The sequence below is a fragment of the Helicoverpa armigera genome, chromosome 13 (genome assembly GCF_030705265.1).
Source record: "Helicoverpa armigera isolate CAAS_96S chromosome 13, ASM3070526v1, whole genome shotgun sequence".
NCBI classification, from domain to species: domain Eukaryota; kingdom Metazoa; phylum Arthropoda; class Insecta; order Lepidoptera; family Noctuidae; genus Helicoverpa; species Helicoverpa armigera.
In genome coordinates this window covers 8,381,085-8,489,771 of record NC_087132.1, presented here as the reverse complement: position 1 = coordinate 8,489,771, position 108,687 = coordinate 8,381,085, and the positions used below count along the sequence as shown (strand labels likewise).

The following is a 108,687-nucleotide window of genomic DNA, read 5'->3' as shown; positions in this document are numbered from 1 at the left end:
AAACTAAAAGGAAAAAGTAGCACTCTTTTAAGCAAATAGAGGCGAGACCAAGTTGATTGGTTTTGTTAGCGAGCCTGTTGATTGGCACGGGCGTAAACAATACGCTTCCAATGTTTAAGTTTCAAACGACAATTGAGACTTCTTTTAAGCAAATACTGACTAGACGTGTTGATTGGTTTTGTTAGTGAAACTTTTCTATTGAGAGTTACCATTGGTGTTGTCGATGTTTGATTAGCAACTTTATTCGACTAGAATTTGACAATGTTTTCAATGGGAACAATGCTACCGAACATTGTGTTCTCTTTTCAACGATGCTTGAAAGTTTTTTGAATTTGTTTTACTGTCGACATGTGATCCAGAGCCGCTTGTTGACGTAGCACATAACCAAATAACCGCAAAAAATATGAACGAAACGGTGGCCAGGTAAAACCAGAAAAGCGTTTACAAAGAAAACAATGTAGTTGGGTATATTCATGGGAGTATTCAGAGGTCGTAAATTCTTGGTTATATTATTCACGGCGAGTAGCCGGGTGGTTATAAATCAGCGCTTCTCAGCCGCTATCAGCTCACGCTTCCATTAGTGACCTTCTCCGCCGTAAAAAGTGCCAACTTTACCTACTTATCCAAGCGTATACTTTTGTATAATTTATACGTTAATACAAAATTGCAGTAAAAATAAAGCATTATAAACATACTCATCATGATTTTTTTGCAGGTATAGGTAGGTATTATATTGTTTCTAAAATCTTAGACACCATTCCAAAACATAAACATAAATAAGTCTAAAAGATCGGTTTTTATTGCCCTAACTACTTAGCGATAGACAGCACCTCAATTTCCTCTTACACTCAATAGGAAATTGTAAGAAGAAAAACAGTTTCCTGGGCGAGAAACCCTTACAAGAGAAATGTGTGTCCCTAAAAGCTTAGAATTAAAACGTTAGCGGTTGAATTAATAGGGGTTTTAATATTATCCGTAGATTATTTTTGTATCAAAATTATGCACACTCGAATGGGTGGCCAGACTTGAATAAATTTATAACGGACGAGAATTTTGGGCCGCTCATTACCGCGTATTTATGTGAGCAGATAAAAATATTAGGGACACATTTTAATCGAAAACGGATGAACAGGGTGTGGGAGCTCCCTAGTGTTGGGTACCCCTGGTCGTGTTTTGTTTGTGAGAAAAGTGTTGTACTGAAGAGACGGACAGTGTTTTGTTTATTGTTTGTTTAGCGTTTTGGGTAACGTTTCACTTGGCTACAGTGGAATTACATTTGTAGATTCCATTGCATACACATTGAAAATAAGGAAAGTTGCAGCCTATGTTACAAACAGAAGAGAGAATTCATTTTCTAAGTTAACAGTCAGAAAAATTGTTTTGAGTAAGATACATTTATGAGCTCTATATTTTGTATAAGTGATTAACTATATTCATCTATAGTTCCATGCAAATAATGCCTATTTCTCACCCCAATCAAACTTCTTTGAGCAAACTTTTTTCCACAGATAATGAATAACAAGCGACATTTATCAAACAGCACATAAAGTCAGGCCGGTGTTTAGGACAGTTTTAAACGCCTAAATTAATTTCCTTTAAGAAGTTGTAACTCTCCAAGTGGGGATAATGCGATGATATATAAAAAAAGGTCCCAGTGAGCCTGGGCCCCTAATAAATTATACCCTCGATAACAATGGGATTTTTTCGCCGGCCCTTTGTTGCAACTTTTGATATCACCTGAACGGAGAAAACAAAAAACCGGAGTGAGATTTTTCAGGATAAATATGTTTTAAAAGGAATTTTGGGCACATTTTTAACCTTTAACAAGTAGGTATGTGCTCATATTTATACACGTTAGACATAAGACACATTAATACACATTAGACATAAAAACGAATTTATCTATCAGCAAAATTTTAAGGGAAAATGATCATATAGGTAAACCGTTGATACAGGTTTTCAGAAACCATAATAAATGCGTTTATGATGCTCCTTTAAAAGTTAAGATATGCACCCAATAACTCAAAACTTTTCAAATTGGTTATGACCATGACTTTTTCATTTGTCAAAGGGATTATGATAAACAGTTATACCGCCATAGCCACTTCGTTCAATATACCGCTTGAGCACTTTTTGTCCCGAACTATAAAAAATAAAGCTCTAATATCGTTCAATGTTCCTTTGGGGAGTGACTGGACAAACGCGCGACATTCGGATGTCGTTAGGGCTGTCAAACAATCAGGTTCATAATGGCTAAATAGGTGGTCATTGGGCAAATTACAGAAAAACTGTTTTTATTCTATCGTTTTTGTCGTTCTGAAGTCTTGCTCAAACTTTAAACTGTCAAAAAGTATCTTCGTACAACGATCGGAATATTTGTATATTCGTTATGTGATTAGCCCGTAGGATCCTGATAAAGCTGGAAAGGATTACTAGTGAAGTGATACGCTTGGTCGCTGGTTATATTGCCATGACGATGTGGGGAAGACGGTGGCAACGAATATTGGATAATTTCAAAGAATGAAGACTCTCCAAAATTTCTAAAAACTACATAGTTATAGTTTTTAAAACATCGTTTTTATGTAGATATGACATTGAGCTTACCCATGGTTTATGCAGCAGCAGTAAAATATTAGCAAACCTACATCAAAAAAATGTATCTCCGTATCACCCCTAGCCAATCGAATGGGCAACTGTGGACAATTTATATAGCAATAATCCGCACGGACATTACGGCGGCCAAGTCGCAGCCGAGCGATATTATCGGAGGTAAAAAGCGTTGCTAGTTTGAGGACAAAAAACGAGCTCTCATTTATCGGGCAGTCGGCACTTTCGGCCATCGCGCCTTCATCCACCCCTCTGAAACAGTGAACATTACTCGCCATCGCTTGAGGGCTTATAGTCTCGATTATACTTTCTTGTTTAGAGAGTACTGATGAGTTCTTTTTAAGTGTGTTAAGATAAGGTTAATTATTGAAGTTAATTTAAAAGTCTGTGTTAGCAAAGTGGCTAAAATATAGTTGGAAGATATAATTTTTAGCTCCGCTACATGATAAGATGTAAAATTAGCACCTGACAGGTAAATTGGTTAGATAGGTTATCTTAATTATTTTTTAATAAATCAATTCATCTTTATCTTTTCTTAGATTTTAATTGTTTTTTTTTTGTATGTATTAGTGTATAATTGTTGTAATGTTAATTTATGTATTGTATTTTCTATGGGCTCTAGTTGCCTGAATTAAAGGAATAAATAAATACATTTTCTATTAATTCTTACACCAACTCGCGTCTTGTAGAAGATGCAAAATTAAGGTATATCTATAGCATAATTATGTCAGTTTAACACGACAAAATTGGATTATAAATATGAAAACAGACACAAAAGATGTCCATAACATCGAAAATCAACAGAAAGCCAATTCAAAGTCTTATTTATTCGGCAGTTCGTGTTTGTCAGATGCGTGTACGCCGCATTGTGATGTAATTGAAAAATCGCTACTACGAACTACCAGCGAATGAGGGATCCATTATTCAGATGACAATCACGTGAATTTTCCGAAAAACGAAGCGAAAAATGCTCGCCTGTTGTTTCACGACGATGTGACGTAATAAAAAATTCAGCGACTTAATCGCAATGGCGGACAAACAAACGACGATCCGATGAATTGATAAAGTAAATGATCGACAAATAGTTGGCAATTTGTTGGTTGTTTGCGAAAACAGTCGTTAACTTTGGTTTGGGAATGCTTAATGCCCATTATGAATGCAATGAGGACTTTTAGAAGCATTTACGGTGTTTTTTCCTTGTCCACTAGTGTTTTTCTAAGTTTAAAACCACTTACTAAGCATACACCAAATGCTAACGACAACTGTATTAAATTATTTCTTTTTTACACTGAACGACCTGAGTCAAAAGGTTTTAATGCATGAAACTTATTAATTTTTGAAAATGCTTTTCGTGTATTGTAAAAGTTACATTGTTACATGCATTAAATCCAGCTCTGAACATGTGCCATGCGTTATCCTGATTTACCAGTGGTCGGTGCACGTTTTCTTCTTCCATTCTCTTTAATCCGACGTCATCTCATAAGTTCCATTCTTTTTAACCATATCGACACTCACACAATCCATCCAACCAAATCCTACTTCATCCAAACAAATTGGACTGTTCCATAGAACAAAAATTTCTTCAAAAGTTATTTTGATTCAGGAACAGCATATGCGGGCTTAGGAAGTGCACCCAGACCCTCGTGGTGGGGGAGAAATGGCTGACTCATCAAAACAATAAACAAAGTATCGGAGCCCTATTTTATTATGTTATTATGCACGACGCCCTATGATTTAACGCTGCATAGATTTACGCGATGACAGCTATGTAGACAGTGTTTTGCTCCGAAGAATTTTTGAAGATATCGCAAATATTTCAGTCATCGATTTTTTTAGAAGTAACTCAGTTTGAAGTTCAAAGAACTAATTTTCTGGAACTTATTTCATTATCAAGCTCGTTTTATTTCTTAGATCTATCTTCCATTGGGCACTCTATTGGTACTTCTGGATACTAACAAATATTCTGTGGTTTAAGATTAGTTTGATATATGACAATATTAAAAATTGCCATCCGCGTGGCAATGCTGCCAGTAATCAATTCTTAGATTTTATTATCACATTTTCTTTGCTATAAATAATGAATGATTAGACGTTATTAAAATAATTTTCACAACTTTCAGATCTTACCACAACCACATAAAACTGTTTACGTTAAACTCTGTTTTGCTTCCCACAAGCTTGGTAAGATTATCAATCAAGGAGCATTTCCCGGTACAAATTTATCACGAGGTTCTTATTGTGACGCCGGATAACACAATATCCACCGGATATCCGGAGGGGAGGCTCAACATCATATTTTTATCATCATTATGTCAAGAAAAAATTAGACGTTGTCCTAGTATGGATCGCATTTTAAGAAAATTATTTTGCGACACTCAAAAAAATCTAATTATGAGTTGCTAAAATCTGTTACAGCAAAAACATAAAAAATAAGGAGTGTTTGATGTGAAGAAATATAGTTCTAATTTGAGGACATTATACATTAAAAGCTTTTATTTTCTGATTTATACCACAGAAGACAAGATTAAATGTATTTCTTTTATTTCTGTTTAGCCTTAAGAAGCTCCAAAAAAAATAGTGCATACAATAGATACACAAATATCTCATTTAATTTCAATAATGGATTCTACACACTTACGAAACAGCCTTACTGAATAAAATCACTAAATTAGCTTATCCATGATATTCTTTTGCTCAGTATTTCGATCCGATGCTGTTTTCAACAGGGAGTGCATCTTATTGGCTGATTAATGATTGCACAATCACCTTAAACTTTGGAAAAACAAATTCATTTTTAAATATTGCAAGGAAACGGAATGTTTTGAAAACTCGAAAAAAATAAGGTTTAGTAAATTCAAGCTGCCTGTAAACTGTCTGATATTAAGCGTTGAGCAGATATGCGTGTGAAAAATATTTCTTTTCAATAAAGAGAAATATTGAAAAAACACACTTGTCAAAATTGGTTTTGCCAATTCCTGTCCTTAGGTTACTGCTTAAGTGTATGAAACCTGTAAAACAGACTTCTCGAGACTTTGACCCGCCGCCGTCGGCAGAAGAAGAATCTTTATAAGTAGATATTGCAAAATTATATCAAAATAAAGTATTTTTCAACCCACTTCTGGGCACTGGCCTCCTGTCATACAGGGCGTCTTGCCTCAATGCAATTTGGTGATTTTAGTATTTTTCTTCCAGGTTTCCTCGAGATGTTTTCATCATCAGCCTATCGCAGTCCACTGCTGGACATAGGCCTCTCCAAGTGCACGCCACTGAGATCGATTTTCGGCTTCTCGCATCCAGCTCCTGCCAGCCGACTTGGGCAAGTCATCACTCCACCGTGCCTGAGGACGTCCTACACTACGTTTGCCGAGGCGTGGTCTCCACTCTAGAACTCGTTTACCCCAACGGTTATCGGTTCTTCGGCTAATATGGCCAGCCCACTGCCACTTCAGCTTGCTGATTCGGTGCGCTATGTCGATGACCTTGGTTCTCTGACGGATTACCTCATTTCTGATGCGATCCCTCAGAAAAATGCCGAGCATAGCTCTTTCCATAGCCCGCTGAGCGACTTTAAACTTGTGGACCTGTTTTCATTCACATTTAATCTGCCATTGTTTTACAAGATATACATAGGTACTAAGAGAGTACATGAAGATAATATGGTCATCAAGGGCTTAGGTACTTCAACTTTTGTCATTTATTAAGTAGGCCTTCGATTAGATACAGTAATGTGAATTAACATTATGATTCGAAGAATTCATTCATAAACGGCACTTCTAATGCAAAGTAGGTAAAAGTACCTAAAGTAATAGGTGTATCTACAAGTCAGGATTTTGTAGCTTTTGTTGTCATAAAATTAACACTGTATATTAGTTATTTATTTGTGCCTACTTTTAAACGAAGTAGTTATCCTTGCTTGGTAAAGGTTCAATGTTCAACAAATCTCCTCTTCTATGTTTCCTATTCATATCACAAAAGACTATGGCACGTTGATACTGTACCTATGCACAAATGTTAAAAATAGAGTATCCTCACATCGGTACCCATACATCTGTAACCATCGCCTAGGTATTTAATCAATCGTCTAGAAAGTTTGAAGGATCGATATCCGAATCGCCATCGTATTACACGACCAATCCAAATATCGCCATTTTTAAAGCTTTTCCATCCGGCAATGGTATTTCTACATTAGCAGTATTATCAAGGATTTTGTCTCGAATGAAAGAGTACGGAACTCAGAAACTGTGTGGAGGCGGTGGGCGTGGCGATTTAAACCACGCCTATGGTATGGGCGTGTTCTATAGGATATTAAAATTCATTATCTGTACATCTATTACAGAAATATGCTTGGTAGTTATTGAAACAAGACTATGAAGAGACATTTAGCTGAGAGTCATAAGGTTACAGATAAAGCATCACAGCAATTTTAATATATCAATTCATAAGAAACTTCAATAAAAAATAACACTATTCAAAATTAACTTAATATGCAACAAAAACTAAAACAGATTATTTATGCTATTATTGTCACAAGGACGTTTCCAAATACTCTGGAGCTACATACAAATAATATAAACTAAATATTTCTATACAGCTACTCAACATGTATTAAATTAATTTAAATATTTGCAAAACTCACTCACCAATACTTTTTCGACTTTGATATTAAACTTGACTGCTACGATCATCCATAGTTGCTAAAAGTTTCAATTTTTCAATTTTAATGACCATTATATTAAGTTCCAAAATAAACATAATTATTTTATCCTTAAAAAAATAAGAAATATTATTTCTAAGAAAATAAATTAATTTCAAAAGGCTACAACCTTGCTACGACAGTGGCTACGCTGTAGCTGTTATTGGCTACGCAAAGGCGGAGCCTGAAACGACGTAGTCCGAAGTTTTCCGATCACGCACGACATGGACGACACTAAAGTATACCGAAAAACCAATTTTCCTTGACACTTTCTTCTCCGTAGCATTTCTCCATAGTAGTAGAAAATTGGTGGCTACGAGAGAGGGGTGGTAGGTCAACGTATGTTGGTTAGTCTCTAGGAGAAAATCAAGGGGGTTGAGAAAAGGGATTTGCCAGGATACTGTTACGTAACGTCAGTTGAGCGACGGCAGCGCTCGCGGAAGGACGTCTCGCGCTTGTTGTGTTCGGAAAACATAAACAACAACAACGTGTTTATTGACGTAAACAACACGCGGAAGTTTGGTGTCGGACTTTACTTCAGTTGCAGTTTTGAAGGTAAGTTCATTTTGGTGTTGTTGTTGTTTTGTTTATTAATAAACATGTGTTTGTTTGTTGTTTATTTGCTTGTTATAATAATTGGTTTATTGGTAATTTTAAATTCTAATCTTTTAATTTAATTGTCTCACGAAAAATATTTGCAAGAATAAGCTTTTTTATACTTGGAAGTTGAAGTTTAAACGATAATAGCCTTAAATTTAGCATAAGGAATACATTAAATTGAATTGTACACATTTAAAAAGGACATCTTGATATTACAATTTTATCATAGAGTACTAAAAATATTTTTCTTTCTTTCTTTCTTACTAAATATAAATAATACTTACTTCACCGATAGTCTCTTGATCTGATATGGTATCTTATAGATTGCAAATGCTGGAATCTGTTTGGTTGCAATTTTCACATGATTCAAACCGTCCGTACTTATTGTTCTAAAGAAGGTTCTAGACAAGTCAGCTTAATATCGGCAAAAGCGAATAAGAAATTACATCATTGTTGATACCAAGTTTTAAGTTAGACCTACAAAAAAAAAGAAAATTTGTTTTTTAAGTCATAAGAAAAATATTTAGCTTGTAATCGTTGGACTTTAACTTGATACTTTTTTATTACTCATTGATCTTATGGGCGGTGATCAGTGCCTATCTCCAGTCCCGTTTCAAACGACATCAAGTTTTTTATTAATTTCCGACTTCAAAATTAAAATTTTTGACTGACAGTTGTCGAAGCATGCTACGTGCTTTCGGAATGTTTAACAAGCAACATGGCAAATACAGCAAAAGCTGACATAGTGCAGTAGATATAATGACTGATGAAATGATTATAATAATGAAAAATTATTAATAAACATCATAAATAACAATCTTTATGTTCGTAATTGTCACTAATTTAACTTAAAGTTAATAAAGTCCTTTAAAGGAGCTTTATGTTAACTATAACCCTCTGTCGGCTCTGAAAAGTCCGAAACTAATATGATGCCCTAGAAAATACAGTAAATATTAACCGTATAAAAATATGCTTAATCTGATTCACTTTTGGAATAAAACACAATGTTTAGTAAATTACAATTTATTATTTTAGAATCCAACTGCTCAACCTTCCTCCCTCAAATCTTAACCCCCAGATATACCTACCTATCGATCACCTTCACGTGGCACTCTCTTTCGCAAAACCTGACTAATCAAACAATATCTAAATATTTAATTGTCAAAGCCAGAGGGTAATATAGCGGCGTGTTAATAATGCAAAGATTGAACAATTCAATCCGCCGCGATACCTGTTATTAAATATGTAAATTAGTTATTTATTCAAGTCGAGCCACTTTCCGAGGGGTCTTTACGCTAACTTTTGTCGTAATGCGCGACTCGCTTGTCATGTCAATGTAAGATGAAGTTGTTCTGAGTTATTTTGGGAAAGATATGTTCGTGGTTTATGTACCTTTATTAATTACTTACGAGATTACTTTTGTATCCGTTTTGTAAGCGCGTCGTTAATAGCGTAAATGGAAAATGTCACAAACATCTAAACTTCTACAGATTGATTGTTTCATTCCTTTTTTTGATTATTTAAGGAATATAATAAAGAGGGAACATTACACTATTCCCGAGTAACTTTATCTATTTTTTATTCTGGGACAGGAAGAAGTTCCCCGGGACGTGGGTGAAACCAAGGGAAAACAGTTAGTGTTTGAATTTTAACTTTCATAACTGCTCGTAGTGGAAAATTAAATAGAATGAAGTCAAATCTAAAATTCAGCCGCCCTCAAATCGCAATATCAACATAATCTCAAGTCAATTTTCTAAGAAAAACGAACCGGTCTTACTAATCAAAATTATTAATTGTACGTTATAAAACAATACAGCGATACAGTCCCCAGAGGATCGTTTAATTTAGATTATTTATCGTAAGACGGGCGGGCACTGGCGGCGAAGCTAGCTAATTTACAAAATAAATATTAGCTCAATCAGACGGTCGGTCTTGGCTGTTGTTGCGACTAATTGTTGTTTCGTGCAGCCAAGAAATATAGACTTGGTTGGTGGTAGGACACTTTTGCTAACGGCTTTATTAATAAAAACATAAACAGTTTTCCAATGTAAGCATGTGACTCATACTTAATTCAAATGTTTAATTTAGACATCGATGCTCTTCTACTGAAAGTTTAGTTTAGTAGAGTACAGTCGGAGTCGGAGTCATCAAAACGGATAGGTATGCAGGCCACACAAAAAGAGCGGATCTATATCTATATCGTACTACGCTGACAGGAATATATATTTTTCCCTTTAAATTCTGATATTGGATAAACATAATTTAATTTCATGTTTTTTTATATGAAATTTTAGTATTTTTTAAGCACTAAGCAAACAATCTACTCACGTGGCCATGTGCACTCTGTGCAGCATATTGTATTACTTATAGCTACATAACGGCAGCTATCCTACCACCGCCCGTGAGATACACACACACATGAATACAAACGGACAAGACATCCTTCCACCGTCTCCAGCATTGTTTTCAATAAATTAAACGTAGGACAAGAGGCCCGGACTACGCAAACAGCCCCGGGGCTCCGTCAACACAATTATTATACTCGGACAGCTCCCCTCGTGTCGATAAACACCCTCTAAATAAATTAACTGGACTCTATCCAAAACATTTGTTCAGTTCGGTTTCGAAAAAAAGATAATTATGTAATTTATGTCTTAACTAGCTTGGTATGTTGTTTTGGGATCTCTGGAATAATAAAGTATACCTAACTGATAATTATCTATACTATACTCAATTAATTAAGCAAAGATGCAATTTTATAAGTCGTTCGTCTTGGTCCGTTTAGCCTAAGCCGTCGGATAACTTTTTACTACTGATGAATAGATGTCTAGGTATGATAAGTACCAAATGGTGCCAAGTCTAGTGCATGTGAATTCAGTTATATATTCTATGCTTTATGATTCTTCAAATGATTAAATACCTACATCCAAGAAAATACTTGGCACGAAGCACTACCAATTAAAACTAATTATGCATTAGGCACCCGTGATACAAAGTAAATTCGCAACGATCTATTGTAATGAACCTGTCATAATTTGTTGCAGATAAACAATGGCAGCTCGACCAGCAACAACCGTTCCCCGCACAAAGAAACAGAACCATGCAAACATTCCATGTCCTATAGAAAACTGCGCACGATTCACCTACGGCAAGCTGCCCGACCATCTCACCAAGATTCATGGTCTCACTGGCGCTGAACGAGATGCCCTCAACGAACAACAACGTAAACGATTCTTCAACGGTGAACTATGCCAAGTGCGATACCTCAAAGAATCAGCAATCAGAGATCTCTGGGGATCAGACTATGAAGATCCCCGAATTCGTGCTAAAATACACCAAAGTTTTGCTCTAGTCAAGATACGAATTATACCACTGGCAGCTACACAGCGAGCACGCCCTCTTACCGAACAAGATGCAAATGTTCTCACAGCTTATAATGCTAGAACTGCACCAAGACCCGCAAGAGTACAGAAAACGAGAACTCGACCACGGCCTTACCCAGCACCTGAGGCGAGTCCTGTTGAACGGAGAGCTTCTAGCGAGTCCAGCGAGGAAGAAAATACTCAAAATCCTTTACCACCATCACCACCTCCGTCATCACCATCCCTTCCACCCTCACCAGCTCCTTACGAACTGCAACCAGTGGAAACTCGCTTACGAGACATATTTGATTCAAAAGTCGATGCTGGATACAAAGCTGTGATCGATGACATGAAGAAATCAATGACCATGGGTAGGACGCTCGGAGCGAGGAAGCGCAAAGCCTACAGAACTTACCGACGGTACGCCAAAAGATTGATCGCCTTCCTTCACAGACAACATTCACCACTAGCATACGATGTGGACGTACTTCTGTGTGGAGAAAGCCAAGTCTGCGCGTTCCTTGAACGAATCAGCGCTGAACATAAGACGAAAACTTTAAGGAATTACATCGTGGCTGCGATCAAACTGCTGGATTCCCGACTCTTTGCTATCGAAACTGATCCTTCTTGCAAGGAAAAGGTGGCTTCAATGACCCGAGTGTATGATGTTCTTCACGGACGTCTAACAGAATGTGACAGATTGCTGGCACAAAAAGAAGCTTGTCAGAAGAAATCTTCGCCGTCTTTCGAAAGTGTCATGGAGCATAGTTTTAATGACTCATACGATGAGTTGGTTTAAAAAGTGGAGTTAAATGACTGTATTTTATAATTATTCGGAACCCTGCTGCTAATTCGTCCCGGCTTTCTTCGTAGTCCGCTAAGCGAAGTGTTTCTAGAACTCATTGATGTAAATAAAACAGCACTTTGCAAATGCAATTAGAAGAATATGCATTAAGATATTTATGAACTTAATTGTTTAAGATAACAAGTTATATTGGAGTTTAAAAACCTTTGTAAATACAATTAACTACGTGTCTCAAGCAATAAGCTTATTAACCTGAATGTAGTAGTTAGTTAACATTATTATATTTCTGTGGTAATCAATGAGAGTGATACTTTCATTAATTGTGCAATAATTATTATGCCAAATATGACGTATTATAATAATTTATGAATTATGTGTATTTTTAAGTCACTCAAGTACTTTTCATGTAATGGATGGATCTCATTAGACTTATTTTCATGTAAATGTTAAACATAATATTTTATTGATTGTGTAAATATTTCTCTGATAGTTAAATTATTTCGAACAAAAAAGTTGTTTTATTTAAATAACCAAATCAAATAGATCTTAATATTAACCTTGCACCCGAAGAGCCCCAAGTTTAAAACGTGCCGAGTTTGTAAGAAAAGTCTGATGGAAAGACATTTAACTTTTGCACAACTACAATTTCCCCAAACAGGCAACGTGCATGAACAAAATATTCTACGAAATATTACAGTTTCAAAAATAATCATTTAATCAAATATGTTTAATCATTGTGGCAACACATAACCACTCTAACGTCAATAACAATTATAAACATCGCACAACTCAGTTTCCCGCCATTTCATTCTGACTCATATCTTACTTTCTACCAGATAAACTTTTAAAACAGCGACATCTATTGATGCAACGTGCAGTTAAAAGTATACGTCATAGCAAGTTTCGCTATTAGCCGCCAGATGGCAGTAAATCCATCTAAAAACTACTACTCACTTCTGTTGTCCTAGTACATGGCGATCGTAACTGCCTGCTCCAGATTCTCCACCTACGTTCCAAACGTGCCATTCTTGGCGCCCCACGCGACTCGTTGTCTGTCTTGATAGCTGACCTCTTTATATCAAGGAATCTTTCAAGCCAGTCTTTTATCTGGAACACGTTTGAATTCGAATGATGTAGGCATTCTAGAATTCGTTTATAACAATAGTGAAGTATTCGAAATAATTTTGAATTGGTATTACAATGTGACACCGTTCCACTTTCAAAATTGTTTTATGGGATAAATTGAAAACGAAAATGAAATGAAAAATTAATTAAGGCTCCGTACGGTTAATTTCGGTTTTCGTTTTTTTTTTTATTTGTGATTTTTGTGGATATAAGTATTTCAACATTATTATGTCTGAAAATAAAACTAAGCGCAATAAATTCTTAGAAAAAAAAAATGTTTTTAAAAATATTGCTGGCAAACACATTTTCCAACTCTGCCAAGTCGGTTATACAATACAATTTGCCTCGTAAAAAGAAGCTCTGACTCATAAAAAACATTTTGTAAAATCGGCATACAACCTACACACATATTTTCACTGATCTTAACTTAGACTTAGAATATTCTAGAAATATTGTGCTTTGAAATTATAAAAAAGTATTAGGTATAGCAGCGATCTTCATTCTTGAATAAAAACTTATTATTCGAAGGTACATAGATGTGTTACTTAGGTATTATTTTTTTAATAAAAATATTCTGATAGCTAGGTACGTTTTTTATGACCAACTTTTGAGAGATTACGGATTACAAAAGAAAATATTTTCGTCTCTCTAATGAGTTAAGGTTGTGTCGCCCTCAATATCGACTAGATGGTGCCGATAGACGAGCGAACGGAGCGCGAACGACATCTGTGGGATGATATTTATTTTAAGACGTTTACTCACAGGCTATTCCTGTCCCCATATACTACCTTGAACCGGTCAGAAGTACGACCTATTTCAGTTTACTGACTAACGAAACGTCTCGTTCACGACGCGAATATAACATGTTTTTCAATAACCTTTGATGGTGGGACGTAAGGACAAATACGTCAATGTATGACTGAGTTAGTCATTTTAAGCTAGAAACTTCTTTTATTTTATTGTTCAGTATGGAAGATCTGTGTAAAAATAAAATTTACGTTCTGGAGCGATGTGACTAATACAAAAATTGCATTGACGATTGATAGGGTGGCCCTAAAATTCCCAGGATAAATTATTTATTTTATTTTTTTAACTCTGAAAAGTTTTGCAGCCAAGCTATAATTACTTTATTGTCGTTTCTTTTAATTTAATTACATTATTAATTTGTTAAATACCGTTATAATAAAAGCAAGTATTTAACCGTAAACCCTATAAATCGTGTCCTGTATTTTTTCTTTATAATTTTATATAATAAAATAGAGCACGAACCACCGAGCAAAATATTGCGAGATACAACAGCACCAGTAAATGAATGATTACATTACAAAATTGCAATGCAGTGGTAAACAATGCAGCACGAACTGGGTGACGTCACGCTCATTCGGTGCAAAGTGCATGTATGCAGCTTAACCTTCTAGCGTTCATGTTACCCTGGTGCTCGTTCCTTTTGTGAGCGACACCAAAGGGGCCCTATCCCCTTCGAGCACCCTTCTCTGGGTCAATGCGCATCTGTCGGTCGTTCACCGGACCGACCTTCATCCGCTGGTTATGTCTTTGTGCGTATCTAGTTGTCATTTTTGCATTGCACTTGCTCTCATGCGTATTTGAATTAAATTAAAATAATTTCAATTTAATCCTGAAAACTACTAGCAAAACTTTTGTAAGAAATAGACAAAGGAACTTAACTATGCTTTCTATTACCTAGGAAGTTGCTCTTCTTCCTCTGAAGATAGATTCTCCTAGTTTAACTTTTTAAATTAATTTACTTATTAAGGTAATACTTCCCAAAAATGTATGTGATAGTCCCAAAAATTAAAAAGTAAAAGTATCTAAAAAAAATTAATAGAACAATAGATCTTAAACTAAGTGAAATAAATTCAGTTGCATGACTCGCAAGTAAAGCTGACACATAATTTATTCTATAATCTCCTCGAGTGATCCGCGTTAAGATGCTGCAACAAAATGTCTTACCAGGAACTCGATGTACGAGGAATGCATAATAAAGAAGTAGTTCGATGCACAAAACCGCATGAACCGACCGTGCAACATAAATGCATCGATGTTGATGACTGATATGGCGCGAACGCACACTAACGCAGTTTTTTATGGTTCACCTACACATTGATAGAACGTGAAAATTGAATTATCAATGAGCGCTACTATTATTTTCGGCATATTAATAATGTTCTGTACGTTGTTAGTGCTTAGTTTTTAATTTCATCATTCTCTTTTTTCGTGTTATGTACGCTGATTCCTCACTGTAATCTATGACTAAGCATTGGTGCATGCATGAGCGTAAAATCTTACCACATCAATAAAAGTCGGATATGAATCGTAAAGCTTGAAAGCGAGTGTGAAAAATATTAACCTCGTTCAATATAGGTCGGGATCAAACTGCTTGCTTGTGATTCAGCTCTTAAGAGAATTTACTATTTAGATAAAGGCCTAACAGTTTGCTAATTCTGGATCCACTGAATGTTCACCTTTAGTATTCAATTATTTACTTTTATACTTACTGCTTCTGTAATCTAGACCAACTAAATAGTCAGACTTGCAGTAGAACCTCTCTTTTTATCCATCAGATCATCCAGAGGAAAGGCATTCTTGAAAGTTTTTCAGTACATAAATTATGGAGCACGAAGATACCTACAACTCTTGCTTCAATCATAATAACTTACTATGAAATGAGTGAAGTCTCTATAAAATCTATTAACTATAGTTATCTATAAATTACCATATTAACGCATAGTTTTGTTCTCTAATTATAAATAGATCCCTGTTAAAATTAAAATGAAATTTTTATGATCCAGATTTCCGAGATACCTTAAATTATTGTAAATTATGGATATTCTAGCCATTAAATTTTGAAATTACTGTGAAATATGATGGCAAGAAATGCCAACACGTGGATATCCCACTCTCCATTGGAACAAAACAACTTGCAAGATGAAATCTATTTATACATCCTAAAAGTATAGACATGGGTGTGAATTATCATCGTATGTATTTATTTCGATGAAATTCCACAATAAACGTACTGACCACGTAAGGGGATATTTCTGTCGATCGTTCCCTCGTTTCTGCGTCGTGTTCCTTCGCACTGGTATTTACATCGATAGAATTTTGCTGGCGTATAAAACAGCTTATAGAAGCGGGTAACGCTTATTTTGTTCTCAACTTTGGTGAGAGAGCCATCTAGTGATTGCCGCTTGAAACACTCGCGTGTGATTTTGTGTACTAAGTGACATTTTTTGAAAATCCTTGTGATCCAAAATGCCTGGACGTCCTATTTGGCAGGTAAATAAAATATTTTATTACTTTTATTTTGCGGTTGGAAATCTTGGGATCAGGAGTGACGGATTACAGTGTTAATGATTTTACGGGTTCTATTTTTCATGACAAGAATAAATACTGAGGTACCCAAGTACACGCAGTTAAATTGTTGAGCTGTCTCTACCATTTATTAACTTTAGTGAAGTATGAAATATCCTTTCTTAAAAGTCTCAAGAGTTGTAATGGTTTTTAAGGTTAATTCAAATAAGTCATCAAACACTTCAAATGCTGAACATTTTGTAGTCAAACATTTGCAATGAATGGATGAGTTTTAATAATGTAAACTGTCTTATTCTCAATTAAACAATTTCCATGGAGAATTTAATTCTGTCTGATGACTAATGTTAACCTTAGCCTAGCTACCTGAAAATAACAGGTGTGTAAACAAAGTGTGGTTTCGTAAAAGTCCACGTTTTGGCACGGTGTCAAATTTCACTGAGGATAATTATTTATTTACCAAACTTTCAGAAAACTAACAGGATGCAATAGAATCATTAAATCTTAGCACTACTAATTGGGTGGTTAAAAATAAAACTGCAATCAATCGGTGTTTATAGTTTTCAGTATTTACACAACACAACCATTTTTCAGTCAAGTTAACGCAACTTCATTCGAATTTCATACATCTCGCTCAGTTTCCAATAGATTTTAATCAGGTTTGAGATTCAGGTTTCACAGTATTTTACCTAAATATCACGATGAAATACTTTAGTAAGTATATACGTATTGTAAAATAAGTAGGTATGTACACTTGTACAGACACTCATACACATAGGTATAATATTTCACGTCAAGATACTTAAGAATTAATTTAAAATTACGTTAAGACATTTTCTGAATAATCCTAATGTAACTAATCCTTTTTAAATAATTATTTGTAACTTAAAACTATAATAATTATACTTTCTTATCCGTCTTTTTACTTGGCAAGTTATTTTTCACGTCCCCGATCATGAAATCTCCAGGTAAATTATTGAATAATCTTTGCATAAAACCAAGTAAAATATCTTCTATAGTCTTTGATAATATCGGCCGCAAAGATTCGGAGACTGGTCGCCAATTAGCATTCAAATAGGCGTTAGTACTCTCCTCTGAAAAATAAAGAAAAAAATGTTGTAAGGCTACAAAATAAGTACATATTATTCAAACCCTATTCATCATAAACGCTTTCAAACCACCATGTAAACCTACATAATACAAATAAAGAATAATAATATTCCAAACAAAACTAATGTTTCAAATGCCATCTATTGTTGAGTTAAGAAACAAAACTTCAAGGTTAGGAATACTCGCAAATATTTTGCGACTTCGTTCATTGAATAATTCCGACCATTATTTAGCTAATTGGCTTCATATTTAGTAGTTTTCAATGATTAATAATGTAATATAAAATCATAATATATCATACAACCAGTCAGCAAGAAATATTAATCAAATAATGATCTCAAACGGACTTGCGAATAAAATTGGCAACAGTGAGCGAGCGGTTGTCAAACGTACAGCGACGTCTCAACGTCTCAACGTTGCAATTTGTAACACGTTAGTACTAGGGCAGCATAAAGTGTCAGAGGTAGAAGCGTCTGGTAACAATTCTCGCACATGAACGCCATCTACTAGTAACAGGCGTAGCTACTAAAACTATTATTGCTATTCGATAGCAGATGGCGCTTTTATATTACGCTGTTGAAAACATAGATGGCGGTAGACGGTCTACCAAAGTAGTAAAATAATTTGAATAGCAATTTACAACAACTCTTAACAACTATTTACTAGTAGTAGTGTCTACTTAAGATATAGCACTAATGTAAAAGTACCCATTAAAATATACGTTTATTCAATCCGTTTCTGCAATACAAAATAATATTTCACACTCACCCAACGACTCAATGCCGTCGAACAAATTGTTCATGCGTAATTTTAACCCTCCAATTGCATACTTGACATGTGCCCCAGTGACATTGAAAAATACAAATTCATCCTTGTTGTATACTTTAACATCACTGATAATATCAATTGTCATATTTGCTGGAAAGAGATTTACATATTAGAAATCAAAAACTGAATAGGTATTTAGAATTTCTTGCCTCTCAGCCATTTACTTACTCGGCTCAAACCAACATACACCGCGTCCAACCAAGGGAATTAATAAAATCTTTCCTTTCAGGTCATAAGTGCCTTCTATTCTTATTTTTGGAACTCGAACCTTTGTATGAAAATCGTAGGTTTTGCCATCCACTCTGAAAATAGGAGAACAAATACATATTATCATTTTCTAAAACTGCTGTTGCTGTATCTACAAAGTTGATCAGTATAAGGATTTTTTATAAACTTCCAGCATAGATTTGTTACTTAACCATCCCGGGTTAAACTTTTGATTAAAGCAGGGTATGAAACAATCGAATGAGAAGTCGGGCTACTCGACTACAATTTGCTCAACTTGGTCGATCAAACAGTCGTCCACGATACTAGGGTGTGAGAAATCCACAGCGATCATACTTACTGACTCGACAACACTTGCGTCTTCCCAAAACCTGTGACAGTGACGTCATCCAGAGCAGCATTAACGTTTACAGGACCGTCACCTTGCAAAATCCTTATTTTAGGTATTTTGAGGGGATCTAGAGGTTCCATTCCGATATCTGGTAGACCTAAAATCAAAAATAGTGTAAAGAAAGTACAGATGTCGCTAGTGGTTCTTGTTGATAAGATTAGGGAACTAATGGTGAATATTCTGCATTTCTACTGTCTTGTTATTAAATGCAACTAAAGCCATATAAAATCATATTTGATACCTCGAGGCGTCACATGAGTATGGTGAAGAAATAGCGCTTTCGCTTTCCGCAAGTTATGTACAAATGTTTCGTAATTGAGGCTATGTGACTAGCCCAGTGGCTTGTGAATCTACCAGCCCACTATCATACTCGCTATTTATCTACACTTAGGGAAATGTTTCTTTCTTTGTATGCGAAAATTAAGAGGTAATTAACGGATAACCTTTGTCTACACGTAGGATTTTCTAGTCTACTATTATTGTTAGGTATTGACTAAATTTTGCACATAGTCTAAATTAATAATGATGCAAGTTTATGTTCGCAACTAGCCAATAAAAATAGTTTATAAATATCCGATTATTAATTTGAAACAAAAGTAATTAGTCGTGTTATGACAAAACACAGTGGAAACGTTAACAAACGCGTGGGGGCACAATGTACTAGGAGTGCAGCGCCGACAAGTGGCATACAGTCGTACAAGGCGCGAAACACGAACAGCTGTGAGCAGTTGTGCAATGAACCAGGCACTCAGAAAGCGTGCCAGCTACCTACAAAGTTGACTGGTTGACCGGCTACTACAGTACCTAAATAACAGTGTTCAACTCAAACCAATCAAAAGCGTTGCGCCTGTTTTGGTAATTTCTCTAATATATTGCAGTTACAAGCTGCGGTTGTTCGAATATGTTTACAGATGTTTTGATTGAGCAAGACAGGTTTGATTATTTATAGACTGCGTATTAGTGGGTTAGCAGTTGCACAAGATAAGATATGCAAATCGAAATGTAAATACACAATCGGCAATAGCGGTCTGCAGTTCAACAGACCTAACCTTTACAATTGTAGTGTCAGTTAAAAAAAACTATCGTCAGAAAAGTTCTTGATAATCCTGAATGACAAGTTCAATAAATATGTAAAGAGTTTTTATTTACCTGGACCGAGCGCATTGAATAATTGCTGCACGGCTTCCCGCGAGCAATCCTCGAAGTTCGGATCACTTTTGTAGCATGTCTTCACGAAACTAGCTGAAATTAAGAAAACACAAAAGAATTAATCCACTAATATTAGAAAAAAGTAAAACCAGAACTACTGCTGTAAAGAGAAATGCAGTTGTAACGAAGAAATTACACGACGAGAACCACTTTTAGACAACCTTGACATTGACATGAATAAATGTATTCAAAACAGTACGCGTGTTACCGTGACATCTGCACGACTGTGATGCTACGAGTAGTAAAGGGGTTAACAATGTTTTCCTCAATAAAAAAGAACTGACAAAGAAAATTTCAACGAGGTACTAAATATAGTGCATCCATTTCAGACCTTAATTAATGGTTCTGTCCCAGATGAATAATGAGTCCTAGGCAAAATACCGGCTTTTGCAAACTCTGCATTGTGTAAAATGTTCTAAGAGATTCTAGAACCATTGGCAGAACCTACAGCATTAAATGGGTTATTAGCTTAGATAAACATCTTTGCATTGCTACACCTAAGTTTCATTACATAACACAGGTTATTATACTCTGCTCAAAGATTAACATCAACAGTAGAGTATGCAAACATTAGAATAACAGATTTACAGACAATCACGTCTTTTTTCAGAGGTATGTACCATTTGAAACTAACCGACATAACAATTTGTACTCTCAATTTCAACTAGGTATTAGGTACACTCGTAGCCAACGAACTGACCAACAGTATTGTAGCTGTATTTTATTGTAATGCACAAATTAATATTTCTTGCTCCACATATTTGTAAACAATATTAAACTACTTTTACTTGCCCCACAATCAAAATAAGGACGCACTGTTACAAAAGACTGTTACAGCAATTCATACTGTGAGAAAGTTCTATTGCAAAAAGTATTTATTAATTGAACATTGCAATCGAGTATTGTCTCACCGACTCGATCATTCCGCTATCGATACCTTAGAAAATGCCGTAACGCTACATGATATAACGGCCATAACCGATTTATGCAATACAGCAACATTATGGAACGCAAAGAACCGGCAAGCCAGGACAGTATTGCCAGATAATCACAGAAATAAAACGTTTTACACTGCATGTAGGCCATCTCATGAACTGGCACGATGCAATAGCGTGTACTATATACAAAAACACTTACGTTTCGTTTTAAAATATTCTCCGGTGGTACAGTGGAGCACTAATGTCACTATAAATAATTTAAACTGCATGTTTTGATTCGGCATCTGTTGTTGTGGAAGGTAGTCAGGGTGCCCCGAGCAAGCAGCTCGAGGTGGTGGTGCGATACTAAGGCCCCGCTCTGCGGGTCTCCACATGCCTCAGCAGTGCCACGAGGAGGGGGGCTGTACGCAATTGTTAACTATGTAAATAAAGCTTAAACTTATCGTTGCTCAAGTTAATATTGCTAATAATGCATATAAATTTCAAAGTGAGTTATTTTTATTTCTACCGGGAGCCGGTTATGTCATAGAGTTGAGAATAGTGAAGCAATGTTTGTTAATGAAAATAACAAATGAAATAGAAGTGAACCTAACGTGAAGGTTGAAGAAAAAATATTCAAAAGGCGATAGAAGTAACCTTAGTGACAATAAGAAGATTAAAGATCCTATGAATACTAGACCGTTGAACGTTGGTTACGGAACTTCTGATAAAAACATCAATGAAATTAGATACTAAAGAAAGGTACATTTACACAACTGCTGGAGAAGCTATTGCTGTTTCTGTAGAAATCAAGGAAATCTAGATGATTTCCTCAAAGACATGCACATAACTAGTTCAGGTTAAATAGACTAGTTGACTTGCAATTAAGACCTTACGTGTAGTAAGTAGTAAGTGTTACATTCGTTCCGTAACATCGATTCCCTCTTCTTCGACACGCCGAACGTTTGGTAATAGTGTACATAGATTTATAGTTTCAGTATTGGCTAGTTTATTTTTAATCTTAATTGCAATATTATATTTTATAGCTTTGCAATTAGGTCTTCTTAAATTACTTTCGTCATGCTTCACTACCCGTATAATTAGTGCAATGGTGGGCAGTCTGGTATTCTAGACGTGACTGAACCAAATGTATCATCTGGTGCATGTGGTATCCATCTATCAATTCTGGTAAAATTCCGAGATATTGCTCGAACGACTGAGAAAAAATGCATCGCAGAAATTGAGGCAGCTATTTTTGTACAAGCAGACATATTCAACATTGCGTTTTCATGTGTGTCTATAGATTCGAAAGAGGTTGCGTGTGAGTTTTGTCACTGTCGATCGCGCGATGGTTTTCGTACAAGTTCTTTGCACAACCTTACAACACATGACTGCAGACAAACCCTCTTGATACTCGTAAAGATCATACAACTTGCTTTATAATTTGCTCTTTACTTTGCGTAACCCTAATTCATTGCTAAATATTCATCGCACATTAGTTCTACTAGAATCGCAAATGTGTTACGATGTCGTGATATTACTAGATTACCTTGAACTCAGATAGCTATGGTGTCTAGATTATGATAATTTAGTCTTTATTGATAAGAATCACACTCATTATTTTATCGTGTTACATTTTGCAGTTTATGATAATGACGTGAGCGAAGAGTCCCGAGATCGATAAATGTAAACATGCAAATAAACTAGTATTTTTTTCCTCAACGTCACCTTGATCTATAAAAGCATCTCTCTGCCTATAAAAAGCTATGATGCAACTTCTTTTCCCATAGAGAGGTTACGATGACATTATCAAGTGAATCTTATATCATTGCATGCCGATGACATAAAAGACTCAAGAAAAAGAACAAAAAGACTAATAACTTAAACTAAAATCTGGATCGTGCTTCCTAGAACTGATGAAAATAATTAAGATTGTAATACAAGATTACATAAAGATAGTTTAGTAGCTACAAGTTAGTGTTGCTGAAGTGAGTTAAATAAAACCTCCAGATGATAATGTCATTTCTTTTCGAAATCGTAAGAAAAATGAAGCTAACAAACTAAGGGTCCCGACCCTGACCTGCATTAGGACACTTTAAGTAAACAATGCTGAAATCCACATTTAGTTGTTCAATAACATTATATAATTTGGACAACAACCGAGCGTAGCTTAAGTAATTCATAAAAATTGGAAAACGAATATTTCCAAACAATTTTACGCTGGACTAGTAAAATTAGCCAATTCGTATTCACTTATGCGTTCAAAACAAACAATGTAGCTTCTAGCGTGAAATAAACTAGACAAGCTCACATAGGTATGTGTTTGACCTCATGCTGTAGAATTGTGCAAAGGGACAAACAGGTCATCGAGCAACGCAACTATGTGGGACATAGACAAAATTAACGGCGAAGAAAAAAGAGAAAGGAGCATAAAAATAATTCTCATTTCAGACACTCTAACTGAAATGTCATCATGATACATTTGCGTTAACAGAACATAAACAACCTTCAGCCAAGTAGATACATCAACAGTTCCACACATTTTAAGTTTATTTTCGTCTAGGATATTTCTTAAGAGTTTTATAATAATTCTTGGGTTTGTCCTCGCGGTCGCTGAACGACTTTGACCCGTGGGTGAGATGCAATCGGTGCAGTTTAGTAAACCACCAGTATACGACTCGTGGTACCAGTTACCCGGGCGCTAGACATTTAGAGGAGGTTGGTCGTTGTGAAATAATAGTACTGATCATACCTTAGAAGGAAAGGTAATCGTTGCACTAATTTGCAATAACTGAGAGGGCGATCTAGTACTAGACGAATATGATACCAGAGAAGATTTGACTCATTACTTTACATAGGAAAATAGGATACAATTCCAATTGGAGCCTCATGAAAAACGGAGTCTTTGGAATGCTACAAGAAGCATCATTTAACCAATACCAACGCCTAAGGCAATATTATACCGCAAATGATTTCAATTAGCACTGTTCATAGTTCATTTGATCCATGAGCTTCCCAGCAAGTACAATCCTATTGCGGAATTTATATTAATGGGTACTAGATGTTACCCGCGATTTATTTTTAATATTAGCAAAGAATGATTACACTTATTTTGCGAAACCGAATAATTTGCAATTTTACTATTAGCGTAGACCATGAGTCTAGACTAAATACATTTATTAATTCTAATAATTTATGAAATTGGAGCATAGGATAATATTTCAAAATGGAATGCTAATTTGATTGTTAACTCGCTTAATGAGGTAAATAATTCCTCTAATAGGAAAATTACTGAAAATCTGACGGTAATGTTACGCAACGATGCTGAAATGTTTTAAGAATATTCTAAAACGGTGTTGTTGTCAAGAGATTTACCCGGTTAGTGTAAACTTGTAAATCCCTTCGTGTACAACGTAAAGCTTTTTATAAACGAACCCAAAACATGCCAAAGTTGAACCATTGCCAAAATACTAGCAACAACATTGTTGTATCCACATGGGTACGTTGTAATTATCACACTTTAACTAGAAATTTGGCGTATACCTTGAAAATTACCTTGACCTTGGTGAAATGTCTAGTAATTACAAGTAATTAGTTCTTAAATATAATACGTAATGTCAAGGTGTCGTGTGTCGTGAGGATAAATCCAATAGCGGCTTCGGATCTTGGCCGTGGATCAAGATAAACAATCTTCACAGTAACGTCGAACCCACGCTCGGATGATGGAACTACTCTTTCTGGAACATTAGCTAACTGATGTAATAATTTATTTATTTTTATAGTTATATACAGAAGCACTTTAATGCTGGCGTGAAATAAATAGTAGCTACTGAAACTTTGCACGCCTGTTCGCAGATGACTTAGCAAGGACTAGGCTAGCAGCAAATTGTAGAAGTGTAGTGTATTGGAATAGGGGGAAAGTAGGAGTAGTTCATCTTCTAGTAAAGGATGTTTGTTTGTGCATTAAAAGGATCTCTCGCTCTTATTAAGATAATCAATGCCTGATACCTATAGTTAACATCGTCAGTGTTCAATTTGGTGGAACATTTCGGTTTTACAGCACAAAAACAAATCATGACTTAACTCTTGAATTTATCACTTAACTTTAACTATAAAACACTTAACCTAATATTGTTACCGACATCGCAAAGCCACAAACATACAATGTATGAGACTATTATTTCCAAGACCACCTATTTTCTGAAGATCACAACAAAAACACGAAGTTTGCATAGATTCAAGAATGAATAGAGGTTGAACGACCTCCTTATGTCTTTGCGCTAAAATGTTAATAATAATCAAAATGGCGCACACTTGTGTGCCATTGTAAATTATATGTATTGCACACTGTGACATTGGACGCTGGTATTTCATAGAACTTCCTATAGGACACCATGTTTCAGATTTTTGTGAAAAAGCTAGGTTTGGACAAATCAATTTTGACTAAATGCACTCTGATTACCTAATTTAATATGTATCATGTATCTCATTAGAATAGCCAATGGTAGCTTGTTCTTCAATGGTAATACGTGCCTTTTTGTTTTAATTTTCGAATTAATTCGATCACTTTAATTGAAAGCTTTGAAAGAACAACGCCTAAGAAAATCAGAGAAGAAAATAAATAAAATATATCTGGCCACAAAAATGTCTGCCGGATGAGACAAATAAATTAAAAATCTGTTCGGAATTTGAATTTGTTTAGAAAACACAAAATGTTACAGCACTTTAATCTATTTATTTCGAATATATATTTATCTGGCACAATTTTAGACGGACGAAGATTGAAATGAATAGATGAGACACTCGTTTCCAACACCAACCCAATATTTTAAAGTAACATTTCTTTCTCATTATTATTGATTGGTTTCATTATTGTTTTTATAATAACAATGTTTACTATTATCGCGTCTTTTGTATATTAAGTTCTGGATAAATCTAGTAATGAGATACGTTATCACAAGTCGGAGTATAATAATATAATCAATCAGACGACAATGTTTGATAACCTTATATGTATTAATGACGAATTCCAGTCAGGTGATTTAAATGACCTTTGGAGCGAACCCTTCAAAATTAGACATACCAACGATACCAACAGTATTCAAATTATGATTAACTCTCATGACCTATTCGTCCGATTAGTTAAAGGATTACCTACAATTAATCGTAGGTAAAAATGACATCTATAAGTATCCCTGGATTAGATTTTCGTTGTGAATGAAAATGTTAATCTTTTAATATGAGATTAGTGATTATGGAAACAAAGCAATGACAAATAGTGGTCGATGTCAATGACTTGGGACCTTTAGACGAAATGCAATTAATAACGATTAAAAGGAAATACATAAATAGTAGCTTAGATGTGTTATGTTTTGATATGTGGAAGAAATGTAGTTTGACTAGGATGAGATTTTGGATATGTTTCTCGTGGTAACCCACATCTTGGGGGAACTTCTTTCTGAACCTATAAAATACAGCGTATGTCACCCGGTGATTAACTTCCTAACAGTGAATGAATTTTTCGAATCGAATCAGTACTTTGGAAGCCTTTACAATATTGGTCTGATGATGAGACTCGACACTCCACAAAAGTGTAATCATAATAACAGACCTATCACCTATGTGAAGTATTTAAAAATTTTAACGCTTTCGATCTATTCAAATAATTAACTCCATTTAAACCTTACTACACTCAGCCTATCATAATTATCATCCTGATCTTAATTTAGGTAACACTTAAATGCAAATGCATAATTATTAATTTTATTTGCATCCTAATAATTCTGCAAGCTGTCAACTAGGAAATTTGGCACATGCGCAGTGCGTATGATGGATTGGTTACTAGGTAGGTAATAATTCTTAGCAAGTCATAAAGTTGTCATAAAATTGGTACTGAAGGTAACTTCTATTGCTAGACATTGTAAGGTATTTGGTCTAGCCTGTTACTAATTGTAAGATCGTCAGGGATGAACTCATTCCAAAATTATAAAATATTTCCATATTATCATCATAAACTACAAGTACTTGCCAACTACTGATGTGACATGTTTTTTTTTAAGGTTCTGATATTGCCTACATGTTAAATGTGCTTCTTCTTGTCCATTTACAATATTTAAATTATTAATTTCATTAATTATACATATCTCTCTCATCATCTCTCATCATTCCTATTTCACTCAATCTCACTTTTATCTTACAATATATCCTCACGCGCTTTAGATTGTCTTTTGTAGCGGGATAATAAAGAAACCACAATTACTTACAAATGATATTTATTAGATAAAGTTAAATATTTACAAATAAAATATCGGTAAAAAAGACTTATCGAAAATAGCGCTGTTAGGAGTTATAATAGGTCCTACCTAATTACTAAATAGTAATAATTTAACACTATCACACAATCTTTGACGTTGTTAAGCACTGCAGACATAATTGACTTAGAAGAGAATACAAATCATGTAATTTCGACCTTCATTTGACATTCATAAAAATACTGTTTTACACCGAAATGTTCGGCTGGTCTCATTGGCAAGCTTGTGGGAAAGAAGCGATGAGCTGTTGATAGAGAATTACATATGACGGGTGTTGCCGAAACCGCCATGGCCTGACTGGGAAGCTCCCTTGTTGTAACCCATTTGGAGGTTCAGTTCACTTTCGTGAGCACGAAGCTGCTCCTCAGTGAAGGTACGCTCGTTCTTCTCAGCCATCTTGGGTCCGAGCTGAGGACCGGTCCATTCGGGGTGCTTTTGGGTCTGGAAATATCAAAATAGAATTTAATAAAAAACTCTTTTGATAATTTCTGCTTCAGTTTGGTTCAGCTACGGAAAAAATACTTACGATCCTTCCCAAAGCGTATAAGCAAAGGGTGACTTGAGGAATGTTACGCCTCTCGAACAGGTCAGCGGTTTGGAAGATTTCTTCTTCAGGCACTCCGTACTTCTTAATGGCGGCTTGGAACCTGAAAATATCGTTAATAGATACATATTAAAAACAACTATTTCTAGGACTTGTCTCGAAACAATTATTTAAATGAAAACGTTACTTTTAAACATGACTGTCATATTTTGGCAACAGACTCTGCTTGTTTCTTGTTTACATTTCGCTAGGAAGACAAAATTTTATGATTACCTCTGAATGTTTTCCATAAGCTGGAAGTTGGTTCCTCTCTCCTGGATCTTCTTGACGGATCCGGGGGACAGTTTGTTGATGAGCTTGCAGAGGATGACTCCGTCCTTCAGGTAGTCTTCATAGGCAGCGCTGGGGAGAGGCTCTCCGATGACAGCGCTGATCCAGTTCAGGACCTCCTGTTCTTGTTCCTTGTTTCTGGGCTGAAAGAAGAATACTTTGTTAGAGATTTCCTCTCCAGTACTAACAAGATCCAGTTTAATATCTACTGGAAAATTAGGGAGCATAACGAGGGCATGAAATAGCATTACTCGACTTTTACTACGCTCATAAATTACGTTTGAAAAAATCGAAACTTGCAAGTTTCGAACGGAGGCCGTAAAACATTCGCTCCAGTGCCAAGTCGTTTGATGGCGGGCGGGCGGATTCCAGCATCACCGACGAAAATAGCTCAGTTTACGAAACAGATCGCTGTTATCCCTTACGGACGAGATGGGGTACATCTGGAAAGCTTTTAAGAGTAACCTACAGCAGGTTAGCGATATGATGGGCGGCACACAGCTGCGCGCGCGCCGGTCATTAATCTAAAGTATTCTAAAACTATTGACGTCATCAAACGTTCGCCGAATGTGTTATTATAATGTATTGTAAAACAAACTTTTAAGATGCTTAGTTTGTTGTGTTATTGAGTCAATAAATGTTTAGTATGTAGATATTATGTTCAATAACTAACTACAATGTATGAACAGATAGCGGAGACGTTGATGAAAGTGCAGTAATAGGAATAGAAGGCAATTTATGCTTTTTATTAAATGAAGGAGGAATTTTATAATTAGAAAAGTGTAAAGTTGGTGATCTAAAAGTTGGTGGTAAAAAAAATATGCTCAAGAATGCAGAAATCTAAATAAGGAAAACATGATTAAACTTTTAGGCAATTAGGAAATGATTAGTGTATAGTGTAAAACAGTGTAAAGTCTAAACGATACGTACAGCCATGTTACAAAATGTCACTAAACTTTTTGTATTAACACTAGTAAAACGAGCTTTCGCTTCGAGATCGTCTAGTGGACTGTAGGCAGTGCACTCCGCCCGCCCAAGCCGGCTCGCGGGGGCGGGAGTATCCACCAGATCTTCACAGACTTCGTAACGTACATAATATACGTAAATATAACATGGCGTCAACGTTATTTACATCATGAAGAAGCTACCGTTGAATAAAAGACGATTATAAACCCTTTTCATTCATGAGGTCGGCCCACGGTTGCTATCGAATAAACAGACGTCCATTTTTGCTCTTTGTATTCAATTGTTTATCTTTGTATTATTGGGTAACTGTAATTTATGGTGGTACATCTGTTGTGGCTGTGTAGGTTTTCTTGGTTAATAATGGGGATATTTTATTCTGCCTCTACGGATATTGAAAACGGATTGGACTTCATCAAACATAGACTTATTATTTGTTCTAGTGGTTGTAACTTAACTATAGTCTATGTATCTACTTATCTTTGGAATTTGGAAGAAGCAACTCGGAACCATTGAATAGCTACTAAATCATCATTATATCTTTGCCCTTTGCTCTGTTTCGCAAAAACCTAGAGTAATTTGTGAGATGTTTGCGTTAAAAATATTTCCTATGAATTTTATAAATATGATGAGGTTCATTATTTCAAATTTTTAGGACAACCGGACATGGTTCAATGATTTACTTTCAGAAACTCGGCTAATGATGTTATTTAAGAAAATATTTTTCATAACAAATAAATTACTTATATTCTATTGCTTTTAATTCGTGTTACTATCTGAAATTTCGAATGCAAATTACGTTGAAAACAATTGCATTCGAGGAAACATTGAAAAACAAATTTTCACACATGTTTTAATGTAAGCAAGAAATATTTATACGCAAACAAATAAGTTTCTTAGAAAACATTAATAACAGATCTGTCAGATTCTCTATCATTAGAACCATGTGAACAACAACCACAGCGGAAAGTCGTATGAAAAAAACCTCAACATTCACTTCAGTCACACAATTTTCCAGTAGGTATATTTTCGTTTGTGGTTGCGTCTGTAAGTACATTGTTTATTTTTTTTTTATATATTAATACGAGTAATAATGTCTGCGGTCATCCAGAGTGCCTAACTCAGTCGTCTGAAACATAAAACGTCGGCAAAACTGTCAAAAAAATTAAATTCCCAATATGATTATAATTTAGACTGCCATCAGGCTTAATTCTTACTAACATTTCATGTAAAACTGACGAGTAGTGCCGTGTGGCGAAGATAGTATTATAAATAAAGAGCTTAGCTACAAAACAGCTGTTTAATACATAATGTAAAGCGGGTTATGCGTTTAATACCGCACATAAAATTGGATCACTTTTGAACGAATGACGATTTGATTTTAAATTTAGCAGTCGTGACGTCACAGTTTAACGTCAATCGTGCGTGGAGATCTAGATCCTGTTTCTAAAGAGGTGTAATCGATTTTTAGTAATGGATAATATATGTTTCTGTGCCTCTATAAGATAACTATAGGTATAGACCTATTTATGACCATTGATATTTTGCATTGATATACAAAATATCAATGGTTATATGTCAAAGAAAACGACTTAAAGTGTTTGTTTTGTAATTTTATCGGAATGTCTGTTACGCCCTCAGGAATTGAAACCTATAGTCTGACCGTTTTTGTGCATTTGACAGTCAATTTTAATATAGGTACTATTTTATCTTAAAATTGTCAGCTGTTAACTGCAAAAAAAATCAGTACTCTCTACAGTCTCAGTATCTAATAGAGATTTTTATCTAGCTGCAGGGTGGGTCCACACTGAACTTTTTTGATAGACTTTTTTAATAAACTACTGAAACCATTAGAATCTTTGTTCTTGTCGTAGTCACGAATGAAACATTAAAAGTAATAGCATTGTGTGTAATGTAATATCCTTGAAAATAGTGTTCTAATAATTTTACTGTTTATGAGCTTGGCATAGCTCGTAGGTTATTGCTCTCTTTCTTTGTTCATTTGAAATTGAAACCATTCATTTTCTATTGAGAATTTTTTCTCCAACTGATTTTTTTTCGAGAATTTAAATGTTTATTTGATCGAGTATTTTAGAATAGTTTCTAAATTAACGACTATTAGTTTCCTGTCGGATGCTGTCAATCAGTCTCCGGAAAACTCAAAAATTTTTTTTCAATTCTTCAAGAAAAAACTGTACGATTAATTTATCAAAAAGAAAATGGTTTCCGATTTCCTACCATTTATCAACTCCCACTTATTTTTACAACAGGCGTCCTCCTAGATATTTTTACACCGAAGTAAATAATTATCGTGAACTTTGACATTGTTGCTATTTCAAGACCTAAGAACATCTTATAAAAACCCTTATATCTAAAATCATGTTCAACATCATATGCACACAGAATGCACCGAACATACTACAAATTCTCCGAACAAGCTCTCCAAAGCCAAACATAGACTAAATGATTTACAGACACAACAACATACAGATGTGACAACTTACACGGGTTATGAATATGGCTCTGTTTATGCCTACGTCGGAAGATGCTCAATCTATTCTATAAATGTAAGCCGAGTTGGCAAACAGCCAAGCGCAGAAGCACATCCGGAGTTGCGGGAAACCCCTGGGGTATCAAATTCTCGTAATCTTGTCCATATTATGCAGTTTTTGGTAGTAAAATTAATTTGTTTTTGAAAAGCTTTACGCAAACAAATGTCTGTCGAATTGTCTTTCCTTCTCTGGAAGACAATTAATGAATATCTAGAATCATATACAACCAAACGCAAATATTAATTAGAGCTATTCAGCAATGTGATGTGATGATGATAAGCAGGTACACTAGGTAAATATGTTAGCCATTTGAATAGAAGCTTTAAAAAGTTAAACAATAATACAAAGGCTCACTTTTAGTTATCAAAATATCATATTCATTGCATTAATTAACCAATTCAATTGAAAAACTTTAGTTTCATCTTCAGCCTGGCGTAGCTTTGCGCTAACCAAGATTTGAAATGCATTAAGCCTTAAGGTTACAGAATTCGAGAATGATATAGAAGGTCCTAACCTGAGCCGGTATCAAATGCAATTAGGCCCTAATTGCAGTCACTGGCCTTAACCAGAGACATAAGCTAAATAACTGTATGTAATTGTAAATGTTCTTGTGCCATGATTAATACAGCTAAGCATTTGAGTGCTAAAATACCTAAGATATTAAATGTAAAATTCGAAGAGCCTACCTACATATTTTTAACATTCTTCGACGACCTAAAAAAAGCCAAATAAATCCTTAAGAATCTATACTGAAATGAAGGAATTATGTTACAAACTGTTTTATAAATCATCGAAGTTTTGAGTAAGTATCCCGTCTAGGTATCTCGAATGCGGTTTCAGCAAATTTTTCTCTGCCTAGATCATAGAAGAGTCCCAGTATTCGGAATTCACCATAGAGCTGCCACCTCGTGTACCAGTTTGAAACTATGTAGGTACAGGTTTCTATGCTCTGAGAGCCTTTAGAGACTGCAGTTGCAACTCATATAGCACGTGAAGGTGATCACTTAACTAACGCCGTTCACTTGCAGTTAAACTCGACAGGTGGCGTTGTTAAAATGAAGCTCAGAAAATGCAAACCCTTCACTTTTTTTTCAATCTATTGTGGTTAGTGGTGTCGTTCATGAGCTATCAACGATGCCAAACTCTGTGTTTTTTTTCGTGGAACCTAACTACACTGTGTATGCCTAAAAAATATATACTGCATTAAAAACACGACAAAGTCAAACGATAGATGAAAATAAAATAACGATTCCAACCGTTTCAAAAATAGAGGATTTTTAAATTTGAGTTCTAAAAGGTCCTTCTTGAGTGTCATCATTATTAGGGTCATTGAGACATCAACCTCTGTGTAAAAATTCTAAAGAGTTAATATATCAAAGAAAAACGTGTCCTTAAAAGAAGTTGATTACAAAGGAACATTAGATCTATGGCTATAGGTCTACATTAATTTTATTATGGTTAACATAGCTATTGTGTTTATGGCCACTTCCCAGCACCATACCACAACCATAACGTAGGTGTATGGCATAGCAATACCTCTACATTAGTGTCTGTCTGCCCATTGTTACATTGTTTGGCGCAAAAAATGCATTCCAAATTGTTCAAACGATGTGGTCAAAAGTAACTCAGAACTTGTTGCATCACCGGTTGCTTTGAAGAATATAATATCTTTATAGGAATCTTTGCATTTCTACCTATCCTTGCTGGGGAGTTTGTTGCGTGCGCCACGTCTTCCCTACATTACCACGTAGGAAGAGATTAACGGTGGAGCGTTTTGGGGACTCTCTTTTGTTTTTGACGTTCGAAGAGTGCTGATTTATCAGCCTTATTTGAATAAACATTTTTAATTTTTAGGTTTGAGTAACGCCCATTAGGTGAAAACCCATTATCATTAAATGGCCAATTTGATTAGACTCGTACAAAAATGTTATAGCCATTTCTCTTATAACTTTTTTCAGATACTTAATAATTTAACATACCTAAATAAAACGTCATAATACCTATGTACATTATACTTACCTGTAAACTGAAATCTTAATTGTCATTGGAAATATTCATAACAAGAGTCACAGATGAGTTATTTATGAAAATGAGACCTTGTATCAACCTTCTCTCATAACAGTCATAAGCCTCTTGTTGTTTGAAAAGGTACCAACGTCATATGCACATTAAACGCTGAATAAAAAACACATTACCTGCCTACTCTAATGATAATTTTTATTAGGTACTATTGTAGTACCTCCTTGTATGATGTATACCTACTTTACTAGCGATTCCTCGTGGTTCCAACCGAGTCCCTAGAGAACTATTTCCCTCCCAATCTAAAAAGTAGCCTATGCACTTTCTCAGGTCCTAGAATATCATCTGTGTTCCTAACACAGAGAGACGGAGTTACTGTCGCATAGCTTTTCATAGAATTCTCAGGAGACCGAATCTTTCCCTTATTGGTTCCTGGCCCTAAGGTCCTAGATTTTCTCTACTTTCTTTAAAACGGTAAAGAAAAATTGCAGACCAAATAAATATAAATAATTGACAAGAATACTTATTTTTACGTACCTTATTCAAGCAATCCTTATTTGTCTAATTATTCCACCAAGCGCACTTACTGAATTTACCAAAATATTAATACTAATAAAAAACTATTGATAAAAACTAAAACAACAATAAAAATTAAACATTAAAATGTCAAAGAAAAATGTTTTGGCACGTAGAAAAATAAGAAGAGCATTATAAAGGGATGAGTTTTCACCGCAGAATATAATAGCACGGAACATAAAATTATGAGCAACATTTTTAAAACTTGCAAAGTTGGATAATCACAAATAATGTTTACGCGGTACTTGTATGCACTCCACGTTGCACTCAATGAATACAGTATTTTTGTTAACGTAACTTAATATATAAAAACAAATGAAAGTCAAGGTTTGTATCAATCGGAGCGTTATCAGTGACTACCGATTGTGCGCCGGCGCTTGACATAAATGATGACCTGTAGGACAAATAAATATCTTTTGTCTTCACATTAATTATCGGCCATAGATGTCCTGTGCTTAGCATTTGAATTGCAAAAACTTGAACGTGTTTTGAATAAAATGAGATTTAAGAAGAGGTACGAGGTACAATTTACATGCCAACAATGTTTACCTATTAGTGTAATGTTAAATTACTGTGGGTACTTTTTCAGGTACAAAAATGTACTAGCAAAGCACACCACAGGAACCCATTTCCCTATTTTAAGACTAATTACTAGGTACATTTAAATCTTAAAACCCTCCGGTATTAAAATAGCTCTGTCAACGGAAACCTCTAGCTAGGAGGACATCATCATCATCATAATGCGAATACGTCAATTTGTTTTTCCAAAAAAATAATCAACAAACATTATTTAAATTAACTCAAAGTTAGTACTTGATTTCAAGTTAACACAAAAACTGTAGTTTTAAATTAAAAGTGTGCAGATTAAATTAAGGTCAATTTTGACTAATAATAGTATTTATTTATATTTGTGCAGCTATTGTTTGTTTAGGTAGGTAGGTACTTAATTTATGATAGTGTAGTTATCGTATCATTGTTTTCATCAAGTACTACCACTTTCTTACCAACATGAATGGAAATTAGAATGCCCCTTAAACAATCAACATCGTATTATCTTTTCTTTGTTTGTTATCGTTGGTTCTTATATCGTTCATCGTTGGTTCTCAACTTTTGTCTTATCCATTTCAGTGTGCTGGTAAGCGTGAGCCTGAGAAGGAGCAAGAAGCCCAGCAATGGATCGAGGCGGTGATCGGCGAGAGGTTCCCCAACATGCCCTATGAACTGGCTCTTCGCGACGGTATCATCCTGTGCAAGCTCATGAACCGTCTACAGCCTGGCATCATCACCAAAGTCAACGTCTCTGGTGGGGACTACAAGTACATGGATAATATTAACCAGTAAGTATTTAAGAAGGATAAATAAATTAATTTGGGGGTCATTTAAACATTTTCGCCAATCGTTACGGGTAGGTAGTCCGAAGCCAGCAAGTCTGACACCAATCTTACCAAGGAGAATTAGGTTGCCTGGGTAACTGGGCTGAGGAGGTCAGAAAGGCAGTCAGTCTATGTAAAACTCTGGTACTCAGCTGCATCCAGCTAGACTGGAATCCCACCTCCAAATACTTAGGAAAAGGCCAGGCATAGATGATGAATGTGGATTGAACGAAGATTTGAGAACTCTTTGAATTTGCCAACATAATATTTACCTTCACGACACAAAGTTAACTGTATCGATACATATGTGACACATCAGGATATGGGCTTGTAACTTGCTTTTAGGTTTTATTTTATTTCCATTCTACTGGTTTCCTGCTTCAACATCAAAATCGAAATTGAAGGTTTACTACTTACACGGAAAAAATATCTCGTTCAAAACTTTTAGTTAGCCTTCAAACTTTTCCGTCACCATTCACATGTTTTGTTTGTTTATTTTAAACAACTTTTCTGTGCAATTTTACTTCGATAGTTATAAAAGACTTTCCTGCAATAACATAATGTCATTGTTTATAGATTCCAGAAAGCGTGTGTGAAGTACGGAGTACCTGATGTCGACCTCTTCCAAACAACAGACCTTTGGGACCAGAAGAACATCGCTCTCGTCACACAAACCATCTTCGCTCTTGGCAGGACGGTAGGTTCCAACTTTTTCTTGTCACTAGCTTCCGCCAGCGGTTTTACCCACATTAGAACTACTTTACGCACTTGGATTGGATCTATCGAGGAAGGGATCACTTGGATTCAAGTAATCCCTTCCTCGATAGATAGGCTATCTAACACTGAAAGTTTTTCAAATCTACCCAGAATTTTTATAGATTACGGCATTCAAACACACTCTTCAACTGCAAAATATAGGTACTTAGATTTTATTCTCTGGAAGATAGGTACGATACCTTATTTCAAATACTAGACATCCAATTAACATAATTCACAACAAAAACTGACAGACGAGGTTACATTAATAATTCACATTTGTTTTTCAGGCATACAAACACCCGGAATGGCGCGGCCCCTACCTAGGACCCAGGCCTGCTGAGGAGAACCGACGTGACTTCAGCGAAGATGTGCTCCGTGCTGGCAATGCCGTCATTGGTCTTCAAGCTGGCACCAACAAGTTGGCCAACCAATCCGGCCAGAACTTTGGCGCGTCTCGCAAAATCATCCTTGGCAAGTGAAGTACTAGGCTGCCAGAAATCAAAGATGGTATTTTCGCAACACTACTTAATTGTTTATTTATTTGTGGAATTTGTCACTTTGGTTTATTTTTTTTTATGTAGAATAAGTTTATGTTGTAGGTATTTTGGTTTAGTTTAAATATCTATGTATGTATTGATTGCCTAATTTTTGTAGTTCCTTGTCCCAAAATTGTATGTAGAAATTTTAATGTGATCGTAATGATTTTTATAGAAACGTAGTACGTGTTATTATAATTTTCAATTTTATTTAAAAGCCAAAATAATGAATAGATATAATTTACCAAAGTTTTTTGACTAGTCATAAAATTTTATAATTTTAGTTATTTCTATTTTTTTATTTAAGTATCTATATATGTTTTATTTAAACAATGCCTACTTTTAAGTTCTAATCAATAAACTGTGATTTATCGAGTCGGACGAGGCTTAACATTTGGTACAAAAACTTTTATTAAATTACAACAACGACTGCATACAAAATAAATAGTATAAAACCATCAAGGATAATTTATTGTGGTCAACACAGAGCTCCTTATATTTAATTGGATGAATTACGTGCCTTTTATAAATAAATGTATGTGGTACCATCTCAATTTTTTATTTTCTTTCAAAAATTATACCCACACCTAACTGTAGGTACCTACTTACATAAAAAAGTAAAATAAATAGGTATACTGTATACAAAAGTTTCATTAATTTATCATTCAATAGAATTACGTCCCGCTCGTCATTTTTTATCATGGTGAAAATTACAGGCCGACGTAGGTCAATGACCTAACAACTTTTTCGTGTACCTAGCTTAAAAAACGTTTTCTCTCTTCCGTTTATATGGAAGATCTTCATACAAAATTAACTTAGCAACACCTAATTATTATGTAATACAGTAGTATAAATCACGTGAACCTACTTAATATTTATCCAGTGTCGACATTATAGCCATGTGCGAGAAGAATGATAATTTTGCAAAGCGCTTTATTCAATCGATCACTTCATTCACTTAGCAGAAAGCTGTTGGTATTAAGTATACCTACTAATATTGTAAATCTGAAGAGTTTGTTTCTTTGCTTGAACGCGCTTATCTCAGGAACTACTGATCATATTTGAACAAAAATAATTTCAGTGTTAGATACCTAGCCCATTGGTCCTTAAGATATTTATGAAAAATTGGATAAGTATCCATGAAGGTTTATTTCAAACATAATGTTAGAGGCCTACCTATTACACGTAGATAGGTCCCTTTGTACCTACCCATCAATAGGTATCAATTATTTTTTCCATCCGGCCTTCACCACAATAGGTGCATGTCCTACCATACAACACGCAGCCTTTTTAGGAATCTTCATAAATAATGACCTCTGTTGCATTTTTGGACTGATTTGTTCATTATTATTCTACTCATGACAGAGGAAAATGTGTTATTAATCTCTGCAGATTGACCACCCAGAGAGTGGAAAGGTATTCTTCATAATGATGAGGGCATGGTGAGGGCCTACCTATAACGTGATCATCATCATCATCATCTCAGCCATAGGACGTCCACTGCTGAACATAGGCCTCCCCCTTAGATCTCCACAGTTAAGTAGGTACCTGTTGGAGGCGTCCTGCATCCAGCGTCTTCCGTCTTCGTCGTCTTCGTCTTCTTCATCTTAACGTAGGTATTATAGGTAAAATGTAAGTTCTAGCAATCCCGACAATATCCATGCTCTTTAGCATTAGGTCCTTAACGATAACGAGGCACATAGAATAGATAGCTACTAATATTCTAATAATAACTTTTCACATACATAAATCTACTTAAATAGGTAGGTAGTGAGTTCAGTTTGGTGTTCAGAACTTCTACGAGTCTACAGAAAAGCAGGTAGGTTGGTAAGTCCTTAATTATTTACCTGTCAATGGGTAAGATGGCATAGAAAATTATACAGTTATTAGCTAAAGCAACGAGTCAGATTAGCTGGACCCGTGAGCTATAGACCATAAAGCAGCATCAAATGAAAATGAGCCTTGTCAAATGAAAATGAACCCGGATAAAATAGGCACTAACGTCTCCATTTCGATCCGATTCTTTCTGTGCCGTGATTTCAATGCTACTCGATTCGATAACGTCTGTTGCCCGAAGTGAGTAAAACAGACGTACAAAAAGTGCGGAAATAAGGCATCACTCTTATCACCAAAATCTAATTACCTACTATAACATCTAGAATTCTATTTTATATTTTATTTTTATTTTGAGAAATAATAGTAGTGACATCTAGTATGAAGTAACGGAACTTCTATTACACACTAGCATGCTACACAATTCTCAAATACACATTTTTGTAAATAGGTGGCGCTAATTCGTCAACTCAAGGCCGTGAATAGTGATGTCCACGTTCAACACGATTGCCACAAAAATGTTATGTGGGATGTTCAAAAATAATGAATTATTTCTATAAATTATTATTTTATAGTTTTGCTTCTTCGTATTATTTATTTTTCACATTTTTATGTCGTATAAATTTCAAGAAATATGTGTGAAAATGGCTAGTTGGCTACTTTTTATGGACACAGTAATCTGATTGTGTGCTATCGATGTTTGATTAACAGCATAACAACTTGGATTCGATAATACACATTAATGGTATATCCATTGCACCTATTAGATGAGATGAATCAAAGTGTATTTGTTATTTATAGTCTAATTAGACTCCACAGAAAAAGTACTCACTTGGCCATCCTTATAAGAGCACTTATGGCGGACTACTAACAATAAAAGTTATTTTTGCATACATTATCGCTTTCATTACGACATTACGATCTTACTTTATTCTAATTAGAAATCGAAACTGACTGAGAGCATAACAGTTTACATACAATGACACAACCAACAGTTTCAAGTTTTGACACCGACTACAACACAACAATGTTGATATCATGTGCGCTACGACTGCGACTGCGAGCGGTGCACATCACTAATGTTAAATAACACAAGCCCGCACAAATACTTGTTGTGGAATTTATTTTTTATGCTGCGTAAATTGAATGTGAAATGTGTGTATAAACTATCCAAATGTTAATAAACACGTGAGAAAATGATAACATTCGGCGGTGGGAACAATTCCACAGCGTTAGAAGATACAGGTGCGGTGTTGTGAACTTTGTTTTTCCGTTTTCGTCTTGTGGGACTTTGAGTTATTGAATTGTTATTTTGTAGGGGAAGTGAGAAGTATCTGCGAGAGTGTGTGCAGCGATGGGTCCAGCGCGACCGTGCAGCCCGGGGGCTCCAATCAGCGGCCTCGGATGGATATAGCATGTGTTTTGGATGTAACCCAAACATTGAATCTTGCTCATAGGAAAAGAGCTCTAGAAGAAGTTCGATTGGCATCTGAACTGGTCAATGCCAATTTGCATCATATACATGTAAGTATTTTTTAATTGTTCCTTTTTTGATAGAAAATGACCAAAATATTGATGTTCATAGATGTCCTTCAAATACCTCTTTCCTGTTACCAAAGTTGCTCTCATTGTAATTTAGAATGTAAGCAGTGTCTGCATTTAAAATAATGTGTTACTTTTGGCATTGACAACAGATAAGCCAAATAGGAAAAACCCACATACAATAACAGTTTACTCTCATTAACATTAAGATTGCATTAAAACCTTTATTTATCTGTTTTGAAGACTGTTCTGTACCTATATTATTCAATAGTCAACTATCAGCTGTGGATACTTAAATAATCGCTCTATATTTGAACATAAAAAGATAAAAATAATTTCTTATGACCAGCCGGTACACCATTTACTTTCATGACTTTGTTCTTCAATTTGATACACATAAAACCATTTCTGCCAATGCGACCTTGCTGATTGACCTTGAAATATTTTTATAACCTACATGGAATACAAATAAATGTTAATGTACATACTAGCAGGCGTCGGGCTTTCCCCTGTAACTATTTCTAGGATATTGTGTATGTACATAATATACCTATGTACTTGGTTATCATTGTTTCCAAGGAAACAAGGAGTCTTGGCAATTGTTAATATAAACAAAACAGTATTTCCTTTGATCAATGATAAACAGCAATGCATTTATCTGTTATGTAATTATGATAAGTTCTCTAAAAATCAGACAGATGTTCTTGTAATCCTCATGCTTTGTCATGATGAACAGTACTTGCAGGAAATATAATCTAAAGCATCTAATTGTTAACAATACTTCATATTATAACAAACAATAATAATTGATCTTGGATCTACACAAGCAAATACATACACAAATAATGCTGAAACCCGCTGAACCCCCCCGCTGATGTATAGTGCGTAGTCTACAACGTCTTTTATATTATAATAGCTATTTATTTCTCATGGTTTTACCCATGATTCCCAACTACATGAACTACTCCCAGATAAAAAAGTGTAGCTTCCCAATAGTGAAAGAATTTTTCTAATCAGTTTAATCGTTAAAACTATGTTTCCTCTGATTTTTATAGTAAAACAAAATATCTATTTCAGTTTGAAAAGCTCGACTTCGGTGAGACAAATGTGCTGGACACATTCTACAATGCTGACGTGGCACTGGTGGATCTCAGCTTGCAGCTGCAGCAGAGTTCCTTGTTGTACCACCTGGGAGTACGGGAAAGCTTTGACATGAAAGAAAATGTACTGCTGTACAATGATGTTGATGCGGACTCCACGTTGAGGCTTAAGGTAAATAAAATAAAACTAACGGAATGTAGCTAGTTCGTGTCTGAAGATGAGATGAACTAACAGAATTTAGCACGTTCAGTTTCGGACAGAGATTCATGAGATAGTCAACAGAGCCTAGAAATAATATTGAACAATTAGGAAGTTTGACAGTTCTTCTAAGGTTAATCAAGAAAAATTAATAAAAGAAAACCATATAATTAAAATCATATCATTCAATACATAATCATCATTATTAACTTACAAGCTAATTTACACAGTATAATTTCAGTTCACTCTTATTTCCCTATTCTCCCGAGGCATCTTCTTTGAACAGCTTAAGCTTTCTCATCAATCTGTTCTTTGCCAACTTCAGCATTCAGAAAATATATTCCTGTATTTACTTAATAAAAAATTGCAACACATGCTATCAACTATGGCACCCATCTAATAAGTATGCTTCTCCGAAGTGACCATGCAACATGCATTGTCACTAAGTATTAGATCTTTGCTAACATATTTAGATTATCGGGAAGTGATTAGAAGCCAATTTTGGCAAAGCAAACCTACTTAACTAGAACTAAATATGCACTGCCAGATGTTAATCTAATATTTAAATATGAATCAATAAGCTACTTAAGCTTGTATGATATAATAAATTGTAATTTGGCTTCTGAACACAGAGTGTCATGCAATTCTATCTCATTGTTTTGACTTTTCTCAAATAGATTTGACTGTTTAACATTGCTATATGGGCCATACTGAATAAGATTCTCCCTAAACAAGATTATTAATATGACAAAATTGCAACTATCAATGGCTTTAGATATTAGATTCACATAGATTACTTTTATTAGCATACTGACATAATTATTGCTACCAAAAGAGTATTGGATACTGAGAAACTAAAAAAACTTATTAACCGACGTCAAACAAAAAAGGAGGTTCTGACTTTGACCTGTATGTATGGAGGTACCTACATTTGTGCGCGATAGTCTCACGTTTGGCTGAACCAATTTTGATGTGGTTTTCAGCATAGAATTTGACAGAGTTAAAAGAAGTTTTAGGTTTATTATTGGAGTTGGTGTTATTTTTTGGTTTAAAGTTTTTTTCGTGTTTAAAGACAAAGAAAAATATTCAACCAGCATTAACAATATCTAAGCGCCAGCGACTATTGAGCCACTTATCTCAATAATACACAAAGTCGCTTCATACCTATACAGCACCATTAACTGCTTTAACATGCAATCATGTTATCAAGTCTATATGCACCTGAAACAAAAGTTGTTATGTATATTGTAATTTACCTACAAAAACAAAGTGTGTGTTATTTTTGTAACCAAGTAAATATTGGACATTATTGTAAATCATCAATACTTCTGTGGTTGAAGTTATTTTCCATGTATTTTAATTAAAATGTTGGTTATTTTTTATGTCAGATAATGCTTTGTAAGCCCATTAACCACAACCAGTTAAATGGGTTGCAAACAGTGTTAGTATAGAACAGACATAGAAAAATCATATTTCCTTTGAAAAAAAACGTCAAAAATAATACGAGGCGCTTTATCGGGCTAATAATTTCATGTCTGGGTACCGCTTCAGTACCTATTCATCAAGATATTATGAGAAGAAGAAGCTTAGAACTCCTTTCGCGATATGGTATTTGATAATCAACTAATAAATAATGGACCATAGAAGTTTTGTAAAAGTAATTGAACTGACATACTTAAAAGTGATAAATTACACTTCAAGTAAACTGTGGTCACTAATCTCTTTAGCTGACAGTAGGTACATGACTAATATACTCCATTAAGTTTAAAACCATTACATGGTATTGTGCTATCGTTTCGTGGGAAGGAGGAAAATTATCTCTTTGCTTCTTTTGTTTACTGCATGTAAATTAATTATGATTTATTCAGATTAGCATGAGTGTCGCTCGGTTTATCATCGTGCATTTATTGTTTGCGTTCTTTATTTAAAGTATGGATGTAGGTACAGTAAACTGCACATTAGAGGTAACTGTCATGCACCTTAACTCAATAGTAATAAGTACGATTTTCCTATGAAACTGTTACCACTGACGTGAAGTTGACTGTACCTTTTGTTCTAACTGTCTCCCAGTGGTTCTCCCGTGTTGCGTGGGAACTACAGTTACCGGCACGGATGTCGGGCTCTCGGCGGAAGAGTGGGGATCGCTTTGCGCACCCGTACGCATAAGGCAATAAGGCAGTAAATCGCTTCTGCGCAGGTGAAGGTCAGGGCTCCACATCCGTGCCGGTAACTGTACTTCCCGCATCTGTATTAGTAGGGTGTCCTATAAATATGTTACTGTAGAAAAAGTACTAAACAGAATATCTTGATTGTTTGAAAGGAATACAACGTTGGCAAAATCAGTTCATGGTTAAAATAATCCAGAGCTTTATTGCTTAATACACTTTTATAACAGACCTCGACAGCTGCATAAAACATTTTCAGACCCCTCACCACCTAGGACGTTTAGATGCAATTTTCCTATTACATAAATACATATCCTATATACCTATTATATACTTACGGACTGTCAACTGCGTATTACATGCACCTATCAAGCTATTACTCTCAATTTGTCAAATTGTCCCATTGCTGTGTTCAATCATACAAGAATGACAATTCAAATACCTCTATGCCTAATTCAATTATGGGTCCGGTTTTTTATTTGAGGAATTGTATGTGCATTGTATTGGGGTCTACTGTTCAGCAATTGCTGGTCTTGTGGCCTATATAAACTGGGGTACCAATCTATAAGTATGGTTTAGGTCAGCAATAGGTGCAATTGTTTTCTTGTACATTTTTATGCAAGACCCAAAACAATGTATGCTCTTAAAAATGTGTGAGGTATCGCCATAATCTAAATCTTATAATAAAAATGTGAGTCGGATTTTTATATTTTTTCAGTAGGTAGTTTTGTAGGTGTCTTTACATGCAGATGGCATAAGATTTTTATTGAGAATTTTATTTGTCTGACAATTTATAGTAACTGTCGACCACACTTCAAGTAAATAACACAAACATTATTATTGTAAGTAGGCGTTATTTTTTACCTACCACATCGTACCTCACAATAATACATGTAGGTACCTGACTACCTTATGGAGTACCTACCGATATTTACGTACTTGCGTAGCAGAAGCATGTCATGATTTGCGTGGGTACACTGATAATAATTATACCACTTACGAAGCTTATAAAAATGATAATCGTGTATTATTCACCAATAATGGTTTCCTATATAGATTGCTCATGTAAATGCTGTAGTAAATGGGACTTTTAGGCTTTTATCTGGGATATCAGATAAAAAATCCCAGTCATAGTTCTATTTTGGATGTTGACTTTTTCAAAGCCTACAATATAAAATTTTCCTTAAGGAATAATTGAAGTCACACGATTTATATTAAAATACTATTTATTGTGTTTATGAATTAGGTACTCAACATACACTCAATGTTGCTATTGAATGGATGACTCAGACAGCTTCAATGAATTGCTCATACACAGTTGTTAAATCTGTTATTTCCCATTGGCAGTTATCTCTTCCGAATTTCCTGTTCGTATCGTACAAATTGACGGATGCTGGGACTTGTGTGACCACCAACCCTGCTGCTACGAAGTTCAAGGGTGAGGACTCAGCTGATCCCAAACAGCATCTGACCTTGAGGTTGAGGAATATACTTCAAGATGTCGAGGTGCAGACGAAGTGAGTATAAGATTGACTATATAATTTTTAAAATTTTAATTCAGAATTTTGGATCATCATCATCTCGTCTGCCTTTTCTCAACTATGTTCTGGTCAGCATTCTTGTTATTATATCTGCGCAATACAGTCCTATGTAGACTACAATTTATTGGTTGTTAGAAAATAAAATAAATATAAGTTACAATAAATATGTAAATATTTTCCTGCAATCAAAACCAATTCATTTTTTGTTTTTTTGTTTTTCTTTACAAATCTTGTTAAAAGTCAATGTCATGTTCATTGAGATATTTTTCGCTTAAGGAACAAGTTTCTTTAGAGCTTATATTATTATTAACTGGAATTAATAGTGCAGTTGCAACGAACCTATGTTGTAAACACATTAAGAGATTTTATTGTACCTCTTCTCTGATATGTCGGTTGAACGTTATTTAATGATGATCATAATGATATAGTCTTAGCTTCATGTATTGTAGGCGTATTTAATGCCATGACGTTTATCCCAATTTTTGATCTATGGCAGAATCATTATCATTTATCTCACAATGCTTTAGTAAAAACTACAATCTATGTAGCAAGTTAATACCTACATAGATTAACTATTCACATTTCATTATGAAAATATTTTCTTCCCCAGAGCACATCTTCAAGAGAAATTCCTATCAGACTTACGGAAAGCGCGCGAGACATACACCGGTATCGAACTTGCAAACATGTTACACGCTATGCGCAGACGCCTTGACGACCCAGCGGTCCTCTCAGGAGATACCATACTCAACATGCTTATATCCTACCGTGAAATACAGGATTACGATGCCATAGTACATGTGGTAGACGACCTCAAAACAATAATGAACAGAAAAAATTACGTCAACATGCCTATAATAAGGTTCATGTACGCCTTTGCTATGAATCGGTGAGTTCTCTTTTTAAATTGTTATTGTATAAAAAAGGTCGCATTGTAATGTTGCGAACGACAGTTGTTTGTTTTAAAAGTATATTTTCCAAGTATTATAGTCGTTGGTTGCTTGTGATTCTCGCCTATTTGCCTACTAGAAATCCTGACTTTGTTATTAGCTGGTTAATTAAACATGATTTCATAGAACTTCGGCACGCTTCTTTGTCTATCATTGTGACTAGCAAATATGTCCATATACTTAATTTTAAGTGGCTCTTTAAAGGCTTGATAATACATATTTCTACCAGATTGATAGATACTTGGAATGCCATTCATTTATATCTGGGTGATAACTGGCACTCGAGCTCGTGATTATCAATCTTAAACTTGCTTGTTACCTTGGTAGTTTTTACTTTGTGTACCCGGATAAAATTACATCCCCACCGGTTCTTCCCGTTAAGCAAGCATAAAAGCCCCTCAGACAAACTGAATTTCGCAGCACCCATTTGTTATTAAATTTTAAATTAGGTATAGTTGAACATGTGGATCTCGATGTCGCGGTCCTTCTTAATTCCGATCACTCTTATACCTAAAAAAAAAATATGAGTAGCGACTCGCCAAATATCTTGTGATGACAGCAAAATTGGCGAGAACTTATACCTTATGTATACCCATCAAATGTTACATGGTTTCAACTGAATCTTAGAACATTTATTTACTAATTGTTTCTTCCAGTCGCAACAAAGAAGGGGACAGGGAGAATGCTCTAAAAGTCTGCGTGAAAGCGTTAGAGAAGAAAGAGAATAGATTCCCTGATATGTTGTGCCTTTGTGGCCGTATATACAAGGATAAATTCGTCGAATCTCAACACACAGATAAGGAAAGCTTGGATCATGCTATACATTGGTATGTATTGTACTTAAGTTGTTTATTTATTTGTTAAAAGGAAATATATGATAGTTTTCTTCTAATTCTATTTCTTTTATGACCAGTATTAGTGGCTTATTAATTGTTAAAGGACTTCTTGTAACTATAATCGATTATTGTTAGTTTTTTGATATCGTTCATGGTGAACCTAGGATGGGTTCAAAAGAAAACCAGTGGATAGATGTACCGGCGATGCAATTGGATTATTTTGATGCAGCAGCTGTCCTCCATTAAAAAAATAAGCGGAAATTAAAGAATGCTAAAAGTATAATAATTAAAAAAATAAGCGGAAATGAAAGAACGCTAAAAGTATAATAATACTTAGCTATTTTGTAACAAAAATAGATCAAAGGAAGATTGAACTATGATATTTCGCAGTGAAAGTGAACACGACTAAAAGTTGCCAACCTTTCAATCATATAATAAACAGTTACATTAATATTTCAGGTACAGACAGGGTTTCGAAGTGCAGCCAAACGAATATGCGGGCATTAATTTGGCAACACTACTCGTTATAGCTGGCAATGATTTTAAAAACTCACAGGAATTACAACATATTGGTAAGTAGTCTATGTAATTCAGAACTTTGACTTATTGATCAAACATGATATATACCTAATTTATCGTGGATTTACTCGAGTTTCACATGTCTTATAATGTGGCCTAAGACCAGGCCAATCTCAATTGGCCCATCCACTTAACTGTGAAATATGTATATTAGATTTTTTAATGTTAATGTCCACCAACACCAATTAAATAAAGTACACTTCAAAAATTGCTATAGAATGCTATGCTTAGAACATAATTATCTCCCAAAATCCAAAAACATAATTATCTCCCAAAGTAGCTGGAAAGAAGAAGAACATCATTATTAATCAATTTTTTCTACACGAAGCCAGGTGCTACACTTATAGCATTCAATGCAACATTATTGAAATACTTAAAATAATAATGTTTGATGTGGCATTGGTCTACCGCGTATTACTCAGAAATTCTTTCAGTTACATTCTGGCTGTCAGCCAAATAGTCAAATGTCTAATGGTTTAATAATTTTATGTGACCATATTTCAAGAAGGTTGACACTATAAGTTGTGTAATAAACTTGTTTATATTATGATTCGTTTTATCTTCGCGGCTTCGGGTGAAATAGCAAATGCATTTATCACATTGTGGTAGGTTTTAGCCTAGTAATGTGAGTTTTATTACTGTACGTCAGTTTTTTTATTGATATCTAGTAAATAATGTAAATAAATGACTTAAGTTTATACCTTATACCTACTTATAATTTTCCTTGTTGTCAGTTTTATTCCATTTACTTACACAGGTTTTACTCTGACTACCAAGCAATCAATATGATAAGGAAAGCGCATAATCCTTTTGTTTCAAGTTTTTCAATGTATTTTGTTTATGGCTATACTTCCGTCCTTTAATTTTAAGTTACATACCATGACGTTCTTCTGCTATCTGACGTCTATTATCTTTTTTTTCCACCTGGAACCCAAATTATATGGTGGTTCGTTTAATGACCACCTTCTTTAATTTTTCTCTCTCTATAAACAGACGTAAAATACAAAGCGCTATGCATTCATAGTATACACTCTAAAACTATAATTATCAGACTTATCAATATTTGTTTGTTCCCAGGAATGGTATTAAATCATCTAATAGGCAAAAAAGGCAGTCTATCATCTCTCAAAGACTACTGGGACGTGGCTACCTTCTTCGAGATATCAGTACTAGCCCAAGACTATGTGAAAGCGATACAGGCAGCAGAATGTATGTTCAAACTTAAACCACCGAATTGGTATCTCAAGTCCACTATTGGGAATATCGAATTGATTGATAGGTGAGTTTCTTGTTTTAAGTGCCACAAATTATTTAATCAGGTGTTACTAAAACTACATAAAATGTAAAAAAAAATGTGTAGCGTTAATTCCGTGAGACAAAATAAATCGAAGCTCGGACTTGTACTATTTTCATGCATATGCACATGCAGCAGGGATGCAAACGCACATGCACAGAGGAGACAGTTGTCAAGCAACCGAACCTATTGCTCAGTAGGTTGCATAATGTAAATATGCATATGCATGAAAGTAGTAAAAGTTCGAGCTTCGATTTATAGGTAGTCTTAACACGACATATTTTTCCTAACATTTTATAGTGCATCAAGTTTATGTTGGGTTGCACCATTTAAATATAACAATCATCAGCCGTCCAATAGCCCATGAGACCATTTTGCATCAATTTAACGGCGGGTTATGGTTTGATTACCGTTACATTTTACTACCCACCTACCTATGTAAAATGTAATTGCTGTACAAATCATTAAAATGCATTGTTTTATTTTAGATTTAGGAAAAGTGAAGATATATCACCAGAACAGCAAGTATTTTCTTTCTGGATGGAATACTTCGTAGAGGCAACTAAGAGTGAATGTGAAAATATTATTAGGTTTCCCGTAAGTACGCTGATTATACTTTAGATAAATTTCAAAAGTCCAGAGTTCAAGCACTTATTCATATGTACAATCAACTTCAGGTCAGTGGTAATAGTTTTAAAGGAAAATCGTACTTATTACTACTGAGTTAAGGTGCATGACAGTTACCACGAATGTGCAGTTTACTGTACCAACTAAAACATCGATGTTTGTTCCCCATAAGTCCATTTTTAAGTTACAATTTTGCAGAAAAATCTTCAGTAAATACTTTCTTAATTTCGATCTTCTTTCCAGGTGTTAATATTAGAAACAACAAAAGAATATATACCTTCCTACGTAAACGTGAACATGGGTGCGGAACAGAAATCCGTAGAAATTCTCAACTTATGCTTAGAGTCTATGCGGGGACAGTGTCGACGAGTACATCGCTGGCTGTTCACTTCCGATATGATTAGGAGTTACAGGTAATTTATTAATATGTAAGATATGTCAAGTTATTTCGTAATTGTAATGATATAGACCGCAAAGAATTCATGTTACTGATCATCCAGTTAGCGTAATTTTTTCTTTTTATCGATTATATCATATACTGAAAAATTGGAGTAAATGTTGTGAGTTTCATTCTTACTTCATTCGAGTAAGCACTAAGTTTACCTAAATATAAACAGTGTGCTAATTAAATGGGAGTCTTAAATATTTTCTGCTTAGCTGATATTTTTTGCTATGAACGAAAATATGCCAACTTTAATTTTCCATCAGAAAAGAACCTTTTCTTTTCCTACAGAAAAGGTTCTTTAAAAAAATCTCCATTAAAATTTTTTTGGCAACAAAAATCTTGCCTACTTTTATTTCATTTATTTTTAGCTGGCAACACTTTTCAGGACCAAAATACTTATAATTCTCATTTCACCCCACAGTTTATACAAACGCGATGAGCGTTGCCTCTTTCTGTACGTGAGCGAGAACTCGGACGACTTTCAAATCTTTCTGCCGTCTCAAGCCTGTCGGCAACGCTTGCACGATCTGTTGGGAGAACTGACGGCCGACCATGAAAAAGTCACAGATTTAGATACCAGTGTCATGCAGGATCAATTAAAGGTAGGATTTGGTCTTTTTTTTATTTCTGGTAATATTCACAATTATGTTAAAAATGTATTTGCTTTGTTCAATAATAAAGTTAAAGTTAATACTACCTTCTCTACCTTTGCTATTTTCTACCTAATTAAATATAAGTAATAAACGTTGGATGTTTGCAAAATAAGCAGTGTATGCAAATCAGTAATACGCATGTGGAAGGAATGTAATGACTCACTTCAAAGCGGCACTGTTACATGTAAACTCTTTTGTACCTACATTTTGAATATTTGGCGGGATGTTTATTATTTCTGATTCAATTTTTTTTTCTAATATTAACTAATAAATTATCTTTCTCCCCAGTTCGAATACGAGCTAGACGACAACAACAAACGCGTGGTCCTCGGCAAGGGTACGTACGGCGTAGTGTACGCCGCCCGGGACCTCAACACACAGGTCCGCATCGCCGTCAAGGAGATCCCCGAGCGCAACCTCGGCGACGTGCAGCCGCTGCACGAGGAGATCCTGCTGCACTCGCAGCTGCGGCACAGGAACATTGTGCAGGTCATCTATGTTACAGCCTTTTGTAGTCCCACTGCTGGGCACAGGCCTCCTCTCACACAGAGAAGGATTGAGCATTGATCACCACGCTTGCTCAATGCGGGTTGGTGATTTCAGACTATAGTCCAGGTTTCCTCAAGATGTTTTCCTTCACCTTTTTATCAGCCATCTATACTAATATTATAAAGCTGAAGAGTTTGTTTGTTTGAACGCGCTAATCTCAGGAACTACTAGTCCGATTTGAAAATTTCTTTCAGTGTTAGATAGCCCATTTATCGAGGAAGGCTATAGGCTACTTTTTATCCCGGTACAGGAAGTAGTTCCCACGGGATGCGGGTGAAACCGCTGGCAGAAGCTAGTTATATTATATAGTCCTCGGCAAGGGTACATATGGCGTACGCCGGGACCTCAACACACAGGTCCGCATCGCCGTCAAGGAGGAATAAGGGTAGGTCTTGCATGGGCAAATCGCGAACGCGAAGAGATCTGGAACAGATGTACGCTGCCCCGTACCACATAACGTCACGTAGGCCACTTTCACAGAATAAGGAAAGATGAGTGGAAATTCCATAGGGACGATAGTTCAGGCGCCTTCTTGTAGTTAAGTAACGTACGGTAGGTGTAATCAGTTACTAGGCTTAACGAGGCATTCTTATTCCTTGTCAAAACCAATCCGGCAATGATTGGTCTTAAAGAAATAATATGCGGATTTCAAAGAGCTAGTAACGTACCTCGTCCCCCGAACACCCGCATTTTGGCACGCTATATTCTTAGGAGGTTTTGATATAATTGGTCAATTTATACGAAAAAGCACCATTTTCTTTGTAAAAAGTAATCCGTATTTACTAATAGGTGTTTTTTTATTATTTCAGTACTTAGGATCAATATCAGAAGACAACTACTTCAAAATCTTCATGGAGCAAGTACCTGGAGGTTCTCTGTCCGCACTGCTTCGGTCCAAGTGGGGTCCGCTCAAGGAGAACGAAGCCACCATAGCTTATTATACCAAACAAATATTAGAAGGTAAGTGAATTTGGAAAAACTTTTTACATAAAGAAACCAATCCCCCGACACGTCAAAATTTAGTTTACGTAGTGTTAAAAGTTATTTTTTGCTTTTTATAGGGTTTAGCGTTTTTAACCTTTTGTCATAAATATTGCGTACTTTTTTTTGGGTCGGGGGTTTTTTTAAATTTATAATTTAATTTTATTTCATGCTTTTTAAAGGAGCTCCTTAATTTTTCCTTCTTTCATTTAATTTATTTTATCCTAAGATGGGGTCGCTATATGCGATCTCGGCCAAAGGAAGTTGTTTAACAATCCCCATGACAAACTGGCTCTGGGAGAATTGCACAGATTGAGAAACAATAAAGATTAACCTTTGGACATTCTAGATTTTCAGCAAAAATATAAATCGGTTTATCCGTTTCATTCCGGCATTCCAGGGTTTCATCCGCCACATCCCATTTCCAGCATCAGGTTCTCGTCAATCAGAAACATGAAGAGAACTCGTCAAGACAAATTCAACGAGCCCAAACTCGATGGGTTTACTAAAAGGCAGTTCAGGGTTACGTCTCCTACCTTCGTGCCCTAACAGCAGACCAGCTCAGTGGTTCCAAAAAACATTAGTGTTTCAAATTTCAGATCCCACATATACTTGCAAGTAAACTGAGCGTGTAACATTCCTATCACATCTAGCAAACGAGCTGATGACCTTGAAGACCTGAACCGATTTCCACCAAACATAGCTAAGAACACTCCCGACTGACATACCTTTTAAACAAAAAAAACCGCATTACAATCGGATCATCCGTTTGGGAGCTACGATGCCACATACACACACACACACACACACACACACACACACACACACACACACACAGACACGTCAAACTTATAACACCCCGTCGTTTTTGCGTCGGGGGTTAAAAACATCGTTGAAAGAGATTCCTTTACAACCAGTCATATTTAGTGATAACTTGATGTAGTGTTTTAATCGTATATTTAAGTGTCGCCACTCGTACATCTACACTATTTTAGTACCCTCAAGTGTCTCTTATAATTGTTTTGATTGTATTTCTTCCAATGTAGTTAAGATTATCAACTGCTGATTACCATCTGTCTGATTTGTGTATCTGTACACACGTTAGTCATAGTTTACCAGACATTTTGGTTTTACCGTCAAATTATTGCAAACCAAAAAATAAACCAACCCGCTAGGTAGCAACTCAGTAGCAATTAGGTAGCAACTCTTGATGCATATTTCAAGGGGATCTTTGAAGAGTAACAGTGATTCTAACTGTCGCACTAGCTTAAAATGTATAATTTCTACTTACTTACTACCTACTATTTTTATTTCAATACCTATTAACATTTTTTAAAAATAATATAAATTTCTTCATGATGTTTTTTAAATTTATTTTTTCAGGATTAAAATACCTTCACGACCAAAAAATCGTTCACCGCGACATAAAAGGCGACAATGTCTTAGTGAATACATACAGTGGAGTTGTAAAGATATCGGATTTCGGTACTTCTAAGCGTTTAGCTGGGTTGTGCCCTTCGACTGAAACTTTCGCGGGAACATTGCAGTATATGGCTCCTGAAGTTATTGATAAGGGACAAAGAGGGTATGGAGCTCCGGTTAGTATTGCCTTTTTTTATTTAATTGAGGTTATTTGAGAAAGAAACTTAGTATTGAGGATACAATAAATATATATATCTAAGTATAAGTATACCTACAGTTTTTTTTGTGAGCACCAAAAAGGCGTACTTAACATTTTTTGTCAGTGTTGAATTGATTGGAAGTCTCGCTCTCAAGTGGTGCCTTTCACAATCTCATTTAGAGCGGATATTTAAAACGTGCTTTTAGTACTACAATTTTCGAACTAAATATTTTTTTTTACCCAATCCATACCTTTATTTGTTATGTCCTATTTGTTTCCAGGCTGATATTTGGTCACTGGGTTGCACAGTGGTTGAAATGGCGACGGGAAATCCGCCGTTCATTGAATTAGGCTCACCTCAGGCAGCTGTTTTCAAGGTACGTTATATCTTCGTCGAAATAACTTACTTTGTTTGTACATACAGTATAAATAAATAAAAAGGATGCACATTATTGTCATGGTTTCTTAAAAAATAATTAAATTACTAATGTATCCTTCGTTTAAATGATTCTAGGTGGGTTACTACAAAATGCACCCAGAGATTCCAAGCGAGTTATCAGCCAAAGCCAAGAACTTCATACTGCGATGTTTCATACCGGAGCCAGAACAACGTGCAACCGCCGCCGAACTGTTAGAAGATCCCTTCTTATGCGAGTAAGTATCTATATTATGTACGAGCTGTTCCAAGAGTTGTAAAAAGTATATATAATAATATATAAGTAAATTTAAATCGGCTCAGTTTATGGCGTGAAAGTCCTACAAGCAGACAGTTAGGCTTAATTTCGCGTTTATAATATAAGTTTCATACTGAAAATTCTGCATAATTTATGTATCACATATAATGGTACGAGTATAACGTCCATGTATTTTATCAAAACTTTGGTAAAAATCCCTTAATTATTGTTATAGAAAGTTTTCGGCCCAATTTACAATTATACCGAAATTATTTAAGGCAAAAAATCAAGTACTTATAGTTTTACCTTTGTAATATATGCTGTAGAATAGTATTTAGTATAGTAATGTAAATATGTTATCGTAAATATAAGATTTATTTGCAAGCGTCCGGCGATTCGTGCGTTCCGCTCAATCGTCGCCCATCAAGTGAGTACGGAGGCGACTCTTGCGCATACTTTATACTGTATACTCGTATTAAACCCTTTCGTAAGCTGACAATCCATGTTATTGTTTGCAGATTTATCCCAATGTATCGATGTTGGATGTGGACGTATTTGTTGTAATTTTATTTATTTATTTAAACATTAAAATACATAATGTATTTGTAGTGTAGTCCGTTATTTTTATGTCAGTTTTCCATGTATGTGTTAAAACGTTTACGTTTTCCATTTATACATTTTGGCTAAAAGTTTTATCCTTTAGAATAGAATATTTAGGTTAGTTGATTAACGTATATGTTTCATTTTAATACCGATCACAAAATTGAATAAAATTTTGAAAATTGCAGGAAGAAAAAGCCTTCAAGTCGTCTGGGCAGTAATATGGATTATAGTCGGAGTATTTCAGTGCCTGCGGACAAGGCCCGCCCAGTTACAGCTCAGAAGAAAATTTCCGAATCAAGCATACCTTGTAATCTGCCTAGCTCCCCAGAAATCGAGTACGTAAACTTATTTTTTATAGTAATAGCATACTGAAGTTGCTTTAGAGTTTGCAACGCATGGTAATGCGCTAGAATTTTATTTGAATAAAATGTAATCCGATTTAATACGTTCGCTGTTGTAGATTTGTGTGACAAATTGCCTTGTAGATGAAGCAAGTATCAAGATTGTTTGATGATAACTGTCACGATTTGTTTGACATGTTGTAATTATCGAAATTCCTAACAACTTATATAGAAAGTTAGAATGTCTTTTGATGAATACGGCTTTCAGCATGTGATAACTGGTCCATGTTGCTTAAATTAGACCTTATTACGTTCTGTTAATGTAGTTATTTCCATGGCAAGATGGGCACATCACATAAATTCAGCAGCAACGAGCGTATTAAAAGCATGAACTTTAGTATGAAAGTTTGATTTCTTAGCGTTCTATACATGTTCTACGTTGTGTGATGTTCTCATGCCATCATACATAATACGGTGAGAGGGAGCTTATGTATTGGGCGAGGACATATCTTAACAACTATGTTCAATGTTGTATTGAGTTTTACATGAAACTATTGGCATAAGTACATAAACTCATTCACACTTCACTGTGTACATGATTCGATACATGACTTCTGTGACACGGAATTTTCTGTTTATCATTAGAAAAAGAAAAAATGGTAAAAATTTCAAAAAAAAAAAATCGGACATAATTGCTCATTTTTGTAACTAATAATTATTCCCCTCTATGATAATGCTTGATTATACGTATTTGATATCCATTATTACAAAAACGACCCTTCACAGAAAAAAAACTGTATAAATTAATGACAAAACAATTTATCGATAGATAGTTCCGTGTCACAACCCTAGCTCCAAACAAAATCAAAAACATAAAAGTGCAATTGTACCCTATCACACAACAACACTTTTATGATCACACACCAACCAAAAAACAGTAAAAAATACCAACATAATACTTTAACAAAATTAGAGCACACCCAGACGTGTAACCCATGTCGTAACATTATCGATTGCTTGGCACAAAAGTGTGTATTTTTTCCATTTGTTCCCACTACAAGGGTGAAAACGATCCGGTCTAATCCAACAATCACTAGGACTGCGTCGTCGATGCTATCACCAATACTGATATACCCACCGGACTTGTCGAATAGCAGGTAACATTCACTTTATATAAACGCACCTTTTTGATGTTCCAAATTCATAGAATACCGTATTTTTGGTTTCGGTTTTCAAAATTTTGGCACTTGAAACTTTTGGGGGACGAAATACTGTAGAATAGTATTATATCCATCTACATGTTTTCATTATCAAATATATTTTAGAGTATGCGAAAATGTGCACGAAATTAGATTATTATTGCATAAAAAGCATGATATTTAGACTACAATATACAATGTGACGTAATAGAATAGAGATAGTATAAGTGTTGTATGAAAAATTGTCGGGAATAAAATATTGCATTCTATGAAATTACATCTGTATACGTTTTATGCACTGTACGCGAACTGACTGCGTGCACAGCTTTTAGAAAACATTAAGCTTAGGTATAAGAATTGAAGTTAAAAAGTACGTACTTAATGTAAAAAATGCTGTTACAAATGATAGATAAAATTTCATTTCAACCTACATTATTATAAAGTTTTTCAATCATATCCCTTGATTTATAAATGTTGTAAATTAATGTTTTAAAATGTCGCTGAAAGTAGCTCCTGAAGTATCAAGACTAATTTACAACATTTATAATTCAAGGCATTCAATATCAATCTGTGTTCAAAATCAGTCTAATCTATCAGTTTTCGTGTAAACGCTCAATCATTACTAATGCTTTGACTGTCTAACGTGGATCTGTGAACTAACTCCACTTTATATACAAGATATTGCTGATGTATTTTACCTATAATTAAAAGGTAAATAAAAATATTTGGTGAACTTTTTAGTACTATGCCCAACACGCCGTCTACTGATGAAATGGAGGGCAGCGATACGCTTCTAAATCGTAGAAGTTCATCTGGTGGTCTGCTTTCTCCAGAGGTACGTATTTATTTATGTTAAACTTTCCTATTTGCAATTTATGAAAATTTTTAGATGCTATCCTCACTATTAGCCTTTTCTCAAGTATCTATACTGTCCACTCGCACTGGAGCCTTCCATCCAGTCTTATCGAATACAGCTGAATACCAGTGTTTTACATGAAACGACTGCTTATCTGACCGAATCAACTCGGTAACATGGGCCACCTGATAAGACTGGTAACCCCTTGGTTAGGCTGATTGTCAGACTTTCTGGCTTTTGGCTGCCAGTAAAGGCTACCAAAGATGTTCAAATGACAGCCAGGACAATTTAACGTGCCTTCCGAAACACATCCCTTCATAACATCCAAAGAAAAAAAATGTTAAGACCTAATTTTCTATCATCAATTTCTAGGTGGATATGCCAAACGCGCCTCGGTGTTCAATAGACGGTCCCGAACACGATGGCTTCTATCTTCTAAAGAAGGACTCACAAAGAAGACTGACGCTGTCTCGAGTATTGGAACAAGATTCTGAAAAGATTTGCTCCAAATGGATGCTCAGTATACACCAGGACTTTGGCACTACTGTGCTTACAATGGTATGAATATAGTCTTGATACTTTATTCTGCGGGAAATTAGTTTTATTTTGGTTATCGATATCTTTGTTAAGTTGCTCTTTTAATTTTGGTTTAATAATGATTCCTGATAGACCTTTTAAGAACCAGTTTTGTTGGAGATAAGACAACATTTTGTAACAATATATAATTTTCTAACCGACCTGAATGAAACAAGAAGGTTCTCGGTTCAACCGCGTATTTTTTTTTTACATCGAATTTCGTCTTTGTTGCATCGTTAGTCTCGATGTTTATTTTTTTTTTCATTTATGTATCCAATTGAAAACAAAACCATTTTAACCATAATAACAATTTTACAGACCCACCTCGAAATGCTCCGCTGTGCCCTCAAAGAGTATATAATGGATCAAAACAGAAGCGTCATAGAGCAAGCTATTATTACTCTTAAAGAAGAACTGGATTTCGATTCAAATGCCATTAATGAGTTACATTCAGCCATCTACATGTTTCAAGAGGCTGTGAATGCTGTATTGAGGATGCATAGCATAAAACCTCATTGGATGTTCGCTTTGGATAATTTAGTTAGGAATGCTGTTCAGGCTGCTATTACTGTGTTGTCGCCAGGTATGTAATTTTTTTAATTAAAGATGTTGGCATTTATGCTGTGTGAGATTAGATTGAATTTATGAGATGAAACGTTAAAAAGTACATATTAAGATGTGAACTAAGAATGTGTAGGGCATTTTTTTTTTCATCGCTGCATATTATTTCTACTGTTTTACCCCATTAGTAACAGAGGGGGCAGTTTCGTTGAAAATATTTTCACAAGATAACACTACCTCAATGTAGTAATAATATTCAAAGGGACCGTTATCCGTTATATCCGTTGCGACGAAATATTTAGGTGTTCAGTTCGGAAACACAAACACAACACTGCGCGTTGGCCCGTCGTCCGTCTAAAATATCGGGCCGCTGTTATCCTTAACAAGAGGCCTAATAGCCGTTCCCAATATTATATCTATCTATAGCAGTGGTTCTTAACCGGTGGTCCGCGGACCACTGGTGGTCCCTAGAGGCATTCCAAGTGGTCCGCGAAGCTTAGCTTTGACGACGTTGCTATACGTTATCTAACTTAATTTTTATCGACTTGTAATTGCGAGCGGGGGTTTTCGCATGGACGTACATATATCGGGTGTGTCGTACCTAGTCCCCCCATTCATGAAAATGTATGTTTGGGCTACATTTTACGTAATTTTGGTTTTGAGTCTTAAAAAATAATTAAAATTTCACGCTCGCTTCGCTCGCGTATTCAGAAACCGTATGCCCTTACCTTTGCATTTGTCAACAAACAAAAAGTTAAGTACGTTTGGGCTAAATTTTACGTAATATTTGGTTGAAGGCCGATAAAAATTTCGCGCTCGCTTCGCTCGCGTATTCAGAAACTATATGCCCTTATTTTTGCATTTGTCAACAAATAAAAAGTTAAGTACGTTTGGGCTACATTTTACGTAATATTTGGTTTAAGTCCAATAAAAATTTCGCGCTCGCTTCGCTCGCGCATTGGAAACTACATAGGCAAGTTTTTCTTTAATTGCATTTGCACACAACTGCCAACATGCGTTTAGCTTTGAGTAAAACTGACCCAAAAATTCAGATATTTTTTTTGATACATAATAAAGAAATGAGTGCTAATTTAGGTAAACCGATGAGGTGGTCCCCGGCAAGACAAACTTTAGTAAAGTGGTCCCTCATGTCAAAAAGGTTAAGAACCACTGATCTATAGCTTTGCTTACTACTGATGGATGGATTGTGTGAAAGTAGATATGGTAAGAAAGAATGTTAATTCTGAGATGACGGCAGGTAGGATGGTAGGATGGTAGGAGGATGATGATAAGCTTTGCTTACTACAGATAGGAATTTAACATAACTTGTATAGTGCTTATGTTAAGTCACAATATCCGTTTCGTACCACAGAGCTAGGCGCCAACCTAGCGGGTCAGGAGGGTCGCCGCGGCGGCGCGGCGGCGGCGGACGCCACGCCCTCCGCGCTGTCCTCCGAGCACTGCGCGCGCGACGCGCATGCGCTGCACGACCTGCGACACGAGAACCACAAGTTAGTACATATAATAGCCTATATTCCAAACATGTTTTGACTAAGGCTACCTACATGGGTAACAAATTACTAGCTACTACTAGCTAGGATATGTCATAACGCAAACTTACAAAACCAAATCACCAATCAAACAAGACTAATCGTTAGCAGGTGTCTCAACGAACTGATAATTTTTTTCACACCTACTGTACGTCTCTTGACCGACAAGAAGACGCCTGACTTACCGGCCTAATGCCGGCCTAATCTCCGGTCATCCTTTCTTCGTCCCATCATCACCCGAACCTATCTGACCTTCTCAACGCAGTTTCCCAAGCAACTCAATACCCCTTGGTAACACTGGTTGTCAGACTTACTGACTTCTGACTATCCGTAACGAATGCCAAAGATGTTCAATAACAGCCGTTCATCCTTCCTTCCTCTGTGGTTAAATATAATACAGACATAAAATAAAACTGACATGAAAAGATTTGTTACATAGCTCGCTGTATTTTCAGATTACACCAAGAACTGATAGAAAGTTACCAGCAGAATCAGAGTCTGCTGCGACAGATGTTAGAAGACCAGAAAGCGCACATGATGTTACTTAAAGAAATTGTCGAAAAGAAGTCTCGGTAAGTTTTATAGCTAAAACTATCAACTCATGTAGAGGTCAAAATTTATCAATATTAGCAATCAGTACGTGTTCAAATGCAATATAAATATTCTCCAACTAAATAATAATATGTCATAAATGTTACCTAATTAGTAACTCCTTTACGATCCTAAAATTTCAAGTTCTGTGGTCCCGTGTATGAGTTAGGTTTCCAAACTTCTATGTTTTCCATTTGTGTTTCAACTTTCCCAAAAGATTAAAAACTTTTTCCCCACAATTACTTCCTCTTATATTTTCAACCGAAATAAAATGCAATACAAATATTTTCTTTTATCCCACAGCAGTGTGACTCCAGAAGTATTCTCCAGCCAAAGCGAGTTAGACGGTGACGTGACAGACGGGGTCGACGAGACCGAGGCGACAAAACTACGTGAGTGGGTGGCCGCGAGAGGGTTGCCCACTGTCGTCGCTAACGCCTTGTTGCGGCATTGCTATGTGTTACCTGATCTGTTGATGCATGCTCAAAGGGAGGATGTCGCGAGATTGAATTTGAAGTGAGTGCACTAATTACATCATTATTATTAATTCCTTTTGTGTCTTATAGTATTTTAACCGACTTCAAAAAGGAGGTTATAAGTTTGACAAGTATGTATGTATATTTCTGCACGATTATCTTACGGCTAGACTAAGGAAAAGGTTGTATGTATATTATTAAAGTCGGTATCGCTTTTTGTAGTCTTTATGTTTCACGTACTTTTATGATCAAAATGCATTGTCAACGCATTGAAATTACCACTTGATGCATCTTTACCGGGACACCCTGTATGAACCTGTATAACTCAAGCATCTGCTCGTTCATTCAAAAGACGTAAGATAACGAAAATATTATCTCGTTTTACAGAGGTGGCATTGAACTCCGACTATGGCGGGCCATCCAAGAGCACCGCTTACACAACTCCACCCACCTCCGTCGCACGAGCAGCACAGAAACCGACATAGACACGAATTCCATCGTCGTAGTCGACTGCCAACGCTGCAAAGCGAACCGTAGAACTCTCTCGAACAACTCAACTTGTTCTAACAACCCTACCATAGTAATAAGAGACCAGGTGAACGGAGACGAAACCGTTGCCGAGTACTATGGCGAAAATGGGGTCGTCAACCTTTGACTACTGCGCGGATGGTGCACTCTGCAATAAGGTCTCTTTTGTAACGGCCAGGGGGTGTCAATCTTTGGTACTACATAATGTAGTTTGGTGTTTTCATAGATATAGAATCCTACTAGCGTTTGGTAAATCGGCAATGAGGGACAGATAACTGTGTATGTGGTATGGGCCCTAAAAATTGATGCTGTAGACGCGGCTCCATTAGTATCAAACTCAAATTTTGTCCAAAATATTCTATGTTGTAACATAGAATATCGCGGATAAAATTTAATCTATGATCAAAATCTAGAAACGCTAAAAATTCAAATTTTTAAGTTGAGGAAAGCAGCACGTATTTAATCACACATGAAAAAGTCACTGAACTAATGTATTTAATTTTTAGTTTCTCTGATAATCACTCGTTTGCCGATCTATCTACTATTCTGTCTATGTGTAATACAATGTAGTTTGTTGTTTCAGTTTGTAGTTAAATTGTGCTCAATACTGAATAGCAATACCATTGACTACTTGGTCGTATTGTATTGGTAAAGTGATAAGCAATTTTGAGACAATACCTTACCATTAAATTCTGCATATTTTGTTTGTCTGTGTAAAAGAAATTCGAATGAAAGAACGTCACAAATGTCGAAATTGTATCGTCATAACATTAGTGTGCTGTAGCAATAATAAAAATTAACACAAGTAGTTTTGGAATATTATAGTTGTTTACATGTTCAAATTGCTGTTGCTAATAAAAAAAATGTAATAACACCGCTTGAGGCCTAGAGTGTGTCATCCGAATAACAACCATGTAAATATAGCTTCGTATTTATTAATATATTGTTACTAGTCTCTGTAAATAATTATAATTTTCTTGTTGTTAAGCATAATAATAAGGTACCGCTGAACGGAAATTAATTTTCGTAGTTTTGCACAAAACATCGCTTGAATGGTGCTACCGCGTTGTGAGTCGTTTAGTAACAAGTGCCTTCAATATGTTATTAAATGAAAAAAGTTATGCATATTATAAATATGTAATTTAAATAATGACCGTCACTAAATAGAAGAGTTTCTATATAGAACTGTAGCTTTTTGGAGTGATAATTTCCCGGGATATTCTATCGTGAATTCATCACATAAAAGAATGGACTAGTGATGTCCAATTATCGAAACTTTGACTAACGCTGATCCTTTTGTGTAATTATCACACTATGTTTAATATGGTTGATAGTGGAACATGAAACGACAGCACAAAATCATAGTCGATAATTTGCACTAACAGCACTATAAATCAAAATATTGGAAGACATCTAGATGAAATGTTTCATGGAAGGTAAGTGACTTGTCGGTCTCAATCTTTTGACATTTTAAATTGTTCTTCACCACCTGAAACAATTCTCTTATAGCAATTCACTTACAAGCATTGCTTGATATTGCCCCACATTAAATCGAGTATACAACACTATAAGATATACAAAAAATATATATTTATCCTAAGAAGCTATGTAACTTTTGAGTGCCATACGTACATATTTTCTTATATAATAAAACTGTATATTTTCTTAAGAATAATGTTTACTGTTATTTACTAAAGATTTTATTAAAAACGTATCAATAATCAACGTGATCTGAAAAAGCTTAAATATAATAATAATAATTCAGAATTATTAATTATCGCTAGTATTACTAAGATATTGGGTCGGAGTTACGTAACTGATTAAACGTAAATAATGTAAGTCGCAATGACTTCTATAACCAAATAATAATATTCAATGTTTATTGTCTGTTTTTGAGGGCTAGAAGCTAATATAAATGTTACTACTGTTAATAAAAATAACTGTAAAGCTTCGGTTGTATACATGGTAAACATTTGTATAGTAACAATTGCTCAACAGTTTTGATGAGCAATGAGAATGTTGCGTCGGGCAATGTTGCCAGCAACTCAGCAATTTGTTGATGCAATTTTGAGTATAAACAAAAGTTTACCATCGATACTGGAGTTCGATTTTCTAATATTTTGGAAACCACAATATTTCACGTTGTGAACTATTAATCAAGAACCGATTTAATAGTAATTGTATTTAAAAAGTTCTAGCTCTTCGAAAACTCAAACTAATGATCTATTATCCTGCTCACAGTATGCCATACGCTAACGCATATTGTATAGCGATTAACAATACTCAGTAATACTGTTGTGAAGTACAAATACAATACCTTATAGAAATAGATTACATCTGTAGTTTCATAGGTGCAGCCATACTGTGCTCGATATATCGATAATCAATCGATAAGGTTGAATGTATCGATTAAATTGTTCCGTAAATTTTCTCACGTAGGTAAATATGATCGATTTTTCTCGAACTACTGCAGTGTAGTTGCACCTTTACAAACAAAACCTACGCTTGGGCTAAACCCCAATAATTATGAATTGTTCTTAGATTTACTTTTAGTAATAAGTGTTATTAAAACGTCTCGCGTTAATTTGAGCTAAATAGTAGAAAAACTACTAAAATTATAGCTTTAATTTAATATCATTAAAACTAGGCGTAGAATTGTTTTGTTTGGTAATTCGCAGATTATTTTTTATATTATATACCTACATACTTATTAATTATGTAAGTTATCAAGTGTATGCCACTTATAAAATTGTTAAATGATTCTATTTTTGAAGTACTTCGGTATTTATGATGCCGTTATCATATTAGGATAGGATCCTAATATGGCTTAAATTCTTCCAAAACACTGATTAAAAAATGTATCCAGTAAGAAAATTGTTGGCTTTGAGAAATAAACATATATTTACAATATTATAAATATCATCACACGTATTCGCTTTATTGATACTGAATTCATAAAACGAGTATATATATACATTTAATATTTATATTAAATCAGTTTTTTTTTTATAGGACTCTTTAATCTCAGTTTTGGACCTCGAACATAAAGATACTGACGAGGTATTTATTATATTATTGTATAAGATTTCTTAGAATTTATATTTATTTATCTACCTTTATATGTTTGCGAAATAATTTCTTCTACGAAATATTTGCGTTACCTTTCTTTCAAACAACAATTTGACGTAAAAACAGTCTGTAGGTATAATGAATATCGATTCATCACCTTGATTAACTAATTACCTATTGCTAGGTAACATCTGCCCATATTATATAATATGATTTCTTTGAGTAGCTAATTAATAAATGATTAATTATGAAATGTCTTTTCTTTTACTACACCCATCACATTACAGGAACAGAATTAATAAGATCCAGGTTACAAAGGCTGATAGACAATCGGTTTACGAAATTTGTCTGGTTAATGAAAAGTAGGTACTGTAAAATGCATGGATTTGAATTCTTCTACTAATCAGAAACTAGAGGCATAATTTTATGAACTTTTTCGGAATGCTCTGGTGATCTAAGGCTTATGATTGCGTTTGAGTGATAACAGATGGCGCTGCCTGTCTCGTTTGTTATAGAAAGTATTATTATAAACTCCAGAAACTAGAATCATTTATGCAGTCTGCGTTAATTGTACAAAACAATATTGTAAGCCTTGAATGCTTTTGTGGGTAGACACAATTATCAATTGAAGCTGTAACTAGCCATAGTAGCTATGTAGCGGAGGGTAGAAAGAAAAAAATACAGCAGTTTTATTTCGATAGCAATACAGACTTCCCAGATGTACCGAATTGTACTCGTTTCGTTAATAACCAGTGACCATACTAGTCTTAACTATAGTGTCTACTTATTTAGGAAAGTGCCACGGACATAAGACTGCCTCACTCACACAAATCTGCCATCAAGGTGAGTCAATATTGAAGCAAACTCCTTACTAATTTATTTATAAGTCGTTCATTTAACGTACGTATTGACTTACACCCCGCTAACTTCTGAGATCGAAATATAATTAAATGTAAAACAGGGAACTTGGGAGACACATCATCCTCCCGGGGGCGTAAGACGTTCAAGACATTAATTCTGCCAGTGTTTGCGGCTAACGTCTGTTCTAATTTACATACAGTAAAACGTATGGGTTGCGTACCTCTAATAGCATTTGTATTAGTTTGTTGGTACAACCGATTTTACCGTAAAGATACCTAGCAGCTTCATATAGTAACGTTAGTGATGATTTGTTGTGATCTTAGGTGGTAGGTATATTTCTATGAACCATGAAATTCAAAACTGTTAGACTCTTTCTAAAGGAGTGATAATTTTATCTTACAAGTATTTAATCAGTGTGTAAAGCACTGGTACTCAGCTACATCCGGTTAGACTGGAAGCCGACCCCAACATAGTAGGGAAAAAGGCTCGGAGGATGATGAAATCAATGTGTAAAATTTGGTACACAGATACTATATAGAGCCCGAGAACAGACATAGGATACTAGGCTACTTTTACCCGGTTCCCAGCAGTGGTACTCCTAGTACGTGGGATCGCGCAACGGGGAACAGCTAGAAGGTACGTAATATGCAAACAATATCAGGAATTGTTATTACAAAATCTAACACTAATGTTTACTGACAAGACAATTTTGTTGCTTGATGTCGTTGCGTTATTTTATTAACTTGTGGGTGGTAGGAATGTAAGCGGATTGACAGGATAAATAAACCAATTTAGTTGCCACGATTATTGATGTAAGTATAAGGTAGCAATCCCTGTAATGTAAGTCTTGCAAAGGTGCTAGGTATTTGGTGTATTTATGACTGAATAGCCTCCTCGGGGTTCCACCCACGTCCCGGAAGAGCCACTTTTCCGCCCCTGGATAAAAATTATCTATTATTATTAGTAGCAGTATATGAGTAACATCCTTTGGCTCAAGACTATCTGGTTGCGAACTTTTAAATTGGTTCAGTAGTTTTGGCGTCAAAGCGCGACAGACAGATGTATTTTCACATTTGTAATACCTAGCTACTAGTACGGATGTATTTGATATGTACTTTCTTACTCAATAATTACTCTGTTGTATACTTAATCAAGTTAAATCAACAGAACAGATACCTTCTCATCGTCAATTTGAATAACCTATCTAATTAGATATAGGTGCCTAATAAAACGTGAATCCACTATCATTACCTACAGAAAACAATCTCAAAACTTCTCACAGATTTTTACAACGTTTTTATTTGTGAAAGTTTCCATCTTAGACATCTTGGGGTGGATGTCTACTCAATTACTGAACCGTGCTAATTATATTAGATATGCTGAGACCGATTTGAATTTCAATTCTGCACCCTACACTTTGTTGGGTGAAAGAATTCCACTGTTAATTTTATTAGCGTCGCCCGAAGGCTTTTTAATGTAAATCTTGCGCTGATCTTGTTATTCCGTCATATAATTTCTATCTAGGTACAAACTTAGGATGTGTTTTCAAGTAGACTTCATTTGCATAGTAATAAATAAGCTATGTAGCGGTCGGATTAGTAAACGTGCTTGCTTAGCTGGTTTAATTTTGAATTTTAGTGTGATGTTTTTTTCCTATAATATACGCAGACAGTTAGATGGTAACATTCCAGCAAAACCCTTGGCTTTGGCCATTGATCACCTTCTTCTTCAATTTAAGAGCCCAGCTCTTGTCGGTGCAGCTCCTTCCATTTACGTCTATCACATCTTTGATCACCATTTTGTTCGAATTGTTTAAATAACGAAACATAAAATCATGAGGAATTCCAAAATCAACGTTGAAATCCATATAGGTACCTATATCATGATGCATTTTTTCATCAAAAACTTATAAAATCGCACTTTTTTGATTTCTCAAAACTAACTTCATTTGTTTATTCATTACAATGCAAGATAGACCTTAGCAGTCAAGGGCGGATCCACCGTTGTGGGCACGATGGGCATGCCCACAACCTTAATAGACTTGTGAAGTCACACTATTACGGTCTTGAAATCGATAGGCTGATGATAACACAAGGGAACAAAATAAGATTTTTTTGTTGCATTTAATTTTATGACTGTTTACTCATTCGAGGTCACCACATTTTTTTTCTAACAGCTTTATTTTTTGGGGTACTTTTGTGTCCCAAAACTCAAAAAAATTTCGGCTTCTTCACTTTGCGGAGTCCAATGTCGAAAACGTTCGATTACTTACTAAGTTTAAGTTAAAATTTAAAAGTAGAAAAGGATTGCACCCCCATAACGCCCTCTTTCAGCACTTTCTGGTTAAGAAGAAGCGGTGAAGAACAAACTTCCCAGCAATACAGCTGTCTATTGCAATAAAATTATTATTTCATCCCACCATCTCGGAAAGAGTAGTTTTACCCTTTGGTATCTGAGCGCAAAAGCCGTTTTTATCCTCTAGAGCGGCAAAGTGATTTGAATTTAGAACATCGTGTGCAATACTCCATTTGTGACAATCTTGATAAGACTTTTCAAACAAATACATATGAAATAAATAAAACACTGCTTAAAATAAATATTCAATTAATTAAGTAATTTTTATTATTGTTTTTATATAGATTTTTAACCTTGTTTCATTTTTAAACTGCGTTTTCAAATGAATGAACTTTAATACGTACTTCTATTTAATTTGATACTCATATGTGCGCGCCATTTTGTTTTTTTGCATTTCCTCGATGAGGTGGGATGAAAAGTTACGTGTTGCACTCGAGTGCAAAGATTTTTCACCTTGTGCTCATTTGATTCCCTCGCTATCGCTCAGGATTCTAATTATTGAAACACTCGCTACGCTCGTGTTTCAATTTTAGAATCCTTCGCTTGCTCGGTCATCAAAATTGAGCACGCGGTTAAAAAGCAACTTTGCACTCTTGTATAACAAATAACTATTATTTACAATAGGCACTATTTTACATTTTTTAGATTTTTGGTACCTATTGTTTTGTTCCAAAACTCAAAAAAAATTCGCGCTCGCTACGCTCGCGGTTATTCCCCTCAAGAGTGTCTTTTTTTAACTTGTTTGCGTCATTTCGTGTCCCAAGACTCCGAAATTTTGCCCCCGCTACGCTCACAGCTTCTTAATGTCACAGTACTTTTTTATCATTTCTTTAAGTAATTTGTGGCACAGAACTCAAAAATTTTGCGCTCGCTCCGCTCGCGCAACTTAATACGGTTCTGATCCACGTCTTCCCTTTTGGTTTTATAAAAAAAAACTATTCACAATCTTTCCATTCATAGGGGTGCTTTAGCAATGATTGCTCCCGGTATATAAGCTAGAGACGGAACTGATAGTGAGCATAATATGCGTTTAGATATATTCCAAAAAAAAAAGAGTCAAATATCATCAAAAATCGCGTTATTAGCATTATTAGATTGGTTCGTAATTTTATTTTGTCGTTTTTTTTGGAGTGCTCAATAGGTAGCCGCCCCGGGTGACCGATGCTACGCCGTCACTGGTAAAAGTTGAGAAGAGTTACTGGCTACTAGAAAAAATATAAGTTATTGATTGAAATATCGGATCGAAACTGCCATTTTTTTTTTATCGGGTCCGACTTCCTCCTAAGTTTATTTTCATTCCCAATGCCAAAGCCCTGATGCTCAGAAAAAAGGAAATAGTTTAATTTAAAAGTTCAGAAACGACTTGCATGATTGTTAATGAGCATGTTTGTGCTCCGACTTGTATTTAGCCGATTTTCTAGTAGCTGTGACCACAACCTTTTTTGAGAGCTGGATCCGCGCTTGTTAGCAGTCAGCTAATGACAATATAACTCTGCTATTTGTTTACATACCATTACTTAATGACAAAGCCTGGTCTGTGTAGAACTACAGTTTATCGGTCGAGCGTGCTTATCGCATGCAGCTCAGCAATTACACAGCCGAACTCAATGGTCAGTTACTTCAAACAATGCTAGGCGCGCCCTTGATTTTCTATATCCATTTACATACAAACTACGCATTTGTTGTACAAAGACCCTTATTCTTTATCATTGCGTTGTATTGGCTTGGGAAATAATGATTGATGGATATTGATATCGTTTAATTGCGAATTAAATAAAGCGGGTTTCTTTGAATATGGTCTGTCTTAAATCTTTTTGTTTGGCACAAAACTGAGGTGATCTAGGTATACTTCTTTTCCCGACTGTTTTACTAATGAATCAAGATCGAAACTTTTACTGCATATTCCCTTAGGCAAACGCTTAATTTTAGTAACGTCACAATAGGCCAAAAACTTAGATTTATCGAAGACTCGAGTTTAATGTACACCCTGTACACGAGTGAACCTTAGAACGTGTGCTATGCATATTATTATGTACGCCAGTCGGCTGGCAGTGAACCAAAACGTTGTTACTTACATAATGTGGATTTATATCAGGCGAGAGATCGCTTAAGCGGAACCCCGCCGTCTGAGCCGGTAGCAATTTGCAAGAAGTGATGCTCTTTAACATGCACTCTAATACGTTATCCTAATCTCAGATAAGTTATCGTGAGAGCTCTGCTCGGTTATTTGTCCTCCGCGATCGATAAGGTGTGAAATACGATATCCGATGCACTTGTGACTAATTCATTGAAACAGTCGCCGTCTAGCACTATGTAAATATAAAAACAAATGAATCTGCAATTTTTACAGCAAGATATGTTGGTACAACAACGATAGCACCTTTTTAAACAATTTATTTAAGGTCTTGCTTGGCGACACGTGCCTCACTGCAGTGAACACTTTACTTTATACCCAAGAGAGGCGAGAATCGAAATCCATAGATCGCAACGACAGACGTTTCTACCACGTGTTGAAAGGTCTTAGATAATATAATATAAAAGCTTTCAAGAGAATAGCGCTTCACGGCGTGTCTGAAGTATCAATTCAGCTTGTAAGATGACTACCTCTAGGATGTTCCAGACCTCTGATGGCTGTATTGGAAAATTGCTACGGCGCGCTCGCTACCGAGCGAAATCTCCAAGGAGTTGATTTTTATTAAAAACTTTATAAAGGAGATACTTGATCATGCACGTAGCGATTCCATTACACGTTATCACTATTATTAACAATACTGTTTGTGATGAAACTTGAACATTTTCAACAATATTTCGGTATGGTAGAATATACCGAGGTATCGTTAAGCACAAAGATGTTTTCCGAGCCGGTGGTTCGCGCTCGGAATCGTAAGAATGCGTACCGACTGTCTTGTGATATTTTATCGCAGATAGAAGGGAACTTAGAGATTCCGCTGTTTGTTTGAACAAACGACTAACAAATACGTTGCGGAAATGCAAACTCGCTTTTATTTACATAGGTATATAGACAATTCAAAGAGATACCGAGCTTTTGAGGTAAAGACGAACCTAATAGTTACATTCACTAAACAAATCGGCAATTCGTTGAATTCATTCTTGCTTTGAAATGCTCAAAGGGTTGCTGGGAGTACAAGTTCAATCGCAGCGCGTATACAGCGTGATGCCTCGTTGCACTTTTTGTAAAGTGAGTGGTGTATAAACAATATTTGTTTTGTACGTAACATGCATACGGCGGGGACCGGGGAAGCCGACGCCGGTATTTGCATATTGGCATCGCAAGCTGTCTTAATTTTGTCGTAATGTGTGGCGGGGTCGAGATTGTGCCGACTGTTCCCCGCTACACAATATACACATAGGGTGTGGCGCCCACATGTTGCTGTTACAATGCAATTTATTGTTTCAATCTGTGTACACGTTGAAATTAGAATGACATGAATATTGGATGCGTACAAATGTATGTATATTTTGGCTGGAAATTCACGGCGCCTTTATGAATTCACAGCAGCAAATGTAATTAAAGCACACGCCAGACTAGAAACATATTATGCAATCAGACAGAGAGTCGTATGCTGTGCTTCCGTGTATACGTCCTATTCCCAATGTAGGCAATAGTCTCTTTCAGTGAATGACGTTCGGGTACTGTACCTATGTGTCTTTATGAATGATAGACTAGGGATGACAAAAGCCGGTACAGACAGATCCCGGTATCAAGTCGACACAATAGACACGAGAGCAATGTCCGATTTCGCCCTTTGTACATAACATCGGTATTAATAGAGTTAGATTTCTCTCTTTGCTTTTCTATAAAACATTGAAAGCGTTTTATGATGAAATTTCTCTCTATTTAAAGGAGAGATTGTTCGCATAAGTGTCCTCGAGAGGCCAAAACACCGGAGACTCAGATGCAATAAAAATACCAACGGAGGGTCAATCAGGTTAAGTGTTTTGTCCGGCGACTCGCGTCTGTCCAAATAATATATTTTATACGAGGTTTATATTTGAGTGGATGAAGAAATAGTTGGAATATGTTGGTGCTGGGGTGAGCACGCAGCCTGACGGAGTGCGACGCGCGCTGGTATTCCGCTGGCGCGCAAACCTTCGCTGTATACCTACATTCCAATCTCGGAAGAAATAAAAGGCATTTGCTCAAAAATCTGTTTCTATTACGTGACATTGTATAAGGTGTCGCAGGTATTTTTAGAATAACAGTAGAGCGTGATCTGTAATCACAAAGTGTATCGACTATCGAGTGAGTTTCTTGAATACAATTTCCTTCAAGACGCCGAGACTCCCGACTTATAAAGTATATTTAACTTTCGCGAAATCCTATTGAAGCGTGGGTGAGGCAGGTTTTTCTCATTTCTGAGAATTTTCTTTCAATCGTTCCTTTATTTATATTTTTATTAAAAGAGGGGCATACTTAAAATGGATACCTACCCACATTAATTGCATTTCGGAATTAAAAAGTAAGTGTGTATTGTTGCCTATACCTGCATATTAAAATAAAAACGCAAAAATATTTTCGAACACACTTTTGGTAAAAGACAATCTGTCTCTCTACTTACCATACTACCTATACTTATATTACTTGAAAAGTGAACTTGTTAAAGATCATCCTTTGCTAGTGATGTGGCTAACATAATATTTTCTTTCGTTCTAAACCAAGTTAGACTAAGTCCACGCAACAGGTAGAGCGAGGGGTTCTCTCCGAGTATGTAGTGTTGGTTCGTCAACCAGCGTCTTAAGGGGTGGTGTTACATAATTCATATAGCGGCTGATGGAAAATTTTTCTAGATTTAATGAGGTTGTTTGTTTACTCGGTCTCAGCCTTTTGCTTTGCTGATTTTTTTATTCAGATTGAAAGAAGATCGGTTTCATATTGTAGGTAGGTGTGTTCCTAGAGGTATATTTCTTACCTTAGCATACCTACACATGGGTGCTGTGCAGATCGTCAAAAACCAACTACTTTAAGGTACCTAGGTATTTAAGTAGATTAAACTAATTTTGTAACGTCTGTAACGTTTCTAATAAACTATTTTCTATTAGGTACACCTTTTGCATAACTATTAAAGTCTATGTATTTTATATTGTCAATGCAAGTCAAAAAGCCGGCAGCCGGCGCCATTTTAATTAGCACAAAGCCGTCTGCAATGGTCTTGCAGTTTCATAATTTATGGAATGCCAATTTTTCTCTTAGCAGAGCACGTCCCTTTGTAATAATGAGAAATTAAATTGGAGTGTCGTCGTCGCTGTAAATTTTAATGGTCGTGACTACAGCAAAACACATTGTCAACAACATAGGTATTAGTAATGAAGAGAAGATCAGAAGGTATGCTGGATGGTGTCTTCTAACATAGTATGAATACAAAGACTATCTAAGAATGCTTGTATCAAGATTGATCTCAAAATCTTCGAATGAATGAATAGAGAGCATGGTAGCATGGCGGGCCGTGGCCAAAAGATTGCAGGAACATGAATAAGAAGAAGGTACCTTGTATATGGGTAGATCAACTGTGTTATTGGTATTAAATAGATTAATTATACCTAAGTAGTTATAAATATACGTGATGATCTTACAACATATTAGTATGGTGTTGGACATCACCACGATTTCGTCTAAAACACGGTTCCAATAAACAACAAAAACATTTTAGGCCCACAAAGATGCCCATAAATCTTAAGGTTTCTTAAATAAAAAGACTGAACCTTCTTCTCCTTATTTCTCAGCACGAGGTTCGTAAGGAGCGAAGGTTCAAGTTGCGTCGCGACCTCTTCACCAACTTGATTGAGTTGGAAGACATATTTAATCGATTTTCAACTCGGTAAGTAATAGTGCAGGTAATTAAAACTTCGATAGAATATAGTGTTGTTAGAAATATTTTGTTAAAATTACGCCTCAAAACGTTAAGTTTTTAAGTTCAGGGCAGTTAGAAAATCATTTTGCACCATCTTGAGTGTTCTAAAATTACTTACTTTTATACGTCAATCATGGCCCTAAACTTTACTTAGATATTTTCAATTTGAAGAAAGGGAATACAGTACTAGGGGACAACTGAATTGGGTATCTATCTAATTGTTTATAGTTCCTACAGTTTGTAAGAGCATCTTAGAACAGTCTCGTCTAGCGAAAGGATCAAAATATTTTATTTATAAAAACCTGGATGCACCCGTGGGGTATGGCGGAAAACACGTAGACTTGTCGCGAAGAAATACTAAAATTACCTTGTGAAGGTGATCACCTCTGTTAAACTTCTATTGAAAGATATTTTTATAAGAATGGCTTGACGTAGATGGCGTATGGTGGTGATTTTTTTTCTTTTTTAAAACTTTTTCGTAGTTTTAAAAACATAACGCTTAAAAAATAGGTGGGCTATTTATACCTCACGATTAATTTTACAGCGGCACTTAAAACAATGTTTCCATTTTATCAGCCATTCGCATTGTTTCGTGTTTTATCACCGCGGAAACAAGCGTGTCGCGAGCATTGCACCAAGTTATTATATACAGGAGTGGGGGAAGGCACTAATTGGAAATACATGAGAATTTGCATTTTACTTTGTCTGCCGATCTCTCGACGGAGGAACGTCTCGCTGGGATCCCTTTGTCGATGTTGAGTGCAACACTGAGCACTTTCCCATTTATTAATACTAGTTGCAGCTTAAAATTTCATGAGCGCCCAAAATATATTAAGTACTGTCTGTCGCTTGTTTTGAACGCTCCTTGATTGTTAAGACTAGTCAGACAATTCTATATTTAAGCATACACATAGATAGGTACTGTTTTTTGATTCAAATAAAATCCTACATTAAAATTTTCAGGAATAGGTTCCCTGAACTCCTACTGCATTGTTTTTGTTTAAAAACCCGCCTCAATTTCTAAGACAATTCATACACGCACACCGTAGCAGATTTAGTATCGGTCAGCCAATGTACATATCAAAGGTTTGAGTGGATTTTACAGAATAACAAGCAAGAGATTTCCTTCACCACCAACCACTACAGAGTACACCTTCATGTGTGAATCACCTTCTTTTCTACTAAATTGCCCAAAGACCCAACTAACCGCCAAATTTTTCAATCCATTTTCTAAAATCTCATACCTAAATCCCTATTGTCCCATTCCATTAACTCGAAAATCGCGAACAACACCAACTTTGAAACGTACCATTTATATATCGTTTCAATAATAAGTTTTGTTTGTCTGTTTATATTCCCCGCGGAGTCTGGCAATCAGTGTGAACACTCGAAGCTCGTTCTAAAGCCATTACGGATAAATTAAGGCGGATCACAAGCCCGTATGCAAATCTAACAGCTCTGGCACCTGGTAACTCTGCTTAGTAGCATCACTGACAAAACTTGAATTGAAACGGCTGAGAATTGTTCGCGCGTTCCGTAGCTGTGTACCATTTTCTTAAACTCCCTTATGTAGGTACTTACTCCATAGACCCCCTTATATACTAACTCCATATACTCCCTTATATACTTTCCCTATATACTCCATAATGTAGGTACTCTCCCCATATACTCTCTTATGTACTCTTCCCATATACTCCCTTATGTACTCTCCCCATATACTCCTTTATGTACTTACCCCATGTACTCCCATATGTACTGTTCCCATATAGGTAATCCCTTCTAAATTGATAGTCGGGACTAAGACAGATATGCTGAGTTTTTTCTTTATTTTGCTGTGACCTTAAAAATATCTGTGACTCAAAGCTGAGTACGAGTAGGTATTCTAACCGAGTAGATATTGCTTTGTTTCAAGATTTTTGTAAAATAGATACAATATTTTATGTTGCGGTTAGCTGTGTGGTTAGTTTACGATAAACTGTTGTAAACTGAGAGTCATTATAAACCAAAAAACCTACTAGCTTGAAAACAAAATGATCATAAATGTTAGTTAAATCATATTTCTAACGCCTACATGACGTCGTTTGAACAAATCACCTTTGCTAAATGTTTTTATCATTTTACACATTAATTTTAAATGTAATTCAGAAAAAAGTATGCAACGAAAAGCTTAAAATATTGTTTGAAATATTGCACACAGTTATTTGACAGTATCGCCCTCTGAAATTAACTTTTTAATATAAATGTGTATGGCTTCATATTGACAGACTACGGGATCATTTGTCTTACGTGCACATATGCATGAAGAGTGCTTTAAGGATATTGTAGGTAGGTACATCTTATACAATATTATATTCTAGTTTTTTTTATAGCTGTCTATTAAATCAGATATATAATATTTCTTAACAATATGTAGTATAGTTGTGGGTACTGTATTTAAATCGATAAAACATGTGCGTTTTGTAAGAAAATGACTGTGAAACTGATGAAAAATATGAAGAAAATATGTAGGTAAAAAGTAATCCTTAATGTTTCAAGCTAATATCTACCCTATAAAATTTAATTTCACCCATTATAATTTAAAAATCAAAACTTCAGACTTTTTAACTGTCTGTAATAAAATATGAGTTTCCCTCAGGAAATCATGGCCTCCCAGAATTTTCTCAACCCAAAAATGGCACGAGCCTGACTTCCAACGCAACATATTAAAAATCGCACACATCAAAACGATTAGGTACACGAGTGGACGACACAACTTAATAACCTCCTATACCTTCTATCCCTAACTGCGTATTTCAATAACCGATCTTTCCTCTATCTGCGATTAAAGACTGAATTTTGACATTAGCTTCTGACAAACTTCAATCTCTAATCCCAAAACAGCGGATAGATCACTTATTGAAATCCTCAGTATGTAGATCAAAAAACAGGGACAGATATTGTTTAACCCGCGCAAAATTTCATTTCGTCCAAGGGCTTGAGATTAATGGTGGCCGTCACTTCGCCATGGGTTTAAAAAATGACGCCGGGGAGGGGAGGGGGGGTCATATCATTGTGTCGTTAGTTTGTCCGCCATCACTCATGCGTATGCTAAATTCGTTTTGAATCGAGGATATAGACATGTTGCTGAATTTCGATAACGGATGACGTGTGCCCTTAAATTGCGTTTAGGCTGTTATGACGCGCGGCTTTTGTTTTTGAGTGTTTTTTTTTTCATGTTGATATGGAGTATGGAGTGAATACTTGCAGATATAGTTGTCTAGTCTAGAAAAACCGTGTACACGTTCCAAATGGCCTCTAGGCCTTGTTATTCCATTAAGTTAACGAGCGAAAACCTTTTACCTTTAAATATTATAAGATAATATTAAAATTTCATATTATAAGACCCATCGAAATGTAACTGAAAATCAAACCAGCTTCAATTACAAGTACCTCAGTACTTACAATGTAGGTATTAGAATTCGTAAAGAAATGTTATGTGCAGCGATCTAAAATGCCCATTGTCAAGGAAACATTCAATAAACTTAATTTTAGAAGTAAACGCTAAAAGATTTATTTCAATCGTTGCCCTGGACAAAATGGCGGCAATTAATACTAAAACTCCAATTAGTGTTGCGGTATTAATTTGGCAACGGATCGCGGGTTATAACGTGAACTGCAATCAGTTGCGCCACAATTGTCCAATTATATTGCGAATGATTGTAGGTACCTAAATGTTAAAAAAATACTTAATTATCTATTAAACATTCATTATTCAAAAATATGTGTGAAAATTACGAAGAAAGGTGTCTTATTGATTACTTAAACCTTTTCCTAAATGGTCGAAGTAGATATCTTAATATAATAAAGGTGAACGGGATGCGTGTTCGTCTGTTTAATACTTATGCTAATCACATGAGCAAAAATATTTCAGTGTTAGATGACCCATTTATTTTATCGACTAAGGCGGCCTGCAAAAACTAGGTAGGTATACTTTATGGAGGCACGCAGAATATGTTCTTTATGCTAGCAGAAGTTACCAAAATATCCCATAAAAATAGGTACCTACGAATATATTAATACTGAAACGCATTTACAATTTTCCAAACAACGATCAGTCGCGGTTGCCAAGCACTTAATAAGTGAGAGCGGTGATCTATCACGCGGCCGCACTAGCTCCAACTCCCGGGACCGCCCGCTATTCATAATGCATGGCTCCTCACACGATACGCCACAGACATGTTAAGGCTAGCGGTCTTCCGTAGTGGGTTTTAGAAAAGTTTCTTATTTCATATAATTTGATAAGAAAGTAATTTTAATAGTTGCATGATAAGATTGCGTCTTTAAATAATGTAGATTGTAGATTGATGCCTCTTATTAATTGAGGAATAGTATGAGGTCCAGGACGGATGCCCGATATCAGTTATTTCATCTTTTTCATTTATCTAACTTTGCTTACCGATGTTATTTAGTATCCCACCCAAAACAAAAATGTGAAAGACTGCCAAGTTCGATAATATGGGAATGCTTCGCCTATAAAAGAAGTGAGATCTGAATAAGTACCAAGTTCCATACACATACCTCAGTTAAAAATAGTTACTTTTTAATGATGTTACTTGGCAAGTTTTCATACACCTTGTTATAAACCTACTAAACGCAATGAATCAAGTATTTAATTTTCTATTAAAACTTGCCAAGTAATCATCATTAAAAAGTAACTATTTTTAACTGAGGTATGTGTATGGAACTTGGTACTTATTCAGATCTCACTTCTTTTATAGGAGAAGCATTCCCATATTATCGAACTTGGCAGTCTTTCACATTTTTGTTTTGGGTGGATTTCATTTATTTTTGTAAGGTTGTTTATTTTATTTTTTCTTATGATGAAGTTAGTTAAAGAAATGTCTCATTTATACTATCTTTTAGATTTTTTAATATGCACTATGTTTCTTACAAAGAAATGAACTAGATTAACTATGACTAGATTTACCAACTGACTGACATGACATGTTATCATATATTATGTTCGTGGATCAAAGTTACACATTCGTTATTTTCGAAAGTGATTCACACTTGGCCGTTTTCAGATTTTTACTTTACTTTGACTAAATACAAACCTTTGTACCATTCGAAGATATATTATATAAATATAGATAGTTCGTTTTAGTTCCTTAGGGGTATAAATTTACACCGGGTATAAAACACCTTCATTATTTTGAAACCGACTCACACTTGGCCATTTTCAGATTTTTCCCTTTACCTTGACATAAAGACCTACCTCCATGCCAAATTTCAAGTCAATACGACCATTGGAAGTGGTCTAGGTTTTTGATGAGTGAGTCAGTGAATCAGTGAATAAGTGAATCAGTCAGTGAGTGTATAGTAAAAATAGCGATTTTCTGACGTCAATATCTCAAGACCTACAATAGGTATATTAATGAAATTTTGTATTTTAGATAAGTGAGGGGGTCTCAACAGATACTAGAAATTTGATATGCGTAAATAAAATAGATTTTGAGTTACAAGGGGGTCGAATTTGGCCCGAAATGGTTCGTGTAATATAACCCACGGCCGGTGTGTCGCCTTTTTTGCTCGAACTTGGCGGACACACTGCCGTGTGTCTAGATTTAACTTTCTTCGCAGCAAAATTGCTGTGAAAAAAAAACAGACAGTTACATGGTATGAAAATAGGCCCCAAAGTTTAGTTTCTGCTGTTATACTGCGTTGTAACGGGTTTTTAGTTAATTTACGATTTTATTGCTATTGTAATGTCACGAAACTGAGTTCTTATCTCCATATTTTATTACATAGACACGGTATAATATAAAGACACAAACTGCAACTTAACAAAATCGCGAACAACCATATTTATTCCAATAGGTACACAAAAATATATTAGGTACCTAGTTGTTATAAACACTTACCTCTTGGTACTCCACAGTACTACATCAACAACCCATAATTATAATTCGATATCGTCATAAGAGCCGGTAAATTCCTATCGAAAGTTCACAAGAGCTTAAATTCAAACAAACGCACGCCTAAATCGTAACAAAGGCGTTTATAATCAGTATCTAAACATTAATAGCATTACAGAATTAGGCATGCACCAATGGTTTACAATTCGGCCATATTGGCAGTGTTGTTCCGAGATACGCAGCTTATAATAAAACAATATTAATTAGCAATTGATGCTCCAACGAGTCCTTTGTCGGGGCGAAACCCGGAGTTTAATAAGAGAGGAATGCGTGCATTAAAATTCCGGCATCTGAGCACTTTTGTTTAAATAATAAATTGGATTTCTATAAACGATGCAGTTAAGAATTTCGCTCGCGATTATTAAATATTTTTAGATGCGCCTCGAGTGAATATCTTGCAGTTATATTGGTTGGTGTTATTGTTCTTTTAATTTATTGTTTCGTTTAATTAAATTTTAGTTTTATGCAATTTTTTTCTATGCTTGTAAGCTGTTACAAAAATATGACGTACATAGAGGAATGTTTTCTAAAGATGGTTAGGTACCCAACAGCATAAAAACCGATGAAATTACTTAAAAAAAATCAGTTTCCCCCTCAATAGTGAACGCGAGAGAATCAGTTCATTAATGAATTCAAATTTATTCGTTGATCGGGCGCGTCTCGATGCTAACGTATTTAAAAAGTAATTAGAAGTTAAATTGACACAATATGAACTTTTTGTGTCGACCGTGACGCGTAATCAGAAACAAGATTATTCAATTTCCAATACAACGTGCGGTGTAACTGAAAATTGATTGCGCGTCATGATTCTATTTACATTTTAAATTCCGTAAAACGGAACGGAACACTTCTTAAAATTAAGTGTGATAAAAATGTAAGTGGCTGCGGCTTTAAGGCGCGGTACTTGGGTTATTTAAATTGTGAATTGAGATTAAATTTACATTGTTGGTTTTACGGTGCGGGCTTAGCTCAGTCTGTTATGGTAAGGTATTCATGAAAGCAAATGTTTAGTCCCGGGGGCGAGCAACGTTTCACAGAGCACTTGGCGGAATCATTGGACGGAGCTCTAACGTATGATAATTATATTTGGAATAATTCGCCGTAAGTGTAGTAAGCTAGCTTACCCCCTTTCCGCGGTTCCACAGTCTTTAAGCAAGAGTAACAAATTGTAAATTATGTCTATTCTTTCGGATTGTAAACTGGACTTTAGATCTGTTAAGGCATATTACATTAAAAAGCATTCGCATCATAATTAACTTTAATAAACATAAAAACTACACACTATTACATTGTGCTCCTATATAATCTGTGTGCTTAATTGAAAAACAAACTAAATGTAGGTAATAATAATTATCTCTCTTCTCATGTTTATGCATTTTAAATGCATCCAGTCTTCTTTCTCGAAGGCTCAAAACTCTTATAAAGCGCTTTACATAAAACGTCGTATTCCTTCAAATCCCTTTGTGCATCGTGGGCTTGCTTCATAACCCTAATATCTTCATCGAATATCTGCTTTGTTGCTACCTTAACAATCTTTTGATCTAACGCTTCTAAATTTTCACAAAGTCTAAAGTACAGTCTTTCTATGTTAAGCATTAGAGAAGTTGGAGTATCTCTAGGATCCTCTTTCGTGTTTAAAAGTCTGGTATGGACAAATTGCAAACTAGTAAACAACTTGGTAGCATCGTAAGAAGCTACTAAACGGTAAAATTCATTTGCCAATAACCTATCAAACGCAGCCTTGTAAGCATCCCGCTTTTCTTCCAAAGCCTTAACTCTGCTTAAAAAATACTCTATAATGCTTTGCAGGTCTTCGTATTGCTCAATCATCATTTCTTTATACGCTTTTCTTTGTTTGTGTATTTTGTGAAGGGCCGATGAAAAGTAAGCGACAATTTCCAAATAGTTTAAACACTGCCTCCCTGCATCGTCCATTAAAGTGCTAAGCTCTATTGGTTTTTTGAAGTATAGTTCCGGCTCTAATCGCGCTAATGTTACAGCACTCTTTTTATACATAGTTACTAATTCTACCTCTTCTGATTCCAAATTAGTAAACAACTCGCAACACAGCGCCGTAGCTTTCTCGCATGACCCTTCGTAGCGTTCCCGCCACCAGTTAGGGGCCATGATTGTCAAAAATTTCTTATACCTGGTCAAATTTTCATAAACAGCAACTATGTCAGAAAATTCATTCTTCAAGCGCACGAACTCAAAACTGTAACCTTCCAATTCGTCGGTCACCGCAGACAACTTTTGAGCAACATCATCCGCTAATGTCTGCACACGTTTAGCTTCTTTGTAGCTTTCTTCAGCAAATACCACAAAATGTATTTTCATTGAATGACAGAGATTCACAATTCTGGCATATTCCTCTTGCTCTTCTGCGATTCCTGTCTCAATTTGTATTATTTCTTCTTTCAAATAGCCAGCGTCTGCACGAAACAAGGTGATATCTCTAATATGTCTCATGTACGTTTTGATATCATAAAAGGATCTGATCGGCCGGCCTTCTATTATTTTGTAAAACGATGGATCGATATCACAAACTGTGTGGATGTCACCCATTATAAATGGAACAGGTTTTTTCTTTCTAGGTGGTAAGCACTTGGTTGTAACCCTCAGGCGCTCTGGCACGGAATACGGGTTACGGTAATCATCATCTTTTAGTTTTCGATCCTGTGTCTTGAACTGGGCAGATTTAGCATAAGTGTTTTTGTGGTCTAATGGTTTTAATTTCTTTTCGCTAAGCATTTTTCTAGAGCATTCATTAGGTTTATCTAGCAATATCTTATTGTTGCGAGCTCTCTTTTTGAGCAGCTGCTTAGGAGTCGGTGTGGACCTGAAATAATACACAAGACGGTCAGATGGCTATTGAATAATACTATGGAGTACTGAATAATATGATAGTCTTGGCACAATCCAAAGTCATAATATGACCTTAAAATCTAAAAATATTATGAATTTTCATGGTATACTTACTTCTTCATTATGAAATATGTCTAGCAAGCGCCACTTAGCTAAACTAATAATAATATTTATTTATTGCTTATTTAATACCACAATAATAATTACTTCTTACATCAAATATTGAAAAACTGAAACTGCCGTTTCATTTTTTAAATGACGTTGCAGAGAAAAACAATTTCTAGCCAGTTGCCATAAAAAAAAACTTATTACCCTTATCTTTCTAAATATCAATCATGGCATTGATCGATTATTGGAAGGAAAAGCCTGAGAATATCCAATAATGGCTAATGTTATAAAAATGTTTAATAAAAATAATATTATGACCAAGAATGATTTTGACATATTTATTTCAGTTACCTTTAACTTTACCTACCTTCTTCAAAATTTTCTACCTCGAAAAGGGGCTCTAAATTTTAAACTGGCATTTCTGGCAAAATTATTTTACTTCTTTTATTCTATTCTTTATTCAAAAACAGCGCGCGAACGTCTCGCGTAGTTTGCATGTGATATTAAAACTTCTTGGTGTTACCCTAAAATAGTTTAGACGCCAGCTTGTACCCTTTCTTGTCTACCACAATGATTCAAACCATGGGGTCCCTAATAAGACAGTTCACAAGACGGTCAATTAATTTGACTAGCCGTGTAGTGACCGCGACCCTTCTGTCCCGTGCCTCTTCGGAAGTGATGTTTCTGACACCTGAGACCGGCCCAAGTTAAAGGCTGATTTAATAATCATAAAGAAGTATTTAGGAGCTCAAATATGATTGAGCACACAGTTTAATAAAATCCAGTTTTAAATGTACAGATTCCAGAACCCCAAGTATCCCCAATGACCGTAGGTTTGGTAAAAAATTACTTTCAAGTTCCATCTCGTCCGTCCATCCGTTTTGGTTCCATCGGTTTATTCAGATTAAAAAAATCCGTTTCATATGAAATGAATAAATCTACACACATCCATATCCATCTTAAGGCAGTCATCATCATCATCATCATCATCATCCCAGCCATAGGACGTCCACTGGTGAACATAGGCCTCCCCCTTTGATCTCTAGATCTTAAGGCAGTGACGTTCTGAAATTCGCTTATTTCTTGGGCCACCGGTCAGAGGACTGGACAAAACCCTTAGACAAGAAGAACTGCACCCATGGGCAATATAGTGACCCTCATAGCTAATTTAATTAATATCCGTTCAGCTATTAATTTAATTAAACGCTTTTAGTTTTGATAGCCGATCATTTATTAATTAATATGTACCTACTCGCTATTTCTTTTCCACCGATCTGATCTAAAAGTATGTAAGTTTTTTTTGTTCAACCTTTTTATTGTCCCACTACTGGGCACTGGCCTACTCTCACACGGAGAAAGATTGAGTTTTACTTATCGAGCTTGCTCAACGCGGGTTGGTGATTTCAGACTTTATAGTCCTTTATAGGTACCTATGTTTATTTCCTCGAAATGTTTTCCTGCCCTAATCAGTCATTTGGTGTCCAATATAAGCAGTATAGAAAGTACATTCAAACTTTAAACAGTTGCATTGGTAATCGACAGCTTGGTTCTTTACCCTTTAAGATATTATTATTTTCATCGAAAATAAAAAGCATAACTCCGTTTACTTTCTATAGGAAAGTTGGAATATTAACTGGATTTAGTGTCTGCTCGGAAGTAACGATAAATGTTAAGTAAAATTTATAATATAACCGGGGCACTTTCTAGCAGTTATTATGACTGAAAAGTTTCACGCTAACTGTAAGTTACGCGTCTGCTAGTTAAGTTTGCTTTAGTTCCCTCCTGTTTTTTATATGTGTTGATGTGTAGTGTGTTTTTTAGATTCTTATCATATATATAAGTAAACTTTGTTGGAAAAAAATAATAATATACTGAGCACATATCAATTAAAAACAAAATCCAGACGAATTGAGAACCTTCTCCTTTTTGATAATATATAAATAAATAAGTCGGTAAAAAATTTCGCAAGCTTCCCACTTAGGCTTGTTAAACATATAAGTAAGTATTAGTTAAATGCCACAACTAGGTACTCAAAATTAGATTGCAAACAGTGTGCTAAAAATAATTATCTTGTAGGAACTTAAATAGTCGATTTAATTAAGTATATCGTAGAGCTAGATGTCACAAACAGTATTAAACGCTAACAAGGCTCAGACGAGCGATCGCGTCACTTCGTACAAATTTAATCAGCCCCCGGCGATTATGCAAACGCGTCGCAAATGAACGGATTTACCCTCATTCAAATTAGGCTTAGAGCCTACTGCCACCTGGAAAACTGCTTATTTATTGTACAAACAACGTCAAGCTTCATGTTAATTTGTAAGAATATACTTCGTTAAAGTAAGCCTTGCTTTTAATAAATTAACAATTAGTACGATGGGTGCTTTCTAATCACAGTATATATAAGACTTGTTGTTAGAGTTCTCATTTTGTATTATAAAAAAAAAACTTGTCAGGTTTTACCAGCAACTTTGTAACTTTATTTTTAACCATAACTGATTTAAAATGAAGAGGTCTATCTACTTTTAGACTGTGTGAAGTAGTCAATTAAAACTAAATGGAACCCTAAAATGGTGCAATGCAACATGCTTCTTACTTGCCACACTGTGTCAACACTTCTTTTCGTCAACTCCTAACGCATATCATGTTTTTGGAAAACAGCGCTTTTTCGTTATTTAGGTACTATAGCTTCTTAGGCCCAAGTTAATCAACAACACATATATACGTCAGTTTTAAACCTTTTATAAATTCGTTCAAGTTCAATTTCAAAGCAAACAATTGTTTTAAGAAAAACGGAAGTTTATTTTATCGGTGAACTTGAGCCGTAGGTATTGCTTCTTTAAAATTCATATATGTAAGTACCAAGAATTATTTGTATGTCTATTTGCCAAACGAGTTTAAATTAGTTTACAAGTCCCCCGTTCTTTGAGTTGGGGTCACCACATTGGGGACCACATCTTCGTCTTATGCAGGGGTCAAGAATAATTGCAATCCTAGAACCGACGTCTGCGGTTAAAGTACCAGCAGATATTAATTAGTTGAAACCCTTATCTTTGTGTTTTGATATCGCTCGTGACTTTGTATTTTAGTAGCTTAAGCCAAGTTTAGAACGACAGAAATGAGTTTGCTGTGTTGATTTACACAGTTGGCTTCTAATAGAGCTACGATAAATGTCACATCACTGCTTTCTATACAGTCACTTAATGCTATAAGTATACATATGTATAGGTATACTACAGGTCAAAGAAAAGACAGTAGCTTTGACACATGTTTTATTACTTAAAATTATTGTAGCTACCAACAATTCGTTTTCTTTTTTGGAGGACTGAGAGCAATTATTTTATAAGTGTTAAAACTTGCTGCAATTCGTTAGTTTATTTAATACTTAGAAAATATTATTTTAATTTAACACTTATAAATCCGTAATTTGCACTTTCTCCGCTTTCGTTATAAAAAAATTTCCAATGCGAGAATGAAGGGGTGAAATTTTTAAAAATCCATGAAACCAGCCCTTTCAAGATGTTTGGAGATAAAAACTTACTTAATACCTATAATTATGAATAACAACAACTGGTTTCCGATTATCACATGCAATTTTTAACCCTAATTACGCCGTAAGAGTAAGGATGCGTTTAAACCAAACGAACTAACGATCATTCTACCCTTAATTGTTTTATGATTCCTTTAGTGAAATACAAAATAACGGTCTGACGCGTTCAGTTAAAAAAAAGCCCAGCAAAAAATACTCTCTAGTTTAGTAATAGGTGTCTCTGCAATATCTTCCCAGAGCTTTGCATTTTTCGCAGAGATCTTGTGGATGTCTCTTGTTCGGATCACTCTTGTCCAAGCCATCCGGCTTCAGGAGAGGTCTCTGAAAGGAAAAAACTAATTCATAGATAATGTTGACATCTGAACGAAGGAAAAAGAAAGATTCCTTTTCTTTTTTTATTTCTTCTCTGTCGTGAGGAGTTCGTAGTGGCTTTAACAGCCGACGTATGGATATGCGATCAGGATTTATATACCCTTGCAGTTCCTTCAATAATTTATCGGTATCTCTGATTATTAATTATCTAGAAAGAGTAATTTTACTATACGTTGACAATAACATCGAGAACAAGAGCACCTATGTATGGAGTTTCTTGGCAAGTCTTATCAAATAATAATAACCATCAAGACCTACTTAAAATCGGATCGGACCAATATGAGGCCTACGAAGCCTTATGAAAAAATAACGCTGGAATGTGTTTTGAGATGCATAAGTACTGAGATACCGCGGCCCTGGTACATAAAAGGCCTATGACGGAACACGACGGTTTGTCAGTAAGAGTCTGACACTCCCTCACCGCTGCTAACCCACAGCGGGAGGGATCATTTGATGATTTTAAAAAAAAGGTGCATAAGTACTTATTACACTATGCTTGGTATGTACATAAATATATCGTACCTGTTTATGAGGCATAACGTTAATCTTGCACTGAGTGCACTCCTGACCGTAATTTGCCCAGGAGTTAGCACTCATCCAACCCCTTTTACATTTCGGACACCTGTACTCCCCGAAGCATCGTCCTTTGCCTTTGTAAGGAGTCTGAAATTAGTAAATTAATATATAATTAGAATAAAGAAGACGCTCAAAGTCACACCAGTCGATCGACTGAAGGCAAAGCCGAGTTGGGGCAGTCGGCCCGTGGATAACCGTATCGAATTACCTCTAGATGGTATAATTTCATTCTAACCTTATGTAATGAGGCTCGGAATTATTTACAAACGTCATTAAGTCTGCCGAGAACTATCCAAATATGTATCTGTGACCCATTAACTGGACTTTAAAGGAGTAAGAAGTTTTGCGCTGCGGCTGTTGTAATTATAAACATAACCTAGTCACCCACTATTTCAGTATTTTTCTGCCCTGCCCCAGCACAAAAGCGTTCGGTATAACCAAGTACCCATATAGGACTAATAAAAAGTCATTTAGGACATAATCAATACCCATATAAAAAGGGTTATACAATGTTTACATTACTTCTAAATAAACAAAACAAACTTCACATTGGCTACTCACCGACATTTTTCACCCAAAATCGACTGAAGATAGGCAAAATCAAATATGAGAACACAGTGTACTAATTGTCACCACACCTACTTGCCACCAGGTCCCAAAAGATATAATAGAACAACCCAGAACGACTGTCTTTTATACGGACGTTTAATAGTAGGGACGTGGTTTTGTGATGGAACTAATACTTTAATCACTGTTACTCATTCACTAATCACTGATACATTAGTGCGTACCGATGCGACTATTGTTAATAATCTTTTGTGCTATCAGACAGATATTTGTTTTTCATTACGTTTATCTAAACGAGGTTCTTTTTAAAGCATCGCCCGCTTAAAACTCGAACTGAATAGTATTAGGAACGTAGTGGAAGCGTTCCAAATATTAGTAGTGACGGTTCCATTATAACCGTTATCCATGGAACGTATTCGATAAACGCATGCACTAGTACACATTTTGCGGGGAAGTCCCCGATCGCTTGGTACAATAACCAGTGCTATTTTTGTATGCAAACTTCATATCTTTAGCATGATTGCATGAATAGGTATATGTTTTGTAGGTTATTAATTCAGTTTATTAAACCAAACAATAAACCTAATGTTTTATTGTGTTTTGAGATTTATTTAAAAAGGTTTCCAGTACTTTTAGTTTGAACTTGGTAAGGTTTCAAAAATATAAAAATATATTCCCTCTTTAGAACAAACTCTTCCGATTTTCCGGATGTCAGCTTATTCGTCTGCTCGATTGCGCCTGCATACCTACATACTCATTAATAAACAAGCAAATTTTGTTATTTTAACGATAAGACAATAAAGATATGTGATACTATCGACTGATGGCTATAAATTATTATAATTTATTTTTCATTCTAATATTTTTGTACAAGTTCTTGAAAATCTAAAAGGATATATTTTCACGTACCTATGTTTAAATAAGTCAGAACAAAAACCTTGTAGCAGCTTAATAAATTCTTAGAAGGGGAATCTCATCGTAAACGATATCCGAAAGTATCGAATAGCGATGTCATTTTATCGATATATCGATACTAGTGCTCGAGTAAATTGAATGCTAGCTATGTACAAAGCCGTATCACTTGTGTGCTACCAACTTCAATATAAAACTACAAAATAAAAACACTTGACTATCTTAAAGGATTTCTGTGTTGTAGAAAGATTTTCTATAATCACAATTTAATGTAAAGTTTTCGTTGGTATGCTTATTTCAGTTAAAATACTGTTCTATGTCATAATTGCTGTCGTTTTTCGGACTGTCATAGTGCGTGACTTTTCTCAGGCATTAGGGGACCGATTTGAAATCCAAGTGCGTGGAGTAGTTCCCATAGGGCATGCGTGTAACCTAGAGAAAGTACTAGTAGTAGGATATAAACAAATGTATCTTCATCAAGGGTAAAATACAATTGACCAGTAATATTTTTTTCGATTCCCTCGACAAAATGCAATATCCTCTCTCAACTCTAAGCCATTGTATTACACTCGTCATATGCTTCAAATTGCATTGCCGGCTTTTACGGGCTACGTAAATGGCGCCAATTCCTAGGTACAGTCGGGTATAGTCGGGAACAATCGGGTACTGTCGGCTGAGTGACGTGGCATTCCGCCAAGCGGCTAACTGGGTAATCCCTATGCTCCTACCAAACTTCCAGCCCTACGCCCTTCATATTAAAGTTAAATGCCATGACGTTGTCTGTCAGTATGAGGTAATTTCATAGGTTTCATTTTGGGAAGTTGGAATTTTCTGGCTTTGAACCTGTGCCTTATATTATGTTTGTGTATGTAAAAATGTCACATGATGAATCAAGAAATGATCCATTTTTATAATTACTTAAGTACAACACAAACCAAAACATGTAACCCGTAATAAGCAACACAATAACAAACCAAAATCTAAAACTGTCTCACGCTGTAAAACTTAACTGACAAGCACTTAATTAAGACTTATCTCTCTTCAAACCGAATCTCACACGTTTCCAACCCCTTACATCTGTAGCAAACAAGTGAATAATTACCTTGCAAAAGAAACGCAAATGTTAGCTACTAATTAGCAACAGTTGACGGTTTCCATATCACAAAAAGCGACGTCTCCGAGGGATGGTCGGGTTGCACCGATTAAGGATTCAAGAGGCCGCCTCGTGCCTCGTGCCTCCTCTAATTACCACGGCGCTCACTCCCGTTCTGTTTACTCACACTTAAGACGAAATTACGTTAAGAATCTCAACCTCCTCGAGTAAGCGATGATTGAGAATTGATTACATCCCTCAAAATAAATTAATGCTTACACTTTTTGTGACTTTTATATTTCGAGTAGAATTACGGCAATATCAGTTCAAAAACTTGACAAATATGCGATCGACTATACATAAGTTGGCAAAATTCTTCATGTCCCGACGTCCGCACGTAATTTCTCTCACATACCGAAACCCGCGGCGCGTTCAACTTGAATATATTACCTATAATATTCACATAAATATATGCAAACACACCCAAACCGTATTCACAAGGGTGGCCGTCCAATTCCATCAGAAAGGACCGAAGCCATCCAGTTTTAAATATTCCATGTGCGGTCAAGAGTAAAATCCACAAAGAAAATGTATTACATATCCTTTATTGCGTTTCTCCCTCTTTTTCAGTGACCATCGCTAGGGGTAACACAATTTTATGATACTTTTATCAATAAAACGAGCAGTGCACGTGCCATAAATATTATAAAATTGTCTGATATAAAGATCGTCGATAACTGACGTGGTCTGTGTGAATCTTAAATTGCAGTCGTAAATTATTTGGTGGGGTGGTAACTATACTGAATTATTATTTCAAAGAATGACTTTGTTAACTGCCCAGTATACCTTCTTTGTGTCGTTTGTTTTGTAGTATATCTTTCTTTTGTTTGAAAGTGTTTTTTTAATGGTCCAACTTGGTACCACACGGACACAGCTTATAAAAATACCCTACAGCAAAATCTTAACCCTTTCTCTGCCTATAAACAAAATAAACAATTGACACAAGAATTCGTATCTTGAGTAAATACTTAATTATCGAGCGGGGTGTTAATTAGAGACAGCTTTAAATGGCTAAGTGGGGTTCTAAGTGTCCTCTCAATCAAATCCTTTACTTTGTGACACAACCCTTTTTCTTAGATGTCAACGGTTTCTTTTCGTGTCAATTGCAAGGGTTAGGGGGACCCTGTAATTGAAATAAATATTTGGCAATAGAATTTTGTGTCGTAACGAAGCTTCTCGTCTCTCAATTAGGAAACGAAATCCTTTATATTTATGTACTTAAGGCATTTATTTTGTTATAATTAAGCCGGGTTTGTGCTCGTCTTTGAGAAATAAAAATGGTACGTAATGAAGTAGCTACTTATGAAGTTGGATATATAAAATGATCAAAAACGCTTTCTGGGAAATCGATGTTCTTACAATAAATGTAAAATAATAGACTCGTTTTATTTACATACAAGTATCAATGACGTTCTCCACTTCTAGATCCAACAGCAATCGAATACCACTAATGGGGGGGCACAATTGAAACTGCTCGCTGGAAAATCGTGCAATAAGTATGCATCGCAAGCCGTGGCTGTGGCTGATGGCTGAGATGTCTGTACTCGTAGACTCAATACCATTAGTGCTGCGCTTATGTCGGGAGGTAAAGGTACATGCATATCAGTGGGTACCGCTAAAACTGTTTTTGTTTTTGGGGGACAAAAAGGCATGAGGAGTAAAGGTGTTCTAGTCATCAGTCTTATATATCTTGTTTAGTGTATCTCAAACTCTGTATATCTCTGTGTGTATCTGAGTCTGAATAGCACTGGTCCAATGACGTCAGATATAAAAAATGGCAAGAAATGTGGAGTGTATGAAAGTATAGCTTCTTTTAAACCATTGGGAAAAAATATTTAATACATAATTCAGTGACGTGACGTTTATATTTTCATTACCTATGGCATTTGTAACCTATCAAACAAATCGACGTGCCCAACGGCAGTATAGCCACAACCATTAATGAATTCCCCAACTTTTGTAGCACATCTGTTCTCACCTTAACCAGTGTAAGTTTTCGTGCCATCCACACGTCGGGTCATACCAATATAAGTAAATAGATATCGAATGGGACCAGCTCGGATTCCACAAACGATAATAAAGTTCTAAGAATGTCCTTTGAAAGAAGCGCGTATAGTATTTGTTTCTATTGCTATCCTGAGTAGGATCTGTGTGTTTATTGATATTGAAGTGCATAATGCGCTTTGTATGTGACCTGCATGCTTTTTTAGGATATTTGACTGCTTATCGTAAGTCTTAATGTGATGTTTTTTTTACTTTAAAATTGAAACCCCTGCAATTTCGAAATTGACATCATCAATTATGTGCCTTCTTCTATTCCAAGCTGCAAAGCTGGTAAAATTCTACTGTATGTACTTAAAATTGTTCTTTTATTTTCTGTTTCTTATTTTATTTCGTCGCCACAAAATTAAATGTCTAACTAAACACCTAAACATAAAGGCATGTTCACACCGCAGACAAAGAAAAATGAATGAGACAACGCAGGAACATAAGGCCGGTGGCACAAGTGCTGGGAATGGCCACTACGCCGTGTTTACGGTTATTTGAGTGGGCGTGTACCGTAAACGTCCTAATTTATAACGTTAATACGGCGCATGATAGGACTATGCGGAATTGCACTTATGATGTGAGTGTCCATGTGACTGCGTTATGTGTTGTTATGACGCGTCCGCTTCTGTGGACTGGCCTTTATGGTTATGATGTATGTTTTAGTATGTTAGGGAATTTAAAGGCTGGATTTTGTAATTGTTTCAATAAAATTAGAAACACAATAGCACGCATAATATTAGGTATAATAATACAAAACTACCAACCGATTTAAATATGTCCTTTTTTCTCGGGAAATGATCACTTGATGAATACTAAGTTAAATAAAAAAAATACTATTGTATGCTTGGAAAAACGTTCCATTTTTATTCCATTTATTCATAACTAGCTTCTGCCCGCGACTTCGTACGCGGAACCTGTCCCTTATGCCAGCGACGGGGTTAGCAAAATCAAAGATCTGAATCGTCTGATATTGAATTTTAAGGGCCGGTGACTTGTAAACAACGGAATACGCATAGCCATTAGAAACGTTCCATATATTTAATTTTTGTACTTCAACGGCAAAAGCACAGCAGACTAAACAGAACGCTGAGAACTGAAGCGCAATAGGCGTGACCATAGGGATAAAAGTAGTGATTCTAATTAGTCCGCATTTATGTTGTGTGTGGCTAAAATATTACACGTATTATTACGTAAAAAAACATTAAATGTTACTGAGACGACAAAGTCGTGATGACTTAGTGGAAGTTGTGGTGGTTTAGTGGGTAGAGAACCAATCTCTCAAGTATGAGCGTGCGTTTGATTCCAGGTCTGGCAAGTACCTGCCAATGCAACTTTTCTAAGTTCGTATGTACTTTCTATGTATGTATATTTTGGATACCAATGACCGTTATTTGGAGGGGATGTTAAACTGTAGGTTCCGGCTGTCATTGAACATTCTTGGCAGTCATTATGGGTAGTCAGAAGCCAGTAAATCTGACCAGTTTTACCAAGGGGCGTAGGGTTGAGCGGTTAACCGGTTTGTGGAGGTCAGATAGGCAGTCGCTCCTTGTAAAACACTGGTACTCAGTTGCATCGTGACTGGAAGTCGACCCTAACATAATTGGGACAAAGGCACTTGAGATAATAACGACAATAATAATGAGATATAAGCACCGCAGGGCATTTGAGGCTGATGACGGGGAGTAGCGACCCCGCGAGGAATATATACTGAATTCTCCAGGGAGAGTATACTGTCCCCCATCTCTGGCCGGTCGGAGTGAACCATGACGGGGGTAGGTCTCACGCCTCTGGCTTGGCTTGACCGTCCAGAGTGGAATCGCTAGAGCAGGGTTAGTAGCCCTGCTCGGAGGATAGGTGCCTCGTGGTAAGTGACCCACAGGGAGCGCGTAATCTGCGTTTGAAATCCGCCGAGGTATCCTCACACTTCAGCCGCTCATGTCCCTGTTGCCCTCCTAGTCTCCACCTGCCATTTTTACATGTATCTAATACATTGTCATCGGCAGGTGCCATAGTTCCCGTAGTTTCCCCATTCCTAGTCCATTAGCATCCCATCACAATAGCCCCAGTAGTATTCATCCACAGTTAGCAATGGTATAGCACAGAACCGGGGATTGACTTTTTTTTTTAACGACGTCCACCGGGGATTGTCCTTGGGTTCATTTCTATAGTGTATAAAGGGATAATCGTCGGTTTTGTGTCACCATTTCATTAAAGTTGTCTCGAAAGGGCTTCAGCATGTTGGCTTCGGCGTCACGTTTGCCTCCCGAAAATTCGGAATTCTGTAGTCCCGAGGTCTGGAAGAGACATACAAAATAATAATGATATATATATAATGCAACAAATTCGGAGAGTGGGGGCTCGTGACGCCACGTCTAGGTATGTAAAATTTGTACTAAGGAGTGACTTAACACAAAATTCAAGCGTGTTATATCTTCGTTATTGTCTTGTTTGTGTGAGAGAGAAATGACAAAATACGTGTCCATTATTTTAGGGTTATCTAAAAGACGGACTAATTACTTTTTTTGATTCACCATACCTATTTCATATCATTCATTTCTATACATTTCAAGTGTAGTATTGCTCTTGAAGTTCCACATCAGGTGTTCCAGATCTTCGATGTTTATACGTCAACAGAGAGTGCTTATCAGATTGAACAACTTTTGCTAAAACGTCATACCTCTATATGCTATATAGCTGGGCCCCTGGAGTTCCACATCAGGTGTTTTAGATCTTCAATTTGTATAAGTCAATAGAAAGTGCTTATCAAATTGAACAACTTTTGCTAAAACGTCATACCTGTATATGGTATAGAGAAGCTGGGCTCTTGGGGTTCCACATCAGGTGTTCCAGATCTTCAAATTTATTATCTCAGCTGAAAATGCTCATCATATGAAACATTTTTTGCCATGGCACCATTTTTGTATCTCTTATAGTTTTGTTGGTCTGTTGGTGTTCTGCATCAGGTCTTCAAGTTTCGAAGATAAATTATAGCCTATATGTTGACCAGGCTTAATACTGACACAACAAAGAAAAAATCATTGAAATCGGTTCAGTAGTTCCGAAGATTAGCGTGTACAAACAAACAGACATACAGACATACAGACATAATTTTTTTTTGGATTTGTGCTCCATTACTGTTTCTAAACCCCACCCAATTATTATTTTTTTAATATATTCAATGTACAGACACAGTTTTTTTACAGATTTATTATATGTATATATACCTATATATGGTATAGAGAAGCTGGGCTCTTGGGGTTCCACATCAGGTGTTCCAGATCTTCAAATTTATTATCTCAGCTGAAAATGCTCATCATATGAAACATTTTTTGCCATGGCACCATTTTTGTATCTCTTATAGTTTTGTTGGTCTGTTGGTGTTCTGCATCAGGTCTTCAAGTTTCGAAGATAAATTATAGCCTATATGTTGACCAGGCTTAATACTGACACAACAAAGAAAAAATCATTGAAATCAGTTCAGTAGTTCCGAAGATTAGCGTGTACAAACAAACAGACATACAGACATACAGACATACAGACATACAGACATAATTTTTTTTTTGGATTTGTGCTCCATTACTGTTTCTAAACCCCACCCAATTATTATTTTTTTAATATATTCAATGTACAGACACAGTTTTTTTACAGATTTATTATATGTATAGATTTAACAATTTTTCATATAAAAACGTGTATTGAAAATTAAAATGTAGTTACATCGGATTACGTTCTTACAGTTTAATCCCTCTATTATACAAAATGTTTGCAGATAGAAAACTCAATTTTGAGTTAAGCTTTCTTTTGTATATGTATATCATTTTTAAATTGATGATTTGTGTACCGTAAAGGATAAAGATAATAATAAAATATGACAACGAAGTTTAATCTACAATAGCAATATTGTAAAAAGATAAAGTTGTTTGTATGTTTGTATGGACTTTATCTTTGGAATGGCTGATCAGATTCTGATCATAGTTTGCTGATAATAAGAGAAATTATTATCTTGTATGCAACTGGTTATTTTTATTCCATCAAAATTTCTCCACGATACAAAGACAATAACTATGGATTTTGCTAAAGGCAACGGCGAATTTTTAAAAATCATTTAGAACATCTCCGCTGGATTGATTTAGAGTGTCAAGGTCACGAAAATCAATTGAAACGGAGAAAAAAAAAAATAAATCAAATGGCCACACAATTTATTCAGCAGCAAAATACAGAATAGTGAAAAGGCAAGGAAAAATAACTACATACATAGGTACTATAAGTGTAGCCATTTTTTAATAAAACGTCAGCTTTGTGTACCCAACAATAGACCACAATTATATTTTTCATGAGTTTTTTTTACTCTACTCCAAGTCTTGTATTTATTCCTTTGAACAAAACGCAGACGGTCTTTTTCTATCTTCAAAGACCTTGTTTTCACAAACACTACTTAGGTACTTGAGAAAGGAACGTTTATAGAGAGAAACAGACTTACAAAACATTTTTCTTCACAGTTGAGAACAACAAAATAGAAATATACAAAACTTGATAAGTATTGCGGAGATAAATTTTGCTGTGTTCAATAATAAAAAACGAAAAATTGCAAGTAAGTATGCTTGTTGAATGGCCGCGTGGTAGGATATTATTAAAAAAATAAAGTTAAAGTTTCTTTTTAATTTTGATCAACTGTTTGATGATCTGGGGGCACGGCAGTGCCCCAGCCAAGTCTCGAGCAAAGCGGGCACGGCCGTACCATCTTTTCTCGAAGCGATTCGCGGCTGTTTCGCCCCTCCTATATCTTCGACGTGGACAAAGCTAGGAGTTTAGGTTTTCGGTGAATAATAGTAGGCATTAGAACAAGCTTAAGTTCGAAATAACATGCCAATTGAATTAATAGTTTAGGAGTTACGGTCGATCAAAGTTACACCATTTTGTCACTCACTGACTCACTGACTCACTGATTCACTGACAGATCATCAAAAATCTAAGGTACTTCTAGCAGACTTAGAAACTTCAAATTTTGCACCAAGATAGGTCATTAGCCACATATAAAGGAAAAATTATAAAAACATTAAAAAATAATATGCCATAGAAAACAATTTTATATTTGCGGTTTGGCAAGAACATTATGTATGGATTTTGACTGCATTGTTAACTTTGTTCGTTGTTTAAGTACCTATACAATTGGATGAATACATACATAGAATAGAAAAGAATAATATAGATGTAATACATAGACTATCATTAATACAAATTAATACATAAAGTTCATAATTCATTAAATTAATAAAGCTAAAACTCCATTGTATTGCGATAAATATTGTATGCGCGCTCGATAGATGACGTTGTACCTGTCTGAATCGCGCTATGGTTTCGTTACAAAGCGCAGTCTAAGTAGTACTTGAAAATAATTCGATAAATTTCATTTGATAGCGCCATCTGTCTATGAAAAACCATTTCGAAACTAAAAATATTGTAGTGATAATTGATATTCGGAGAACTTTACGTGTTTTTTAGTTTAGTTTAGGTAGTTATAGTTTGTAAGTTAGTAGTTATATATTTATTTAGTTAGTTATCTGTTAGTTAGTTTAGTTCTATTTAGTTTGTTAGTTATTTATTATACATATATATATATATATGCATATATATATATAAGTTTAAGCCCTATTAATATATTGTTATAGTAGTAATTGTAAATATAGTGTAATGGAACGTGAAAAAAAAGAAAGAAATACACTTACAAAAAATAAATGAGATCCCACCAAAAACATTAAATGTAAAAAAATGCCAAGTCTCTCGATGCAGTCTTTCCATCGTAAAAAGTTTTGAGATCTCATAGAAGCCAAGTCCTATTCAAAATATTTTGTAGTTATAAATCAACATTTAGTAATTGTATCAATAGTTTTCTTTATATTATAATTATAGTGACTTGGCAATGAGCACGAATTAAAAGCTGCTTGCTGCCTGGAATTATGTGCAAATATTCTGACGAGACCAGTGATCAGATTATTTGTTATGTGTGAATCATGATGGTCACTACCGACTACATGCTCCAATACAATAATTAAGAATACCTTACGGGCCATCGCTTAAGAAAGTAAATGAATCGAGAGTACACTAAGACTGACTGCCGTTGCCGAAATTCGGTTGGGACGACACGCCAAAAGAAAATTAAATACAAATATGCCGTTTTATTTGTTTCTTCTTGTGCTCATTGCCAAGTCACTATAATTATAATATAAAGAAAACTATTGATACAATTACTAAATGTTGATTTATAACTACAAAATATTTTGAATAGGACTTGGCTTCTATGAGATCTCAAAACTTTTTACGATGGAAAGACTGCATCGAGAGACTTGGCATTTTTTTACATTTAATGTTTTTGGTGGGATCCAATTTACAATTAACAAAGTGCACATTAATACACATAAGTATTTTTCAATTATGATTTTTATTACATCTAATTATAATTAACTACTAAACCAGATAAGCATGATATCTCACGTGCAATTACAATCGTGATTAGAGTAACCTCTTCAATCTATAATCACAATACAACTTGCAGTACCCATAGAGCGCAGACTGAACTTTCGCGCGGTCGAAAATGAAATTCAGTTACCTACATCTAAATACTGCATACCTTGGTACTACACTACCTACTTTTTTATAATAGGAAATCATCAAATGATCATCGCTGGGTGCAGCGTGAGGGAGTCTCAGACTCTTACTGACCGAAACCCACCACGTTTCTTCTTAAACCCTTTATGTACCAGGACCGCGGTGACTTTCGAATCATCCGCAGCCCTGGTACCTGTTACTACAATACTTAGTAGGTGGTGCTTACACTACTTACCATTTACGTAGGTAATTCGATACGTAAATGCATATGCATCCGAAACCAAATTAGGTACTTGTTTATTGAATATTGCCAAGTGTTTTGACGTACATTAGAATTGCATGAATTAATACACGTAACAGTTGCAAATGTGTGCGTAAATTAGTCTATAGTTAGAACTGCTATTATCACGACCTACCTCAATGAGTTATTATTAAGGTTTGTGGTACCTCCGGTTTGCCCTCGTCAACGGTAGGCGTAGGAATATGTGCATACTATTAAGTATTTTTGAATAAATATTAGGTAGGTACTAATCTTATTTTAAACACGTTGAACTTACTTTTTTACATTGTATACCTATATTACTGGCTGTTTTCCCGCGGTATCACTCGGATAGAATATAGGCTATGTTTAGCCTATGTGTTTCGGAGCCTTTAGGGTTTTACAAATAAAAAAAATCCTCTATGTTATATATATGTATTAGTATTAGTATAGGTACAATTGTTTCTCCAGCATGTTTTTAAAAATCGATTACAGATTTTCAACACACAATATTTTACAACGACGAATATCGAATCGAAACCATAAACCGAAGTATCGATAAACCATTAATGCGGTGAAAAATCCTGAATACAACAGACACAAATCAGCATTAAAATCGAGTAAATTGCGGGACGGGCGGTGTCGAATTAAAATTTTGTTGCAATCAAGGTTCGCGAGGGATTCAGCGAGCCGATTGTTTGAAGCACAAGTAACGAACCTGCCCACTACACAGGCTGCATAACGATTCATTGATTTTAGGGCTGGCAATACTGAAAAATAAGGAAACAAGTTGGAGACAGCCGATATCTTTAAGTAGAGCTGTTGTAAATAGGCATAGCGTGAAAGAAATAATCACGTAGATGTATATTTGTACAGGCAATACTACAGACTGAAGGATTAATGATAAAAATTAAATAAGTAACTTGAATAATAGTGGAAAAAACTCATCAAGCTATCTGGTCTTAACTATGAGGAATGCTCATTATTTCATAAAAAATAACCCTTAAACCTTTTCGTAAATAACTATCTGAAATAACCGCTTTCATACACTTTGAGATTCGATTGTTATATCACAACCTCTTTTTAAATTTTCAACTGGCAACATTAATGCGGGGGAAAACATTAAAACAATGAATTCAATTACTGCGTAAGAATCGTAAATAGGCACCTCCGCTCAATGTGTCATTCATTGCGAACTGATAACACTTGCAGTAGGTATTATACTAGGAACAAGATCATTGTGTCTTATCAAAGGCATAAATATCGTATCTAGAGGTATATAAACATAAATACTGCAATAATTCTGAACGTAATATTCTAGTGGCGTGCAACGCCATCTATGCCGTTGTGTGTTAACTCGTTTGGTAATTGCATTGACTACTTTCTTCTGATTATGATTTACTTCATTGATTGCCGAAGTACATGGTACCTAAAGAAAAATAAATTAATAAGACATTCAAGCAATTTCTTCAGGTCGTGAAAAGTACTGAAATCTTGCACCATGCAAGCATGCATGACAAAACTATGATTCCCTATGATTTCAATGAGTTCCCTCATAACACAAAATAAAAACAAAGAATCATATTCTGAAAAAATCAAAAGAAAATCGGTCAAACAATTACCTAAATGTTTCTTTTACATAAAGTGATTCAGTGAGGTGAGTCATCGCTGGTTATAATTCGAGGTCAACTGTTATACTCCGCATTGACTCACCGATGTATTGCAAAAATAAACACAGGCAATACGTTACGCTCACATGCACTAACAATCAAGTTTTTTGTCTTTTCATTTGTTTGTTTGTCTTTGTTTCAATTGGGTCAGCTGTCTGAAAGTTTATTATCGTTTTGAATGATTGCAGTGACTGGTGAAGTCAATTATTTATCATCAGCATTTTTATAATTCTCTTCTCATACAAAAGTAGTATTATATAATTTTAAGTAGTATTCATTCTTAGCCCTTTTAATGTCCCTCTGAAGGGCTCATACAAAGAAGAATTGAGCGAGCGTTAATCGTTAAAGTATAAATTCGCCAACTGATTCCTTTTTCAAAATCTGGCATGCTATAAGAACTTGTCATATAACAAAAAAAAAACACTTATCGATGTCGATAAGCGACCACGGACAGCCCTAAACTTAGTTTTCAGGTTGAAACGAACGGTCGGATGGCCAGAATAACTTAAACAATGCGTCTGAAATCTTGTCTAAGTGCTTGACATACCGACTGTTCAATTCCCGACGCCGTCTGTGGGAACTACCACTACACTTACCCTCGTATACCTTCAGATCTTGACGGCATTCAGAAATACCTTTGTGCACAAACATCTTTATATTTTGCTACCTGAGTTTTTCATTAAATATTTGATTTTCTTTGAGAATTCTGTATATGTAATGTATGTATTGAAAGCTATTAGCTTATTTTCAGTGCCATAGTGAATACCTACCTACTGAATGATTTTCATGAAAGTCGGGGAATATTGTATCTACAATTATAAAGCTTTTATATATTGCAGGACAGGAAAAAGATTTCATATAACAGTCGACTCTCTCCAGCCACGACAGCCTCTATAAATGAGCTATAGGCTATCTTCCTCTGAAAGAATTTTTCAAAACGGTCCAGCAGTTCTTGCGAAAGGCGTGTTAAAGCAAACCAATAAACAAACTCTTCAGCTTTAAAATACAAGCATTATTATACATTTCAAAAACATCTATATTTATCAAAGCACACACAAATATGGAGTCTATTACGAACATATTCGTAACAGTCTATCTTACGTTAAGAAAAATGGCAGCGCATTGAAATAATGTCTGCTGACATGCAGTACTTTTATCATTTTCCTATGTTAGCAACGTCTGTCGTACATTAGTTAGAATGCATGTCTGGATCTTATCTTAAATGTTTTCGTGTCGTGTTTGTACTATACAGCTTATTTATTGCCGCCATTTTGGTTCGTTTAGCAAAAATTGCGATTTTACTTTGAGAAAATGAGGTGTGCCCTGTTTTGTGAAAGTCATTAACATTTTTATACATCCTTCTTTCCACCTTTTTCAAGAATTACACGTTTTAACTACAATATGAAGAGACCGAATTTTAAGCCTGTCAGTTAAAATTTCCCTCAAAAGTACACATTCTCCTCCCTTTATAATCCACAGTCCCTTGAAAATTCAAAACTGCACCCTCTAAAGCACCCTAGTTCTACTACTAGAAGTACTATAACGTCCCCTAAAATTGTCAGCTTCCCTAAAATACAGTGAACATTATTTTTCTCGTCACGTGATGAGGTTTCCATCAAAGAGGAATCACTCTCAAAAATCGCACTCCATTAACACAACGTCGATAAGGGCTTTAGCACACAGTCCGACTTGGCCCACGATTATTTATGCAAATATTATGATCTTACAGAAACGTGTTATGCAATATTTTTGTGAGAATGCACTGACTAACTGTAGGTACCTACAGACACTAGGAAGGAAACTATTTAATTACTTTGGGGACAATCATGACCATATTTTTTCTCAGCAAAGAGGCTTGTTTTGTTCTTTTGATTGTTTATACCCTAAAGGCTACGAAAATACTGTAGTGTAGTGTAGGTCCTTTACGATGCAGGTGAAACTGTGAGCTAAGCTAGAAAAAAATATACATCTTGTTTCACAAACATTCGATAAAAATCCAATACCTAATAGCATCGATAAGAGACTTGATATCTAAACATAAATGAGTAAATAACGAGGCCAATCCTCATAAAGCTTACTACTGAAACACGAAAGCCACTCCATCGGGCCGTCGGCAGTGAGTGCATAATTTTCTTGCACAGAGTAATGAGTGAATGGATACAGCAGATGAGCTTAAAACATCTGAGTGGCATTTAAAATAGTGCGCCGGAAACGTTGTGGCTTACAAACAATATTTATGTCGCCTTAGTATTGGTTCCTTGTCTATGTATCTTCTCTCTATCATCCCTGTTTTCTATCATCTCTATCTTCTGTCTGTCTCTATCTCTTCTCTGACTTTCCGTACCGTACCGGTAAAGACAAGAAACCTTCTTCCTGTCTCTTCTCTACTTCTGATAAATTAAAGTTATTGTGTGTTATAACTTGATTTATTATCATTATAATTCATTTATTTCCTCTTCCTATAACACCTCCATACTATTACAACTTTACTTTGCCTCCCAAATCTCAAATGCCCACCGAGTACTTCATGAACTATTTACTCCGTGTTTAAAAACAGACGGCCACGATAACGACCGCCATTAGCCACTCGTTAACAAGATCCTGGCTAAAAGAAAAATATTTAAATTCGAAATAAGATGTTTTCAAAACTGGCAACTTTTAGCTCTGAAATGATGATGAATGCTCAGTTTGTTTTGTAAGATAAAAATAAATACTTAGCTTTCGAGTGAAAATTATTTTTTGCTTTTCTGGTTAGGAAGGGATTATTTTAATGTGTTGAATAAAAATTTGATAATAAGTCTGTAAATTGATAATAAACATGCACTAGGTGCGACTTTCATAAATACAAGAGGGTCCAAACCAATTAGGTTTATGAAGGTATCTTACCCACATATTAACTCAATAATTATTTCCAAAAAAAGTTTTAAATGTTTTTTTCAAATACATAGGTTGGCATAAAAAATAAAATACAATTGTCATTTTCTTTCACGTAAAAATACCAGTCGTGGGAAACGTGAGTAACCATTTTATTTCTGAAAAACTAAAACGAAACAAAATAAGCGGTAAAAACTTTAACCGTACCAATTATTTAAGGAATAAATTCTACATTTTATTAGTCCAGTTCAAAATAAACGTCAAAACACAAACGATGGTATAAAAATTAGTCATGTAATATGTTCCACGAAAGTCTGGGTTCGCCACGAAATAGTGCTAAAATTACACTTAATTTTGCACAACTGTTTTATATTTTAGTGTTTTAGCCATCGTCACGAATCCTAGAAAGTCTGAAAAACTAAAATGCTAGTTGTTAAACATCTTTAAAGAATTTTAAGGTAAATGCTAAGAACCATGAGCATATTTCGTTGAAATAATATAAAGATTTACAGTGAAGATTAAAATTAAATCACACCTTTTCTTTTAAGAAAAAAACTATAAATTGAACTACAACATAAGCAACCTGCAAAAATAAACGGCACACTTTTAATGAATGTTATATTTGTTATGTACACATAGGTAAATTACTCTAATTGAATCTCCCTATTTCTTTGATCTGAGGAATCTCCAATGAAATTATGAAACTTTATGCCCTGATCCATGTATAGTAAACTTTAGAAAACGGTTTTCATCCGAGATACATAACAGTTTCCTGAAGAAGCTAGTGAGAAAGCAAGAAATGGCTGGGAGATTTAAAAAATCGCTTCAAATTCTATTCTTAGTATTTTCGGAAAACACTTAAAGGGGATTTTATTAAATTACCCACACGAGCAACATTCGTTTTACCCGATTTACCTGAGAATTCCATTTCCATCTGCTACAACTTGCACGAGGCGTAAGCGATACGCTCCGATATTTATTTATTTGGAGTTTTCTTTCATTCCTTCTTCAGAAAGTATCTTATAAAGACAAGGAACTTTCATCCTTGATGTTTATGATAAGAACTAAAATCCTTGGTACGCAAAAATGCCAAATTAGAGGTACGCAAAAAAGTTTCTTTGTACTTGTTTACAGATTAAAACTTTTTCATGTCAATATTTACAAAGGACAGTACCCTCAAAAACGCCCCTCATTCACCTCTTCCTAGTGTTATGGCTGGAATGAAATATCCTATCACAACAAATTACACTTATAGTTACAAATAATCCAGTAGGTATGATCTTTACAAACTAGTCTTACCTACCAAGAAGAAAAACATCAACCTATATAAATATAAAACAAGCAACGTTTATCCCCTAAAATAGCTTGTCAGTACACAAAAGCGCAACCATTGTACAAAGTAACGCTTGTTCGCAACATTGTAACTCGTCTACCTTTGTACAAACCCTGTCTGCGATACACTTTGTTACTTCATCTTGACCAGGACTTGTATCTTAGTGAAATTGTATTATGGGCTATTGGTGTTCTTTTTACAAAGTCTTTTGTTTTTCTTTTGTTTTTGATGGAAAATGAAGTTCTAAACACTGGTTATAGTGCCTCTTGAAGGAACTTATCACGTCTTTCATAACAGTGAGTGCATGTGAAATTCAAAAAAGCCACAGTAAGAAAAAACTCCCAAAATAACCTAATAATAACACAATAATAAGTACCTAGGTATGTAATTTATAAATTAAATAAGTTAAACCAATAGTTTGAGCGCTAAGCAAGTACTTACTTAGGTTTGTTAATTTCCTATCAAGAAGGATTTTGTAATATACAAGGATTTTGCTTCTGTATCTATTTACTTTTTTTAAGAAAACGGCAAGCAGTCTAATATGTTGAGAGGAAAAGGCTGTAAGGTATATCGTTCAAAAGTTCAGACGTGACCTCATAAATATAAATATACCTGCTTATATATCACCAAACATTTCCAATTTTCTAAACATACCAAGTTAATTTCGCTTGCGGTATTTAATCTTGTCCCTAGTCCCATTACTATTAGTTTTTAAGCCTCAAAATTGAAATCGAATTCTATTAGATTTCAATCCCTTTATAATTGGATTTTGCGAAATTGAAATTATACGAACGAAGCATAGATCTGTCACTCTCGTGGGTACCAAATTATTGATATTCGTAATTATAGTTAATGATCAAATGAGTTGATGACATATCTTTGAGTTATATGTTCTACATAGAACAATGGTCAGAATGAATGAATTACTATAAGACTGTTTGAATTTGAAATGATAGTCTAATTAAGAAAAAAAAAAATGATCCATGGTTACCATGGACGTGGTATCCATAACTTGGTTTATAAGTAGGTACATCATTGAATGAGTCTGTTTACTGCTCAGACAACATTAACGCTTTATCTAAAATAAAAACTATTCAAGTTCAAGTACATACAGATATTAATTTTCAATACAAAAAGAATATACATTTCCTTTCTCATTGATGTTGTTGAATGAAGACATTAAAATGTCTGAATGGAGATATTAAATAAAGCAAAGTTGACTTTAAAGGCTACAAAAATCACAAACACACAATCCATCGACACAAAAGGCGTGAAATAACTGTTCAGTAACATCAAACCTTCATACATAACACACGAAAAGGAGTCAACTGAAAAGACCTCTCATTCATACGGCTTGCCTATTCCGAACGCTGCGAAAACATCTTTTAAAGTTGTTTTCCTAAGAATTCCCTCCATATTCAACATTTGAGTCTATTTAGATCGGTATAATGGTTCGACCTGCAGACGACTGGGAGGGGGGGGGGGCAGTAAGTCAGCCACTTCTCCCTCCCCTTGTAATGGTCCTGACACCTTAGCTCCGTTTGCCCCATACATTGGGTAGCCCGTGAAATGTCAACCGTATACTTTTTGTGTTGACAACAAAGGGTATTCAATGTACTTAAATTTTGGGCTTTTCTGATGATTTTATCGGGGGACTGCCTTTATTAAAATGAGTGTTGAATGTTACATTGATAAGACGGTTTGACGCTGTGTTTATTTACCAATAATATAATCTCTGATTTTCTATTATTAGTTTTATGCATGCACTCTGGGTGAGATTTTACTGAATCTGAATAAATAAAAGTAGACAAGTTTTTTGTAATGAGATTTATATCTACTTATAAATACGTGTTTCCCCGGTGCTTTCGGTTCAACCAAATTAAACCACAGGTCGACATTGGCTGCATATTTAGTTTAGATTCTCCCCTAAAAGCGGCAGCCGTCAAACACTGCCATTGCAGCAGAGCCGTCGACAGTTCCAAAAAGCCTTTTTAGAAAAATAAACCCGCGCGGAAATTAGCCGGACGAAATATTCAGCGTGCGGATGGAAAAAAACGGTGAAAGTGGAAAGTGTCACGAATAGCATTTGGCATTCAGCCACCACGGGTATTGATGCGGCAGACGGGGGCTACTTACTTATTCATAAACGTTTAAAAACTTGTCAGAGGTAGCGCACCTACGACTTGCATATTAGTACGGTTTCTGTTTATTTTATTCTGTGAACATATTCGGATGCCAGACGCGGCCGCTCTTTTTGCGACTACAATACAATCGGAGAAAACGTCAGATGGTGGGTAGTTTGTGTTTTTGTTTCGCGACGTCTAGCTACACTTCGATAAACAACGAGTTTTGTTAATCGTACTCCTTTGAGAGACGAATATGAAAGCGAACAGTTAGCTATGGTGACCACCCAGCCTTCGGCCCTAGATTAAGTCTGTACGCACACATGTATAATGTGCTGACTATAATTTTAAGAACTTAGGTAGATAAGTCGCCCCACCGGAGATGTCGCGCCGAGATGGGTCAGACAGTAGATTAGTTTTTTTACAATTAAAAGTACCTCAGAATCGGTAACACGCTTTTAATTTGTCTCCCGAAATTCCTTAGTAGTAATACTTAGTAATTTCAATAGTTTCCCGCCCGAAACAAGAGTGGCGCAGCCGGTAGGATTTCGCTGTTATATTCCTAAATTCTTCGCGGTTTTAAATTCGTCGCGTGTCTCGAGGACGAGCTGCACGATAGCTGTGGGAATTTAAGGACGAGTGAAATCCGACGAACCAAATAAATTACTCTTGGTGCGTGTGGGCAAACAAAGGAATACCAAGGATGAGAGTAGCAGCTGGCTGGTGAGTGATTTTTTCGCCAATCCATGTTCCTCTATCCCCAATACTTAATACCTACATTATTTTGAGATTAAACCTCTCTCATTATAACGTGTTCATTTAGATTATTGGCTTATCTCATTGTGTTCTATAAATAGAACCGACATAGAGTAGTTAAACTTTCAGAGACGCCAATTAATTGTTATCTCAAGTGTATTCTTTGCATTGATATTTTTATAAATGTGTTTTATTAAAAGTAATAAGTAAAGTGTATGTAATTCTACACCTAATATAAAAAAAATATATATTTTATACATTAATATTTTTAATTTTATTACCTAAACTATTACATACATTTTGCGTCTAATTATTTTCTGATTTACGTGTGTTATGTTTGAATTGTGTTATCTTGTGTGTTTCATAGCATAGTCAATTGTACTCTCACGAATTGTTTTATCTGTTCCGTTCTCTACTCTGTGAACATGATGACTTCAGTGACTATTGAACAAATACCCAAAGAAATTATTCAATTAATACCTTTGTATAATGGTGATAAAAGACAGTTAAATCTTTATTTGCGAAAGTGTCAGTATGTCCTTGACCGATATAAGGGTAGCCACGAACAAAATCTTTACGTTTATAATGTTTTAACTAGTCGATTGAGAGATGACGCCGCAGCGCTCTTATCAGAACGTGAAGATATTGTGACATGGTCTGCTTTTAAAGATCTACTTATTCAACATTTTGGAGACCCGCGTAGCGAAGCGTGCATTAATATCGAATTAGAATCCTTAAAATTAAATCCGGTGAAAGTTATTTAGAATTTT

At 35.5% G+C, this 108,687-nt stretch overlaps 8 protein-coding genes across 11 annotated transcripts in view; 4 read left to right on the top strand and 4 right to left on the bottom strand.

The window, feature by feature from the left end:
* Positions 1 to 7,715: 7,715 nt before the first annotated feature.
* LOC110370735 (uncharacterized) lies at positions 7,716 to 12,571 on the top strand. Its single transcript, XM_021326650.3, has 2 exons — positions 7,716 to 7,855; positions 10,945 to 12,571. The coding sequence occupies exon 2, from the start codon at positions 10,952 to 10,954 to the stop codon at positions 12,059 to 12,061; it is 1,110 nt and encodes a 369-aa protein (XP_021182325.2). The 5' UTR covers positions 7,716 to 7,855; positions 10,945 to 10,951; the 3' UTR covers positions 12,062 to 12,571.
* Positions 12,572 to 16,328: 3,757 nt separating this feature from the next.
* Positions 16,329 to 37,715, top strand: LOC110370711 (muscle-specific protein 20). Its single transcript, XM_021326617.3, has 4 exons — positions 16,329 to 16,489; positions 35,626 to 35,834; positions 36,447 to 36,567; positions 36,917 to 37,715. Exons 1-4 carry the CDS (start codon positions 16,466 to 16,468, stop codon positions 37,106 to 37,108), a joined length of 546 nt encoding a protein of 181 aa, XP_021182292.1. The 5' UTR covers positions 16,329 to 16,465; the 3' UTR covers positions 37,109 to 37,715.
* On the bottom strand, positions 16,925 to 21,641 carry LOC110370710 (circadian clock-controlled protein daywake). The gene is made up of 6 exons (XM_021326616.3): positions 21,423 to 21,641; positions 20,226 to 20,318; positions 19,026 to 19,173; positions 18,629 to 18,762; positions 18,401 to 18,550; positions 16,925 to 17,616 (listed from the first exon to the last, which is right to left on the bottom strand). Exons 1-6 carry the CDS (start codon positions 21,595 to 21,597, stop codon positions 17,423 to 17,425), a joined length of 894 nt encoding a protein of 297 aa, XP_021182291.2. The 5' UTR covers positions 21,598 to 21,641; the 3' UTR covers positions 16,925 to 17,422.
* LOC110370712 (myophilin) lies at positions 27,458 to 29,476 on the bottom strand. Its single transcript, XM_021326619.3, has 4 exons — positions 29,318 to 29,476; positions 28,331 to 28,530; positions 28,040 to 28,160; positions 27,458 to 27,954 (listed from the first exon to the last, which is right to left on the bottom strand). The coding sequence occupies exons 1-4, from the start codon at positions 29,321 to 29,323 to the stop codon at positions 27,772 to 27,774; spliced, it is 510 nt and encodes a 169-aa protein (XP_021182294.1). The 5' UTR covers positions 29,324 to 29,476; the 3' UTR covers positions 27,458 to 27,771.
* A 2,319-nt stretch (positions 37,716 to 40,034) lies between the features above and the next one.
* LOC110370676 (mitogen-activated protein kinase kinase kinase 15) lies at positions 40,035 to 65,357 on the top strand. Of its 4 annotated transcripts, XM_064037441.1 has the most exons (26): positions 40,035 to 40,243; positions 40,317 to 40,522; positions 41,618 to 41,812; positions 45,352 to 45,521; positions 46,156 to 46,434; positions 47,152 to 47,322; positions 47,791 to 47,903; positions 48,988 to 49,189; positions 49,693 to 49,801; positions 50,075 to 50,244; positions 50,698 to 50,878; positions 51,218 to 51,418; positions 52,288 to 52,438; positions 53,843 to 54,057; positions 54,362 to 54,457; positions 54,595 to 54,734; positions 55,140 to 55,181; positions 55,543 to 55,692; positions 56,760 to 56,855; positions 57,639 to 57,732; positions 58,126 to 58,311; positions 58,648 to 58,912; positions 60,263 to 60,401; positions 60,896 to 61,012; positions 61,335 to 61,547; positions 61,895 to 65,357. In XM_064037441.1, the coding sequence occupies exons 1-26, from the start codon at positions 40,195 to 40,197 to the stop codon at positions 62,160 to 62,162; spliced, it is 4,218 nt and encodes a 1,405-aa protein (XP_063893511.1). In that variant the 5' UTR covers positions 40,035 to 40,194; the 3' UTR covers positions 62,163 to 65,357. The 4 variants fall into 4 exon arrangements, with proteins under 4 accessions (XP_063893511.1, XP_063893512.1, XP_063893513.1 ...); XM_064037442.1 differs by lacking the exon at positions 55,140 to 55,181; XM_064037443.1 differs by lacking the exon at positions 56,760 to 56,855.
* A 16,037-nt stretch (positions 65,358 to 81,394) lies between these two features.
* On the bottom strand, positions 81,395 to 83,281 carry LOC110370729 (uncharacterized). The gene is made up of 2 exons (XM_021326642.3): positions 83,124 to 83,281; positions 81,395 to 82,983 (listed from the first exon to the last, which is right to left on the bottom strand). The coding sequence occupies exons 1-2, from the start codon at positions 83,129 to 83,131 to the stop codon at positions 81,522 to 81,524; spliced, it is 1,470 nt and encodes a 489-aa protein (XP_021182317.3). The 5' UTR covers positions 83,132 to 83,281; the 3' UTR covers positions 81,395 to 81,521.
* A 3,487-nt stretch (positions 83,282 to 86,768) lies between these two features.
* On the bottom strand, positions 86,769 to 88,318 carry LOC110370746 (zinc finger CCHC domain-containing protein 24). The gene is made up of 3 exons (XM_021326674.3): positions 88,177 to 88,318; positions 87,562 to 87,702; positions 86,769 to 86,988 (listed from the first exon to the last, which is right to left on the bottom strand). Exons 1-3 carry the CDS (start codon positions 88,180 to 88,182, stop codon positions 86,872 to 86,874), a joined length of 264 nt encoding a protein of 87 aa, XP_021182349.2. The 5' UTR covers positions 88,183 to 88,318; the 3' UTR covers positions 86,769 to 86,871.
* Positions 88,319 to 107,683: 19,365 nt separating this feature from the next.
* Positions 107,684 to 108,687, top strand: part of LOC135117715 (uncharacterized) — a 7,468-nt gene continuing 6,464 nt past the window's right edge. The window contains exon 1 of the mRNA XM_064037573.1: positions 107,684 to 107,884. Within this exon, the coding sequence (XP_063893643.1) occupies positions 107,865 to 107,884 (20 nt within the window). The 5' untranslated portion in view covers positions 107,684 to 107,864. The remainder of the gene's footprint in view (positions 107,885 to 108,687) is intronic.

What these genes read in the sequence shown, in the direction of transcription:
- LOC110370735 (XM_021326650.3), top strand. Translation starts at nt 10,952, where the DNA reads ATGGCAGCTCGACCAGCAACAACCGTTCCCCGCACAAAGAAACAGAAC.
- LOC110370711 (XM_021326617.3), top strand. Translation starts at nt 16,466, where the DNA reads ATGCCTGGACGTCCTATTTGGCAG. An exon ending in CTGGACGTCCTATTTGGCAG is followed by an intron (nt 16,490 to 35,625) that starts GTAAATAAAATA and finishes TATCCATTTCAG; the next exon opens with TGTGCTGGTAAGCGTGAGCC. An exon ending in TACATGGATAATATTAACCA is followed by an intron (nt 35,835 to 36,446) that starts GTAAGTATTTAA and finishes CATTGTTTATAG; the next exon opens with ATTCCAGAAAGCGTGTGTGA.
- LOC110370710 (XM_021326616.3), bottom strand. Translation starts at nt 21,597, where the DNA reads ATGTGGAGACCCGCAGAGCGGGGCCTTAGTATCGCACCACCACCTCGA. An exon ending in AGAATATTTTAAAACGAAAC is followed by an intron (nt 20,319 to 21,422) that starts GTAAGTGTTTTT and finishes TCTTAATTTCAG; the next exon opens with CTAGTTTCGTGAAGACATGC. An exon ending in TGTATGTTGGTTTGAGCCGA is followed by an intron (nt 18,551 to 18,628) that starts GTAAGTAAATGG and finishes ATCTCTTTCCAG; the next exon opens with CAAATATGACAATTGATATT.
- LOC110370712 (XM_021326619.3), bottom strand. An exon ending in CTTATGGAAAACATTCAGAG is followed by an intron (nt 28,161 to 28,330) that starts GTAATCATAAAA and finishes CGATATTTTCAG; the next exon opens with GTTCCAAGCCGCCATTAAGA. An exon ending in TATACGCTTTGGGAAGGATC is followed by an intron (nt 27,955 to 28,039) that starts GTAAGTATTTTT and finishes TGATATTTCCAG; the next exon opens with ACCCAAAAGCACCCCGAATG.
- LOC110370676 (XM_064037441.1), top strand. Translation starts at nt 40,195, where the DNA reads ATGATAACATTCGGCGGTGGGAACAATTCCACAGCGTTAGAAGATACA. An exon ending in ACTCCACGTTGAGGCTTAAG is followed by an intron (nt 41,813 to 45,351) that starts GTAAATAAAATA and finishes TCCCATTGGCAG; the next exon opens with TTATCTCTTCCGAATTTCCT. An exon ending in GGCACAGGAACATTGTGCAG is followed by an intron (nt 51,419 to 52,287) that starts GTCATCTATGTT and finishes TTATTATTTCAG; the next exon opens with TACTTAGGATCAATATCAGA.
- LOC110370746 (XM_021326674.3), bottom strand. An exon ending in ACGTTATGCCTCATAAACAG is followed by an intron (nt 86,989 to 87,561) that starts GTACGATATATT and finishes TTTTCCTTTCAG; the next exon opens with AGACCTCTCCTGAAGCCGGA.